Source organism: Rousettus aegyptiacus, unplaced genomic scaffold (genome assembly GCF_014176215.1).
Source record: "Rousettus aegyptiacus isolate mRouAeg1 unplaced genomic scaffold, mRouAeg1.p scaffold_m13_p_7, whole genome shotgun sequence".
NCBI classification, from domain to species: Eukaryota; Metazoa; Chordata; class Mammalia; order Chiroptera; family Pteropodidae; genus Rousettus; species Rousettus aegyptiacus.
The window spans coordinates 102,694,056-102,815,951 of NW_023416310.1; the positions used below are offsets into that span (position 1 = coordinate 102,694,056).

A 121,896-nucleotide genomic window follows, 5' to 3' on the forward strand; every position below is an offset into this window, starting at 1 on the left:
GTGTAATTCACAAATTAAATATTCATGCCACGTCAAAATAGCTGCCACCAGTGCCGAAGACACATGTTTACATTTCACTATAAAGACAACTACAAATTTAAAATATTTATCCAAATGTCTCTTTTCTCTCATTCTTAAATCACCTTTACTCCCAAGATGCACTCATTTCCTAATGTAGCATTCACAGTATGACTGAAATTAATTACATTCACAATGGTCATATTCTGTGTCCAAGACTCTAGAATCTTGATTGCCAAAAATGAGGTAGATAGACATTTAAGGGTTTTGTTGGTTGGGACTAATTTCCTTTAGATCTTAATCGTCTATTTTTTTTAAATATAATTCCAAAATATTTAGTAAAAGATTGAAAATGAGCATTTTGTCTAAAAATGGAAAAATATAATTTCAAAAGGTTATTATGAAAGTTGTTTTACCTCATTTCAATTTAAAAACAGGATAAAAGCATCCAATTACAAAACCACTGGTATCTTAAAGCTGACAACCATGCAACATCGCAGAACATTTAAAGAGACCCTTGCAATTAGTTCTGGCTTGGGAGTGTGTAGATGCAGAGGCATTGGGTTAACTCATTCAGGGACCAGACCAGCTGCCGCCCCTTAACCTTTGATTCTAAATTTCAGGTCTTCTCCAAAGTTCAACCAAACTTCTGGAGTTCTTCACAGGAGGCTCTCAGTGAGATCTTGAATCCTAACTCTGGAGACAGGTCAAGCTTCAGACAGAAGCTGGAGGCGTAGGCCTACCTGGGTAAAACAGGCTGCGATGGACAAAGTTGGAAACCAGATGGAGCCGTAGATGTTGGGTCGCCGTCTTGGGCAGGCTTAGACTGTGAGGGGCTGGCCCAGAAGCCTCAGGGACTGTCAAGTTGTAGGGGGCAGGCTAGGCATTAGACCAGAGAAGGGCCCCGAGGTGGGACGACGAGAGATTTCTGAAAAGGCCGGCAGGCCACTGCGGATCTTTGTCTTTTTACGAGGAGCTATGGGTGAAGTACCCAAGAACTTGCTGAAAGAACCTGACTTCCTCAAGCCTCGTGCCAGGTCCTGGAGCATCAGATCGTCGGCCAGGACGCCCAGAAACGCGCTGGTGGTGGAACCGAGGATAGTGGCGGCCACCTGCACTGGGCGACGGGTGGCAAGACTGCCACTACCACCAGTCGCATCAGGTTCGGTAGAACCGTGCAAGCCAGGATCGCCGAGTAGACGGCGCAGCGCATACGAGGCGCCCGGCGGCAGGTACTGGTAGGCGCGCCGACCGCTGTGGTCACGCATGTGCACCTGTGCGCCCAGGCCCACCAGCAGCACTGCTGCATCCTCACGGCCGTGCAGAGCGGCCAGGTGCAGTGGCGTGTAGCCGCCGTGTGAGCGCGCATTCACGTCGACTGGTGCGCCCCCACGCCGCGCGACTTCCACCAGCTGCAGCGCCATCTCGCGGTCGCCGCTCTTGGCGGCCCAATGCAGGGCCGTGAAGCCGGACATGAAGTCGCGCTTGGCCGCCAGGCCTCGGTCGCGCAGCAGTAGCCCGTGCAGTTGGTGGGTCCAGCGGCCACCAGCCACCCGCACTAGCCACTCGTGCTCAGCCGGCTCCAGGGGCACGGCGGACGGTGGCGGTGCGACGGGCACTTCCTCGGTGTCGGGGCTCAGCAGGCGCGGGCCCGCGCGTGACAGGCGCCTCAGGTGCGGGGAGCGGCCCGCGCCCAGGCCGAGGCCCAGGCCCAGGCCTGATTCCTCTACCGAGAGCCGCCGCAGCAGCAGCGGGGAGCTCCGCGGGCTCGGCTCCTCCGACAGCTGCCGGCGCAGGCCCTGCTCCTCTGCCCGGATGCGGAGCGCCGCGGGGCCCGGGACGCAGCGCACGGGCAGCATGCAGGGCTTCTGAGGGGGCGCGTGCCCGGGGGCTGGTGGCGGCCCTGTCGTCGCCCCAGGTCGGGATTCCGGGTCTGGCGTCTCCGACGGTGCCCTAGACCGTGGGGCCACGTCTGCCAAGAGAACCTCGGAGGGCTGGGCAAGCTCAAAGGCTGGAAGCGGGGGGTTGGAGGGCCCCCCCGACTGCTGGGGGCCTAACGCCGGCTCCGCAGTCGGTTGAGTAGGCTCAGAGGCCGGAGCCCCGGGGGTGTTCTGTGGCTCCGATGGCGGAGCCGGGTCCTCGGGTACTTCTACCGACTGCTGCGCCGAGACCAAGGATGGAGTCCCCACGGGAGCACTTTCCCCGTGTGAGGAGGAAGTAGTCGTGGATGGCTGGGCCACTGCCCCTGGAGTGCTGGGGACGCAGGAGGGCAGGGGGTCTGGTGCCTGGCGGGGCCGCGGCTTCTTCCTCAGCACTACGAACTTGACGCCGTCGAACTCCTTCACCACGGCCACGTCGTTGACGAACTGCTTGAAGCGGTCCCTGCGGGCGGCGCGGCCGTGCGGGTCGCCTGCATCCAGTAGCGGCTTGAAGCGGCTCAGCAGCTCGGAGTTGCGCACCTTTCCGCCGTTCTCCTGCAGGAAGCCTAGCACCGCCGCCTGGCTCACCCCAGCGGCCGCAGCGGCCGCGGCCGCGGCGAGCGCCATGGTCAGTCCTCACCCCGCAGGGGAGCCGGGCCGTCCCCTCCCACCGGCCCGCGGCTCCCGGCTGCTGAGGCAGGTGGACCTCGCGGCGCCCGCTGGGACGCGCCGGAGCGGGGCTTCTGGGAGCCACGTTCGCCTCGGCCAGGCTCACCTGATACTTTCCACCGAGGCCAGACGGGCGTGTCCCCGAAGCTGGACGTCGGTCACGCCCGCGCCGCAGGGCCGGGGTGTTTCCGGGAGAAAGGCGCTGGGGGCCGCGGCGCGCTCCCAGCGCCGCAGCCGCGCCGGGCCCCGGGTCTTCGGGGTAGGTTTCTGCCTCTATATTCTATCCAATGGGCGCCGTGCTCCATCCCCCCCGTTTGGTGCTCGCTTTACAGGTGACAGCTGCCACCAGGGCCGTGGGGGAGCGGAAATTCTCCACCACCCTCCGCCCCCCAAGCCCGGGAATTAAAGGCGCAGTGCCACGCTTCAGCTTGGCTCTGGTTGCTAAGTGGGTGTGTTCCCCAGGGATGCCTGCGAGGCTGGATTTTTATTTCTTTCAGAAATATTTAACCACCACAACGTATTGGGCGATTACTTAAATGCAAGCATTTCTTTAAAGACCATCGATACCTCTTCAATAGTCGATTGCCTTTTATGCTGGCTTCATGCATATCTCAGCAAAGACAATTCGCTGTGTGTGGCAATGTATGTTACCCTAGGTTAAGAACAGACGTTTTAAAAAGCAATTTTCTCATTATAGAAAAATACATTTTCGCATCAGATTTTGAGACTAAAACCACAGGAAAACATGAAGAAGAAAAAATGTCACTTGAAACTGCTATTAACATTTTGAAATATTTTTCTTCTACATGTGTATGCATGTTTACGCTTTAAAATAACACAAAGTGGAATAATGCTATGTTTTATAAACGTCATTAAATTCACAAATATTTGTTGAGCACCTAGTTTGTGTCAGTACCTTTTCAGGCTGTAATACATCAGTTAGCAAGACCCGTAAAAACCCCTGACTTAGTGGCGTCCACATGGTGTGTGTGGAGGGGAAGGCAGAAATAATATGGTGAACCTGAAAATTGTATAATACACTAGGTAAATACTATGGAAATAATAAAGCAGAGTAAAACAGAGGAGGGGCAGGTTGCAATTTTGAACCTCATGTTCAGGGTAAAATTCATTGTGAAGGTCACAATTAAGCAAGGACTTGAGGTGATCTGAGAGTTAAGTAGCTAGGTGGGAGAAAGAACTGCCAGGGTGAAGGTGGGGTCAATTTCTTAATTTATAAACACAATACTACAAATATGTAACCAGAAGCACCATACCATATTACTATAATAGGAAAGAGCAAGACTTGAATCCTAGTTCTACTTTGGGCTACTTTCTTGACCTCTCTGTATCTCAGGGTGGATTCAAATAATAGTACTTTACTTCATAGGTTGTTGTGAGGATTAATTGAGAAAATAAGCACAAAACACTTAGAACAATGCTTGGCCCAGAGTAAACATTCAAATTATTATTAGTAGTATAGACACTACTATTATTATTGCTAGTTGAAAAGAAAAAGAGACCAGTAAATGTGAAAGGCCCCCCTTTCCTAATTCCATTACTCAGAGGCCATTTCTGTTGTCAGCCATTTCCAGAATGCATATGATATAATCTTTTTTCCCTCACTTTATATTATATCGTGAGCATTTCCCCCAATGACAATAACTATTCCTTAAAATATATGATTTTAATGATAGCATCACATAAATATAGCATCTTTGTTTCCTTATGGTTGATAATCTATAATATTTCTAGTTTTTAATTCTTATGAGTGCTCCTGCTTATATATAAAATTTGTGTGCATTTTTAAATTAATTCCTTTGGATAGAATCCTACAAGTACAATGACTGGGTCAAAGTGAATTAGCTATTTTTTAAACTCCTGAAACTTACTGCTAAATTGCTTTCCAGGAAAATTACCTTGTCTTTCATCCCTGGTGTTGAATAGTATTTTTTTAATTTGCCAGTTTGAAAGGCAAAATAATTGTATTTTACTTTAATTTCCATTTATTTTATTACTAAAGAAGTTAAGCATTTTCCCTCTTATTTATTGTCTATTTTGATCTGTTCTTTTGTGAATTGCCTTTCCCCCTTTTCTCATGTATTAATATTTTCTTGTTGCTATGTAGTTATTAATCTTTTATTATACATATTGTAAATATTTTCCCACTTCATTCATCTTTTAATTTTGTTTTCTGATGACACTTTCATTTCTAGGAACTAGTTTTTAATTGTCAATATTGTATCCTTTTAGCTTAAAAATGTAAGTGCAAAACAAGAAGGTACATTTCTCATTTAAAGGACAACTTTTAGGATCCTTTTACTCTGTAGTATTAAGCCATCTACATCTGAATGATGACAGGGCCCATGGAAGAAACCCTTGTGTTTTTAACATACAATGATAACTGTAATCAGCTATCATTCCTGTCTAAATATTATTCTTTTTTTACCCCCAGCTCAAGTCTCACCCTTATAAAGTGTTCTACACGTACCCTGGGTATATTATCCTCCTCACTTCTTCTGTAATTTATTTCAGCAAACAATCTATCCACTATCTTTGGGTGCAAGGCAGTGAGCCAGGTATCCTGGGAAGAAGACACCTGTCTTTGAAGAGCTTATCATTCATTGAAGGAGAGAAAAACACAATTAATTGTGTTACCTATCCAAATGAAATGAATGCTCCATGCATTTAAAGCGGGTCAACTCTGAGAGGCACATGGGGAAGTCTTTAAGAGGTAGGCTTGTGAGAACCGGATAGGCATGGAAGTTGGGCGGTAAAGGCTGAATTCAGGGTAAACAGTGTCTATCTAGTGTGTTTTCAGTTTAGGGTATGTGTCAGAGATACAGAAGAAGATCATGTTGGAAAAGTAATCTAGGGTCATGGATGGAGGACCTTAAATACTAGTTTGGATTTTATTCTGTTTGCAGTAGAATGCCATTGAAAGCTTTATTTTTATTTATAAAAAGTAGCTTTAATTATTTTCCAATAATACAATTAATAATGATATTTTCCCAATCTGCAATAATTTCCAATACTTTCCAAACTAGAAAAAGAACAGATCACATGTTCAAGAACCACTCTTAATATTTTTGGTTTATTCTGTGAGGAACTTTCCTCCATACATCTAGAGATATATACACAGGCATATATACCATTTTATATAGATGGAATGAGCCCGCACATTGTTTCATAACCTATATGCTTCTTTCTTGCCTGCTGTAACTAGCACCGGAGTGGTGAGTGAATGGAGGAGGGGACCCTGGAGGAACCCATGGTAGGGTTCCTATGAGAGATGGTGAGGGCTGTGGAGCTAGGGCAGTGGGAGCAGAAAGACAGGGATAGATGCCAAAGATGGTTCAGAAACAGAACTTGTATTATCGTGCCTGTTTTCTTTTTCTTTTGTGTGTGTGTGTGGGGGGGGGTGCCTCGATCAGAAGGACTTGGGCCCCCTGCCTGTTTTCATTTTTAAACTCACATTTCCTTCGTTGTAGTTTTCATTTCAATAGCGACTTTTTATATTTTATTTTCTTAGCTTTTTTAGGACAAATTGCTGGGTCCCTTGGAAAAATCGTTTCTATGATCTCATGGGCAGTGGCGCCTCAGTCAATTTGGAGTTTTGTTACTGTGCCCCCCTCCTCCTGCTCTCCAGTGGGAGGAGGGAGAAGATTCCCCTGTTCAAAATTATTATGGATTTATGTGGTTTGAGCTCATTCCAATTGTGATCACTTAAGAATAGACAAGGGAATTAAATACTGATGAAAAGGAATTACTGGTGCAAGCAAAGTTCATTGACAGTGCTTACAGGCTTCAGACCCTAATCTATACAATAAATCATACCCAAGGTCACAGTTAATTATGGGCTGAGCCCAAACACAAACCCCAGGCTGATTCTAAAGCTTGTGCTCATTTACCATGTTCAATTAGATCACCAGTTACTTTAAATTGATGTTCTGACGTTTAATAGATAAAGGGGAAAACTTTTCAAATAAAAATCTAGTTTAAATCTGTACTTGTGCATCTGAACATACGCTAATTTAATATTTTAAATGATTAGTTTATAGTTTGAGCAAACATTAGGGTGAGGATGCCAATGACAGTCAATTCCCCAGAATGATTTTAAATTTTGGTGTCCTGCTGCCAGTGAGGCCATTGGATCGTTTCTTCCAAAGACCAACAGTTTGTCCATAAACATTAGGAAAATCAAATATGAAATGTATATTTATAGATAGTAAGAGTAAAAGTCTATAATGTGTCTGGAACATGAGAGAAAGCAATTGGAAGGCCATTTGTTCCCAGCTCAATATCTTAAATTTGCAGATGGTCAGGGTAGAAGGCACTTTGTATTTTCTAAAGCTACATTATTAAATAAATACATAATTACAACCTCTCCATGATTTGTGTTATATTATGTTGTTATGTTATATTGCATTGCCTGTTCCAACTTGTACTACCCTGTGAACCACACAGAGCCATAGTGTATGCTTTATTTTGGTAATTGTCTTGTCCGTGTCATGGCTGCATGAATAGACTTCTTCCATTAGTCTTAGTTCACCACGATCGGCCTCCTCTGCCCCCTGGTGTCTTCACCAAAGCATTGTATTGTCATCAGTAAAAGAGTGGAGCCCCAGTAGGCAGGAACTCCAGGGACGTGGTGGGGGATGGGCTGCCCAGAGTGGCTGTAAAAGGACTTTGCCCAGATACCAACTTTTGCAGTCATGACTTCCGGAATGAATTCTGTCTTGTTCCTGCTTACTAGCCCAGGCGAAACAAGAAGGGCGTCTTCTTTCTCATGCCTATGACTTTATAAGCGCAGTCCTTTCCGAGGTCAAAGGGACTATTTCTAAGTCTTAGTGACAACTGTCAGATCCTTTGCCTCTCTTATAAACTGAGTTTTTGTATCTGTAATTGACTCTGCAGGCCACTTTTTTGATCCTTCAAACTTACTTGGTTGCTAGCTAGGGAACCAGTGGGCCTGGTCCATGGGGACCAAGAAAATTGTGCCCTGTCCAGGTGTGAGTCAGGAGCAGATGTTGCCCTTTGCTACCTTTAGTCATCTCTTCTTGGCCTGTTTTACCTTTATCTATCTATCTATCTATCTATCTATCTATCTATCTATCTATCTATCTATCCATCCATCCATTTATCATCTATTTGATGGGGGGAATAAATAGGGGAAATTTTTATTTTTTCTAATTTTGGCTTTGGAGAAATTCTTCTACAAATGATAAAGACACCAGTAGGGAAGCCATGCCTTCCAAAGTCTATATTTAGTTGAAACAAAATATAAACACAAAGGTACAGAATTCTTAAATTATTTGGAACCCTTTTTGTGCTTATTCTAGCACAAATAGTGAATATTTATTCTAGTATTTTGGCCTGTTTTCTTTTTTTTCCTTTTTTTCCTTTCTTTTGTTTGTTTGTTTGTTTTTTTTTTAGTGAATGAACGAGTTTATTTAAAATGTATGTACAGTAAAATTTGCTTTTTGTGGTATACAGCTCTATAGGTTTTAAAAATTGCATAGTATCATGTATTCACCACTATAGTCATGATACAGCACAATTCCAGCAACCCAAAAAATTCCCTCATGTGCCCCTTTGTAGTCACCTCCACCCCTCACCCATAATCATGTGCATATCTTGGTTTCAGGTTATTTTGAAGTCTCAAATTTTTCTATCTGTAAACATTTCAGTATGCATCTCTAAAAGATAACTCACTTAAAATAGCCACAATGCCATTATCTTACATTGAAAATTTAACAATAATTTCTTAATATCATTACACATCCGGTGTTCAGATTTTCCCAATCGTCTCCCTCTTCAAATCAATATTCAAATAAGGTCCACATATTTTGACAGGTTGGTCTAGTTCTTAAATCTCTTAATCTAAATGTTTCCCCTCCCTCTTTTTGTTTTTTTCTTTCAATTGTTTCCTGGAAGACCCTCTCCTATTTTTGAATGCAGATCTTGAAACTATTTTTGAATAAGCACCAAATAATTTGCAGCTTTTACTTAGGAAACTCTTAATGACAACAATTTATCTTCAAGGAAAAATGAAAACAAATGTGTGGAATTAAACTTAGCTATTGGCTGGTTTGTGTGATTATGTAGCCACAAATGCTTGTTTTTGAGACTGTAAATAGTGCAATTATTAATGTTTTTAAACACTATTTGCAGGTTAAGGACTCAGTTTCTGAGAAAACAATTGGACTGATGCAATGTAGTTTTGGAAAAAAACTGTGGATGATATATACACTGACAATCCACCACATCAGCCTGTGGCCATCGAACTATGGAAGGTAAATTTAAAAAAGTGCTACTTTTAATTTGTAAGAATTATATTTGAGCATACTTTTTGATGCATATGATTTGGATAATAGTGATGGGCAACCTATGCTGAAAATATTCTTAGGTTTGCATAATGTTCAGATATATATTAGTATAGGCAGAAGAATTTAAATCATCCACTAATAATTTTTACAGATACTTATTGTATTATTTCTTTATTAAAGGAAAAAAGAAAAATCTGATCTCTTTATTTTATAAATTATTTTCCACATATTTGGTTGTAAAACTTAAACCCTACACATTTTAAAGCTATGGCTGGTAAATTTTCTGTTCTGTCTGCCCAGCAGCTACTTATTCCAGTGCTTTATTCCATACTCTGGGCTGTAGAAAAACGTATTAATCTTTTGTGAAGAGAGACATGCTTTCACTATTGTCCAGACACAAATCTAAAACTGCCTTTCTAGTTTGATATAATTGCCTATTCATTGATGACTTCTAGGTGTTAGAGAATGAGCTAGAATATTATTTGTATAGACAGATGTATGTAATTAGTTTTTAAAATTAGCATCAAGTATACAGTACATTGGTTAGACATTTATATAATTTATAAAACGATCTCCCTAATTACTCTTTCTCTCCTTTAGTTTTCCATCTAGCCAATATAGTAATACCAACTGCATTCCCTATGCTGTGTTCCCCTTCCCCTTGACCATCTATCAACTACTAATTTGTACTTCTTTAACCCTCATTCTCCCAGCCCCCCAACACCTCCATCTCCTCTGTCTGTCACCAAATTGTCCTTTATATTTGTGAGTCAGTTTTTTATTAGTTCTTTTTGTTCCTTAGATGCTGCATATAAGTGAAATCATATGGTATTTATCTTTTTCTGTCTGACTTATTTCACTCAGCATAATAACCTCTAGGTCATCCATGTCATGGAAAATGGTAGGATTTCATTTTTTTAATGGCTGAGTAATATTCCATTGTATATATGGACCATATCCTTTATCCAGTCATCTGTTGATGGGCATTTAGGTTGCTTCCATATCTTGGCTATTGTAAATTGTGCTGCCATGAATATTAGAGTGCATAGCTCTTTATGAATTATTATTTTGGTTTTCTTTGGATAAATACCCAGAAGTGCAATTTCTGGGTCAAAAGGTATAACCATTTTTCATTTTTTGAGAAACCTCCATACTGTTTTCCATAGTGGCTATACCAATTTGCAATCCCACCAACAATGTATGAGGGTTCCCTTTTTTCTGCATCCTCGCCAACACTAGCTGTTCTTTGATTTATTGATGACATCCATTCTGACAGGTGTGAGGTGATCTCTCATTGTGGTTTTAATTTGCATTTCTCTAATACTTAGTGACCTTGAGCATCTTTTCATATGTCTATTGGCCATATGTATTTCCTCTTTGAAGAAGTGTCTGTTCAGGTCTTCTGCCCATTTTTTAATTGGATAGTTTGGTTTTTGTTGTTGAGTTGTATGAGTTCTTTATATATTTTGGATATATTAACCTCTTATCAGATGTGTCATTAGCGAATATCTTCTCCCAATCAGTCAGTTGTCTTTTTGTTTTGCTGATGGTTTCCTTTGCTGTACAAAAACTTTTTATTTGATATAGTCCCATTTGTTTATTTTTTCTTTTGTTTCCCTTGCTCAGGGAGATCTATCCAAAAATAAATTCCTGAGAGTTTACTGCCTACATTTTCTTCTAAAAGTTTTATGGTTTCAGGTCTTACATTTAAATCTTTAATCCATTTTGAGTCTATTCTTGAATACAGTGTAAGAAGGTAGTCCAGTTTCTTTTTTTTGCATGTATCTGTCCAGTTTTCCCAACACCATTTATTGAAGAGACTGTCTTTGCTCCATTGTATATTCTTGCCTTCTTTGTCACATATTAAGTGAGTGTATAGACGTGAATTTATTTCTGGGTTCTCTATTCTGTCCCATTGATCAATGTATCTGTTTTTACGCCAGTACCATGCTGTTTTGATTACTATAGCTTTGTAATATAGTTTGATATCCTGTATCCAAGATAGCCATGGCTATTTGTGGTCTTTTATGGTTCCATATAAATTTTAGGATTATTTGTTCTAGCTCTCTGAAAAATGCCACATTGGTGTTTTGATAGGGATTGAATTGAATCTATAGATTGCTTTGGGTAGTATGGCTGTTTTATTTTTATAGATGAGTTTTTACTTAAAAGATTTCCCCCTACTCCAAGAAAAATGTGTCGGAGCTCTATTTTCCTTTCTCATGGGTCAATGACTAAATTAGGAGAGCTTAGTTTGAGATGCCCGCAAAGTGCCATTTTAACCATTTCCTTAACTGTAGAGTCCCTACTTGGGTCTGGGTAGGCAAATCAGCCACCAAGAGGCCAGGCTTCCATTCCGTTATAGATTACCCATTCAGATGGGCTTGGAGATGACAGGGCCAAATGTCTGGAAATGTGAGACCCACCAATAGCATCTGGCTAGAAAGATGGACAGGTAACAGTAGCTCACCTCTTCCCTAAACTCTTGTTGTAGTAGCCTATCATGTGTATGTAACTTGCTGTTCTTTTAGCAATGGGCAAAGATAGAAAGAATCCCTAGACATTCTTCTCCAGCTTCCCATTCATTGGTTCTAAGAGCTCATTGACAGACAGCTCAAAGCCAGATAGCTTGAAGTAAATTATACTAAAAGATCGAATGGTTATGTGTTGTTCAAGACCCTCCCTTCTGGAGGAAATGTGTTGGGGGAGGAGTCGAGCTGAGGTCTGCATAGTTGGGGGAACAGCTGGAGATGGGCAGTGAGGTGGGAAGACAGCAAAAGAGCTAGTCCCAGGTCTTCAGAAGATCTGCTTGTCTGCCGCTTTGAGACTATCAGCTAAGTAAATATCGAACAGTTTTATTGACAGCCCTCTGAGTACTGATTTGTGACATTAAATGATGAGCAAGAAACAGGAAGATGAACTCTGACTCCGAGGCTACGGAGTCTGGGGAATAGTTCAAACAGTCCCGGTTTGACTTATCTGCCTAAGCATCAATGAAATACTAGCAGTGCAAAATGAAAACAAAGATGGTATAGATTCCTTTTCAGCTACCTGTCCCCAAGGTGGCTCAGGCTCCCAGGAGCAAGATGCTATGTCCTTTTCAGTTGGGATATAATTCTAAATGTTCAATAAATATTGCTAATGATGAAATGGCAGTAATTTGTCACATAATAGTAACTTTCATTGCTTTGATTTTTCTTTTTCAGAATGGGGTCACAGGACACTGCTGTCAATAAGTATTCAGTAGTTATATAATATGTTCAACAACTATCGATAATGATAAAACAATAACAATTTGTCACACAGTAGTGACTCTCATTACTCTGTTTGTTCATTTCTAAAACAGGGGCAGAGTTTTCTGTCTACATACCTGACTCACCGGAGTCAGTAAACAACTCAGATATGTTACAATAGGCTAACGTGGCTCAAGAATCCAATAATTTCAAAAACCAAGAGTGAGGCCAGGGAGAGGGCTGCTATTCTGGACTTTTCTGAATGGAAACTTTTGGATACCTTCTCAGAATGGGAGTGAGCATAGCATGGTTAGCATCATAAATATCTATGCTAATCCCACAGGACATCGATTCCAGATAGAATGGCTGGGCCAGAGCAAGGAACAAAAACACAGAGGTACCCGAGGTGCTTGGCAAGAGGAAAGGCTCGGCTTCCCCACCAGTCTCTAAAACACAAAGCACCGAGGGCTTCTGTCTTGGTAGCAAGAAGCTGTAGTCAGCAGCTCGGCTCTTTGTGTGTGGCACCGTGTTCCTTCCTCTCTTCTTCCTTCTCCAATTTTTCTTTTCTTCAACAATGCTGATAGAATTTCCTGGGCAAAATGATCTTTTCTCTTTTAAATGGAAAATTTTGTCAAAATGTCACAATGTTCTAATGTCCTCGGAGCTCAACATAACTGGGCCTTAGAAACTTTCCAGAGAAGAGACAATAAGACCACAGTCCGCACAGAGCCCTCTGTGTGTCTGTGGCAGCAAGGACAAAAACAAGCTTGCTGATGTTGGTCAGCGTTGGGCTTTCCTGCTGCTGCTTTTTCCTGGTGATTTTCACTACTCAGTCTAAATTTTTAAAGAACACTGTTTATGTCTCCATTAAGAGAAATTGCTTATGTCTCAAAATTAACGAATCCTATGTCTTATTTGTCGTTTTCTATCCAGAAGGTGTAGTGGGTTGAATAGTGGACCCCAATACATGCCTGTGTCCTAGAACCTGTGAATGTGACCTTATCTGGAAAAAGAAGTGATGCTTTTTATCTTCTATATTATGAAACAGTCCCCTGGCGGGGAAAGTAGAGCTATCGACAGAGATCTATGGGAGGATGTGAGCTTGCTGTTAGCTTGCTGGTACACTCATAGGAGGGAGCACTTCTCCTTGGGAGAATCTGGAAGCTTTCTGAGAAGATGTTTGAGCTGAGTAATGACCAGGAACTCTGCAGACTGAGGAGGCAGAGGAAGGCCTTCTGGGCAAAAGCATCAACATGAGCCAAGGCTTATAATATGCTTGTGGAGCAACAAGAAGCTCAGGGCCATAAACAAGCAGGAGTGAGGATGAGGGGTGAGTGAATGCAGAAACAGGTTGGAGAGGGTGGCTGGTGCCAGGCTATTAAGGGCCTCACACATCCTCGATGACTCAAACTAAACTGGTTATCTTCTTCTCAAACCCTCCTCTTCCTCCCCCAGTGTTCTCCAGCTCATAAAGAAATCATTACTCATCTAACTGGCAGAGACCTGGGCACCAGGCGTGGTCCTTCCTCGCCCTCTTTAGTATCTCTTGAATCCATCCAGCTCTCTTCATTCCCGCGCCAGGCTATCACCATCTCCAGCCTGGACATCTGCAGTGGTGCTCCCCCTTCCCCTGTCCCCTTGCACCCAGTCTCCCTGCTCCCACTGTGCCTTGCCTCTACTCCATTCTTACCTGCAGCCCAAGTGATCCATTTAGAACACAGATCTAATCATATCACTTGTCTGTTTGTGTTAAACTCTATTTTAAATGACTCATAATACCCTCCATGATACAGTGTCTGATCCAAAAATACAGGGGCCCTTCTAATAGAAAGCAGTAGTGCTCTGTTATAGCATTTCTCATCCTCAGGTTTTCTCCCTACAGAACCTCTTTTGGCCAGTTCTGGGTTTTGGTACTTCTTTCTTGACGTTATCTCCATATACCCAAATATTATGTTTATACTGAAGTTTTTTGATTTGTCAATCTTGAATATAATAAATAAGGGTTCAGTTGACTTCTATTACCTTTTGTCTGTCTTCTCTATTCCCAGCTGTTCCTAGTTCTTCCTCTGTGGCTTCCAGAAAGCTACCTGGTGGCAAGGTGGGTGATAAGCTGCAGAGAGCCACATCAAGAAAATCGATGAGGAAGTGTTGCCAGAGTCCACAGGAAATGAAAAAGCTCTGGACTAGGGCAGTGGCAGGAGGTGGAAGAGAGAGCCCAGTTAAGGAGATGTTTCTGAGGACACAATCAGAAATTGGTGGGCCTTAAATATAGATGAGAGGAAATGAGTATTCAAAGACTATTCCAGTTTCTATCTTGTGAGAAGAGGAAAACAGTGTTGCTATTTGCTGAGATAAGAAGACTGAAGAAAGGGAAGGTACAAGTTGAGGACAAGTTAAGTTTTTAAGTTAAGCAGTGAGTCACTTGGGAGGTAGCTGCAAATGAGGATCTGGAGCTCAAGAGAAGCATCTGAGCTGGAGCTACAGGAGTCATGAGCTTCTAGATGGTAGATGACATTAGGTGTGGACGAGCCCATCTAGGGAGAAGGTATAGAAGAGCAGGAAAGAGCCGGCGGAACCTTGGGGAAACTCAGTCCCAAAGGTGCAGGTAAAGGAACAACCCATGGAGGGGAGAGGAAATGATAAACCAAGAGGCAGGAAAAGAGGCAGGAAAGCCGAGGGAGGAAAGAGTTTCAAGAAATAAGGTCACAAGGAAGTGGCTAAACTGTGACGTGGCCATCCCCTTGACACATGGAGAAGAGCTGAATGTACTGACGAGGAGCAAAGTGCACGCATGGTATTTGCTAAATGAACCCAGCAACTTCATTCATTTGACCCATACTAATTGAGGACCTACTAAGTGTCCAGGCACTGGGGATTCATTTAAGCAAAACTGCCCCAAATTCCTGTCCTTGTGTAGCTCACAATACAGTGTAGAAGACAGATGACAAATAAGAAAAATGAAATACATAGTATGTTAGAAGGTGGCAAGTGCTAACGAGAAAAAATAAGCAAGGAAGAGAGGAAAATAGGGAGAGCTGCAGTTTCCCATAGGTGGCCGGGGAAGGCCTCACTGAGAAGGTGACTTTTTTTTTTAAATGCTGAAAAAGATTTTATTATTTATTTATTTATTTATTCATTCATTTATTTGCTTATTTATTTATTATGGTGACATTGGTTAATGAAATCCAATAAGTTTCAGCTGTACACTTTAAGAGTAAGGCATACATATATATACATATACATACATATATATGTATATATGTGTGTGTATATATATATATGTGTGTGTGTATATATATATATATATATATATATATATGTATGTATTTACACTGTGTGTTCACCTCCCATAGTTAGATTTCTTTCTGTTACCACATATTTGACCCCTTTTGTCCCATCTACTTCTCCCTCCCCCGCCCCATCCCTTCTGGTGATTATTAGTCTATAGTCCATGTCCATGAGTCTCTGTTTGTCCTGTTCATTTGTTGCTTTTAGGTTTATATCCCACATATAAATGATATCATGTGATTTTCAACTTTTTCTGTCTGGCTTGTTTCGCTTAGCATGATTATCTCGAGGTCCATCCATGTCGCAAATAGCAGTATTTCATCTCTTCTTATGGCTGAGTAATATCCCATTGTATATATGTACCACAGCCTCTTTATCCAGTTATCTATTATAGGACACTTCGATTGCTTTCATGTCCTGGCCACTGTGAATAATGTTGCTTTGAACATTCATGTGCAAATATCTTTTTGGATATGAGTTTTTAAGTCTTTGGGGGAACTTTTGAGAAAAGACTCAAAGAGTGAGGAAGTAAGCTACATGGATATCTGGGGGAGGACAAACCAAGAAGGGAAAAGAATGGGCTAGGAATGCTCAAGGGCCAGCAAGGAGCCCGGTATATGCTGGAGCAGATGGAGCAAGAGAAGAAGTCAGAGCGCTTGTATTCCAACGTTTCAGGCTGTGATGATAAGGAATGAGGCTTTCATTCTGTGGGACGTGGGAGCCATTGCAGGCTTATGAGCGTGGTAGTGACAGGATCTAACTTACATTTCAACAGAACCACTCATTGAGCAAGATAATTACCATTGAAAGGTCATGCTTTGAAGTTTCAAGGCAATGATAGGTAAAGCATAAAAGGAAGAAATTGAAAAGTTGGAGGTGTCCTCAAACAAGTTAAATGTCTCTGTGGAACAGAAGCAGAACATAAATTCAGAGATTCAAGCCACAGGCCTGACGGGTCTGCAATGGAGCTATCCAGGAGTTTGGCCCTTGCAAAGTGCCCAGGGCTAAAAATACTCCTTAGAAGATTGGGGGCTAGAGCCAGACTTGCTGTGGGAAATCAGATGTTGGGTTGGTGCCCTGAGAGTGAGATGTATAGTTTATCATGTTCATTTGTTTTTAATTTTAAAATCTAAACTCTGTGCATGGATTCCACTTTCATTTATACTCGATCAATTATTTGGAAAGACATACATGCACTCAGGGAGTGGAGTGGGAGGCTGGGGCAGGGGTCTCCCGCTCTTTCATTTTTATATACTTCTAATGTATTTCTCTCTTTCTCTCAATGAGTATATATAATAATACAGGGAAAGTAGCAGGAGGCTGGTGCAGTGTGGGCAGAGTAGGATCAGAATTGAAAAGAAGCCACTGGATTGAGCCATTAAGAGGTCACTGGTGGTGTCAGCAAGAACAGATTCCTTATTAGAGTCATGGAGACAAAAGACTGACTGACAAAACACACAAAACATATGAGTGAGTTAAAAAGTATACGACTAAAACAAACAAACCTGTAAGTAAAAAAAAAAAAAAAAAAGTATACGGCTGCTATTTCAAGAGGTTGGACAGGAAAGAGAAGGAGATAAGGAGGGGGCAAGAGGGGGAACAGGGTCAAGAAGGACGTTTTTAGGTGGATGAGACTTGAGGGTATTGGTCAGATAAGAGGGTAGGAGGTGGAGGGCGGGAGAGATTTAAGATGTGAGAAAAAGAAGGGATTGCCCCAGGGGAAGGGCAGGGGCTCTACTTCCTTGAAGCCCAGGGAAGGGGGTCCAGGCAGCCCTGTTGAACACAAGTGTTGGGCCGGGTGGGCGTGGATAGTGTGGTTGGGGGTAAGGGCCTTTAAAGCTGGCCCACGCCTAGCAGCTTCAGTGACTGACGGAGTGGCCTGGCCTATTTGTCCCCTATCTGGCCTGTCTGTACTTCTCTAACCCTCCACTACACTGTGAGAGCAGGAACCATGCCCGATTCATCCCCATGGCTCTAGTACACAGGATTTAGAGCAGCTGCCATGGGGATGAGACTGGTGGTAATTAGGAAAAAGAGCAGGATTTCCAAGTGACTCTGGGAGGGAGGTCTGCTGAGCAGGCAACCATCAGGAGGTAGCGCTGTCAGGCAACAGGGCTTGGGATAGTTTTTTCCTCTCTCATGCAATGCCAGGCAGTGCTGGAGCATGCCGAGAAAGCAGATGGGTTTTTTGTAATGTAAGTTGACCTGCTGTTATTCTCAGTGGAGGCCTGGAAGAGTTAGTGTAGCTCCCCAAGGCCCTGGCTTCATTCCTAGAGAGTGTTCTTGCCTTGGGTGGGCCCGTCCTTTGTGTTTGTAGCTGCTGTGACCAGAGCAAATTAGTGTGTAAGCCTCAGCCAAATGTCATCCCCAGGGACAGCTTCTGCTTGCCTCTCCCTCCTTTGGATCCCGGGCAGGGGGTGCTGGGGGTCCCACTAGGAAGCCACCAGGACAGAGCATACAATGGAGGGTGAGAGCGTGCCAGCCTCGGCCATCCACTGACAGCCCTTCGGTACGGTCGCCGAGCCAAGCAGAGCGGGAACAATGGCATTAGCCAGGACATAGGGTTCTGGAGTCCTATAGAAAACCAAAGCACATGTTACACCGGGCAGGGGAGGTGAGTCAGACAGTATAAGGGGGAACAGGTGGAAGTTGGCAGTAAGAGACTAGGGCGGCGCAAGTTGGCTCAGGATTTGGGCTTAATAAATTGGGGCGTGTGCCCTTTTATTTGATTCCCAACGCATTTTGCTTTGCTGAGGGCAGATTCGTAAAGGGCTGGCCAAATTCAGCTGTAAATGGTTATAATTAATAATATTTATGTTCCCTTTCCTGTCGAACTCTGAAGTCTGGCAGTTAGTAACCATGCCTTGTTATCCTTATGCCCACTGCTCACAGTAAGTACCCAGTAAACCTTGGCGGTGTGAATGGCTAAATGATCTTATTGTTTAGCTGGTCCAAGAACTTCTATAATCATAATAGCCTAGGCCAGCAGGATCCTGAGACGTAAACCAGTCCTTCTCCTACACCCAAGAGGGACTTCACAGATGAGAACAAATTCTAAATGCCCCAAATCCACAAGTTGTCAGAAAAATGGACTCTTTTGTCTCAAATGAACTCAGTGTATCTGACCTAGAGTCAGAAGACCAGACTAAGTAAACTCGTGTGACTTCAGGCACCTGCCGAACAGCAATTCTCCCTTTCTTTCTATCAAGACTCTAGTTTTGTTCAGATAGCAACATGCCCAGTCCTAGGGGACAAATCATTATCGTCTGTCCTGTGGGAAATTATCTTGATACTTCAAAGTACTCTATCAGGCAAGCTGTCCGGAGGTCATGAAAAGAAGGACTCAGACTTTTTAAGATGGTCAAATTACCCAGCTTATGGGTTTAATTTAAAACTTGCGGGGAGAAACAAGGGGAAAAAGTCGGGGTAGGTGAACCCGCTTAGGGTAATGTGGAAGGGGCGCACTGGCCGAACCCTGTGTTCTACAGTGTTCTCTCTCTCCTCTGCCCTCTCATCTTCCCTCCCTCCCTCCCATCACCCTTCCCCACTGACAGTGTGATTAGGAAAACCAGGGTTGAGACTGAACAAATGGGCTCAGCAAACAGAAGGTGCTTGGAGCCAACACACACTCTAGGAAAGAAACACGGGCAAGCACCTCTGGCTACAACCACACGGTGGCCCTCTGGGCATCTGGGGAGCAGCACAAGAGGGGCTAGAATAGAATCCTAACGGGGTAATCAAGGGAGCTGGCTCAGGGATGACAGCTGTCAGTCTGGAATTAGCATGATCCTTACCATATAACTTGGTTTTCCGCTGCTTTCTATCTACACTCTTGTCTTCTTGTATCCTTTTTATCTGTGTTCAACATCCATATGTTTCGTTGATTCTATGTCTGGCACATCTTGCAAGTTACCAGCTTACTATCTATACTTAACACATCTTAGGAATTTTGCCCATTTTCTGTTTTTCTTGCCTTCTATGGTAGCTTTAAATATTCTCAATAATACAGCCAACCCACATTACATTAGTATGAGCCGACCTTTGGCAATCCCAAAACTTCTGTGCGGTCATGTGACTCATTTATGGTCAGTGAGACCCCAGGGGGACTTTTTAGGGGGCGTCTGGGAAAGATTTTCTTCCTTGACAAAAGACAGGAGTGATACAGGGAAGAAGTCCTTTGTTCCCCTTCCTCCCTTCCTATGTCTTTAGCTCTGGAACAGTGCCTGGCACATCATAGACACTCAACAAACAGTTGAATAGGTGAGTGAATGGTACTTGTGCCGGTCTTGACACCTGTGACTCTGAAATCATGCTTTGTCTTCTGCTTAAGCTTCACTGCTAAGTCCAGGCTTGGGAAGACGAAAGCAGGATGGGGAAAAAAATCTTGTGACGATTTTTAAATAATAATAATATTAACAGCAACTAATGTTTATTGTGTCAGAAATGGTTCTGAGTATTTTACATTTAATCCTCACAATAAGCACAGAAGGTAGAAATGATTATTACCCTCATTTTGCACGTGAGGAAACTAAGGCACGGAATATAAGGTAACTTAAGTGAAATCACTCAGGTGACAAGTGGTGGCACTGGAATTGAATCTAGACAACTTGAGTTCAGAGTGCACACGCTTAGACACAACCCCATCTGTTAGTTACATATTGTGACTGTAACAACTTACCACACACTTTGTGGCTTTAAACAGGACAAATTTGTTTTCTCACAGGTCTGAAGATCGGCAGCCACACAAGACTAACATTAGACTGTCGGCGGGGCTGCCGTCCTGCCGGCTGCAGCGTAGAACACTTTTCTTGCCTGTTCCAGTTCTAGAAGCTGTCGAAATCCCTTGCCCCGTGTCCGCATCACTCCGATCTCTGCTTCTGCTGTCACATCTCCTTCTCTGACACTCCTGACTCCCTCTTATAAGGACTCATAATTACATTGGGCCCGTCTGGATGGTATAGGATAATTTCTCTATCTCAAGATCCTTAACTTAATCACATATGCAAAATCATGGTCGTAGGTTCTGGGGATTAGTTCGAGGACATCTTAGGGGGTCACATTCTTCTGACTACCACATCATTCTGCCTATGCAGGTCCCATATCCTGTATCACATCAGGTCCTGGACCAACAGGGCCCACCTCCTGCAGCAGAAGTTCTGTCACATACCAAGGAATGAAGGAGTGTCCCCTCAAACCTTTGCCTGCTTTCCTAGACGTTGCTAGCTTGTTCCCATCTGCCCCAGCTGCATCTCTCCTGTTTCCACCAAGCAGAGTTGAAATACTTGGTAAACTAGTAACATGAACCAAACAGGTGAATTATGGGGCCTTGGCTCTCGTTCGTTGGTGCATCTGGATTGGGTTCTACACGTGAATCAGGTCCTTAGTTCTCTCCTCTTTCCTCAGTCAGCTGGCCCCCTCCTTGCATGTGTTTTCCTTATTCCTAATTTACTTTTATTTCTACCCCTAATTCGACTTGGAGTAATTCGTCTCAGCTCTCTCGAATTCCTTCTTCCAATCTCCCTAAACAACCTCTTGGTTCCAGGTAAAACTCTACTTCTCAGCTATTTTGACTCAAACTCAATGATTTCCCTGGATTCCTTCCAACAGTAGCCTTTTCCAGACCCATTTTGTCTGTCTGAATAAGTTCCCCCCAGAGATGTGGTTTTCAGACTTATTTTTAGCTGCAGAAGAACTCTTTGTTGAAATGAAAGCCCAATATATAAAGCAGATGGAATGGAGCTCTTTGGGGAGGGGCGAAGCCCCACCAGCTGGGCCCTTGATCTGCCCCACTCTTCCCATGGCCCCGCTGGGCCCAGTCTGAAAACTCTTGCTCTACAGCCCCTCCCACTTTAAGTCTGGCCCTGTGAATTTGCTTCTTCTCAGTTAACTGTCTCCACTCCTGATGGCTTCCTTTAGTGCCTTGGCCAGCACAAAACATTCTCTCCACTTCCCTCATGCTTTTTGAAGGTCATGTTTCCCCTCAAAAGCAAAACATTTAACTTCTTTGTCTCTGCCCAGGGTGTCACCACGTGGGGCTTCCTCTCACCTGCTTGTGTGCCACCTGTTCATGGCTGCAGGGATGGCGGCTGCGCTGGAACGGGCTGGCCAGCCAGCTGCGCATCACCCGACCCCTCCACTTTATATAGATTGTAGCTCTCTGGTTACCAGACGGTTGACCTATTTTTTTCCCAGAGAATTCTTTTTAGTCACAACTACCTTGGAGGAGCAGAAATGCTTCCTCCTCAGGAAGACACAGGTTGCAATGTGCCTGGTGTGGGGTGGGGGTGGGAGGTACAGCTGTGGGCAGGATCTTCTGACAAATCACAGGGAGCTCCCTGTGCAGTTTATATCAAACCCTGTCCTGGGCCCTCCAGGCCAGGTTTGGAGTGGGGTTTCTTCCCCAGTGGTGGGTCTGGACCCCAGGGGTTGCTTTAAGAATCCCTGTAAACTCAGGGACTGGGACCTGTGGGTGTCTCTGTAGCCCATTTTCTGAGGGCAGCCTGGATCTCCTGAAACACATGAATCTTAAATTCTCAGGCCTCTGACTTGCATGGGTCCCTTCTAAGTCCTGTTCTTTTCTCATTCTAAATAAATAATTACTTCCATGCCTACTCTTGTATCTAAATTTGTGTTTTTTGTTTTTTGTTTTTGTTTTTTGTTTTCCCTCAAAGACAGCCTGCCAACTCCTATAAGCTCAGGCCCTACAAAACCTGAATGTGTATCTGGGAACTTTGGCCTTGGGGTTCTCCCAGGGAATCAGGGATCCATGTGAAAAAAGGCAGAGATTCTCATCTCCAGGGCTCTCCGAGGCATTCCTGGTGCTTTGTGTACAGGGCACCAATGCCAAACGCTATGGCAGAAGGCAGGGAGGACTAAGTTCTGACATGCTTCCTGTCCCATCTGTAGCATGCAGTTTCCACTGTGGAACTCTGAGGCTGAAGACAGCCAGAAACCCATGAGGCCAGGGAAGGGCTGCTTTCTATTGGTTGTTCGCCCTGTGCCACATAGTTCCTGCATCTAGCCTGGGTGCAAACCCTGGCCAGTCTTCCTGGGAGGAGCCAGAAAATGGTTCCTTCTCTCTGGAACAGCTTTTCCATCAGGCCAGGACTCCTAATCTAGGCCTCAACTTGGCAGCACTGCCATTTGACTGTAATTCCTAAATCTCACTTTTAAGAGTCATGTTTTGCAAAATGTGAGAGATTGCCTGCTTGGTTGGGACATCATGGGGCTTGTAAACACTGTGCCTAGGACCCAGTAGACACTTTGGATCTGTGCTTGCCCTGTACTGTTTCACAGGCATTGGTACAAGTCAGATCTGAAAGCTGGAATACTACCTGTATCCCAAAATGCCTGTAGGGGCATTTTGGGATACAGGTAGTGGGTTAAAGCTTCTCTGCAGAGCTTCTCCTTCTCAATGCCTAGCAAAGTAAAAGAAAGTAGGTAAGACCTCAAGGGAAACTTACTATCAGCAACCAATACAATAAACTTCAAATATGACATTCAAAGAAAGACACAGATGATGGTTTTGGAGTGGCAAAGAGTGGCACAGCTCCCTACCCTGTCCTTGACACCCAGAAATTGACAAAATCCCGAACATTCTCCCTGGTGCTCTTGAATCTGAAAGGAAACAGATGTGAGTCAGGCCCTTATACCCTTCCTCTTTTGAATGAGCAGTATCAAAAAGTGCATGGGGAGAAATAGGGGAAGCAGGGAACACAAGCCACTGAACTGACTCAGCTGATGTAAATAAAAAACACTCCAACTTGAGAAATTGATCTAAAGCCTGGGTTATCCCCCTTCCTTGGAAAAGGTGTAGCGTCCTCTTCTCCAGCCCCCACTAGGTGACTTGAGCCTTGTGCAGGACATTACTCAGAACCTCAGGACAGCAGTACGCATAGGCAGGTCTTACAGCAGAGACTCTGCCTCTGCTGAACTCTTCCCTTTCCCTTCTCCCCCTCATATTACAAAGGGTGTGCAGAATCCAAATACCCAGCCTCTCACCTCACACAGAGGGCAAAACAGACTAGTCTCAGTGGGGAGATGGGAAGTAGGCCCCCCTGCCTCTATCATGTTACAGCAGTATAAAGAAGGTCTGCACAGAGCTACGGAACCAAGATGACAAGAAATGGATGCCAACACATGGCAGCAAATTATTAATGATAAGTTGAAGAAAAACACTGGGCAAACAACAAGGAAATTCCTTACAACTGCTTTATATATAAAATTACTTAATGAGAACATGAATTTAATAAATTGGAGACTTGAAGATGGGATGATAAAACAAGGGAATTGATGGAAAGAAAACAAATGAGAAAAAATATTATTATAGAGTATTATAGAACAAATAAATAAATTAGAACTAATAAGAAAGAGAACTGACCCCACTGAAACTGAAATTACTGAATTAAAGTATCTAAACAAGGTAAAGAGATTCAAAATGTCAGAATTAATAGAAATGGAATACAGACAAAGATGATCCAATTTAAGGATTAACTAATATCTCTGAAAAAGAGGAGCCAAAAACAAAGACAAAAGAGAATGTCTAATGCAGAAAAAAAACAAGATTAAAACTGTAGATTGAAAGACACATTATGGTCCAGAAAAGCTTGATTCAGAATGTTTAATACTAAGATATATCTTAGTTGTCATTGAACAGAAGGAGGAGGAGGAGGAGGAGGAGGAGGAGGAGGAGGAGGAGGAGGAGGACGAAGAGGAGGAAGAGGAGGAGGAGGAGAAGTAACTCCTTTAGGAATACAAGCAGAAAAAGAAAGTCCCCTAATGAGGGAGAAAATTCACGCTGGCCTCAGACTCCTTTCCAGAAGAAAAAGGAGCAAAACCCACCACGTTCTATGGGAAACGAGGTGAGACCCAAGAATATTATATCCAGCCATATATGGTTCTAGTGTAAGAGCAACAGAGAGACATTCGTAAGTATCCAAAACCCTTCTTGAAAAACAGCTTAGCAATGAAATTCAGTCTATTGAGATTAATTGCAATAAAGAAATCATAAATGGAGAAACCTTGATAAAAGGACCAGGGAGGACCATTAAATTCATTTAAATCTAGATTGTAAACCAAGTGTCAACCCAAAAGTTTAGGCTGTAATAAAGAATAAAAGGTATTTATTTGAGCAAAAAGAATTGCAATCCAGGAGACACAGATTCAGGTAGCAACATAAACCACTCTGGAGAGGAATAAAGAAATGCAAGGTTATAAAGGCAAAACCCACAAAATAATTCTCTCATGCAAACAAGGGTTGCTGACTAGGTTAACAGGGATTGGTTAGTTTCAATATGCAAACAAGGGAGGCAAAAACTACAGGGAGAAGGTCAAATCCATATGTGTCCATGCAGCAATTGCTGTTCCTGGATGTTTATGACTCAGCTTTGAGCTGAGTTAGCAACAATTTAACTGAGGCGCAGCTGTGCATATGCCCAACTACCCTAATAGCCACCTGACTCAATTTTAAGTGACCCTCTTAGTGATGCTTATTCCATTTTTTTCATTACCACACGCAACTATGCAATTGTGTTTTTACAGAACAGAATATGATTATCATAAACTTGATAGCGTAACAATAATAATATAAGTAACAAAAGTCAAGGCACAGTCAAGGAAGATGCAAAGATAGAAGAGTCATGAGAGCTAACACACACACATAATTGCGATGCATAATTAAAAACAATTACTCCAACCTCAATGTTTTTCACAATTTTTGTTTAACCTCAGAAGTATCTGTTAGGAAGTAATATCTCTTGTGGTCAAGAAACATTTGGAGTTCAACTTTTCCTTCAGTTTCACTTCAAGTTCTTTTAAATTCAAGTAAATTTAATGCTTTTTATTAAAATGGCATCTGTATTATGGTCTAATTCTTATATAAAATATCTCTATGATCTTTCCTCTGATTTGTAAATATGCATTGAAAGCTTTCTGGAATGATAGAATGCAATGATGATTTCTATAGTTGATTCTGAAAGTTGGTATAGAGCTCATTGTTTTTTTGTTTGTCATTTTAAAATATTTTAATGTTTCAATAAATAAACAAATAACGATTTTTAAATATTAGAAAAAATGTTTTCAGGCATCTCATTGAAATAGGATAGTCCAGAAACAGACTTGGCAGAGATCGCTGCCATCTCCCAATGTCTGTTCTCCTAAGACTTTGTGAAATTTTTAGCTGTCCACGTGATGACCAGAATAAAGACCCCATTTCCCAGCTCTGACCAATAGGATGTACTCAGACATGCCATTAGACAGCTTCTAGAATCATTTGAAGGTGTTTGCTTATTTTCTCTTTATCACCTTCATCCCCTCCTGCTGCCTGGAATGCAGACGTCACCATAAGGGACCATGAGGTCAAGGCCTTTCAAAGCAAAGCAACATAGAAGGTGTATGTAGAATGTCACCTCACCTAGATTGCCTATCTGGCTAACATGAGAAAGGAGGAGACATCTTTATCTTGTTGAAGCAACTGAACGTAATCCTAATTGAACCACAGACTGACACACACATGTAGAAATTTAGTTTGTGATACTATCTGCATTGTGCATCATTGGGAAAGATGAAAACAATCGGCTTGGCTCACCACAAACAAATCACAGTGGACTTAAATGTGACAAAAAGTTTAAAACATTTTATAAGAAAATACAAAGAGAATATCTTTATGAATTTGAGATAGGGAAAGATTTTAAAAAGAGATTTTCATGGTGAAAACCATTAAGGAAATAACAGGCAAGCTTTAAAAATTTTAAAACATTTTTAACCTTTTACATGACAGAAGTTACAAACAAAAGTAAAAGATAAGCAACAGTGAGGTCTGTCATGTTCAAGTTCAGTGTGGCGCTAGGTGAGTATATGGGGTTGGGTCAGAGGGTGGTCAACTAAGTTTGAGGAGAGATGCATAGTCCCTTTACCTCTCAGAGTGACAATGAATATTAGCTTGTCAAAAGCTCTGAGGACTTCTACAGAAACCACACCTATAGTTATTTAATTGTGGGACCACTTTCTGTGTATATATAACATCTGTGAACTTCTGGGTGTGTAAGGGACACTTGGAAATGCTGCCATAAGAAATAACGCTGCCTCATGTGAGAAACGATTGTTGCCATTCACCTTTGTGTCCCCACAGGTAATTCTCACTCCTTCAGCAGTTCTGACCAGCAGTAGCATTGGAGGATGAGGAAGAAGAAGAGGAAGAGGAGGAGAGGAGAGGAAGAAGAAAAAGAAGGGAAATAGAAAGAAATTTGGGGTTTGGAGACGAGGTACAAATTCTCTCAGTAGAGTGAACATATATCCCAAGAAAAGGACGTCAGCTGCAATCTGGGCTTTTCCTTCTTACGGCCACCAGCTGGGGCTGCTACAAGTAGATGTTCTGAAATATGCCCAACTAGAGGGCGGGGGTGGTGTGTGTGTGTGGGGGGGGGGGTAGGAGACCATTTTAAAGATAGTTCACATCCCAGGGCATTGTGATGCAGAAAATGGCAGTTGGGACAGACTTCTTGCCAGTTATAGGAAAAGAAAAGAGCAGATGTGGCCCAGGATGATCAATTCAACATTGATTGGCTACACACTGTCTCTCTCTCTGGGCTCTGACATTAGGCATCTGTAGTCTAGAGAAGGAGATTTTATTAAACATTTTATTTCAGGTATTGTTTAAAGCCCTTTGCTTATTTTATCTCATTTAACCCTGTGACATAGGTATTATAATTATTCTCATTTGGGGGATGAGAAAAGAGAGGCAGAGTTAAGTAAATTGCCTAAAGGTTAAAATCTAGCAAGAGATGGAGGCAGGATTCCAATCTAGATGGTTTGCCATCAGTCCAGCTCCCTGACCCACTGCTCTGCCCATTTCTCCTTAAACATCATGATAGAGGAACAGAGGGAAACACAGAGTCAGAAAGGTCTAGCCGAATGTCAGTTCACCTTAGTGACAGCTGCAGGTTAGCCTGGGAGAGGAGAGATGGGAAAGCCATTTCTGGGTGAGGTCAACTGCCTGAAAGTTAGGGAAAAGGGGAGGGAGGGGGCTTCACTGAAAGCCAGTTGTGTCAAGTCCAGGTATGGTCTTTGGGCACCTTCAGCCAGCAAAAGTTTCTGGGTATGGGGAACAGGCCCGGTATTTCTCACGAAGATATTGGAGGGCCAGGCAATAGGAGAGGGGAAAGTGTGGAGGGTGGGTCAACTGCGGATGAGGCCAGTGGAGGAACAGGAGGCAAACTGTCATATCCCCAAAGACAGAGTATGGAGGAAGGCAGAGGGAAGGGAAAGAAAAGGAGGCTTTCGGAGAATTTAGAGCTGGATTTTATATGGATTTTATACGAAAAGGACCCCGGCCCCCTGATAACTTTGGCTTAGGCAGAGGTGTTAGTTTTCTGAGTTTCGTGCACGTTTTGGGTAGTGATATTAGCTGAGAAAATGTGCATGCATCCTCTTTGCACAGTCGCCCCAAGCTCTTGGGGCAGGTAGGGTGATGGTCATTTGCAATCTGATGCCTTGACTGTCGAGCTCCGCTTTTCTATTGCACAAATCCCGGGCTTGAACTGCACATCCTGCGCATTTGTTGCGAAAGGAGCTGGAGGCTGGTCCCTTGCCCAGGAAGGCCGCCCGGCCGGACGCGCGGGTCCCGCCCAGGATCCCGCCCTGGTTCGGACCAGAGCATCAGGTGGGGCCCAGGGCACCGGCTTACGTACGAGGCTGAGGCTGCTTCTCCTGGACCCAACGGGGCGCAGGCAACCCACCGACACTCTGGCTGGCGTTCCCAGTGCATTCGCAGGCTCCGACGTGGGAGGCGGTGTGGCGGCGAGACCTCTGGGGCGCACGCAGCACCCCACTCTTCTCCCCACGGAACGGGCCTCCTAGCGCGCGGGCTCCGACGCTCCCACCCGGGCTCGGCCCCAGCCTCCCGGGAACACGCGGCAGGCGAGCGGGCACCGGCCCCCCGGCACTGCCCACCCCAGCCCCCCAACTCGCAGACTACAAGTCCCAGCAGCCCCCGCCGCTGGCACTTCCCGCCTCGCCGCGGAGACCCCCGGCGGTCCGAGCGGCGGGGCTCAGGCTGCGCTCGTGGCCGGGCCGGGCGGGGAGGCCGGTCCCGCGGGCGGGGGCGGGGGCGGCTCCGCGGCTTCTCCCGCCGCCGCCGCCAAGGGGAGTTTCCAGGAAGTGGCCATATTGGATCCATTCAGCCGCAGCCGCCCGGGCGGAGCGCGTCCCGCAGCCGGCTTGTCCCCGTCGCGGCCCCGGGTGCTCGCCCCCGCCCGCCCGCCCGGTGCGGAGCTCGCCATGGCGGCCACGGACCTGGAACGCTTCTCGGTGAGGGCCCTGCTGGGCCGCAGCGCGCGCGCGCGGCGCGGGGAGGGGGCCGCCCTGCAGCCGGCCGGGGGCGCGAGGGGCTGTCAGCGCCGCGCGGCCGGGCCTCGACGCCGCGCCGGCTTGGGGGCGCCGGAGCGGGCTCTTCGCAGCGCGAGCCGGGGGGCGCGGGGCGTCAGGCAGCGGCATCTTGCTGGGCGGCTGGAAGGGTCTCTGCGCTTGGGCGCAGGAGAGGCAGGCCCCTTTCGCGGCACGGAGCAAATAAATACCCGCCTGGCTCGGTCCAGGTGCGAGGACAGACCGAGGCCCCGGGGGCGAGAGAGGAGGATCCGAACACCTCGGACCCCCATCTCCCCGGGTATCTCTTTCTGCACCGCTGGGGAGATTCCTGGCCGCGCAGGTGCTGTTGGATGGGCACTGCCGGTGAGGATGAAGCCTTAGGGATCCAGTGGAGTCCCCCAAATGAGTTTAGGGAGTGGCAGACTGGGTCCTGAAGACCCTGGGCCTGCTTTTCCTTTCCCCTCCAACCCCCATCCCCAACCCAAGCGGCGGGATCCTGGGTGCGATTCCAGGCAGGTCTGGCCTCAGTGGTCAGGTCTGAGGCAATCATTCCTCAGGAACTGGGGCGGTTCCAGATTCAGCCCAGTGGATGTTTGTCTGGGCCCCAGTTCGGGTATGACTTCTGCAGGACTAACGGCTTTGTTAGTCCCCGCAGGGGTCTCTGGGCCTGAGCCGGCCAATGGCCAACTTCCTAAAGGTTTTTCTAATTTACCCTGGGGAGGGGGGCCTTTGTGGCTTGTGTCTGCAAGTCCCCTAATGTCTAAGGGCTGGATCTGGGTGTGTCTGGGAGGCTGGGCTTTGACAGTGAAGGAAGCTGTGTCCTCCTGCCAGCATGTGAGGCCCTGGTCGGCAGGGAAGGGGGAGGGAGAGCCCAGGGCTGTTGGGGGGAGGGAGAAATGCTGAATATGTGACAGATAAAGAATTGGTTCTGGGGCTAAATAAGGGAGCCAGGACTTATGTAATTAATGCTATAAATACAGTCATCCGAATTTATATATGTAAATTTTCCCTTTAATCTGAGAATGCTTTTGTTGGTCTACTTTGGAAATATGCCTAACTAAAGCAGGAGATCTTGGTTTCGTAATTTCTTGACCGGGGTGTTTTGTTTCCATTGGGGAGGGGGCCGTGTGTCAGTTAAGTAAGTTTAGAGCAGGAGGAACAGATTCAGAGGTTGTACGAATCAGAGATTCACCTCACGCCTGCACTGTAAATCAGAATTTATGTACCCAAGGAGGGAAGACCCTGAATCCAAACAGACCTGCCGATTAGCTGGAGGCCAAGAGACCTGTGAGTGTTTGAGTCTGTGTGCATTTTTCCTGCCCAACTGACCAGAAAGTTATGTCTGGGTCTTGTCTGTGGCCAGGGGTTACTCTAACAGTTGGTCTTGCAGGTGGGAGCGGTATGTAGAGTAACCAGATTTAGACTGCCTGACATGAATCCTAGACTTCTACTTGCTGGCCATGTAACCTTGGGTGAGATATTTAACCCCTCAGTGGTGTCATCTGTAGAGTGGGATAAAAATATTACCTCTCCCATAGGGTTGTTGTGAGGAGTCAATGAGAGGATCCAGGTGACGTACTCAGAATAGTGGCTGGCACGTGGTGTGGACACAGTAAATGAGACATGATACCTAGTGCCGATATGGATGTAAAGACTTGCCTGTGTAAGAAGGCAGCAGAGAATGCGTTTGCTCCATCATATGGCATCCTCCCATCACAACATGTCCAGAGATTGTTCTTAGAGGCTGAGCTGAGGGGTCCAGCTGCACTGCCAGAGGTGGGCTGGGAAATCCCTTCTCCTCAGGTCCCCATGTTTGCTCATAGACCATTTCTGTGAGGATTCGGGGTGTTATCTTGAGCTGAGGGACAAAGAGGAGACTGACTCAGGTAAGGGCGTACAGCCTGAGCTCAGGGGCCTGGGTTACTATGCCAGGTTAAGCTAGATGGATGGATGCCTTCCACGCCCTCTATGCTCTGGGCCATCAGACTCTTGGGAGGACTTGGACAGAGTTGAATTTGGGTGGAGACCTTGGGTGGGGTTTGGACTGAATTTAAGAGTTTGGAGTCCATTCTCCTCTCCTTGTCATTCTGGGAAAATAATTTCTTCCTTTATCTTGCTATAAAATGAGCACAACCATAATGATATTCTTCAAAGAGTTCATGGAAAGTTAATTGCAGACCGTGGCATGTTTGGAGCTATGCTTAGGTGTTTCACCATCCCAGGGTTGACTTGGTGTTAAGCAGTGGCCATGAGGCTGTGGCAGGTCTACACTGCCTTTCAGGCTGTGTCGTTGGTCAGACCAGCCTGGAGGACAGACCAACTGGGAACTGTCCCAACCAGGAGTTTAGACGAACATACAGAGTTGTACTTCAAGGTCAATGTGTGCCGGGTTTCTTTTCCCCACACAGGGTGATGTAAACACTTTAGACTCAACAACCTTTATATTTTCGCTGGGTCCTGCTCAACCCTGGTCAGCCATAGGGTTAGGGTTGACCTTTCCTGGCTGAGTAGGTCTGGGACAGCCCCCTAGGGAGTTTCTTTTGCCTCTTAACCTCCTTGGGCAGCCAGACTCCTGTCTACTCTTGCTTTGCCCCTCATCCTTCCTGGGTCCCAGCCCCGGAGGCTTATCCTAGCTTGAAGATAGCCTTGGCTATCTCCTATGTTTCTCTTGTCAGAATATCATGGGGGAAGGGTTGAACTCTGAGGTGAGGGAGGCCTAAGGGCCAGGGGAAATATGTAGAGAAATGAGGGGGAGTGGGGAGAAGCGTGCAGCATGGCAGCCTCATGCCTGGCTTTCCTCCCAGCCAGTCACTGTCCCCTCCCATCTCCACTTTATCCTCAGCACCATCTGTCATTTCCGTTGTCACCCTGTAATCTTGACACTTCCCCAAGAAGCAGGCTCTACAGGGAGTGCCTATCCCCGCCCTGAAGCCAGAGGTGGTGGGAAGGGTTGGTGGGAGGCAGCCCTATCACCTACACAGGGTTCTATCTCAGAGTGGTCTCTCCCTGTCCTATACAAATGGTCTGTAACCTCCTTGCTGAGCTGTTCCAAAGGAGAAATTAGAGCTGAGCGAGAGACATTGTGCAGCCCTTAGTGCCTGGGGGTGTTGGGGGGTCGAAAGTGAGCCCCACTTTCCCCTGGGAGGTGGGTCTGTCCTGCCCTCCCTTCCCGGGCAAGGAACCATGTTATGAGTGCTCACCTTAGGAAGCGCTGTCTGGGACTTTGGTCAGAGTGAAGGGGCTGGTGGGAGGCACTGGTGATCCAAGGGGGCACATGGTAAGGGACTAACCAGGGTAGGAACAGAGAGGATGGCGAGAGGGAGACTGATCACAATGCCAACGAGATGGGTGAATGGATGGAGGCTGGGAACCTAGGACCTGACTTTTGTCAAGCTTTGGATGGCAGGAAGGGTGCTGGCTCCTTCGTGTCCATCATCTTGTCAATAACAGCAGCCTGTGGTTGGGTGAAGTTGCAGACTCTGGTCGTTGGCAAGTTTGGGCCTGCGACCCAACCCCAGCACTCCAGTGCCCCTTGAGATGGCAGAGAGGGTAGAGCTCTCTGAGTGTGGAACCCTAAGAGGGGTTATGTGGGGATGCATATTTGGGGCAGTAATTACCACGAATTTTCCCGTGGCTTGGGTCCAGCTACCAGAAGCAAACAGCTGCAGGATGATAGAGCGAGGGACCTGAAGGCTGGCTGGCCTCTGCGTCTCTTGAAACCTCTTCAGCTTTCCTGCCTCTGCACTGCCAGCCAGGGTCTTGGGATCCCCAGGCATGGTCTCCAAGGCATGAGCTTTGCCAGATACCCAATATGGATCTGTGCAGGCAGGAGAGAGACACATCTGCCTGGGGAAAGGATGCTTCCCAAAGTCAGCATGTCCTCATGGTAAAACTGGGGTGTTTGCTGCTGGAGCCATCTGCCTCCTCAGGGCTCAGGTGAGGAGCCCTGGCTGCGACGAGGTGGTGGAGGACAGGGCAAAGGGCATCTTGGCTGTAACATCTGTTGCCCTGGGTAGTCTTGGGGCAAATTAGATATTCTCCTTCTCAGAACACATGGCTTTCAGGTGGTTCTTGGCATTTCTCCTAGAGGCTACATTAAAGGGTCAGAACCAAAAGAGGAGGGAATAAGGGCCAATTTTAGGTTGTAGGTATTGGCTACTCTCTGAGGGGCCTCCTAGGCTTGGGGCACCTGGAGCCTAGGGCTCAGGAGGGGCTGTGGGCATGGACCCAAGTCCACTCATTGGGCTTGGCTGTGGGTCCTGGGTATGAGTTTGATATTCTCTCTGGTGCTAGAGTGAATGGGACAAGCAACAGAGAAGTATAGCATTGCCTTGAGCCGCTTTTGGCCCATATAGGTACCCAGGCCTTCCTCTGCCCCTTGACCATCAGCGGCATTCATTACCTTTGCTGCCCACATTCTTCTTTCCAAGGGGAAGGTCTCACTCACTCGCTGTGGAACACAGGCAGCTTCCTTCCGGTGGTGTCCAGATCACTTGTGGCTTTCCCTTCTGCAAAGCAGTGGGGGCTGCCGCCAGGGTCCCTGAGCCAGGTGGGAAGGTATGACTGCCTGGGGTTTCAGTACCTTCTGAGGCCCAACACCTTTCCCATCTGTTCCCTGGTGAGATGTGCCATTCCCTCTCAGAGGGCACAACAAAGCCCCAGACTATGCCTGTGTCCTTGGCCTGGGGCTGGGTGGGTGGGCCCAGAAACCAGTAACTCTGCTCTTGGCTTCTTGGAAACCTGATTTTGACATGAGAAGTGTGAAACAAGCCATTCCAAATTACTGATTGGCAGCCCCGGCTGTCTGTGTGCAGAAAGAAGGAGCAAAGTGCCCCTTAGTGAGACAGGGAAGCGGAGAGGATGGAATATTGGAGTCGGGGCATCGTGTGGCCTTGGGCTCCTGGAGGTAGTTTTGCTTCCAAAGTCCCTTTGATTCCCAGGCTGGGGAAGGGGATGACTGGCCTTGTGAGAGCTGCCATCTTGCCATTATTACCTCATCTGCCATCATGTTGGCGCCATGAAGGTCGATCCCTGCTTATGTCTTCTCCCAAGGTGTCTGTTGCCGCCTTAGAGAGACTCTTTGGTTCCCAGGTGTCCTCTTGATTTGGGACAGGTATATCCTCCCTCTGTTCTTCCCTCCTGGCCAAGGGCAGCGGCATTCCAACCCCAGCTCCCACATATGTCCCTTTGGTTATTTCCCGTAACCTTTGACCTGGGCTTAGAGGCTTGCTGTGGAATCCTGGAACAAGAGCCTAAGCTTTTCCTGGGAAAATTCCTAGGATTCCTGTCAGACTCAAGAAGAGTTGCACTATGACCACGGTCCTGGCCAGAGTCCTCTGCTCTGGCTATTTAAGGCCCAAGCTGCTTAGAGTAGCTAGAGCCAGGGGTAGGGTGTTTTGTGCCAGAAACATAAGTGGAGAAGGCTCCTGGTGGCGCAGTGACTCCTGGGTCCATTGCATGACTTAGTAGCCACATTCCCACTCCAGGGCTGGAGCTCTCCTGGGGACGGACTTCCTGTCTGTCTGGCAGGGTACTCAGGCCAGTGTGTGCCAGACATGGGAGCCTGGGGAAAAAAGTGTCAGAAGTCCAAGGCACCAGAAAACTGTGGAAGGCCTGACATAGGGGCTGCACTTTGTTCAGGTTTCAGGAGACAAATACGCTTGTGGGGCATCATCTCTGCTCCCACCCCAACATTACCAACGTAGTGCGGGAGGCTTGATCTCGGTGGTCTTTATTCACCCACAGCTTCCTTGGCTCTGTTGGTTCAGATATTCAGCAGATTTCTAATTTCTTCTGGATGAAAGCCTGTTTTTGTGTGGGCAAGCAGTGAGACACAGTTTTTCCCCAAATCCTACCTCTCTTCTTGGTCCAAGGGGCAGCTCCTCTGGGCTGGTAATCAGGGCTGCTCCAGGAGGCTCAGACAGAGCATTTCCTGGTCAGGAAAAGGACGTCCTAGTTATCCACTGGGCCGCATAACAAAATGCCATTCTCCACTTTGTTCTGGATGGCTGGGCATGGAGGAATGCAGCTGGCCTGAGCAGTTATTATTTTGGTTGTTGTCTTTGATGTGCCAAAGAAATGATGACATAGAAGCCTGGAGCCTAGCTCAGGAGCCAAAAGCTTGTTAGTGATTAGAGAGTGGATAATGGCCCTGTGGAGTTTCCTACTGTGTGTGTGTGGAGCTCAGAGCTTCTAACTCTCTGTCCTGGAACTTTGAGGACAGTTAGATCCCCCTGAGCCAGCACCCCAGGAAGCTGGATGTGTGAGAGGGCCAGAAGCTGTTGGGTCTGCGTCTCTCACCAGGGTCCCAAAGCCTCCTCCCATGGGGCAGTCTCCTGTGGGCCTCCGTGACCCAAGAGTGGAGACTGGCTGTGTTGTCTGGGGCCTCCCCTACAGACCTGGTCATGGGCTGGGTCTAACCCCTAGACATGTTGTGTTATTCTCAATTTGTATTAGTTTCCAACCTTTAAAAATTAAGGAGTTTTACTTAGCAATCTAGACTTCTAGTTTCTTCTGAAAAATTGGAAGATTTGGCAAAACGAGGTCAGCATTCCCACAGTTGGCTGGAGTCACAGAACCATGGGCATCATGGACTGAACACAGGCTCTGCAGCTCCCCATTGTTCCTACCTCTCCCTGGGGGACCCCGACTCAGCCGGGTCAGCTGCTCTTTCATCTAGCAGGGTGTAGAGTGATGTGGCTGGGAGCACGGGTTTTACGGTCTTACCATCTCCATTTAGATCCTGGGTGCTCCCTCCTGAGCAGTGTGGTCTTGGGCAAGTCGCTTAATCTCTTGGTGCCTCAATTGTCTCATCTGTGCAGTGGAGATACTGTTACAGTCTACCTCCTAGGGCTGATGTGTGGACTAAATGAGATTAGAGTTATGCACAGTAAGCACTCCATGACTGTTAGCTATTATTGCTGCTGTTACTACACTGTTCCCCTTCACTCGGTCACATTACCTGCCCGGCGTCCGCAACTTTCTGAGTTTAGACTGGATGAGACTGAGCCCCCAAAGTAAGGATCTGGTTTCCTCATCTTTTTGTTGACAGCCATCCCAGTGTCCGGCACGCAGCAGATATGCCCAGTGTGTGTGTGTGTCGAATGGCTGAATGAGTGAGTCGGGAGCCTTGTAAGAGCAGGAGAGGCAGTATAGTGGAGGGACAGAGTGGTCTGGGGCAAGGGCTGCTCTCAAATCCCCGCTCTGGCCTGATTAGTTCTCCAGCTTCTGTGCACCTGTTTCCTCACCTGTAAAATGAGGATAATTATGACGTCTGCCACACAGGGTGGGGAAGGAGTACATAGATGACTAGATCGCTTGGCTTCGTTGGCACAGGTGGCCCTCAGCGAGGTGATAGTGCCACCATTCGATATCTGTTCCTTCCCTATGCTTTCCCTGCTCTCTCCCTGGTTTTCTGCATTTAAAGAATTTACCTTTTGAGATTGTAGCAGCCAAGTTGCCTTCAGTTGCAAGAAACAGCCCCACTCAGCTAGCTAAGCAGTAAAGGGGATATGGCCAGGGGTCAAGAGAAAGGCTCGGAGGTAGAGCAGACACTGGCTCTCTCTTCTCTGTGATTCTCTTGGCTCTGCTGCCCTCTGAGTGGGCTTTGGCCTTAGGGCAGCTCCTCTAATGGTCACAAGATGGTCATAAAGGCTGAATCAGGGCCATGTGCCTGTACCTGACCCAGTTATGGATCAGGACTGTTAGGACCCACCCCCAGCACTGGGACTGCGGTCTTACCTGGCTAATTGCAGGGCTGGTAGTCAGGTAGTGAGAGACATGAAGGTTCTTTGAGTCGTGGTAGCTGAGACATGTCAGCGATGCTTTGGAGGCAGCTGGCTCCTCCTAGATGGGGACCCTATGCAGTCAGCAGAGACATGTGGGGTGGGCACCTTGGAGCGAGCAGTGCACCTTGGATCAGATGTTCTTGAGGCCAAATATAGGATCAGGGAGCTCGGCATTAGTGACTCAGTAGCGCAGGGAGGCCAGATGAGTCTTTTAAGACCAGGGAACAGCACTCTGTCCCCATCAGGGCCAGTGGCCATTCTTCTCTGTGTGTGTATGTGTGTGTGTACGTGCACGTTCTGGAGACTGACACTCCCTTGGCCCCTGATTGCCCCAGAGCTATGGCGCCTGGAGTGACAGAGTGCGGCCTGGTCAACAACTTGAGGATGAAGACCTCCCTGTAATCCACACATGTCCTCAGTGAGAGTCACGCTGTGTAAGTGAAGGCAGGCAGGGAGTGTGGAGAGATGGCTCATGTGAGACTCCCCTACCCTTGCTTTTAGCTTCTGGAGCCTGGAACTGTAAGAAAGTGGGGGCAGGCACCTCAGGAGCAGGACGGCCTCTGATTCTGTGCAGGTACCTCTGCAGCAGAGTGTGCGCCTGCGCCTGCGGTCTCCAGACATGGCGGACTGGGTGGGTTTTGGCAGTAGACTACAGGATGTTGGATCGTATCCTGATTGTGTCACCCTTGGAAGAAGGGGGTGAATAAACACATCGCCTTCTCTGCAAGCACAGCACGCCTTAAATTTTGGAGATTTTCAGTCTGGCCTGAAAAGAAAAAGGCTCCAGACTAGCTGTTCTGTCCTCTATTTGATCTCAGGCTGCCCTGAGCAGGTGCGACAGAGATGAAATAGTGAAGCTCTGTGTGAGGTGGGCAGACAGCCCTGGTGCTGTAACAGCTGAGGATGGTGTTTAGTGATTTACAAATGGTAGTGTTGGCTAGCACGTTGGGCATCGTGGTGGGAGGGTGGGAAGAATGGAAAACCTGACCTCCCTGAGCCTGCAGCCAACTTTGAGGAGCTTGTGGAGGAGATGGAGAATCAGGATGCACGAAAAAAGATCAACTAATAGTGCAAGGAAATGGGTCCCTGCCAAGTGAGGGGTTTCGAATGTAAGTAGTTAGGGGCCAGATCAGAGCAGGTGTCAGGGAAAAGATAGAGTGAGCTCCGGAGCCCAGGGAAGGGGCCGAGTGTGAAAAGTGAATTCAGAGGTAACCAGCTGAGTAGGCACTGAACACATAAGGAAGGCCTTGGACCGTGAAGGTCCTGAAATGCCATACTTGGAGTTTGGGCTTAGCCCAGCACATCCTATGCTCCAGTTATGGTATTTCATGTGGGCATCAGTGAGAGGGATCTGCCTTTGGGGCCTCTTTGTTGGGTTATGTTTGCAGCCCTGGGGGAACCTGGGCTTGAGTGGGGAGGTTGTGACGTGATGCACTAGGCACAGGGAGTAGGGAGGAAAGGTCAACTACAAGAACAGAGGCTCAGCTGAGAGAGGGTCATCGGAGAGAGGAGGTTTAGGGGTAACCCTTACTTGTTTGAGGGGACAGTAAAACTGCCCACAGATGCCACATGGGGTTCAGCCTGCCAATACATATATTTGGGAGTCATTGATGCAGGATACAGGGATAGAGCTGGGGTGGGGTTGGGTGGGGCAGGCATGATTAGTGGAAAAAAGGAGGCTTGGTATGAGTGCCAGGGCTCTGGTTGGGAGAAAGGAATAGTTGGAGAGGTTCAGCCTGAGGCAATAGGCTGTGGCTGCAGAGAGGTCAAGGGGACCCGTCTGCTGGAGGGTGGGGAGCCAGGGTCCTACTGTCTGGCCCTGAGCCCCCTCTACCTCTGTGCCTGTATCCACATTGGCATAAGGGCTGTCACTGTCCTAATCAGTAGTTCTTAGGGCTGTCTTCAGTTGGGCCTGTTTCCTCCCCTTTGCCATTGCGGGCAGGAGGGCAGGATGGGACTCAGACCCACTGCCCTTTCCTGTCCTTGCTCTTTCTTGCTGACGGTCATGGCAAGAAGGAGGCATGTTTCAGCCCAACATGGAGCTGTCTGGGGGCTGCCCTTGAGAGGGGCCAGACCTGGGAATGCTGAGCCTGGGAACTTTCCCTCAGAGGACAGCATTTTATCCCCATTCCCAGGGAAGCCACATGAATTGGAGTCTGACCTTGATCCTCTGCTTCGGGTTCTGGTAGTTACTTTTTATAGCACTGCAGGCCAGCTCCAGTGGCCCCAGCTCCCTTGGGACCTGCTGCCCGCTTCTTTGCTAAGGCCAGGTATCCACATTTTCATCCTGAGTCCTTTGCCTAAACAACCAGGGTTGGGGTAGGGTGGGAGGGTGGCATGAGCCAGAGGTTGCAGGTCCCTAGGGAGCACCACTGAGGCAGGAGGGAGGAAGCCTCAGAGTTATGGTGCCTCAGACTGGCCCTGTGACCCAGTGGTGGGTCTGAGTGAGCACTGGCCTCTTTAGGAGGGCCCCTGTTTGCATTCTATGCTTGGGTGCATGAGGAGCAAGGGGTGCACATGGAAGACCTGAGCCCGGCCTGATGGGGGAGGTTCCCTGACAGAGCTTAAGTGAGGGGTTGGGCCACACCTGCCTCTGCTTAAATCTCACTTTAATAGGAGGGCCTGTGAGGTCTGGGAGGGAGCCCTAGGAACATATATATTCTCCTGTCTTGGCCTCTTTACTTGGAATCCAGGGACCGTCTGGGGCCTCTTCCTGGGCAGGAGGACAGGTGAGCCCTCAGGGGTAGCAGCCAGGAGATGCCCCAGACCCCAGGATCCTTTGCCTACCCAGATGGAGGAGACCTCCGGTGACGGCCTTTTCCCAGATGGAGACAGGGGCCTTAAGGCCCGCCAGGCTCTTTCTGTGGAAACTTGGCCTGGAATTGGAGCTCTGGTGTCTTCACGTTGTGTTCTGACATTTGTTGAGAATTCAGATGGGGAAGTTGACTCAGGTTTAGCCTCCCCCCAGCTTGGCCTCTCTTCCCCAGTGAGCTCACTGCCTCGCTGTATTTCTCTCAGCAGAATGGAGAGCCAGAGCCCCGGAGCCTCTCTCTGGGTGGCCATGTGGGCTTCGACAGCCTCCCCGACCAGCTGGTCAGCAAGTCAGTCACTCAGGGCTTCAGCTTCAACATCCTCTGTGTGGGTGAGTTCATGGCCTGACGAGGGGGCGGCCTCAGACAGATGATAGATGAGGGCCTTCTGGGAGATGGGGTGCTAGCCACCTGTCAAGCTGCAAGGGGACCTCCCAGGCACAGGGACACTTTGGGTGATCAGGACTGGGATTTGGGTGGCGTCTGTGCCAGGGTCAAAGACACAGTTGGAGCCAGGCCCTGACCCATAGTTGCCATGAAAAGTAGAAAGTATTAGGCACGTGAAAGTGCTTTGTAAACAGTGTTCATCACAGAGGTTTAGGTTGTTCGTTTAGAACACATTGACTGTTGTTCCTACTGTGTGTCTAGGACACTATGGCAAACAAGACTCTTCCTCCATTACAGTATCATGTAATAAGTAGTGCCTGCATACATCTGAACAGATACAGCTGCAAACTGGGAGGCCTGGGAGGTTCCATGTGCCTCTCAGAGCCTGGGAGTCCCAGAGGCACAGAGTTTGGCCAGACCCTCCACAGGTGCCCAAGCCTTAGTATCTGCCAGGATGTGGGTGTTCCTTGGGAAGAAGCCATTCTTAACCCCCTGGTTAAAGGTATATGGAGCTGGGGCCACCCTGGGCAGCTGGGCCAAGCTACTGGTAGCTTCAGACCCTGGCCCTGCTGGCTCATCTGGACTGGAAGGGATAGTATGCAGAGTAGGTGATTGGGTTCCACTGAGGTCAGTAGAGGCCAATATCCTGGTGTCTCTCAGCTGCCTGGCTCTGCTCTCCCCCTGCCCTGAGGAAACATCTTACATGTCTCATCTCACGTCCAAGTCAGCCTTTTGCCTCTTTCTTCCACAGATTATTTATGAGGTCACTGAGAAGGGATGGCTCCTGGGGACAGGGACAGTGAGAGATGCAGCAGGAGGCCCGCCCCTCTCCCTTCTGTGGAGGCTGAGCATTTCTCAGCCCCACCCAGCCTAGCCAATAGCCAGGGACAGCCCCAGGTCCAGCCTCTGACATCCCCTCCCCTCTGCTCCCTGCTCCCCAGGGGAAACTGGCATTGGCAAGTCCACACTGATGAACACGCTCTTCAATACAACTTTCGAGACCGAGGAAGCCAGCCACCATGAGGAGTGTGTGCGCCTGCGGCCCCAGACCTATGACCTCCAAGAGAGCAATGTGCAACTCAAGCTGACCATTGTGGATGCCGTGGGCTTCGGGGATCAGATCAACAAGGATGAGAGGCAAGAGGCGGGAAGGGCGGCCTCGCCCAGTCTCATCCACCCCCTACCCATGTGGGCCTTGGTTCTGACTCTCTGCCTGAGCACTCCTCACCCCTAGCTGTCCCCATGCGAATGACCAAGCACCATACTCCGTGGGGCTGGGAAGGGCCCGTCGGGGAATATCTGAGGTCCTGAGGGGAAGGAGTCAGCTCTTGTACCTAGACAGGGATCCCTAGGCTGTTTGTCCCTAGGGGGAGAGGGCCAGCAGGAGGCCTGGCTCAGAGGCCTGCCTCCTAGGTGATGGGGCTGTCTGTAGTTACAGGCCCATAGTTGACTACATCGACGCGCAGTTTGAAAACTATCTGCAGGAGGAACTGAAGATCCGCCGCTCGCTCTTCGACTACCACGACACGAGGATCCACGTGTGCTTGTACTTTATCACGCCTACTGGGCACTCTCTCAAGTCCCTGGATCTGGTGACCATGAAGAAACTGGACAGCAAGGTGTGCCCCCCACTGTTCACGTGCTCCGAGGCCCTCCACTGGGGTGGGGCGCGTTGGCTGCAGTGCGGTCATCCACTATGGTCTCCAGGGGCTTGCTGGTCACTGGTGTGCGGACAGGCTCCTTGGCTTGGTCCCCTCTCTCTTCTCTGTTTCTCCTGCTCCAGTGGGCCCCCACTGCTCAGGGCTTTTTCACCAGAGCTCTGTCCCCTGGGTATGGCCCTGAGCCCCTTCCTTCAGCTGAATTCTTATTCTCAGCCCTCTGGCTCCTAGCCTCCTTCCCCTCCCCCTAGAGTTGCCTCCTCCCTCCACTGACCCTCTGACTCTCTCCCCAGAGCGTCCCAAGTCTCTGCTCATTCTCCCCCTTCTCAGTTCCTAGCTCCTCCACTCCCTTCCCTTCCCCTGTCCTTCCTGCTGTGGATTTCCCTTGGGTCCTCCTGCACCCACGAAGGAGAGGGGACTTAAGGCCCAGAACTGGGAATGCGTGTGAGGAGTGGAAACTGAGAAGACAGCTTCATGGGGATGGCAAGAAAGGCTTGGGGTCCGGAGGGCATGTGACCCCACCATCACCTGTTAGCTCTCGCGATTGCCCTCCCCATTTCAGGAGTTAATTTTCACTGTGAAAAATGGGGCAGCCTTAGCCTGGAAGATTTCTAAGTCTTCTTGTGGCTGCTGCTGCTAGGTCATCTTACCTGCTTTGGTGGGAGTTCAGTCCCCTGCCACTGCTTGTGTTGAGCCCAAGGCTGGTTAAGGCCTCCAGAGCACTCTGGGTCAAAGCCAGGTATGCCCAGAGGACTAATTTGGGGGCTGGATGGTGGTCTGAGGGTACCAGGACTGTAAGACGTGCTTCCGCTGGTGGTTACAATGCATCAGCCCCAGGTGGCTGGGTTCAGGCTGGGACTCCCCATGGGAACAGCTCCCTTCCTGCCCCCTGCCTAGAGATGTGGCCTCGGCAGGGCTGTCCACTGTCAGAGAGCCACTAACCTGCTGCCCCCTCTCCCCTGATCCTGGCAGGTGAACATTATTCCCATCATTGCCAAGGCTGACACCATCTCCAAGAGTGAGCTCCACAAGTTCAAGATCAAGATCATGGGCGAGCTGGTCAGCAATGGGGTCCAGATCTACCAGTTCCCCACTGATGATGAGGCTGTTGCAGAGATTAACGCAGTCATGAATGTGAGCGTTGGGCAAGAGCCTCAGGGCCCTGGGGCCAGATGGCTGGCAGCCAGCACAGATCTCTGACAGAACCCCGGGAGACTCTTGTTCCCTAGGATCCAGCCTTAGTTTCTTCAGGAAAGACGGGTGGGCATCTGGAAGCCAGCTGGTCCTGCGTCCTGTGGACAAGGGACAGGAGGAATCGGGTGTTGGGGCGTCCCACATTTGAGTTTCACAAGATAAGGAGTCAGGGCAGGGACCTGAAACCTGTGGGGGCGAGCAGGCGGGATGCCAGGGCTGGGAACCTAGAGGAGAGTCAGGCCCACAGGTCCTTTGAGGGAACTTCTGATGGCCCCTGGGGAGCCCAAAGGCTGAAAGAACACCCTAGAACATGAAGAGAGCTGGGAAGTGAGCATCTGGCCACACCTTGTTCAGCCCAGGGCTCACGCATCCTCGGGCCCCTTTCTAGGCACACCTGCCTTTTGCTGTGGTGGGCAGCGCCGAGGAGGTGAAGGTGGGGAACAAGCTGGTCCGAGCACGGCAGTACCCATGGGGAGTGGTGCAGGGTGAGTGTGGTGGGGAGAGTACAGCCCCAGCTCAGGGCCCAAGCTTAGTCCCCTGCCCTGCCTTGCTGCCTGTTAACCACTGCCCCGCATCATCCCTGTGGCCCTCTGTTGCCTCCTGCCTTTGGAGTGTGCTGCTAACCCTCTGGCCGCTGTCCTGTGCCCTGTCCTCCCGTGCCCACCTGTGTGCCTGTCTGACGGCCCGTGTGCCCTCTGCCTGCAGTGGAGAATGAGAATCACTGCGACTTCGTGAAGCTGAGGGAGATGCTGATCCGGGTGAACATGGAGGACCTCCGCGAGCAGACCCACAGTCGGCACTATGAGCTCTACCGGCGCTGCAAGTTGGAGGAAATGGGCTTCCAGGACAGCGATGGGGACAGCCAGCCCTTTAGGTGACAGCCTGCTCATGGAGCAAGCCTGTCTCCCCAGCCCGAGCCAGCCTCGCCACACTGCTGTCTGCTTCTGGGGTTTTATGAGCCACGGAGTGAGGCTATCAGGACCCCAGCACCCTCCTGTGCCCAGTGATTCTGCCTCTCTGGCTCTGCCTACCCCATTCCACCATAACCCCACCCTGGGCCTCTTTTCTCTGCATCTCCACAGTCTGCAGGAGACCTACGAGGCTAAGAGGAAGGAGTTCCTGAGTGAGCTGCAGAGGAAGGAGGAAGAGATGAGGCAGATGTTCGTCAACAAAGTGAAGGAGACAGAGCTGGAGCTGAAGGAGAAGGAAAGGGAGGTGAGTTGGGGGCTGGGGGTGTGGCGAGGCCGGAGCCTGGCTGGGCGGCAGGAGGGCCTGGCAACTTCCTGGCCCACGCGGAAGCCCGGGCTGCCCCTTTCTGCTCCCAGCTCCACGAGAAGTTTGAGCACCTCAAGCGGATCCACCAGGAGGAGAAGCGCAAGGTAGAGGAAAAGCGCCGGGAGCTGGAGGAGGAGACCAACGCCTTCAACCGCAGGAAGGCCGCGGTGGAAGCCCTGCAGTCGCAGGCCTTGCACGCCACCTTGCAGCAGCCTCTGAGGAAGGACAAGGACAAGAAGAAGTAGGTGGTGGGCTCCCTGCTCTGCGCTGCCTCTTGCTCTCTCCTAGGTGCTCACTCTGTCCCGCTCTCAGCTCCTTCACTTCGACTTTTGTTCTCGCTCACTGTCACTCGTTTACTATCTCTCTCTCATTTTCACCAGTCCTTTCACTTCGTTCTTGCTCACCTTTCTTTTTCTGTCACTAGCGATCTAGATATCTCAGGATCCCCTCCCTCCTTCTCTCCCTCTCTCTCCCTTTCTCCCTCTCTCTCCCTTTCTCTCTCTTTCTCTCTCTCTCTCTCTCTCTCTCTCTCTCTCTCTCTCTCTCTCTCTCTCTCTCTCTCTCTCTCTCTCTCTCTCGTTCTCCTGCAGCCTCCTCAGAGCTGGGGCGGTGAAGGCTCACAGGCAGGGAGTGGCCCCTGAGAGGGTGTAGGGGTCTTAAGGAAGGTCTTTCAGGCCAGAAGAGGGACAGGGCCTGGGGAGGGCAGCATTTCCTGACAGATTCCAAAAGTTCCTGTGGTTTCTGCCTGGACACTGTGGTGCATCCCTGCTCCCCCCAGTTTGAGGCAGTGGACATGGGACCCCTGTGGGCTGACAGCCAGTGACTGAGAACAGCGGAGACTTGAGCATAGCCAGCACTGACCTCCTGGACTCTTTGGTCACTACCTGGCTGGAGGAAAGACAGCAGCTCCCAGTGGGGGCTCTGTGAGTCCTGCTAGTGAGAGGGGCTGCCCCACAGGCAAAGGTTGAAGCCGTTTTTCCGGAGGGTAGACTAGAAGGAGAGAGAATGGTGGGGGATGGCAAGGAGGCTTTTTTCCAGCCTCCAGGAGTCAGTCACCATATTGGCCAGGTGGGGGCAACGCTGAGTCGCTTCTCTTTGGAGTTTTTATCCCATCCTGTCTTTATCTACACTCTGGCCTAGAGTCCAGATGCTCTGGCTTCTGGGCATGTCCCTCTTCTACCCACTTCGTTCAGTGTCCCTGCCACATCACACTGTGGGGATCTCACCTGTCCCTGTGTCTCCTCGCCCCCGGCCTGTGCCATATACCTTCTTTCTTTGCCAGCCTAGGAACTAAGCAGCTTCACCCATCTCAGCCCTCATTCGTGGGCTCCAGGGGGTCCCATCTCCTCCGGACTGCTTGAGAATGTGTGTGCCAGGCCCTTCCTTTCTTGGTGGCAGTGGCTCCCTGTGATTAGGGCCGTGTAGTGCACAGCTAGCTGTGGCCCTGGGATGCTACCTCTGGCATTAGCGTTCCCCCTTGCCCCCAGCATTGTATTCCCTAACACACATGCACCCATGCACACGCATACATGCACATGTACGCTGTCTTACTCTTTCTTCTGCCCCATCACACACACATACTCAGGCACATGTCTACCAACACACAGTCTCCAGACACACATGCACAGAGGCACAGATGCATCTAAGGAAAATAAATGTAAAGAGCTTCTCCATGGGAGAGGCAAAGAGGACGAAGCCAGGCATTTAGGAATGGGATGCTGGTTCTCAGTCCTAAGACCTGTCCTCTGCTTTGGGACAGACCCATCTCCTTTCTGTGGTGGTGGTGGTCGGGAGGGGGAGGGGCGGTGGTGGCTGCTAACAGATGGCTCCATCCCGGTGCTGGCTCTGCTAGGACAGATGAGCCCCTGCCTGTCCCCAGGGAAGACCCCAACCCCACACTTCCCCTCAGTCACGTGAATTTCCCCTCTGCTTCGCATTTGCTTCCAGCCCTTGTCCCAGGTCCTGCTCTTGGCTTGGTGAGTGTGGCAGCTCTGTGAATTGGAACTTGTGTGGATTTCCAGCTAGCAGCTCAGGAATCTGGTTTTTTCTAGAGGGGGTGCTCAGGTTTGTGACCCAGGTACTGGCACCCAAAGCACTTTTCTCCTGTTCTTTGCCAGCTTGGCCCAGGCTATCTTGTTAAAGAAAAGGCAGGCAGAGTCCCCTAGGAAATAAGCTGTGGAGAGACCACTTAGAAACGAAGACAAGGACCTGCGGCCAGGTCAGGGTCCGAGGGCTGGCGGGGGCACAGGCTGCCTGCAAGGACAGCCGCACGGCTTCAGGGTGGGGACTCGCCACTGGTGTCCGGTCTCCCTGCTTTTTCGCCTGTGGCTTGGGCCTGGAAAACAGGTCTTATCTGTTTGCTGGACATGCAGAAAGCTTCAGTCAATTTGGACTCTGGGAGAGAGACCTTGTGGAGGCCAGGAGCAGGGTCAGTGGGGTAGCCAGGAGCACCCCTTCCTCCTGCCCTGGTCAGGGAAACGGGGTGATTCGGAGTGTATTTGTGGGGCGGAATTCACGACCATTTAGTCAAGTGGCTTTGATTGGTTGTATTCTTCAAATTTTAATCCACTTTTGCAAAATGACTTCCCAGCCAGATCTTGACCCTCAGCCTGGCACGCCACAAACTGAAGTGAATTCTCTGCTTTGCTCGTGACAAATGCCAAAATGACTGCCCTTTCCCAGTGTCCCTCTTGCTGTCTTTTGCTTCTGTTTGATTTGGTCGTCTGCGTATCTTTTAATGTGTCTGTTTTTGTTTTGTTTGTTTTATTTTTATTTTTCAGTTAACGCACGCACAGACTTACATGTCAAGAGCGGACTTTAGACTTTCATGTGTTAAGTTGCTTGAATTACACCTTGTGACCCTTCTCCCATAACATGATGTGAGGACGGACTGGGAGCCGGTACAGACTCCAGTGTTTACAGCCTTGCTCTGTCCCCTGCCCCAACCCCCAGGCTGCCCTGGGCCTGGCGGGCCACCCCTCTCTATGCAAACACGTCAAAGCCATGAATGCTGGAATCCAAAACTGATGAGGTTTATTTTTTTCAGAGCCAGTGGCTGGTCTTCCATTTACAGTGTCACTATTCCTTGATGGAGCAGTTATGTGCCGCTCTAGCGAAGGCCCCCGCCGGCGATGCTCGGCCTAGTTGTTCAGCGTCAAGATGGCAACTCGTGCGGTGCCTTGGGTGTGGCCGCATGGTCTGGTGTACATGCTGGTACATGCTGCAAAATTTGCCCAATTCCCTTTCGTTTTAATTTTTCTAACCTAGAGCTTAATTTCAATAATAACTTTTAAAACACTTCTAAATTTTTATTTTGGCACGAGCATAAAAACAAATAATATCCTCTCCCATTATTTTCATAAGTAACACAGATTTCCTGATTTTTAAAAACTAAAAATATCTCTAAGCCTTTCTTATGTATAAAGTATCCCTATAATATATAGGGAGAGGTGGGTAATAAACATCCTGTAATGACAGTGTTTGGAATTTCTTTACGGATGAAAGTGGAACATGAACAAGACCACGACCAGTATTTTCACTGTGAATGTAAATGGAACAGCAGCCCACACCGTTGTCTGTGTGCCCCAGAGGTGCTACCTATCAACAGGGACCAACTCCACATGTGCGTGTTCAGTGTTTGACTCCAGTAAAGACCCCCAAGCCAATTCTGTGAATGCCAGATGCCCAGAGTGCTTGGCTGGGAAGAGATTTTTATCTCAAGGCCCTTGTTTCCTTTTTCCTAGCTGAGTCACAGGGCAGAAGATGAAAGTGCCTGATATATGTGGCCAATTTAAGAAAAAACTACCAGCAAAGGTGTTTTCCCCCTTTCAGCTACATTTGTAAGGGGAAACATTTTAAGGAAGTACCAGAAGCATTGATTCTTCTATGTTCCTGTTGGTTTGCAAGCCATTAAGAGAATCAAGGTTGAAAATATGGTCTGATAAAATGAGAGGTGAAATGAATAGATAAAAGGAAGGGTTCTATTAATGTTGATAAAGCTCTGTGCAGAGCGCAGGCTCCCAGAGTAAAGCCCTACCTTGAGCAGCTCAGGTTAGTGCACTCACTGGCTGGCACCTCAGGAAGCTGTGCTGATTGATTTTGGATTGGTAGTTCTTCATGTCCTCCATCTTCCCTCCCATTGCCTGCTGTATTGATTTGCAGGACCAAGTCCTGGCTTCCTCCTGCCCTTCTGAGATGGTATTCCATTCAGAGTGGTATAGAGGGGTGAGCTGTCTGTGCCCACCGAGGCTGAGCCAGAAAAAGGCAGCCTTTGCACATGAGGGGCTCCGCTCACCAGGAACAGAGCAGGTTTTATGCTCAAAGTGAAAATTCTCCCAGTGTTGTGGTGCAACCATGGCTGGATCCAGATTTTGAGGGGTAGAAACTTGAACTATTTGAGAAGGCTTCTTCAAGAAAAGGAACATGAATACTCAGTTAGGTAAGGGGCCTTGGGAGGGGCCTTGAGGATTAGACTTTCTTAGCTTCCCAGTAAATCCACCTCTGGTTGTAACTGATAACTGATGCTTCACTGTGGGTATCCAAACAGGTAAACCAGCCTACCTAAGGCAGACGTGGACTGTATTTCTGAGGATGAGGCTCCATGACCCAGTGGGTTAACTGGTTATATAAGAAATGAGGACTGCTTCACGGGCCAATCTGGGGACTCCAGGTGGCAGATTCTGCCACCCGTCCACCTGCTAGCTGCCCCCAAGGCATACTGGAAGGCCAAAATCGTGGCTGGTTACCTGCCTGCAGGAGATCTCTGGAGAGACCTGTCATTGTCGCATTTTCTGGGGTCTGAGCTGCCTCTACAGGTCCCATCAGCTTTAGTGAACCTCACTGCACCTCCCTTTGGTATTTGTGTTTGGAATTTTGTCATCTTTAACTGAGACCAAATTAATCCTTGGTGTACAAAGTGAGCTTAAAACTTGCCATTATTTAACAAGCTACCCATCATGGAATATGACCTCTGCCTGCAGGGTCTGATTTGCCCCCTCCTTTTCTTTGTCATTATCATCTGTTGGCATTAGTGCTATCAGTAGGATCACGCCGGCATTTACTATCATGTCTTTCATGAACCAAGTTAGTTTTGGGTAGAATCGCCGTATAATTTATTGTCCAAACTGAGCTGACTCATGCCAGCTCAGAAGGCATAAGCCGGAACTGTCTCAGGCTAACTGGGAGGTATGGTCATCCCAGTTAGGGATAACCTGAGCCTAGGTGGTTTATAATGGTGCAGACTGTCTGCATATATGTTTGTATGTCTATATGTGGGTTCCCTGTTAAGTGGGGCTCATATTATTGGATAAGAGGCCCCAAGGGAAGTGCGGCTTGCTAGTCTGTTATGTTAACATGCTTTTCTAAAACTGCTTCATGTGTTAATTCATTTACTCTTTCATTCATTGACTGTTTTTGTTCCTTTCCATTCACTTTGTACTTTTTTTTCCATTAAATTTTGCATTTATTTTGAGTTTTTTTGTGGTGTCTTTTTTTGGGCAGTAGCTTTTATGATTTAACAAATTTTCTAGCCTATTAATCTGCTACAACTATGGTAAAATACAGCTTGTCTTTTCTGTGAACTTTGTGGGGTTGATCAGCTTCTATAGGAATTAAGTTTTAATAGTGAATACTGTTATGGGCATCTGTGGTCTTGAATGGGTGGGTGTGGGATGGAGGAAAGTCATAGTTAGGAGAGAGAAGATACGGCCTGTGGTCCAGTGAATATTAGATTACTGGGTGCAGGAATGAGAGAAGGCAAACCCTGCCCTTGGAGAGTTTACATCCTTGTGGAGGAGGCTTGACATGGGACAACTAACATTTGAGTTTTTATTGTGTGCCAGGCAACATTGCTCTAAAGTACATTACATGCATTAATCTTCTAATCTTCATAATAATTCTGCGATTAGGTACCATTCCTCCCACCCCCATTTTATAGCTAAGGCACAAAGAGGTTAAGTAATTTTCTATGGTCAAGCAGCTAGTAACTGGAGGAATTGGGATTTGAATGTTAATAACTTGTATCCTTAATTCCTGAGTTATAGCTGCTCTTTGGCAACCCAATGGGATGATGGAAAAACAGAAATGTGGCTGGTATTAAAGTGTGCAGTCTGACAGTATGAGTTGGTTGACCTGAGATGGTTTTGTAGAGGTGGGGTGTCCTGGCAGGAAGGCAGATACCTGGTTGAGGTAGGGCACACTGGTTGAAGGAAATGATGATAAGTGCATGGGTCAATTTGTTGAGGCGCTTTCTCTGTTGGGCACTAGGTTAATCTCTGGGAAGACCAAAACGAGGAGACTGGGACTAAAGCTAGGGAGCTGGCAGCCCAGCTGGGAGGCTGGTATGCAGACATGCCTAATGAAGGCACAGCTCAACTCTACCCACGGGGAGGCAAAGTCTTCGCCAAGCTTTGAGGGAATCTCTAGGAAGCCAGGGGGAGAAGGGCCTTGGTGGAGGGAACAGCATTGTACAACTTGGCTCACCCATTTGAAGGAAGTAACATTTGGACAAGTTTAAGGTGCATGATGCCTACTTTGCACTTCTCGGAGTCCATCTGAGGCTTCTCCCATCTCCATTTTCTGCAACCACAGGCCTTTACCAATCCCTGCCCTTCTGCAGGTGGGGGTGAAAGGAAGATGGATTGTGTCCATGTTTTTCCCACCACAGTAATCCCTCTGAAGTGGGATATGAGTTTCTAATTTCAGAAAAAAATGTTAGAGAGTAGGATGGGACCTAGGACCCCAACACAAGCTTGAACAGCATAAAAACGTTTTGACTCACAAGTGGTACTTTAGCAATACAGAAGTTTGGTACCCGAAGAAGAAACATGTTATTTGCAGAAAGACAGTAACAAGGTTGTCCATTATCCCAATACTGGGGCTCACTGGTCTACCTTCTTTTCCCCCCAAGAAACTGAAAGTTGGGTTAGCTCTGGGGACCTAGCTTATGTCCAGGGTTACCTGGTTAAGAGGTCCAGATAGCTCCCAGCAGAGAGAGCCTGACTGGTATGGGCCCTTGGGATGAGCCCCAAGCCCACCCACTACAGTGCCCAATCAATGGAAGGAAGGAGGCAGAGGATGGTTATGGCTACCAGTGAGGAGTTGTGGCCATAACCCACATGCTGCCCTTCAGCATCTCCAGCTGTGCTGGACCAGAGGACAATTATTGATAGGACCAGGAAATGCCATCCAACTGTATCTGACTTGAGTAAGTCTAAATACATGGTACCCAATACAAATAAAATAAGATTCAGACAGGGTTGTGAGGAATAACAGTTTATTTTTACAAAGGATCCAACAAGCAAATTTGTTTCCAGGAAAGGTAGAGATTTGTACTGACTACAGTGCAGATACCGTCAGGGTATTCCTGGGCCTTGGCCACTTTGCACCTGGTAGCAGGTCAAACTCGCCATGGCTTAGTACATTTACAAAACACTGTACACAGTGGAGAGAGTTCACAAATCACCTCTAAATGTGTGGCTCAGTCATTCACATCCCCAGCACTACTTACATAGCTCCAGCTGGCAGAGATGCCAGCTGGACTCCACTGCTTAAATGGCTCTATAGTGTCAGCTCCAGAGAGGCAGCTGGCTTCTCCCCGACAGCCATGCTAATAACCTCCTCCTCCTCCTGGCAGCACAGTGGTTGGAGCAGGCTCGGCCTCAGAACCTGCTCATCTCAACAAAATGGTCTAAGAATTGCATCTCCCCATCACAGGAGTCACACCTTATAATATTCTTTAGCATAAAAACTCGAATGAAGCCAGTCAACTACTTGCTTACGAGTAACAAAAGAAAAATATTTTTAAAGTTTGGTCAAGTCACTGCACATTAAACAAAGTGTACTTTATAATCCAGCCTTTGTAAAGAAAGGACATAAGTCATGGCCAAATCATAATAAATCTATCTGGAGAGATGGTCCTATTTTTACAGTGTCAGGCAAGATGGCTGGGACTTGACGTGCTGTGCATGACTTGGTATAAGCCTGGGAAGCTAGAAGGACCTGGCCAGCTCTGGGTGGGGCAGCGAGGACTAGTCCATCAGAACCAGCCTGGCCTGGCCCTTCAGCCCTGAGCAAGGCCACCTCTGGCCTCATATTCCAGTTATTCTGGGGGCCAATACCAGGCCTTAGTGGAGAAGAAAAACCAAGCTGTGGTCTGAGTACTCATTCATTCCTGGGTCAGGCCCAGGAGACAGAGGGAAGCAGGGTCGTGATAAGCCAGACTACCCCTACCTCTAGTGACCCCAACCTCCCTTTTCCCCCTTACTTTCTTCTAAGGACCCAGGAACTTTTTCTCAGTTGTTCTTCCAAGGCCTTCTTCCTTTCCTATTATAGGACCCATAAAACCAAGAATTTAGAGGAGGCCAAGCAAGGAGAGGTTGCCATTACATTCTGAAGGGCGCTGGGGTAGGGGCACAGGCTGGCACGAGGAAGTTGTCTGTGCAGGAGGAGGACTAAAAACTTCTCAGCTGCTTCTTTACCAGTGCCCTGCAGAAGACCAACTGCTCAATACTGACCTGTAATTAAAACAGAGTGGTCAGCCTTGAAGCAGAACCATTTTACATTCCAAGGTAGAGATCCCCAACCTTTTTGGCACCAGGGACTGGTGCTCCTATGAGAATCTAATGCCAGATGATCTGAGGTGGAGCTGAGGCAGTGATGCTAGCACTGGGGAGTGGCTGCAAATACAAATGAAGCTTCACTGGCTGGCCTCCCACTCACCTCCTGCTGTGCAGCTCAATTCCTAACAGGCCACAGACCAGTACCAGTCCATGGCCCAGGGGTTGAGGACCCCCATTCTAAGGATTGAGCAACTGAGTGCCAAAATGTTAGCAATTTTAGGAAGGTCCAACCACACAACTTGAATACGTTAACCCCACCATCTCAGGAACACCCATCCCCCAACTCAGTAAAACTGTCATATCTAACTGTGCATTCCATCCTACACTGTCCATCCTGAGGGATTCTGACACCTCTGCCTGCTACCATAGACTCACACAGAGGGTGAGGGGTCTGAAATTTATACTCCCCATATTAAGCTCAGGGTTGCTTCTTCCTGAGCTGGACATATCCTCCCATCCTCTCGACTATAAGGGCTGCCACTGAGAGAAAGCTTCGCTCACTGTCAGAGAACCCATCCCAACTGGCCCAATGAAGGGAACGTGTGTCCCATACTCAAGTCCAGAGGGTATGCCACATGTGGAAAGTCTAGCCTTAGGCAGACTTTTCACAGAGTCATCATGGCCAGAGCATCTTCCGGAGTCCACAGGGGCCAAGAAGGGCCATGGGTACCCTTTGGGGGACAGAGTACGACAGCTAAAGGAACAAAACAGAGTTTGGTCTGGGGCAAAGTTGATGTCTACCTCTGCTTTCTTCAGCAGATCAGATGTAGGAGCACAGCAGTCGGGCATGAGCCTCTCCAACTCTAAGGTGATGATGACCAAGGCCAGTGTGGAACCCTTGAACTGCAGCAGTTGGTGGCCCGCCATACAGTGCTGCAGCTGCCTGGTCAGGGATGCGACGTGGAGGGAAGGCTTCCTCTGAGGCAGCAGCTCCACCATGTGGGGCCAGGCCATGACCACCAGGGCGTGGAACTGGAGATTGTGGTTTTTAATGTTAGAACAGAAGACCCCATACTTTTCATATATCAATGACCAAAAGTGCAAACGATTTAAATTTTCATCAGGGAACATTGTATGTTGCCCAACCCCTTTCATTCCCAGGCATGGCCCCACAAGGGGCTGGAGGCTTAAAGCCCATTCTGTGGCCAAGCTGAGCTTCAGCCTTGGAGAGGAAAGACAGTCTGCTTTGTAACATGGCCATAAGGAGTCCAAAGTACCCAGATGACACTGTTTCAATTATGAAAGAATAGAAACATCCTCTTCAAGATTAAGGTAGCAGAAAAGTTACTTGTATCAGCTTGACATGAGAAAAAACTTTGCGAGTTGGCAACAGTGGCCAGTTTTCATGATGAAACAGCCCTTAGTGATATAATCTCGCTTCACAACAGACCAAAACCCCATGCCATTTTCACATTGCATAATTTTGCCTTACTAACATAATCATATCTTTAAAGATGACTATCATTCCCTAACTAAAACAAATATAGACTAATACGATATTTTTTAAGTGCCAGATCAATATGGTCTAAAGCCTCAATAAGGATTGTGTGTAGGTGAACAAGACAGCTCAGTGAATGTGTGTAAAGTGTAGCAAAAGCAGACAGCTTTTTATGTACAGTATTCATAGAATGGAAAGTTAAATATTTTTGCAGTGTGTATTTAAGAGAAACTCACCATAATAGTGCCGTCTAAAAAATCTTTGTAAAGTAAATTTAATGTCCTTTAACAGTGGGAGTCTGGTGGAACTGTGTTGGATTTAAGATATATTTTCACTGTTCCGTGTGTCGTGAGCCTCGTGGGTCCTTACTCTGGTGCATGTGCAAGGACGTGTGCACGCCTGCGCTTGGCCGTCCTGTGTTGTGAACAGCTGTTCCAAAGGCACACACGAGTCTAGGGTAGACTCTGCAAACTCCTCAGACTTACTATGGTCAAAAAGTCCAGTGGCGTCCCAATATAGAGGTCCCAGTGCAGTTCGTCCAAAATAGCCAGCTCCATCTTCAGCAACTCATTCGGGGAATAGCCAGAGCCATAGTACTTTATGAAGTCTTTTATGCGTGGAATTAACTGTAAAAAGAAAATAAAGCGGCCAAAGCCCTATGTCATGTCGTGGTAGCTTTCGTTTTCTTATCCATGGAGGCTGGGCAGCCGTGAGCCTAGCAGAGTTGTCTTCTGGTGCCCTGCCACAGAAAATACTCCTGAAAGAAAAAAACGAGCTCCAGGCTATATCTGTCAAGTTCCCAAGTAGTCGTGACAATGTGTAGTGAATATCACAGGGTCACCTTCTGCAAATAGGTTTTGATCCCCAGCTGTACTCCAGCTCATACACAAAGGTGCTTGGAAACTGAGACTGACTGTGCCATCTCCCCCATGGGGTTCCGCTGTCCAGTGAACCCAAAGAAGGGACAGCAGGGCCACTGGGAAGCTACAGTTACTCACCCAAAGCTTTCCAGGAGCTGTGGGCTCTACCTATGCCTGTTCCCGAGCCCGCCATGACTACTTATAGAGAAAATGTATGCTTTTGTTTCCTGGTCTGTACCAGACAAGCTCAGTTTTGGCAATACCATAGCTGCAAATGCATTCCTTTTAACCTTGATTTAAAGCAGTTCAGTTTTGGAAAAACTATGACTTTTTTCCAGAGGGATTAATAAGGCTTATCTCTGAGTAAATATGCAAGTACCAAGTACATTAAAGACCCGGTCCTACTTTTTTTAGATGAAGTATTACTATAAACTCCAGAAATTCTTCTTTTAAAGGTCATTTACTTAATTTTTAGTTGGGGAGGAGGGAGAAATTATATTCTAATAAACAAGGGCTAAAATCATTTTTATTAAAGGTTTGGAACTGGACACTAGCCACTTCTTCTGCACCCCCAGACCCCGAGATCAGCTAAGGGAGACCCTGTGGAAATGGTAGTGGTTCCACTATCTCCCAAGGGGAAGAGGTTGGAGGGAGGGAGGTCTGAGAAGGATATCAGGAGAGGATCTTCTGAACGGAAACCACAACAAAACTGAGAAATTCACGCAAACCTGAAGCACTTGTGGGGGCTTCTTCTCCATCTCCTGCCCCTCTCAGAGAAGGGTCCCAGAGTCCCCAAGGACCAGTTTCAATGACACAGCCAAGTCCTATGGTCTCAAGCAGTTTTCTTAGATGTAGTTTCCAGGGGTGGACATTAGGCCACATGCTTCGGGAGGCCCTTTTTCTAGTTCAATAGCAGATGCCTCTGCTTAGTGAGAGGTGGCATCTGGCATCAACCAAAGAGGCCAGATTTATCTGCCAGGAGGTCAGGCCTCCAGGTTTGCTGGGCCAGGAGAACTCAGCTATTCTAATCCCCCGTTTGTGGGGTTCTGGCATCCAATGAGCCTAAGGAAGGGACAGCAGTGTCTCTGGGAATTAATGACTTGTCCAAAATGCCCACCATTCTCGGGTGCACGGGAACCTCGAATGCTCCAGCGTTACACCCCTATACCTCAAAAGCATCCCAGAGCAGACGTCCAGGAATGCATACCTCCTCTTCTTCGTTAAGCTTTGCTGCAAGCCTCAAGGAAGTGATTGAGACACGATGGAGTAACCTCTCTTTTACCTGTAGTGTGGAACACAGTTGAGGAGAATATGAATGTCAGAAACATCGTAAAAAAAAAAAAAAAAAAAAAAAAAAAAGACTGATTATATTCCTCCACAAATAAGTTAGTGCCATTTTTAGATTTCGCCAGTGAATATGCTCCTGTTATCAAAACCACTCATGAAGGGGAAGGGAATTTGATACCTTCTCAAGGAACATAGTCCCATCCTGGCTCAGGTGGAACTAGACTGGTCCAGACAAGCACATTCTACCACATAGCCTTTTCCAAACTAGGGCCTCTTACTCTCTCCAAGTCCAACCCCCGGCCAGCACACAACACCTGAGCAACAGGCGCAGATGTTGGGATGTGGAAAGGTTCCAATTCCAGTTCTACCAGCAAGTTACTTAGTTTTGAGCATCTGAGATGGCTCATCTCTAAAGCAGCCATGGGGATCAAGGGTCAGTTTCCTCTCCCATCATCTGTTACCATCCTTCAGAGTGCTCCCTACCTTTATTGAAATCAGGAGGCGGCGGAAGATGGTGATAGCCAGGTTAAAAGTGCCCTGGGAGAAGTGAAAGATGTTCTCCAGCCACAGGAGCTGCAGCACAACTTCCTGGAAAGTGTCGCCGAACTCCACCTGCTGAAAGGAGTAGGGAGAGCAAAGAAGATGGTTGGTGGCCAATCTTGGTCCAAGGAGCTGCCTGCTTAGGGCGACTAGAAGGGCTGTGAGCAGCCCCATCACCTTAAATTGCAGCGGGACGGAGCCCCTCCCTGTCGCTCAGCGGCTCAGCGATGCAGCCCCCTCCCGGTGCTGGTTTTCCGTGCAAAGCAGAGTTCCCCCGACCCACACTGGCCCTCTTCCCAAGCACCTACTCGAAGGGCACCCCCCTCGGTGAGAGAACCAGCGAGTCATGCCTCGTGTGGGGACGCACCTGGGGAAGGGCCCGGCCTCCATGTTGCCGCTCACCTGAGCGCGGGTGCAGGTGGGGCCCGGCCGCGTCCCGTGCACGCGTAAGGAAGGGGATGCAGGTGCTCCCGGGAGGGCCCCGCCGTAGGGACCGGTACCTGGGGGCGGCCGCACGGCCATAGGCGTGCCTCGCGGCCCAGGGCCAGTTTCAGGTGGGCGATCAGCCGGCGCTCGTCCAGGAGGCCCTCCGAGTCACACGGCACCAGCCGGCGCGCCTGTCGCGGGGACGCGGGCGGCGGAGCCCGAGCGGCGGCGCGGCCTGCACCTCGCGGGGTGCGCGCTGACTGCCGCTGGGGTTTGCTTCGGGACGGCTTTGGGAGCCTGGCCGGTCCGGGCTGGCACGCCTCCGGGAGCCTTCGCTGGACGGTCGCGGGGAGAGAGCATTTCCACGGAGGCGGCGGGAGAAGGAGGCTCACGGCCATTTCCTCCAAACGCTGGTTAGGCCGGCGGCCGGGATGAGGGTCTGATCTTACCTCCTTCAAAGCAGCCCGCTGCGACGGAAAGCGCGCGCCCGAGGCCATGGCGGGCGCAGGAGCCCAGGTCAAGAGCGCGGTTTGGCACGGCTTTTTATATCCCAGAGCTGGGACCTAGCTGCTGCGTCCCCCGCCCGGGAATGAGTGGGCGGGCTCAGCCGGCCCACTCCCGTTTCTCTGAGAGCAGACCCTGGCCCGCCCCTCCTTGACAATTGCCCCTGGGGTGAGGGGCACCGACCTGGGACACAGAGGGACCCCCTCTACCTTGCTCTCACCCCGCGCCCGACCGCGCATCCGAAGTCCGCGCCCCATGCGCAGAGTCCCGATCCCGGAATGGGGCAGCTGGTGCCTACACCAGCCTTGGAGAGGGACACCCGGCCACAGACTTGCATCTTTCCTCAGCCAGACAGGATCGGCATGGAATCCGACTGGCAGTGTGATCTCGTGCATGCGACGTGACCTCCCAGAGCCTCCGTTACCTCTTCACTAAAGAAAAGACACTGTCTCCCTCACAAAGTAGACCAGTTATGCATGCATACATTTTTCCATTCAGCAGTTATTTACTGACATTGCCCGCAATGTCTTAGGCTCTGGGACATAACAGAATAAAATAAACAGGGAACTTACATTCTAGTCGGGAAAGATAGACAATAAACATGAGTAGAACACATGGAAATCCCACAATTCGACTCTTAAATGCCCATCAGAAATGCACATGTGTGCACCAAAAGATACCTGCTAATGTACAGAGCAGCATTATTTGTAATAGCCCCAAACTGGATGCAACCCAAATGTCCAACAATAGTTGAATGAGACAAATTGTGGTCTATCCACACAATAGAATATTATTCAGCCATTAAAAGTACAAAACTACTGACATTTGCTAAAATAGAGGAAAGTGTGTAAACATTCTAAGTGATAGAAGTCATTCACAAAAGGCCTTGTTATATATATTTATATGGAATGTTCAGAACAGGCAAACCTATCGAGACAGAAAATAGATTGGTGGTTACCTAGGGGTGGGATGTTGGTGAGGACAACATCCCAAGACAAGGGGGAGTGACTGCTATGGGTAAAGAGGGTCTTTTAGGTGATAAAAATGTTTAAAATTGATCGTGGTTATGGTTGCACAACTCTGTCTATACAGTGAAAAACCATAAAATTATACAATTTAAATCGATGAATTGTGTGATATGTGATTATATCTCAATAAAGCTGGGTATATGGATATATAATATATATATCCTATATATGGTACATCAGATGGTGATAAGTACTATGAAGAAATATAAAGTAGGAAGGGGAGATAAGAAGACTGGGGTCGAAGGTTGAAATTTTAAATATATCATGGAAAAGTTCACTGAGAAGGTAATGTATGAACGAAGACATTCTGAAGGAGCTGAGGGAATCAGATGGATATGAAGGCAGAGAGCTTTCCAGGACCTCAGTTTGGATCTGGTTCTATCACTACCCATATGTATGACTTTGGACAAGTTACTTAATGGCCCCATACTTCAATTTCTTTATCTGAAAATAGTTATTCCTGTTGTCTATTAAAATGACTAATAATACATATTTCAAAAGGTTATGTGAATTAAATTAATTTTTACAAAGAAAGTAAAGCACTTAGAACAGTACACTGGCACTAAATAAAATGTTTTATAGTTATTTTTATTAGCTCCTACTGCTGTTAAGGGGGGCGAGGGAGATTTTCAAATGGCTAACTTCTGCTTGCTTGTTTAATGTTTAACCGGAGTATAGTTCTAGGAGATATTCTGTGCAAAGATATGCTAATGTTAAGGGTGTAGTTATCCTGTGCAAAGATATGCTAATGTAAGGGTGTGGCTATCCTGTGCAAAGATATGCTAATGGCTAACTCCTGCTTCTGTGAACCTGCTTGCTAGTTTAATGTAATTGTAGGCTTTATAAGCGACCTCCTCTGAAAGCTTGGGGCTGATTCTCTAGCGGGGAGAGGCAGTCGTGGGCCGGCTAATAAAGGCTTATAATTCATCTCAGTTGGCTCCGTGGGTCTTAAACTTGATCACGCCACAACACTGCAAGCACAAAAGCCCTTGTGTTCTAATTGGAAGCATGTCTGGAATGTCAATTGAAGTAAGGAGACCAGGTGAGGCTGGTATGGAATACTGAGCAACAGGGAAGATTGTAGGAAATGGGGAGAGAGCTTGCAACATTTACTCTGAGATAGGAAATCATTTGGCAGGTTTTGAAACGAGAAAAGACACTATCTGATTCATGTTTAACACCATCACTTTGGCTCCTGTGTTGAAAACACACAGGGAACAGGATGCCTTCAAGGAAAGCAGCTCTGAGCTGTTGTAGTAATTCAGGTGAGAGATGGTGGTGAGAAGTGATCAGATTCGAGTTCTACTTTGAAGATAGAGACAAGCTCTGTTGAAAGGTTGGATATTGGGTAGACAGAGACTGGTTTTGACCTGAGAAATTATCAGAATTCAGGTTACTTTGTGATGAGGGAAGTGTGAAAGGGAGCTTTTTATGTTTTATTTTTTGATGTTTGGCAGGGAGTAATGGTAGGTATGGGGTGGGTGGAAATCAACCTTTCAATTTTGGACATGATAAATTTGAAATGCCTATTACACATCCAAGTGGCGTGGTGTTTATGGGAGAGGGTTGGATAAGACGATCATTTGTTCTTTCACAAATATTTATTGAAAACCTACCATGTGCCAGGTCCTATTCTAGGTCTTATTCTAGGCTCTGGAGATCCTTGTGAGAATACCCACAGAGCTCTTTATGACCTCACCTTCTAGTGGTGAGAAAGGTCATAAACAAGTCAGCAATCAAGCGCAATAATGTATGTAAAGTCTTTAGCTCTCCAGATGGGGCACAATGTACAATCGCTATTGTTGTTTTTAATATCTGGAATATTGTAAGCTCTAGAAAATGAGGATGGCGATGTAGGTACGCCTCTTCTGAGCCAAGTATTCCCGCCCCAATACCGGCCAGATTTTTAGTGCGGCGGAATGGCAACATTGCGCAGGCGCAGCTTCAGTCTGGCGTCCTAGGAGACGGACTCGGAAAGGCTTGCGCAGGCGTAATTCAGGAGGCCGAGGAAGCCTGAGGCCCGGGGATAGGGCGGGGCGAGCTCGGAGCGCGCCTGCGCACAGCGCGCTCTCGCCCGAGTAGCCGCAGTCTCGGGGGCGACAAGGTAGATTTTCGGTCATCTCCCGCCAGCCTCTCCCGCGAACCCGGCGTGGTTGGCTTGCACCGTGGGCAGGGACGTCCGCCGGGCACGGAGGGAGCCACGATGCCGGTGAGAAGAGTCGCTCAGCCGCTGTGGTTACTCGTCTCGGCGGCCTGGCCCGGGGGCGCGGCCGTTGCTATGGAGGCGCAGAGCGGGCGGGCGGCTGGGGTGGGGTGGGGTAGGGTGAGGTGGGGCGGGGCAGGGCTGGGCCTGCGGTCCGTGCGGTTGGGGAGCCTGGCGGATGCGCCCAGGACGCGCGGCGGTCCAGCCGTAGCTGGGAGCGGCCGGTGGCAGGCCCTGCCTCCATCATCGCCGCTGCATCCTGCAGGGCCTGCGCTCCTTGACATTAAGGCCCTGTGCCAAAGGATGCGCTCTCGTTCTCAGCCTTGCCCGCTGGGTCGGGCGTCAGGGAGGGGCCGCAGAGAGTCGGCTTTGGATGTTCCGCTCCGGGTAGGGTCTCTATACAACGGAGGCAGGCTCGCGAAGACAGCAAAGCCTGTCCCTACTTCAAGCCCCTGATTTAGGCTGTCACTTCTGTTTTGGTGCTTTAGCTTACAGTGCAAGGATGTAACCCATAGGTGTCTTTGTGTGCTAAGGGTAGGAGTGGGTGGTGGTATGTTCGTCTTGTAGGATTTCACAGATTTTTATTGTGCAATTAGTAAGGGAGCGTCGTAAATCCAATGTAGGGTCAATGGAGAACGCTCGAGCTGATGCCAGATATTTGCTACTTATGAGGCCTCCGACAATTACTTAATCTTTCCGGGCCCTTAGTTTCCACATGATTAGATTTTCCTCAAGGTGTATCAGGATGAAATAAAATACTATTCAAGAGAACCGAAGGACAGTGCGTGACATTTAGCATTAAATGCTCAATATTTGTTCCATGTTGCTTTCAAGTTATTTATCAATGCATTCAACAAATATTGGTCACCAACCACATGTTAGGCACTGGAGATACAATACTGAGCAAAACCAGCCTGGTTCTTGAACTTGGGAAGAGAGAAGCTTGCCTTCTTGGGCAGAGGTGAAAAACCACACATGTTTACAGAGGTGAAACACTTAACATTCATTAATGAAGTGAATGGATGGTATACAATATAGTAGATTCTGGTGAATTGTAAAGTGTTGCTATGTAGGAATGCTGGCCTACAGATGTCAGATCATCCATTTTTTCAAGACAGTCTGGAAATTGTTATTTTTATGAAATGTTTCAATTTTTAAATTTTAGCAACTAATTCATAAGATTTTTGAATACTATGAGCCTAACAAAAGACATCTGTAGACTGAATTCAGCCCCTTGACTACCCGTTTGCAGCCTCTGGTGCAGATAGACACATTAAATAACGAGCTATCAAAGTGGAATTGCAACCAAATGTAAGAGAGATGAGTACTCTCAGGGTCTGTACAGGCATACCTTGTTTTATTGTGCTTTGCTTTACTGTGCTTCACAGATGTTTCAGTTTTTACAAATGGAAGGCAGGATCCTTCAACAGCAGAAAGATGACAACTCGATTTATTGCGATGCTCACTTTATTGCTGTGGTCTGCAACCAAACTGCAGTATCTCTGAGGTCTGCCTGTATAAGTATTTGACCTGGTCAGGGAAGTCTGCTCAGATGAAGTGGCTCATGAGCTGAAATCTGTAGTATAAGTAAAGAGATGAGTGAGGAATGTTCTAGACAGAAGAAACAGCACATAAAAAGACCTGTGGTGAGAAGGAGCCTGGTGACAGGCAGAGGCCTAAAAGAAAGCCAGTGTGTTAAAAAAAGCTAAGCAGGGTAATCTATGAAATAAGGTTACTTATTACTGTGAAGTAGACATGATCCAGAGTCAGATTTTAAGGCACTCGAAGGATTTTGATTTTTAGCCTAAGATCTGTGAGAAACCATTGAAGAGTTTTCAGTAAGGGAGCAGCATAATTACATTTACATTGAAGCTGACCGCCATATAGAAAGCAGACTGTAGGAGAACTTAATTAGATGCAACATACTTAGGAGTCTCTTGTAATCCAAGGTGAGATAATGGTGACATAGCAGAGTGGTTAAAGTACAGGTAGAGTGAAGTGTATTGTATCAATGTAATCTGTCCTTGTCAATGACAGTGGCTTGTAGTTTCTCTAATGCTTAGAAGAGTATCTGAAATAGTAGAAACTTAACAAGTATCTGTTAAACTAAACTGCTGAACTTCACTTCAATAATAAGGTGATAGTTTAACATAGATTCTTAATTCTAAAATTTCAGAAATTGAAACTTAACATATACAAATATTGATACAGTTAGAGTCATAATAAAACATTTTTGTCTGCTGTTGGACTCTCTTTTGTCAGTTATTGTTGTCTTCTATGAAGAAGATAGACCATATATTGATATATGATAAGAAACATTTTACTAATTCATTATAGAAAATAAAACCGAGTCTCAGGAGCATAGGACCTATTATAATATTCTTGATTAAAGTTGTTAACCATGTTCACATGTTTTCTACGGGTAGGAAACACAGGAAGTCGGACTTTTGTGCAGAATGACAGTCTATAATACACTAGTTCATCTTCTGCTTGACTAGCATTTACTATAAATTTAAACTAGATATACTCTTTCATTTGTATTATAAAAGAAACATTTTATCTTCTTCTAGTAAGCTTTTTCTATATATCTATCTGTAAGATCTTTAATTGCATTTAACAAATATTTCTGGAGTGCATAATATGTGCAAGGCACTGAGATGGCAAAGTAGCCTTTTTAAAATGTTAAATTTAATCTGTTGAAGATAAAAGTAAATGTTCTTTTCACTATTTGTAAATATTTTCTCCACCAGATCAACAAATCAGAGAAGCCAGAAAGCTGTGATAATGTGAAGGTGGTGGTTAGGTGTCGTCCCCTCAATGAGAGAGAGAAATCAATGTGCTACAAACAAGCTGTCAGTGTGGATGAGATGAGGGGAACTATCACTGTACATAAGACTGATTCTTCCAATGAACCTCCAAAGACATTTACTTTTGATACTGTTTTTGGACCAGAGAGTAAACAACTTGATGTTTATAACTTAACTGCAAGACCTATTATTGATTCTGTTCTTGAAGGCTATAATGGTGAGTAGTTTATATAGTTCACTTTTTTAAAATAACTTTATCGAGGTATTATTAATACCCTATAAATCCATCCATTGTAATACAGTTTGATGATGAGTTGTAGTAAATATATACAGTTGTGTAACCATCATCACAATCCAGTTTTATCACCCTCAGAAGTTCCCTTATATCCATTTGCAGTCTGCCCTCCGAGGCATCCATTGTCCTACTTTCTGTCTATAGTTTTGCCTTCCACCGAAGTTTCATGTGAATCAAATCATATACTATTTTGACTTTTCTTTTATCTGTTTTCTTTTATTTAGCATAATGTCTTTAAATGTCATTCATGTTGTTGCATGTATCAGTGGTTTGTTCCTTTTTATTACTGTGTTGTATTTCATCGTAGACCATTTTTAGGATCTTTGATGGAAATCTGGTTGTTCCAGTTGTTTGTCTATTATAAATAATACTGTTGTAAACATTCTTTTAAAAGTCTTTGTGCAGGCACATTTTAAAGTTTCTCTTGGATAGATACAGGAGTGGAATAGCTGGGTCATATGGTTAATGTATATTTTTATCTTTTGAAGAAACTGCCAAACTTTTACAAAGATGACTGTGTTACTGTTTTTCCCCCGCAACCAGAACGGTATGAGGGTTCCAGTTCCTTCACATTCTTGCCAACATTTAGATTGCCATTCTTTTTAATTGTAGCTATTCTAGAGGATCTGTAGTGGTATCTCATTGTTTTAGACTGTATTTTTCCAATGACTAACGGTGTTGAGCATCTACTGGTGTACATACAGTTGTAGGGGTGGGGGCACCAACCAATCTCCCTTGCAGTTGAAAATCTGTATATAACCACTGCTTATTAGCCATTTATGTATCTTTTTTTGTAAAATATCTCTTAAAATATTTTACCCATTTTAAAATTTGGTTGCCTCTCTTATTATTGAGTCCTGTTCTTTGTAGATTCTGGATTCAAAACATTGACCAGATAAATAATTGAAAATATTTTCTCCTAGTCTGTGGCTTTTTATTTTCTTAATGTTTTTTGAAGTGAAAAAGTTTTGAATTTTGAGTAAGTCCAATTTATCAAGTTTTTCTTTTATTAGCTTGCTTTTGGTGACATAGCTAAGAAATTTTTGCCAAACCGAAGACCACAAAGATTTTACCCTTGCTTTTATCTAGAAGTTGTAAACATTTTAGGTCTTATGTTTAGGTCTGGGATCTATTTTGAGTTAATTTTTATATGTGGTATGAAGTAAGGGTCTAAGTTTTTTTTCTTTCGTTTTTTTTTTTCTCTTTCTTATCTATGGATATCTGTTGTTCCAGCACTATTTGTTGAGAAGACTATCCCTTTCCTATCGAATTAACTCGGCACTTTTGTTAAAGATCAATGGATTGTCTATTCTATTCCATGTCTGTCCTGTTTTGATTACTGTAGCTTTACATATGTTTTGAAATTAGGTAATATACATTTTCTAAATTTGTTATGCTTCAAAATCATTTTGGCTTTTCTAGGTCCTTTGCATTTTTTGTATAAATTTTAGGATCATCTTGTCAATTTTCACACACAAAAAAACCCTACTGGGATTTTATTATTCTAACAACATTGAGTCTTCAGATCTATGAACATAATCCATAGCAAAAAAGATTAAAGGAAAAAAAAAGAAAGAAAAAAACCAGTAAAGAGAGAAGGCACATGGGGTGAAGTCTGGGGGAAACGAGAAATAAGCTTCTAAGAATCCACTAGAGAGTACACAGCATGCACTTAATTCTTCTAGCATTGAGTGTGACAGTACGTGGGAAATGTTATCTGTCAGGGAAGCTCTATAGCGACTCAGCGTCCAGAGTTTATTGGTGGCTGCTCATGTAGGCATCCTGGGCCTCGCACATGCCAAGATCCCAGGCTCTCAGGAGAATGAAAGCAGGGGTTTAGCATAAACCACCCTGTTTATACACACAGTTTGGGCATAGTGAGCCACCCTTATCAGAGATTGGCAGGTACCCTCCCTAAATCCTGCTAAATCCCCAGATGTCAGCCAAAGGCCAACCTTGAAAGCAGGCTTTTCGAAGGATAGCAGTCTCAGGTCTGCTGTTAGCTCTTGTCTGCATATTAGCATATAATTGGTCTTATTTATTTAAAAATAGCCAATCTTGCTATCTTTGCTTATTAATTGGGGTATCGAGGCCATATTTAATGTGACTATATGGTTAGGTAGAAATCTATTATCTTGCTATTTTTTTCTCTTTGTCCCATTTGTTCTTCTCTTTTTCCTCTTTTTATGTCTTCTTTTGGATTAATCAAGTATTTTTATTATTCCATATTATTCTCTGTTGGGTTAAAGCAGTACATCGTTGTGCTGTTTTAGTTATTTCCCAGGTCCTATTGGTTCTACCTGCATCGATTCTGAAATCTTCCCACCTTTCTCCTTCCCTTTTGTTGTCAGGACCATCTCACTTGGCCAACCAGCCCTCTAGCTGGTTTCTTCACAGCTCCCCTTGCTTTCTTCCAATTCTTCATGTACAGTATAGCCATAGTGGCCATGATGTCACTCCTCTGACTAGAAAATCATTCTGTGGCTTCACTTTGCTTTTAGGATAAGCTCCAAAAGCCTCAGTGTGGTCTTCGTGGCCATGTGTGATTAGGTCCCTGCCAGTTTCCTTAGCTCTGTCTGCAGGCACCTTCCTTTTCCATCTGTTTTTTCCATTCTGATCTCATTTCATTTCCTCAAAGTCTCCATTCTCTTTGTTGCCTCTTGCTTTCCACTCTGATCCTATCAGATTCTTACTCGTATTTCAGATTGTATCTTATACCTGACCTTTTCCAAAAAGCTTTCTCTGACCTCCTCTTCTTTCTTCCTGCATCGATTTTCCTTCCTACATGATGTCCCTTACTTTCACCTAGAACTCTGTTTCTCATTCCCAACACTCCTTCTGCTTATAATTATCTGACCATTATCTCTTCCCCAAGATTACATATACACATGTGCATACATCATGAGATTAAGGATTGTGTTTGTCTTGTTTGTCACTGTGTTCCTGGTGTCTAGCACAATGCCAGCCTCAGGTGTGTGGAAAATATTTGTCAAATGAATGAATTTAGCCATTTAGAAAGTTTAAATTGTAATTACCTATAATGTTTTGTCATCCCTTTTGCTTTTTTGTTAACTCCCCCTATTTCTTACAGCAGTTACTTAAATTTTTTTCAAACAATGCACTTACTTTAGAATTAAGAAAATAACTACTATTTATTCCACTAGGCATCGTGTTGGTCACTTGAAGTAAATTGTTTCATTTGGTTCTTACTATTAACGTGTGGTAGTTAATCTTATTCACATTTTACCGTTGAGGAGATAGTCTCTGGGGAGACACTTATCCAGGGTCAAGTGGCTAAAAAGTGAAGATATGTGGATTCACACAGATCTTTCTGCTGTAGAAATTGTATTATTTTGCTGTCATTTTACTGCCTTCTCCAATTTAATGTCCACATTAAGTAATTAATGTACACATCACAAACAATGTTTTAAAGTTATTCACAATGTAAGATTTTACATTTAGAGTTTAGGATACTTTTTATTAATCATTAAGAATATCTCATTGACTTTAGTGTTTTAACAGTACTTTGATCATGTGGCACAGAGTACCTGTTATAATTGTTGATAATAAAGGTGAAATTTTTACTAGAATAAAGTTTAAATTCAGGGAAGAAATTGCATCATAGTGTCAAGGGAATTAATTTTAAGAGGATTAAGTTCTATAGCATTAAACTCTAAAAAGTCATTGATTTTCTTCATCATTTTCAGGGACTATTTTTGCATATGGACAAACTGGTACAGGCAAAACTTTTACCATGGAAGGAGTTCGAGCTGTTCCTGAACTTAGAGGAATCATTCCAAATTCATTTGCTCACATATTTGGTCATATTGCAAAAGCAGAGGGTGATACAAGGTAAAAGAATTATTTTATTTTACAGTATTGAGAAGTACAAACAGAAGAAAGGAATATAGGTACAAATTTTATAAACAAATTTTAAAACTTCTTATAAATATTTCGCTGTTTTTTATGTTTTAAAAAATTATGTTTTATTTATAGATTTTTGGTTCGAGTGTCTTATTTGGAAATATATAATGAAGAAGTTCGTGACCTTTTGGGCAAGGACCAGACACAGAGGTTAGAGGTAAAGTAATTGAAATTGGAGTACTTCCTAAAACAATAGAATGTTTACTAAGTTAAGGTCCTTTTTGTACAAAAGTACTTTTAAGATTTTACTTTTTTTGGATTAGCTAATGTCACGTGATTCAAAAGAAAACTATTATAAAATTTATGCATTGAAGTCTTGTTCTTCCCCCATCTGCTTCATTTCTCCCTACCCTAAGATCATCACTTTTAGTATCCTTTCAGTGTTTATTTATGTAAATACAAATACAATCTTAGTTTACTCCAAAAGTAGCGTACTATGTGTATATATATAGATCTGCATGTTGATTCACATGCAGTTATAAGAAATAATACAGAGAGATTACCCTTTACACAGATGCACATTTACACAATTTTCTCCAATGGTAACATTTTACAAAGTAACAGCACACTATTACAACCATGATATTGATATTAATACAATCTACAGATCTTGTTCAAATGCCCCCAGTTGTCCTTGTACTCTTTTGAGTTCTGTACTATTTCATCACATGGTAGATTGGTTTATGCATTACCACGTCAGGGTACCAAGTAGTTCCATCACCAAGATGCCTTTCATAACCACATCCACCTCTCCCTCTCTTCCCATCCCTAACAACCCCTGATCTGCTTTCTAATCTAAAATTTTGTTATTTAAAAAATGTTACATAAATATAACCATACAATATATAACCTTTTGAGATTAGTTTTTTTTTTCACTTGGCATAACTCCCTGGAGATTCCAAGTTGTTGCATATATTAATAGTTCATTCTTTTTTATTGCTGAGTAGTAGTACATGGTGTGTGTGTGTGTGTGTGTGTGCGCGTGCGTATGTATCACTGTTTATCCATTCACCTGTTGAAGGATATCTAGGCTGTTTACGATTTTTGGCTGTTATGAATAAAGCAACTATGACCATTCACACACAAATTTTATGCAAATGTAAGTGCTCATTCTCTTGAATGCCCAAAAGTACTCCAGAATTTATTTTAAGTAAGAAATTTTTAAACTTACAAAAATATAGGTATTAAGACTAATCACAAATGTAGTCACAAATACTAGTATTTTCAGTCTTTTACCTGAAGAAACTTTCTGATTGAGAAATTCTAGTTTTTAGGTAATAGCTTGTCATCAAAGACTACTTTCATCATACATCTGAGAAAAGGGAAATGTAAGCTTCTATGCATAAATAGCAGATAATCACAAAATTTATGAATTGGTTAGCTCCTCTGTTTAGTTTGTTGATCCATTTTGAGTTAATTTTTATATTTGTAAGTGGCATGGACGACTTTATTCTTTTGCATGTGTATATCCTCTTCTCTCAGCACCATTTATTGAAACGACTTTTCGCTCCATTGCATTTTGCTTTTTTCACCGGACAATGGATTGTGGCAATCTTTCCATATCAGTGGAGAGAAAGCTTCCTCATTGTTTTTCCTTTTGTCTTTTCTAAAGCTGCATAATATCCTTTGAGGATACATTTTTGAAGCATGACTGCTGAGTCAGGTGGTGAATAATTAGTAAACATTGCCAAATATTTTAACATTTTAGTAAATGAGAAAAAATGATTAACCTTTAAGGTATTAATATTGGAATTTTCATTGGAATTATATTGTCAGTAAAATCATTAGAGAGTAATGTATGTAGATTAACAGCAGCCACCATTGTAGAATGGTGCGGAATACACATAGAGTAACAGCAGCTACTGTTACTAAGCTCTTACAGTGTGGTAGAGGCACTCTGTACAGTAAATCGTTGCAGTAGTACATATTTTATTTCATTTAATCTTCCCAGTTCAGTTTTGTTGGTGTGCAAATGGAAGCCTAGACGGTTTCCTGACTTGCGCAAGGTCATGTAGCAGGTGAATGGTGGTATCACCTGGGATTAAGAGGATGGTTTCTGAGGTCCTACCATTTTAGCTTGAATTCTGGCTCTGATCTCTTGAGTAAGTTACTTCACCTCTATTAACCTTACTTTTGCCACATGAAAATGGAAATAATAATAGCGTCTACTTCATAGGATTATTGCCAGTATTAACAAATTAATACAAATATTTAAATTGATGACACATAATAAAGTATTTAATAAATGTTAGCTATTTCCTTTTTAACTTTACTATATAAACTGAGCTTTTAGAACAGTATATTACAGGCTTAGGGATTATTTATGTTTGTTGGATTTTAATGAAAGCTTATTCTATAATGATAATGTGTATGTAGCAAATGTAAAGACAAGTTTCCTTTTTGCTAGTTGTCATCTTTAATTTTGATGGATACTTTGTTAGTTCTGTGCTTTTATCTTTTAAAAGTATTGTTTTATTGCATAAATTATTAAAATAATTCTTTGGAGAGAACATTTCTATTTTTATACCAGTAATTATAGATCAGATTTATTCTCAGAAACAGTCTTTTTAATGGTTCTCAACTATGTTAGACCCAGTGCCCATTTTTTTATAACACATTTTGTAATTCCCCTTTATCTAGCCTGAAATAAAATTCATAGATGATAAAATATACCTTCACATATCATTTAAAAAATATCAATATACTGGTCAATTGTAATATAAAGGGGAATAAAAGTACTGAAAAAATAAAATGCTAATATTTCAATATATAAAGTGTTTGATTATGACCGCATTCAATGACACAATGCAGTAAGAGACATAATCATCATCACTGCAACGGCTACAAATGCAGATTGTTACAGGTATGTTGCATCAGTGATCTAAATACCTTGATTGGTGTTACTGTCATTGACGTGGTCTTTTAAAACAGTGACTAGCTCTTGGTAGAATTCTGAGTAAAATAAAGTCGTTCTTTTCTCAGTTCTCCTGCATTCCTATATTATTATCGTCATAGAAAAGCACTTTGTCTTTATACGTAAAATAGAGTTCGAGTCTAGACTCAGATAATTATAAATCATTTTTCACCCATGTGAATATTTGGTAGGACATTCAAAATTGCATGGGACAGTTTTTCACTGATTAAGACTATCTTGTGCATTGCAAGATGCTTCTTATCCCTGACCCTTGCTTATGAATATTAATAATAGCATCTTCAATTGAACCAGAAACTCCCACAACTTTCTAAAGCATTTGGGTGGGGGAGTAACTGCCCTCATTGAGATTCATTGTTCTAGTGTTATAAACTGTATTTGTTACATAAATTTAATTTCTATGTTTTTATGAGAAAACATAGATAGCAATTTTTTTTAAAAACAAATTTGGAATCATATTCAGTTTCTTCATCTTTCATATCTAATCAGTTTATCTACACTTAATTGCATTTTGAATTAAGATCATATTGTGATTGAGAACAACCTAGGCTTTGTGGACTGATGCCAGTTTGGATAATGTTTGTTTCCAGTCGGCGGCAAGATGAGCACAGAAAGTGAGAGTAAATGCTGAAAACCTTTTATAGCGATTGGTCGTTGCCATGGCATCTAAGTGCATGATTTTTGTATTTTTCAGAAATAACAGTTTGCCAGAATAGAAATATACAAATTGTTCTTTACCATGCATATTCTGAGAAGCGGTGAAATAGACCAATAATTTTTAAACCTTATAACATTTAAACACTTTCATCAAACCAGACTTTATGTGGAAGCACAACATGTAAAATACATGAAAGTGAAACTCTCTTTAGAACTTGTCTGGGCCTGAAGCCCCCCAGACTCTCACAGTATCTCCCTCAGTGCTACCACAGACCCTCTAGCACTCTGAGAGCAGTTTGAAACCCATTGGTTTATTAGGGACTAACACACTCTTTTACTAGTGATAAAATTAGAGCTTCATTTTTATCTCATTATAGAAAAGTAATTTTTTTTGGGGGGGGAGTGATTTTTCCTAATGTATAAATACATCTTATAAATTTTTATAAAAGAGATCCCCCCCCCTTTCCCCCTGCAACCTCAACTGGGTCTAAAATATACACCTGGAATTTGGAGTGTCTGCCCTTGCGACTTTTGTCTTTGGGATTGCTCTTTAAACTTTCGTTTGTCATCTTTGTGAGGTCTTACTATCGATGGAATGGCTCTCCCCACTGGCTTCCGCAGGCCTCTGCCTGTTTCACCATATTGTGTTGATTTGTGGAGGTGACCTCTAGGGCCTTCCAGAATGAGTTTTATATTTCTAACACTATATGTATTTTATATAAATCTATCTAAATATAGCTTTCAAATTTGGTAAAAGTTCTCATAAGGTTATTCACAGAAAGGTAACATTTTTACATGGATGCCATAGATCTGAGTATTTCACTCAACTGTTTGAAATCCTCTAGCAGCTTCAAATTGCTGTTAAGATCAATAACAGCTTAATCTTATCTCTGCCTACCTCTGTAGCGGGATATCTCACCTATTTCCCCCCTGCTTCCTACTCTTTCCAGCCACCAGGCCTCCGTTAATTTTTTTCAGGTGCCTCATTTTTCTCCATTTCAGGATCCTTGCATATATTGTCCTACTACGCCAACCCATATTGGCTGCCTGATATTTTTTCAAGTCTTAGTGTAAACATCATCTCGGGGAAACTTATCTATACCTCTCACCAGCTTAAGTCTGTCTGTAGTTTAGTGTTATACTGTCCTGTGGTTTTTTTTTTACTCATGGAATTATCACAGTTAAAATAATTTTTGTATGTAATTATTCATCTGCATGTTTCCCTTTTAGATTTTCATCTCCAAGTATAGCAACTGTGTCTGCCTTGTTTCATCATTGTATATTTGCTGTCTAGCAGAGTGTCACATAGTAGATGTTCCAGAAATAATTGTGTTCAATAAACAACACATAGTAGATACTCCGTAAATAGCTGTGGAAGAGTTATGGATATATGTGTAAAGTCTTATGACTTTTTTTTTTAGGTTAAAGAAAGACCTGATGTGGGAGTCTATATCAAAGATTTGTCAGCTTATGTGGTAAATAATGCAGACGATATGGATAGAATTATGACACTAGGCCACAAAAATCGTAAGTGTAATATACAGTTGTGGGTAAACATTTATGTGTTGAGTAGGATGGTTTAGAAGCAAAACTTGTGTGGCACTTTGTCCCATAAAGACTGCATTTTTAGGTTTCTTGAAAACCGTTTTCTGATTATTTACTAGGTGGAGAGATTATATGGATGAAAGATATCACAGATTGCTTTCCATGCTGACCAAAATTTTGTTTCTTAGTAATAGTGCTATATCTTTGAAAATCTTACATAGTTGTCTCTTGTTTGCTATAATATTTGGTAGCATTTATTGAGCATTTAGCATTTACTGTGTGGCAAGTGCTTGTACTCAGTGCTTTATAAGAGCGATTTCTTTTAATCCTCACAATGGATTATGACAGTATTAAATTCCTATTTTATGATTGATGAAACCAAGAATTTAAATAACTTGTCCAAGGTTATATACTACTTAATAAGTGGTAGAGTGAGTATTTTAACCTAGGCCATGAATCAGCATAACCAGGCATGATAACTGCCTCTCTTTTGTTGACAAGAGAAGCCAAACACAAAAAAATATAATGGCATTCTTCTTAGTAACTGTTTCAGGTTTTGTCTAAAGAATACAGAACTTCAGCAATATTTAGTGCACAGATGACCCAGGCCTAGTACTAGTGATGTTGCTAACAGCAATTAGAGATAAGAACATAGAAAGTAAACAGTTTTTTAAAGTTCTTATGACTAGATTATAAATTAAGCAAACTCAGGTAATTAAACAATTTTAAAAAATTGATTGCATTCTTATAAACCACAAAGAAGACCAAATTTTAACAGGAAAATAAGCAAAAAAGATATGTATGAATATGTTATTCACAGAAGAACTATGAACAGCAACAAATATATGAAAGGATGTCCAACTTCACAATCAGGAAAATGCATATTAAAACGGGGATATTATTACCCATTGGTTTGGACGAGAGGACATCCACGTTGGTGAGGCTCTGAAAAAGTGCACACTGTTGTTGGGAATGGAAAGTGGTACAGCCTTTTCGAAGGGCAGTGTGTAATGGTATCTGTTGAAAATTTAAAACCGAGTTCCTTCTGACTTAGCATTTCTAATTCTAGATATATATTCTAGAAAAATACTTTGAAGTGTAAACAAAAAAATGCCTAAATGAAACATTATTCGTAATAGCAAAAAGTTTGACACAACCTAAATAACTATAAAACATTGTTTATATAAATTATGGTACAAAAATACTAGGGACTATAATGAAGCTCTGGAAAAAACTCTACATGTAGAGTTAAATTTAGATGTAGAGACCGGAAAGATTTTTAAGATATATCAATAAATGAAAAGAAAGCAAATCACAGTACTACATCATTCCATTGATTAATGTATAAAAAGCCAAATTATTGGACTGTGTATTTGGGCATTGTGTGTTCGTATCCACGTGCATGTATGTGAAATACAAGACGAAAGGACATTTAATAGCTGTTATCTTTAGGGAAGGGGAAGTAAGATTGGGGAAAAGAGATGTAGGGAGCTTAAATTTTTTTTTTTATGTATTTAAAATTTTTTATACCGGAAATGTTCATGTATCGGTTATTTAGTTAAAAAAAAATTGAACATAAGATTCCATTCACAGCAGTGACTGAGAACCTCCCATCAACTACCTGAGAATTAATTTAACTTGGTATGTGATGTTTTTCAAGGAAAACTAAATAATTCTAATGAGAGAAATAAAATGAAACAAAGATAAAGGGATTCGAAAACCTAGGATAGAGGGAAAATACTTTTAATTAATAAAGAGATCGAGTCCAAGAATTAAACATTTAGTACAAATGTTCAAATAGAAAAGTTCCAACATAAAAACACAAACGTTATGTTGAAATATAGTAAAATAACCATCAAGAGGAAAATAGAGGAGGGGAGAAATGTGACGATAAAAGCTGCTACACTAAGTAGATGAAAAATGAATACATATAGAGAATTACCTATTTTGTACAGGTGGTCATAGTATAGAAATAGTTAATTTTACACTTAAGAAAATAAGTCATCTCAAGAACAAATACTCAGCCTGCCTAGCAACTAAAGTACAAATTTAAACTAGTTAGGTACATTTACATTGTGGGCATCATTGTAAATTGGTTAATGTTTATTCAGAGCAAGTGTTTTTCAGCCTGTAAACCATAATCCTTTTAAAATCATTTTTTTGAATAGATACTCCATACATATGGTATAAAATTCAAAAAGCATGAAAGTATACATTAAACACAAATCTTTTTCCTGCCCTTGTGTCTTGGTCACCTAGTGCCCATCCCTGGCGGCAATCTGTTAGTTTCTAATGTGCCCCTCTGATATGTATGTGTGTAGAGAGTGCCTGTCCTCTTTCTTTATGAGTCAGATAATAGTATATTCACTTGATATATGATCTTAGAGATCATTTCACATTAACACATACTAGTACGTATGTAAGTATTTAAAAAATAACTATATAATATTTCATTGGATGGATCTACATAATTTATTTACCCAATCTTTTATTGATGGACTTTTGGGTTGTTTTTAATCTTGCTATTATGAGCAGTACTGCAATAAATATTCTCCTATATACGTGAATTTATATATATGCATGCATACTTATGGGATAAAATTTTTCATACCCTCTTGAAAAACATAAAAATTCAGTTTTTTCTTATTCCAAAATGAATATTTGACGAAAATTAAAGCTGTGAAAGTGTCTTTCATTTTATTTCCATTATGCGATGTGTCAGTAGGTCAGAGCATTGAGTCTCTTTGATTGCTGCAAGCTGTTTTCTCCTAGGGATTGTGAAGTTCAATGTAGGTCACTTTTAATAGCATGTCTATTGTATTTGTTGTCATAACCATAAATACAGAAAAATCACAGTCATTAAAAGCATGCTTTATTTATATAGCAAAAACAAATTAGGTATTTAAAATACTTAATATCATTTTCTTAAATTACATGTTCTCTCCCCTCCAAACTGAAAGACACTGCTACAGTGTGGTTTGATAATTACATAGCTATAAAACGATTCCTACCCTTTGACTCAGTAATTCCACTTTGGAAAATAACATCTCATGGAAATAATCCTAAAGAGAAAGAAAGATATTTGCTCAAAAATGCTCCTTATGAGGGTCTAAAATGGAAAATAATCAAATATCTCTCAGTAAGGGAAGAGCAAAATCAAGCCTTAATAGTTTTTTATATTTTTGGAAAAAAATTCCTAAGTCCATAATTTGACTTTACGGAAAATAGAAAATTATGTCACAAATTCTTGCATTTTCTTTCACAATTTTTCATTTACCTTCCTTCGTCATTGTACTAACATCTGACTTTTCATTTAGCCATATGCTAATACAGAATACCCTTATAATGTTTACATCGTAAAAGCAAAGCTCACGGGAGAGATGTTCTGCATGAATATGTAGTAGGAAGATAGTTTTAGCTTGGGTAAAATTAACACAATACTTTTAAAGTGTTTCGGAATTTAAGAAAAAAAAACCCATACATGCCTACTTTAAAAAACAAAACAGACCTTTTTGTTTACACAATATAGTCCTGTAAATTATTTATAAACACAAACAGTATATTTTGAATAGCTGCTTTTGTTTTATAGAAATATGGTTAGACTGTATATTCCTCTCAACTTTTTTCCCAGCCATCTGTTGTGGGTATCCTTCCAGGTCATACAGATTTACCTTATTTTTTTTTAAAGGACCAGTTAGTAATCCATAGTATGACTAGTCTATACTTGCTTAACCACTGTCATGTTGGTTGTTTCTGATCTCTTGTTTTTGCAAACCATACTTCACTGAATATCCCTGCATCATCTAATGCGTATATGCAAGTGTTTCTGTGGTTTAGAGTCCCAGAACATAATACATTTTAGAGATAGCTGAAATAGCCATTATTTTTCAAATTATTTAACATCTATTTTTTAATGTAAATTAGGGTCTTTTTTTAGCCAGTAATAGTTGGGACAAAAATTAAGTATTTTGTACTAAAATTACCTTTTTAATATGAGACACATTACAAATTCTTTTGTTGTCAACATAAATTGTCAGAAATTTCTAAACAGGCCTCTGCTTTTATGGTTTAGCCATGCCCTCTGGCTTTTGGTTGTGACAAAATTAAGTATTTTAAACCATTCTGGGTATTTAATAATTTTTAAAGGCACTCCGTTGTTTTACTTCCTAAGAATTTCCTTTCTATTCAAGGTTCCGTTGGCGCAACTAATATGAATGAACATAGCTCCCGTTCCCACGCCATCTTTACAATCACTATAGAATGTAGTGAAAAAGGTGTCGATGGTAACATGCACGTCAGGATGGGGAAGCTCCACCTTGTAGATCTTGCTGTAAGTAACAGGATACCACGTAAGGAGCAACTCTTAATGATTTTTTTTTTATCTTGTAAGTGAATAAAAATTCAAGTGAAAAGGTGTGATTTACATATGATTTTTAAGTTGTTCACTTGTGTATGTGTTTAGCTTAATTATGGACTATTTTGAATGTATACAAAAGTAGATAACCTAGTGTGATTGATCGGCCATGTGACTGTCACCCAACTTCAACAGTTAGCAATTCACTGCCAGTCCCGATTCATCTCTACCCTCAGCCACTTTCCTTCCTGTATTATTTTGAAGTGAATTCCAGATATTATGTCAGATATTTTACTGTTATGTTACTTTTTTTAAAGCTTTTCAAAGAATATCCTGTACTTTTTATTTTAGCTCTTTTTATGTCTCTGTTTTTTGCTAGGGTTCAGAAAGACAAGCAAAAACTGGAGCTACTGGGCAGCGCCTAAAGGAAGCTACTAAAATCAATCTTTCGCTTTCCACACTTGGTAATGTAATTTCTGCCTTGGTTGATGGAAAAAGCACTCATGTGCCCTATCGTAACTCTAAATTGACTCGTCTTCTTCAGGATTCCTTAGGAGGAAATTCAAAAACCATGATGGTAAGATATAATTGTTGCTGTAGTTATCAGTCAAATTTAAGATTCCTGTTTATCCCAATGGTTGATATGCATAACATTTTAAAAACTTTTGATTATTTTACTTCATTTGATTTGTGGTTATTCTTCTTCTAGTACACTTCTTCTAGTAGTCTAACCCTTATAGTGTTTTTGGAAACCTGAGTGGTTATGCTCTCTTTTCCAAGAAGGCCAGTGGGGAAGTAGGCTTCAGAAATTCTTTTTGCTATCTTTGTAATGATAGTATTAATTTTAACTGTGTCAAGTGTTAAAATGTTATGTTTTGTATTCTTAATTCAATAGTGTGCAAATATTGGGCCAGCAGATTACAATTATGATGAAACTATCAGTACGTTACGGTATGCTAACCGTGCTAAGAATATTAAGAATAAAGCTAGAATTAATGAAGATCCAAAAGATGCTTTACTTCGTCAATTTCAGAAAGAAATAGAAGAACTGAAAAAAAAACTTGAAGAAGGTAACTTTTTTCCCAAAGTATTAATCTTAATGTTGGCTAAAAATATGTTGCATAACCACTAAGTGTTCTAATAAAAACCACCTATTAAAAATTCCTCAAGTCTCTAACATTGATACTTAAAAGAATATTTTTGCTTAGTAACTTGATATTTAACATACTTTAACATTTCCATATTAAGCTCAAGCAAAATTACATGTTTGTGCGTGTAATTTAAAAAATTCACTTGCTGTAAACCTCCTTTTTAATTCCCATGACCTTTCATAGATTTTATATGACCATATATTAAATAATGAATTTTTATTTGTATGAAGAGACAAATAAGTATATGTGTTTCATTGACTGTGACCAGAGTTCTCTGTGACAGGTATCAGTCAGTCACTATTGTTTGAAGTTAAAGCTATCACAGAATCATGAGTAAATCAGGTTTACTTTAAGCAAAGCTTCATTACTTGGCCTTGAAAATATGCTTTCATACTGAAATTTGAACATGAGATTCTCTTTTGGAAATCCTTTTCTAACAAGATGTTAGAAGGTTAGAAAGTTTGAAGACCTTGTTTATGATGGTGAGAACTTACCAGCCGTCACGAAGTTTTAGGGTGACTCTCCATACCTTCATGGTAAGAACTCGTAGACATAGGGCTCCTTTGCGTACTACATAAACAGAGGGCTTTGAAACTCTTTTCAGTCTGTAGGGAAACTGGTTAAGATCAGATGTGAAATCCAGAGATGCCAACATCACAAACTTTTGGAGAAGGTGATAATTCAGTAAACTCGGGTAAGATTGTTGAGCAAAAGCAGTAATAATTGAGCTGTCTCTTAAATAATGAAATTTGGTGTTTTAAATGTGACCACTAGGTGGTATTTATAGTCAGTATGTTTTAAAGATCTAAAATTTCTTAGATTTGTTGATGTTGAGTTCATACCATTATCTTGCTGACTTAATTTTTAAAATATTTTTTATTGTGATAAAATATACACAACATAAAATTTACCATTTTAACTATTTTTAAGTTTACAGTTCTGTGGCATTAAGTATGTTCATATTGATCTGCAGCCATCATCATCTCCAGAACTGGTATAGAATAGTAATCATCATATTAAATTTCTATTCAAGGGGAAGAAATATCAGGCTCTGATATCAGTGGGTCAGAGGAGGAGGATGATGAAGAGGGTGAGGCTGGAGAAGATGGAGAGAAAAGGAAAAAAAGACGGGGTAAGTTCTTCTTAGTTCTAGAAATTAACTGGGATTGCTGCTTAATGATGGTTCAACATTCCCAGGGCAGTTGAGTGCATGCCTTTTATTTTACCATTTTTAGTTATGATAGCAATTCAAATAGAGGAAGTATGCCATATGTCTGGTTAACTTTGCGTTATGTTTTCCTTCTGTACTGAGCTCCCATTTATAGTTGAATCAGAATATCATATGTTCTGGATTTTTTTTTTTTTAATTTAGAATTGTTCAAATCTGTGATAGTGAATATACCATTTAAAAATTTCATGTAAGGTTTTAATTTTATGTTGGACTCTCATCTGTGTTAGGAACCTAAACTTTTTAGGAAATTAGGATAATATGAATTTTTTCTCAAGCAGGATTAGGCTTTAGAAGTCATTGAATCTTTAATAAATTCGTATAAGAATTCTATTTTTTAATTGTTTTTTTCTTTATAAAATGTACTTTTATTCTCACCTTGTTATTGGGCATATGTTGCCAAGTGTGGATTAAGACTGTTTATTGTGATAAAGGTGTAGACAACATGCAAAAGAGAGAGACATATTATAATGGCCTACATTTCAGATCTTTTTATCCTAAATATTTATTTCAGAACTCTCTTCCATTAACATGGATCATTGTTTTCAAGCTGGTACATATTTTGCTTGTCTTATTAAAATGATCTTGCTGAAAATAAGCCTATCACTGCTTGATCAGGAGTCCCAAATTTAAAAGCTATAAAGATTTTATAACTTCATAAGACAGGAAAAGCATGATATAGAGCAAGCGTTGGCAAAATATAGTCAGCTGGCCAAATCTAGCCCACCACCCGTTTTTTGTAAATAAAATGTTATTAAATAGCCATGCTCATTTGTTTGCATATGGCCTTTGGTTGGCTGTTTTCACATGAGACTGCATGGCCTGCAAAACCTAAGCACTTATTATCTGTATGTTTACAGAAAAAGTTTGCCAACCTCTGATTTAGAGAAATGGTTTTGTGTTCATACCTATTTTTTCACAGAGTAAACTATTCAAAGCTAAAGCAGATAATGGATTTGTTAAAAATAAAATTTTAAATAGAAAAAAATGCCATCATTGCATATGTTAAAATATTTAATAGTAAAGTGTCTTCCTTTCAGGCTTAGAAATCTTAAAATGTTCAGTGAACTTTTCAAAGTTTTGTCATGAAACCTTAAAACATGCCTGATTACATCTGATAGTCCATGTTTTAGAGGGAAACGAGTGAAACGAGACAAACCAACCTCTCTCTAATGAAGGGCAGTTTATCACTTCTATAATTTTAATTGTGCACAACTTTAAATTTTAAAACTCAGTTTCTTTAACCAACTGTCACCAAATGACTTATTATTTTATTCTTGTCTTTCCAACCCTCTGAATTACTGTGTTTTAGGTCAGTAGTGGGGTTTGCCCACAGTTGATGCTTAGAGGAATACAGTTTCTAGTTCCCCTGGTTGGCTTTGTTGTTAGAGAATATTGGCTAGACTACCAAGACTGGTTTTAAGGGAAAGTAAGTTTTAGTTCTTTAATACAAAGCTTGATTGTCCTTTAAAATTCTCTGAATTTTTCTCTGTGTATGTATTCCTTCTCTTGTTTCCTTTTTCTTTGGTTCCCGTTGGGCTCATTTCTTTGTCTTCCAGGCAGTAGCAGCAGCAGTAGTTCAGACTCCACATGTTCTGTCATAGAGAAACCTCTGGATAAGTTCTTGCCTAGTGAGTGGTAGGCTCTTAAATTCTCTAACAGAGCTTTGGCTTTTCCATTACCCATGGGCTTCATTTGAGAAATGCTGCACTGCTCCCTGTCATCACTTAAAGAATACCTGTTGGACTTCTCCTTAGACCAAGCATGTGATAATTCCCCTTCCCCTTCATTGCTTTCAGTTACCCATAATTGTTAAAACATATGCTTAAGCTTATGTTTGAGACAATGGAAGAGAAATTCATGCTTTTGCAATTGAGATAATGTAAAGAGAGCTAGTAAGCTGTATAAAAGAATAATTCTTATTGCTCCTTTTCATGTTTCATGACAAATTTCTAATCCTAGTCAGTATAAGAGACTTCTAATAACAAATCCTGAATTTCGAAAAGTCTAAATTATATTTGGAAGTAACACCAGTGCCCATTATAACATGTCTTACAGTTAATAAACACTTTACACTTTGGTGTCCTCTTCTTAGGGTAGCTTAAGATTGAAAGCTCCCCTCCCCCCTCCCAAAAAAGTAAAATTTGTAGCAAGTAAAGATAAATTGAATAGTATTTTATATCAAATAGCCATCTATCCCTATCTCTAAATTACCTGATTGATTTAAGAAATTTTCTAAATTATGATTTTAGAATTCAGATCCACAAGATGTTTTTGCAGGATCTATTGACTTATTTCCAACCTACAGACTTTTTATTAAACCTTAATTAAATCGAAAAGTATTATTAATTTTATATTTTATTTTCAGAAGGAAAGGGATTGATGCTTGTACTAGTTTGCAGCTTACTGCCTTTTCAAGCATTATCTGTATACTTAACCTTTCAAAACTAATAGCAAAGCATTTGGGTATTGTTCATATGCTTTTAGCATTCTAGAGGAAGAATTCCATGAATATTAAGAATTGTTTTCTCTGTTGACAGTTCTTAAATTTTACCAAAACAATTTCAGAGGATAACATAAAATATACAAAGTTGCCTTAGAATCCATATAGAGGTATTATTTTGTATTATAAACAAATACAAGAAATACAAGAAAATATCTGAGTGGGAGGCATTATAATTTAATTTTCTGTTATAAAACTTAACCTTAATCCTTAAAGACTAGTGATATGAAAGTATGATATGAAATGAGTTGTGCTTTGTTAAATTTAAAAGAAATTTTAGCTCTATTTGTTTACTTAGCAAATGATGTTAAGTTCTTCTGTAGTGATATGGGTGTGTTGAAGTAGAGAGATGCTTGTCCCAGCATGTGGTTACTGTGTGCAACTTGTATGTACTTTCACTTTTAAAAATATGAATGGTCTTTTTTAAGGTGTTCTTTGCTTGAATCATCAATTGGTCATTCACTTCTATAGCATCATTCTTATAATTATCCTTAACAATCTACTAATAGATTGAATGCAAGTTTGTTTTATACAGGTGTACTTCACTTTGTGCAATAAAAATTTTTTTCTGAAAAAGTTGCTTATAAATCAAGTTGGAAAATCAAATGCATTGGGAGAACTTGTTGCCTTTAAAATTTTTTTCATCAAATCCTTTTGTTAATCAAATAATCGCTAAATTACTATGATCTTATTTTGGGTCAGATTTTCTTAAAGAGAGGCACACCTGTAACAGATCCTCATATTGGAAGAACATTGAATTGGGAAATTTTGAACATGTACATTGTGACTTTTGCTACTTTTAACTTATTAACTTTTTAAATTGGCTTAATTTTCTGTTTTGCTCTTTTAGAATACTTCCCGGGTCTGAGCAGGTTCCCAATTCTATGTCTACTGTTGTTATACCCACATGATGCTGAACTGTTATATTGTTTGGGAGTCAGTGTGAGCTCTTGAGATCGATTTGAATTATAATCTTAGGTTAAATTATTATTATCTCTGCTTCAATTACATCTCTAATTGTGTTGATGACTATACTTTACTTTTTATATAAAACTGCTCTTTTCCAGTCTTGATAATGATTTATTTCTATACTTATACAATAAATAAATGCTAGTATACATTTTTCTTTGTTTTACATAAGAATAATGTTTTTCTTTTTTTCCTCCTCATCTCTGTGCATATGCTTCCTGTCTACGATTTGCTTACTACTTCTTATTGAAAGATCAAGCAGGTTGGTGTGATTGATTTGCACTCCACATGGTATAATTATTTAAACTTAAAAGAATTTTGTCATTTAATTATATTACATTTTTTAAATTTAATATTTTTATAAGGTAAGTATCCATCTTTTGTATTTAAAAAAATCTTTCTACTTTAGCTTTTAACAAAAAACAATTTCTAAATTATTTTTAAAAATTTACTTGGGTTTTTATTGAGGAAGATATTAGGAACATTCTTGTTTCCAAATTATCTTTTTAGGGGAACAATTCAGAAGTATTAGATTGACATTGACAAACATACATGATGTGCTAGACCTAATTAACAAAATAGACAAAAATAAATGTATCACCAGAACCAGATGGCATAATCTTTTTTCCTAAATTCTTAAGGACACATTAAGCCAAATTTTGGAAATATAAATTATTTCACAGTCAAGTATTTTTTTCCTTTTTTTTTTTAAAAGTGAGATATCAAATGCCTGGTTATGTATGCCCATGAGTGTTTTTGTAATGAAAATTAAATTAATTCGATTAACTATTCTCTGAGATTCTTCCCTTTAACTCTACCTTGCCAAAGTTCACCTTCACAGTTTTGGGTAGAGCACATGGCACAGGGCAATTAAAAATATTCCTATTTGTCTTAATTACTCTATGACATTAACAGTATTTTTAGATTTACTTATCTGAAACCTCAGGCTGAATTCTATTATGCAGTATTAGAAGAAGCACCATTTTTTGTTTGTTTGGTTTGGTTATGATCTTTTAAAAAATTAATGTAACTGTGACTTTTAGTGATGTCACATTTTTAAGTGCCTGGTTTAGGAGAGTTGGTACATATTTATATTTAGCTAAAATATTATTTGGGGAGAAATATAATGATTTATCAGAGTAATTCTGGCAATAATATGTTACTGAAATATTAGACTTTTGAAATTGAACCCAGCTATGTATACGTGGTCATAAAAAGAGCACACAATAAGATCTTTGTTGCTACAGCATCGGTTGGAAATTATTTCCTGGATGGTTTTGAATAACTAATGCAGTTTAGGCATAGTAGTAATTCATCAACAGGCATATGATTTTGTATTTCTACATATAAAATCTTTTTATTTCACTGCCTCATAATGGGTTTGGAGACTATGTTTTTAACTGTTAACAAAACAATTAGAACCCTGCAAGCCTAAAATATTAACTTATATATGTTGATCAGATCATTTCCTCTATAACGTCAGTATTCATGTCTTCACACATTATTATTATTATTATTATTTTTTTTGTCTTAACATCACTGCCATTTTTTCTTTAAATATTTGTAATTCTGAGGTGGAAAGAAAGTTATAATTTATTACATATGCATACATTTTGTACCTGAACTTAAACTTTTTCCCCTTTAATTTCTAAGAAACATTGCCAATAGGAAATTCTTTCTAGGAATTCATTTACAATAAGGGTTAGATTACTTTTCTGAATGACCTTTTAACAGTGTAATTCAGGACACCCAGGTGGCTGTGCCACAGAGGCCGCAGAATCAGGTCTCCATCCCGACCTGGAATGCAATGAATCACACCACACCGAAGCATGACTTTGGATCACTGCTTTTATTTACTCTTTTATTTAGCTTATTTGTTTTGTGGCTTAAGTTTGCTTTGGACTTATGTTTCTATGGGAATGAGGGCTTAATATATTTTAATCCCTTAGGGTTTTTAATATAATTTTATTCTAAAGAATTAAAGCCTATAAATGATTCTCCGTCTCATGGTTCCAGAAAGAATGCATTCAGATACATATCTCCATCATCATTATTTTTCAGTTCTCTTTCCTTGTTAGCAGGAGGGGTTAGCTTTTGGTGGAGACATTAACAGTTTATCTGGTTTACACTCTTCTGTGGTCCTTTGGGAAGGAAGTTAATGACAGAAAGCTTTCAGGAGAGTCTCAGACCAGTTCTGCGAAAAGTTTGATCGTTTTTCTGAAGGAAAGTATGTTTCAAAGAAATTGTGTTACCAGAAATGAATGATGTTTGACTCAGTTTCATAACCAGTTTAATCTGCTAGTTTTTATTTTCTTTTTGATTTTTCATTTTAATCTCATGATTTTGAGATCCAGGAAACTTTTATCTAATAGTATATATAACAATTTAATACTCTTATTTATGCTATTTGTATGTAAAACACTACTAGACATTATAATAAACATTATAATAAAAATAATTGCAAGCTGTATTTCCAGCTTTATTATTTTGTAGCATTTCTACTTATTTGACATTTGTCATGTTTTACCTGACTTAGGGAGATTTAAGGCTTTGCATCTGACATAATAATGTTATTTTAGTTATGCATTTAAGATATGTCACGACAGCTCAGCAACTGTAAAACGCCTGGTTAATTACTGTGTAACTGTACTATGTAACAATATAGATTTTTTTCCTTTATTGTTACATAGTACTTTGAGTCCTGCCTGATGATTTTATATGTTCATTTTATACCTATATGTGACTTTTACTTATTAATTTAATATATTTGGGGAGGTGTTTTGAGGAGCCACTTGATTTTGTACCTGATTATCAGAAAAAAGTAATCATATTGCTTTTTTGATCATGTATATTGTTTGGGAACACATAGATTTTTGCTTTTTTAATTTATTTGGCTTTCCTGTTAATCTCTTTTTTTCTTTTCCCCCACTGCTCATCTGTTTTGCTTCTCTTTCATTTACTTTTGTTGTTAGTTATCACTGTACAATTAGGCGACAGTTCGAATTTAGCAATTAGTTAAAACGTTATTCTGGGAACATCAAATATATTATTCATTTGATTTCCTTAAAATGTTGTTATTTGATTTTATATTATTGAGGAATATACCGTAAAGATGAAGAGAATTTGTACAAGTCTGAAATGTTGGCTCTAAAATGATCGTTGCAATTAAATGACTCAAATAGGTAAAAAGAAAGTTTCCCCAGATAAGATGGTTGAAATGCAAGCAAAAATTGATGAGGAGAGAAAAGCACTTGAAACAAAGCTCGACATGGAAGAAGAAGAAAGAAACAAGGCTAGAGCTGAATTAGAGAAACGAGAAAAAGATCTTCTTAAAGCCCAGTGAGTATCACTGAAGTGAGATAGACTCGTGATTTAAATTTCTGGTATTTTTCATAGGATGTAAAAGCAAGAAAGTTGAATAGTAATTAAAAGCTTGATATTTGTCTCCAGAGTACCTATTTTTGGATAGAAGATTTCATCGTGTATATTGTATATATAAAAATTATATCTCTTTTGATTGTTTCCTCTCAATGTGGGAGGAAAAAAAAAATCAGTGGATTCTAATTAGTTATAATTAAATCATAATACTACCCAGTGCTATAATTTGATAAGGATATTATGTAACTATATTCCTGTTGAAATTTTGCATCCAAACTCTAGTTAAATTTTGGGAAATCATGTTGGTAGAATAGTAGATAATCGATGGATATAGAGTATTCTCATTTTAATCAACAGACAAGAGCATCAGTCTTTGCTAGAAAAATTATCTGCACTGGAGAAGAAGGTAATTGTTGGTGGTGTTGATTTGTTGGCAAAAGCTGAGGAACAAGAGAAACTTCTTGAAGAATCTAATATGGAACTGGAAGAAAGGAGGAAGAGAGCTGAGCAACTTCGCAGGGAACTTGAGGAAAAAGAGGTGATGCGATTTTTTTGGCCTAAGGTGTTTAATTGTTTTGTGTGAAAAGCGAAATATCTATACTCTGGATAAAATTTTAAAGCAGATCTATGGGTTGCGCTGAAGGTAATAGTTGCTAAACATTTATATTATTTGTTAAATAAATTTGTGGTTTAATGAAAATTATTCTGAAGTTTATCCATTTTTTTCATAGCAAGAACGCTTGGATATTGAAGAAAAATATACCAGTTTGCAAGAGGAAGCGCAGGGAAAGACCAAGAAATTAAAGAAAGTTTGGACTATGCTGATGGCTGCGAAGTCAGAGGTCGGTCTCTTAGAAATTACTTCTTAATGTAGTTCTGAATTTTTTAAAAAAGAATTTCTTAGAATATGATTAAGAATCCTGAAGAAATTATAATGTGTTTCCAATTTTAAAGAAAAATTGTTTCCTTTATATGCAATTTTTAATTTTAGTTATTAAATGAAATTGTTTATTTCTAGCCTTAACCTGTGACGTGGACTAGACAGGGGGAGCGTCACTCTGCCCATTGCTTTTGTGAAAGAACTGGGCGAGCTCATCCTAGACCAGTGCCCTGGGTCAGATTCAGCTGTTTTGTACTTAAAATCTTATTGGTTCTTAGTATCCTCGTTGCTTTTCCTGTAGATGGCTGATCTCCAGCAAGAGCATCAGAGGGAGATCGAAGGCCTACTGGAGAACATTCGACAGCTTAGCAGAGAGCTTCGGCTTCAGATGCTTATTATCGATAACTTTATACCTCAGGATTATCAGGTAAGAGGGAAGTCTTCTGACCTAGATATTAGGTCACTGAGTTGGGGTTAAGGAATAAGGAAATATAATTTGTCATTTCATTGGGGTAAATATTTACATTTCAGTTGACAATAAAATTTTTTCGAACTAACACCAGCACATTTCACTTCAGCTGTTAACTTTTCTTAATACATAATTCTCTGTTTGAGTACCTCAGTATCTAAAGAATTTCTCAGCCCTTTGGAAGAATCCAGATTCATGTACACTTGGCCCTTGAATAGTGTCATTTCATCATAATGTAAAAAATATTGATTCCTGGCCAGGGCCACTGTCTATGTCGGGTTGGCATATCTCCCCATGTCTGCGTGGTTTGTCTTCATCTTCCTCCCACATCCCAAAGATTTGCACGCGAAGTAACTCATGTGTCTGCATTGTCCCAGTCTGAGTTTGTGTGTGTGTGCATGTGATGCCCCCGGCGATGAGAGGGCTTTCTGTTTAAGGTGGGTGCCTGCTTTGCATCCTGAGCTGCTGGGATAGGCTCCAGCCACCCGTGAATATTTTTCCCCGAATTGGCTTAAACGAGTTGGAAAAAATTATCTTACTTGTCTTTACTAATCTTAAGTGTATGTATAGCTCACATTTACTTCAGTGTTTAATATTAGAAGTGTTTTAGGTCTTTATTAGAAGTTTGGTGATGTTTTCGTGACCAGAGATATGCCATAGAAGCTTAACTTTTGCTTATATCAATTAACCTATGGTAAAACTGGTTTCGTTATATGTCGTTTTGCTTAAAGTCGCAGTTTCCAAGAACCTACTGATGACGTTAAGTGAGGACTTGCTGTTATTGCAATCAGAATCAAGGTGTAGGTCCTGTTTATTCATTCAGTGTTTTTTATTCTATAAATAGAATAAGCAGAACTCCTGTACCAACTTTTTATCCCTGATTATGGATGCTAATTCTGTGTGTGTGTGTGTGTGTGTGGTAAAATATACATAACAGAAATTGACCATTTTAACTACTTTTAAGAGTAAATTTTAGTGACATTAAATGTATTTACAGTGTTGTACAACCATCACCGTTATCCATCTCCAGGTAGATGCTAATTCTTAGTGTAATTTAAAAATCTGAGTCTCTGTTTTTTTTAACTTAAAATTTTTATCTTTCCATTACATTTTAGTAAACTTTAACATACCGATCTTTTTTAGAAATTTATTTTAAATCTGTATTTAGCTCTAAGTGATTTGTCTGAAAATAAGCCGTAGTATTTTTTCCCTTTGGACCTCAGGCGCACAGTATTACTCTTTGGTTCTTGGTACACTCCTCTTATTGGTCCTTGAATGGCCTGCTTTGATTTAGTTAGTTATTTTGTAGTGAACTCATTACCCGAAACAAAAGTGAGGACCGTAACAGTAACCTGTTTCCAATCAAATGGCTCCTTCTCCCCTTTTCTGTCCATTTGCCTCTTACAGCTCAAGGTAACCATCATCCTGAATCCCACGTTCTTCATTTCCTTGCTTTTTATCTTTATATGGTTTAATTGCATCTGTGTACATTTCTTAAAAGCATATATTTTTAAATTTATGAAAAGTGTATCATGTAGTACATTAAGTTTTGAGACTCTTCTCCTTAATTTATTAAGATTTTAGTTCCATGAATATTTTTCAATATTTTAAATGTTTTTAAAGACTGTCTTTGACTCTTTTGAAAGGAAATGATTGAAAACTACGTGCATTGGAATGAAGACATAGGAGAATGGCAACTGGTAAGTATTACCTTTATCTTTTCATGTAATACTTGCAGAGTACTTCCTGTAGACTATGAATTTTGCTGACTTTCATGGGGAGAAAGGTAGTCCAGAGGATGAATCAGATGAGAATCTGGTAGGGTGGATAAGATGTTTTTTTTCTAATGACTGTATTATAACACACATGATATTGGGTAGAAATGGTATAGGTCAGGGCTACATAGGACTGAATGACCTCTGGGCCCCGTTCTGTTCCAGCATTCAAGTCATGTTTTATGAGTGTAACATCAGTATATCTCAAAGCAATTTGTTTATTCACAGTCTTAATTGCTAATTGTGACAATTGTCCTCTGCTTCTTTTTTCCTTTTTTGAGAAATGTGTTGCCTACACAGGAAATAACATGAGGAAGCAGACTCCAGTTCCTGATAAAAAAGAGAAAGATGTAAGAGTGCTTCCCCCCCCCCCAAAAAAAAAAGTACAGTTGTTTCTTTATAGGAATGTGGGTCACGGTGTTATGAACATGAGAGCTTTTAATCAGCTCTGCTGAAAAGTTGGCTCCTCTTTTGGTAATAGAGGCTCTAGGATGGGGTCGTTATTGGGACAGTTCTGCTCACCTCAGTCATAAGGCAGGTTTATTTCTACCACAAGAGTGGCTCAGAGTCATCTTTGAAGCCACTCTTCCACACCTTTCTGAGTCATGGGGGTATGGTTAGGGAGAGTGTTATTTTCAAAGCTAGTCCTTTTTAAAGCTGTTAAAAATAACAGCTTTAGGGAGGACAGCAGCAGTTCCTTTTTACTACTAAGGAATTTTTAGTAGTAAATTTATGTTGTGCTTCTTCACCAATCCTTGGTGAATGCATTCGAGATAAATGACATTAGAAGAAGATATCTTTAGACATTTATGTAGTCTACTGTGGTTTTTTTCCTAGACGTTTATTCAGTATTGTACATCTTTCCCCAAACCCGATTTCAGTTCTCCTCAGAGTGTCTGGCACTTGTTTCCTTTTCCAGCCCTTTGAAGCAGACCTTTCCCACGTGTATCTTGCCTATACTGAGGAGAGCCTCCGGCAGTCCTTGATGAAGTTGGAGCGGCCACGGGCCTCAAAGGGAAAAGCAAGGCCAAAGACAGGGAGAAGGTAAGGACTGTCTTTGAGTCCCGTGAAGTAAAGGCAATGGGATCTGCTAACTAGATACAGTTAAAGGAAATTTATCAGTGTTCTTATGTAGTTATGACTTGAGCAAATAAAACCTTGCTAAAGGATTAAAGTCTTCTAACTTCTTTAGCCTTCCTGAGTAATGGAATTTATTTTTAATGTATTTTGTTCTTTCCAAATGTCTAAGTCACCTACCGTCTTAATTCCTTGATTCTTACACTGATTTTTCTAGTGAGATGCTAATTAATTTGCTTGGTTAGACTCCCAAGGTGTTGTATTCAGCTGATTCATTTTTCTATCTTAAACATTATCCCAAGAACCTCGATTTCCTCAGTCAGGAGTTAAAACTTCTCCATCTTCCCCTCCTCTTTGGGTGCTGAGTGGTCTGCATATGTCATAACATAAACCTAGGGAAGCCAGGATCTGTGAGCCTTGAGCTGGAGCTTGTTTCTTCTTTTCCTGCCCTCCATCAAGTACTGCTTAGCTTACGTAAGCTGAATGTAGACTTTGGGGCTCCTGAAATGAGAGGAAATAACAAACTGATTTTTTTCCATGCTTTGAGTACATAGACTTTTGAGTTATGTGTAGGGTGAAGTTGTATGATTTTATGCCTATGATCTCGTAGGCATAACCTAACATTTATAAATTTGGACAGTTGAACTCAGGGAGAAGAAATCAGTAGCATATTAAAAGTGCGCAGATTTTTACATTCTTTAGCATTTACGTTAAATGTTAAAAGCCAGGGGTTAAAAACTTTATATTCCAGCAGAAGCCATGCATAATGAATGTAATATTAATGAACAAAGCATAGCAGTTCAAAGAAACACAGATCCCTCTAGATGTTTCGCTTTTCCACTTCTAATAGAGATATTTTCCTCTTAACTCTGAAGTTAGTAAGAAAAATAACAGTACAAGTATGGTGATAAACGGTAAGACAGTTGGCCTCAGTGCAGTCAACAACTTAGAAGTGGTGGGGACCGGGCAAAAGGGAGAGCAGTCTGGCTGAGGTGAGTTGCCGCCACCCGTCTCCTAGTAGGGGTTTTGGGAACAGAGGGCCCCTTGTTTCTGAACCTTCTTGGTTCAAAGGAGAAACCAGAAATTGAATTATTTATATGAGATCCCTCAGTTTTTAGTCACTTTTGAAAACTGTGTGGACCTAAAGCAAACAAATAATTTGATGAGGTATTTAGATACGGTTTTCAGAATGCTTGTTTAAAAATATATACCTTTATGATTTAACAACAACAAAAGTACATGTGAGCCAACATTAGATCAGCCAAATGCAGCATCTCTGTGAACCAGAATTAGCCTGCTGTGTTATAAAAATAATAGATGGCCATAAACACAGATGAATATACACAATAAGTGGTGTATTGATATTACGTTACATGTTTGTGTTCAGTGCGACGTTCCTCATTAGAAATGATAGTTCATTGTGCTAAGCAAAATTGCAGTAAACGTGGCACATTAATGTGGCATTTCCATCAGTCCCTGCACGTGCATCTGTGCGGTGTTACCTCAGGTGATGTGTGTCTCTGATTTTCACGGAATAAACTCGCACTGTTAGCATACTCTGGAAGAGATTGGCCTGGGGTGGCGGGGGTGGGGGTGGGGGTGGGGGGAGTGGTGGTCGGTCTGGCAAGCGTGCAGCCTCTTGGCCTGGCCATGCTGTCTAGTCCGGATTTGGAAATTGTCACCCACTTAGTCCCTTACCACCTCGGGTAGGAGGTGGAGTGCCATGTTCTTGTACTTGCTCTAGGTGACCTTCCCTAGCCTGAAAAAAAATGGGCGTGGATTGATTTCCTCACATAGTCACACATGTCCAACTGTGGCCTGTCTCTAAACTATGGCTGCTTCCCCATATTATCCACTACGTAGTGTAAAGTGTTTGCATTTCAGTCTTTTAGGAAAGCATTTATGTTGTTTTTCTTCTCCAAACAGAAAGCGTTCTGCAAAGCCCGAAACTGTGATTGACTCTTTACTTCAGTAAGTGTAACAGACTGAAAATCTCAATAAAAATTAGTGACAATCTCATGCCTGGACAAAATCTTTAATTAAAACACTGAAGACTTCTGTGTAATTTCAAATAATGGAAGCTGTAAATCATGGAGTAAGACTGGAATAATTTGTCTAATAACTTTTAGTCTATATATGTTAAGTTAATATAACATTAAAAGTGCACAACTGGTCATTGTTCAAATTGTCGTATTACTTCGCAGTTTATACTCTACAGGGAAATTGGGGAAGCAGCTCATACTATAAAGAGTTGCAGTTTAAATGTATACAGATATCTTCTAGTAATTTACTCAACTACTGTATATTTAGATAAACAAATATTCAAAATAGAAAAAATGTGTGTCCTGTTTTGCACCCACAGTAGCAGTTCTAATTGTCCTGTATTAGGCTGTTATATATGAATGTATGGGCTGCAAAACTAAGAAACGATCCAATCCTCATACTCTGTCTAAATATGTTCTCATTTTTATATTGTCACTCATTGCATTTTAAATACTGGATGACTGATCTTATTGATCTGTAGAAAATTTATAATTTGACAGTCAGTCTTTAGAAGTATACATGTTTAACAAACAAAAGTTGAAAATATGTTTCATCTGGACCTCTCCACTTTTTTAAGTTGAATATACTTTTTTGTTCTGGTTTCATGTTCTCCTGAAGCATTGAATTTATACCTAAATATAAAGGAGTCACAGATACAGAAAATTAGAAGCTAAACACTGGTCACTCATCTTGCCCATATGTGTCTATTTTTCAAGTGTGATTAATGGATGCTTTCCTTCGAGTTCTAGATTTTGATGGAAATTGCTCTGTAACTCCCAACTGAGAAAGGTGTCCATTTTCCAGAGAAAATAACCAAAGCAAGAAAAATATCTTTTAATCCTTTGCCTTTAAAATACTTTTTGTTTTTCTTTATATTTTATTAAAAGAAAATATTATTCCCTGAATTTCTTCTATTGACAAATCCAGTTAGCTATATTCCTCTAAAAATAGAAATTACTTTTATAGTAAAATAAGTTGAAATAGAATTTTGTTTTTTCATTGTTGGCTGCTTACAATTTTTTTATTTTTTTGAACATTATGCTATACCTACACCACTTAATATATCTTATGAATTTTAAACTTATGTAATCAGCCCTAAAACACATTGGTTGCAAGTTTCGAGACTTCATAAATTAGTATTTATTAAGTTAACGTTATTTTAAGAAGTTTGGTTAAATATTAGTTTATAATTACAAAGCTGTACAGAGTGGGGTGAGTGAAGGTGGTGGACTTGTGAGGTGATAGTAAAAATGTGTCCACAGACTGAAAGTGCATCCCAAAGGTGGGCACGAAACATCCTGTGCATGGTGCGTATTTTCTAGGTGATAAGAATTGCATTTAACGGGCAGTGTTTTCTTTGTAACGTGTAAGATAGTTAGAAGATTATAACTTACTCCGTGGGGCATTGTTTACGTACTGTGAAGACTTGAGGTGAATTTATGTCTTGTAAAAGTTGTGTGTGAGCAGAATGTCTTGGCAATTTTGATGCACATTTAACTCTGTAATACTCTAAAGAAATCCTAATTTTACCAGGAGAAAGAAGAGATGAATACTTCTTTGAAAAGTCCACATTTCTAGCCTTTACTATCCAGTTAATAAGAAAGGAATAACTTTGCATTAAGCTCTAAAACATTATAGAAAATTTAAGCCAGTATGTTAGGTTTTTTTTCTATTCCGTTTCACTGCAATAATGAAAAGCAACCTATAAAAAGTCAAAGTGTTGAGAAATTTAAAAAATAATCTGCTTTAACAGTTTTTTTAAAGCATTTATGTTAAAACTGATTATACCAGATGGACAATAAATATTCATCTTATGAAATACCAAAATTAGATCTTTGAGGCAGGCCTGAGTAATCCATATGAAAACACGGACAGTGACTTTAGAGCTATTGATTTAGTGCCAGTCCTCACAGTCCTGTGGTTTCTTCACATTTACTGTGTCTTTGTGCACACATGAAATATTTCGTAACTTCAGTCTTAATTTCATAAAAGGAGATCAATGAACAGACTTGCCCATTATATGAAATCAGCAGATTTAAAATAGATTTTTGAATGGGTATTTTCTTTTTAATTTAAAAAAGTAATATTTATTACTTGGTAGAGGTTGTTTGTGATACGTTCTTTAATAAACCTTGTAATTATCTATACTACTAATTAGGATATTAAAACAATAATATTCCCCATTTTTGTTTAGATCATTATAAAGTATAAAATTAATCAAAGGAGGGGAGAGTCTGCATCTATGTGTTTTTCCTGCAAATAGAATCCATTCGACAAGCCGTGTCATCCACTTTCTAGGAAAAGGAGCCCTTTTTCGTAGTAAGAAATTCGTTACTTTGGTGTTGGCAGATGGTGCCGCTTTATTTGTAACATTTTTAAAATTATGATTATGGTTTTGGGGTTGTTTTTTGTTTTGTTTTATTTCCTTTTAGTCTTTTAAAAGTGTCTTTCCCCTTAACTCTTACCTGAAGGAAAGTCCCTCTCTTTCCTACAGGGCTGTGAATTAAGGAATGGGTGGGGTTTACATTTAAGCACGCCAGTGTCTGCCTGATTTCTTGATGTATACATTTGTTTTCCTTTTTAGTTATTCTTTGTTCTTAAAATGCTACAAGAAAACATAGGTCTTCCTAGTGCCTTCGAGCTTATACTGTAGTCTGACTGATTTACTGTAGTCTGACTGATTTAAATCATTAATGACTTCAAAAGTATTATTACACTACTGTATACTGGCCAGAATTACAAATCGTACAGCGAGTTTGTTGCATTCCTTTCAAAAGCCACACTTCCATTGTATTTTATGTATAAATTGTATTTGTTCAAGTTGTATATGTTGATATTGTATATATATGTGCAGCATGAGTAAATAAATAAAAGTGTTTGCCTAACGCCGGTAATAGTGGTCTGCGTCTTTACGGAATTCCTTTCGTGTTTGCATCCATCCTGTTGGCAATAGGCTTGCCCTTTGTGCTTGGCACCTGGGTTTCGCATGGTTGAGGTGGGCCTGAGTAATTTCACACCCAGAAACCACCGTAAGACAATAATGGGAGAGATGTTTTTGAACACGCTTCTTCTCATTGATAAACTTTATTTTCACCAAAAATGTTTCTACCCAGTTTCATTATCCTTTTCTCATTGGGTGATTGAGAACAGAAACTTGAAATGTGCATGTGGAATATATCTCACCAAAAAGTAAAAGGAGACATTTCCAAGTGGTAACCGTGTGATCTCTTTCAGAACATTTTAATGAGCTTAAAATATCTCTAAAGCAATAATATTGCTTGGATTATTGTTCATCTTGGGTTCTTTTGACAAACATTTATTGGTTTCCAGGCAGAGCGCTAGGAGGCCTTAAGAAATTCAGAGATCATTGAGAAGTTTTGATTTTTGTAGGCAAATTTCAAAGGACTTAAATGTGCTTTCTGTGTAGGAAAGGAGACTCCCCTGGCCGTTTTAGGCTTGCTCTCCCTTCCCAGCTGCTAGCTTATGTAATAAACTCCTACACGTGTGTAGGATGTGAAAATAAATGAAAGGCCTGCCATGGCATAAGATAGTAAATAGTGCCGCCTTCGCACCCCTCTGCCCTTCTCCTGGGTTGAGTCTTGGAGCTATGACACTTTCATCAAGCAACCTGGTCCATCCCATCTTTTCCTGAAGACCCTCCAGAAATCTTTTTTTAAAACCCAAGCTCGAACAACCCACTGTCAGCCTCAGGGACCACGGTTAGCCTGTGCCTAGGGGAGCAGTTAACACAGCTCTGAAAGCCACAACTTACAGGAGCTGGAGGAGCCTTCTAAACACATTCGTTATAACATTATCTGAATGTCTCATTCTTAAGCTGTTTCATTTGCAAAGCAAATCAGATATTCAGTCCTCCTTCGGAAGTTGAACAAATGTGTGGGAAAATGATTATGAAGAGGCTACTTCAAAAAGAACCTGTTTCCTCTCAGCATTTATCTTGGGCTTCCTGTGACCCAATCTTCAAGCTACTTTTATCAACATTATCAGAACATCACTTTGTCTTACCCAAACGCGTTTATGGCTCTAAAGAATATGACAGATCAGACATCCTTCCACACCTGCTCCCCTCCCCCACCTCTTTTTAAGAGGGCTGGGGAAATTTTAGTTTTTAATCAAAGGCTTTATTTCTCCAATTGTACAAAGGAATTCAACTGGGACTTTACAACTGAATACGGTCTTTCTCAGAGTTGATACCAATCTCAGCAAGAGGATATTGCCTAACCCAACCCAAAAGTACCAGAGTCATCACAGAAATATTATGTTGACCTGGATTTCTATTCCAACATGAGTTATGCTATTTTGGTCATCAGGTGTCTTCTGGATTTACTGTGCGCCTACCCTGTGCTGAGCAGAAGGTCCTTAAAGCTCATAGACTTCCCAAGGGGGAGGTGGCCCTGTAAATGGAGAATGGCAACGTGGCCCATCGAAGGCTGTAGTGAAGAGGGTGAATGGTGAGCTGCCTAGCACAGCATTTTCCTTAGCAGCTAACGTTGTGCCTAGCTCAGTCTACCTGACTGAAAGGGCAGAAAAGTCTTCTCAGGGGAAGAGCCGATGAGGCGTTAAAACCGTCCAACACGTGGGGAAAGGTGTTCCAGGTGGAAGGAGCATTGTGAGTCTGGATGCCATGCGCTTTGGTCATATATTTGAAGTAGGACAAAGGGCTGGGGAGAGCTGAGCCTGCAATGGAAAGGAATAGGCCAGTATCCTACCGTGAGTTTCTGTGAGCCGTGGGAAGCCACACAAGGATTTTAGGTGGGTCACTCACATCGTTTGTGTTTTAGAGAAACTGCTGCCAAAAAGATTGTGAAGAATTGGAAAGGAGGGTGCTGGGAGGGCAGATGATATACAGCTGTGCCCGAGGCTGAACTGGCCACAAGCCAGAGCTGCAAACCTCCCTGCCTCTTCAGGTGGCTCTCCTGCACTCACGACTGGTACCTCGACTGATGGAATACATGTCTTCTCTTTATTCACGTTGCCTAGCAGGTAGCCAGGTGTGCGGTCAGCACACGAAATGTACTTGTGTTTGGTTTAACACTGGCTATTGGAAACAAGAAAGGAACAGACCACTCAGAGATAAAGTTGAACTAGGAAGAAGTTGACAGGAAGGATGGATTAGAAGAGAATTATTTCAGAAAGCTAAAGTGAGAATATCTGAGAGCTTAGGGTAAAGACAGTTTCAGGAAATTCTCAGCAGGGCAGCTGATGCAGCTCTGCCTGGGAATGGAACTTGAACTTGAGCTGACAAATGGAACCAAGAACTCAGCCCTAAGACTGGAGAAAGTGCTCGCCTTGCCCTCTGTGGAAGCTGGTAGGAACTGAGAAGCCAACTTTGCATGCCGAGAGGCCAGGCGTGTCTTGCTCCGTGAGAAAGCCATGCGTTGCAGTCCGCCCTAAAATTCCCCATTCTCAGATGATTTGGTCACCTTGAGAGGCCGATGGAGATGACATGCGGAGCATGGTGGGAAAAAAGACAGGGCAGGGTTACTGGCATGGGCACACCGATAGCAGCAAGAGAGCCCCCGATGTGTTTTTATCAGAGGCCAGCATTCCTAACCGTGGCCCGAGGGCGTTTCAATAAAAGACAGCCATAGATTTGAGTGAAATGTTTTTTCCTTTCATTTGTTTATTCAATAAGTATTTATTACCTACTAATGCCAGGTAAAGGTGTGATATATTCATAGGCGGAGGCAGCTGACAGCAGGGAGGAAGGGGTTCAGTCTTTGCTGCCATGCACAGGCAGGCATGGGCTGTGGCTAAGTCTCCTAAATAAATGTGCTTAAGTGACAAGCATCTCAACTTTCACTTAATTCTGAACTTTCTTCACTCATTCTTTTTATGTGTGTGTCTTCCTTAATTCGTGCTCACTTACTCCCATGGTAAACTCAAGGGTTTACCCTTGGGTATTTCTGTCCAGAGCCCAGCATCACTTGTCTGGAAGTAAATAGAAGTGTTAGCTGCCTCTTAACCATTGAAACTTACCTTGTGACAGACCTGCCTGGAGCCTGCATATGTCCTGCTATGGCCCATTCTAAATATTTCTTCCTGACAACCTCTCTTTTACCATCCTGGCCTCATACACAAACTATAACCCACAACTCATATCCTGTGGCAGACTACAGCTCACATTAGCCATTGAATGCAAATGAGTCTCAAAGAAGAAAGGAGATTAAAATTTTCAGTGTGGCCTTAGAAGCCTCCATGACTCTCTTAGTTACTTGTTGCCCTTGGCATGTTGGTATTTTATGTGGGCAGGGTGAAACTGGCTGTGGTCAGGGTGAGACTTCAAGCTTTTGATTTGTTCCCTTATTTTGAAAGGGTTAAAAAGATGTTACATGTTTTGGTATAATTTTAGTACTAGTATTAATTTTTGTCGCATACGTGTAAGCGAGGATGAAAAGAATGCTCATTCACTGTTACTAGATCCATATTCTTGCAGAGCACGTCTTCAAAAGTGAAGTTTCAGTGACTTGACACTCATCTTTTTCCCTTTAATTTTTTTAAATAACAGCTTTATTGAGAGAGAACTCACATATACTATAAAATTCATCCCTTTAAAGCGTACAGTTCCCCGGTTGTTGGTGTAGTCACAGAGCTGTGCAACCATCACCACCACCTAACATCAGAACACTTCGTCACCTCCTCTCCCTGCATCCCCAGCCCCTAGCAACCATGCGTCCGCGGATTCGCCTCTTCTGGACTGTTCACATAAGTGGAATCACACGTGGCCCTTCGCGTCTGGCTTCTTCCACTGAGCGTACTGTTTCTAAGGTCATCCATATTGTAGCATCTGTCAGTACCTCATTTCTTTTTATTGTCAAATAATATTTCATGGTACGGAATGCCATTCCTCAGCCGATTGACACCTGGGTTGTTTCCGGTTTTTTTGCTGTTACGAATAATGCTGCTATGAACTTTCGTGTAGAGGTTTTTGTGTGGACATATGTTTTCAGCTCTCTTGGGTGGATACCTAGGAGTGGAATCGCCAGGCCATGTACTACTATGTTTAGCCTTTAAAGAAACTGCCACATTGCTTTTCAAAGTGGCTGTACCATTTTCTAATCTCTCCAGCAGTGTCTGAGGGTTCCAGTTTTTCCACACCTTTTCCAACTTTGTGATTGTCTTTTTAATATTTGTAATATTTAAAAACACTTTATTATTTTTGTTGACGGTCACACACAGATTTAAAATGTAAAGCCAACAGTCTCCTGCTTTTAATCACCCTTATTCCATGTCTCATTCCCAACAAATGAGCTTCCCTTTTTGGTTTTTTAGTTTTTCGTCTTTCTAGTGGCTAACATCATAATTCCCAAGATCTTTTGATTCACTCACTATTGGTTTTATTTTAACCTTTTATTGTGAAAACTTTCAAACATGTATAAAAGCCGTGTAGAAAAGTCAGCCCCTGTATCCCCACCCCAGCTATGGCTGTCAACTTGTGGCAACTCTCGCCACCTGTTTGTGGATGTATCAACTTTAGATATTGTGTGTTGATTTCCCTATTGGAAAGTGAGGGTTTACCTCATTAATCTGCCCCTTTCAAATGTTCTATAGTAAATTATTTTTAGATTTTTATTACTTTCGCAATTTAAATAAATAATCTCTTGTTCTTGTTCCATCAACCTTGGTCTTGCTTAACTGACCCCCTAGCCGAGGGAGCTGGGGCTCCACCTCTTTCTTTCCTTCCGCTTTTACCTTTCAAACATTTTCAACTACACCTCTTATATTATCAGACTGGTAGCATTTACAGTCTGTTTTGCAATCACAGTTAAGAGTCTTCTGTGCTTTGTCTATTGGTTGGTTCTAAGACTTGGGAATCAAGAGAATTTACATTATTAGTACTTTAAGTATTGCTCCCTGCAGAACCATGTGGTGTGCTAGAATTACTTTTCCCCGTAGAGACTCAATATGACAACTCTTGTGCCAATGGGAGAAGAATGTTCCAAGCATGCAGTTGACACCTTTTCAAATCAGAAGTATTTGGTAGTCAGTAGGACAGACTCATGGACCATTCTCTAAGGTCTCACCCGTTATTTTCATCCTGTGTGGCCTTGTGTTCTTTAATCGTTTTGTGCTTTATGTCCCCAGCTAGAGAAGAAACCGCTTAAGAGAAAAGCGATCTTTCCTTTTTTACTTCTTTACAAGTTTCTCAGTAAATTAATTTGTTTTCCCCCAAAGTTTTCAAGTAAACAGCCGATGCCATTAAAGTGAAGGCGGCTGTCAGATTTTACATATACTTTATTTTATGATGACATATAAATATATAAATATTTTTTAAAAAATAAGGCTATTAAAAATTCATAAATTAAAATATTCAGCTTCAACTCTTTGAGTATTTCTCTTGCATGATCATCTTTAGCGTTTCCAAGACATTTTTCAATGTATTTTTCTTGGCTTCCTTCACATGACAGTCCTACAAAAGAAACATTTCATTAGCTTGCAGTTGCTAAATATTTGAGTCTTGCCTTCAGGCTCGTTACTTGAGTCAGGCCTACTCTGGCACTTGCCACTGGAACAGTGGTCAAATTGGGGCCTCCAGTCTAGCTCAACTTGGAGTCTGACTCTTCCTCTAGGCAAGCAGCGTTTACCTGTTTTCTTGAACTCCTAGAAATGGTTATTGTACCATCACTAGTGTCTGCCTTTGGGGTGCCACAGTCTCCCCGAGGCATGTCCCACACAGCTAGGTGCTGCTCAGGGGGGCCACATGAAGGTGGAGGCTCAGACCTGCCCACTGCTTTCCTGGGCCTCTGTAGGGCCTCCTGGGCTGCCAAGAGAGGGTCAGTCCATTTGCCCTCCTGCACATGGAACAGCAGCGCCACAGCTCAGCTGCACGTCAGGCGGAGAGGGCTCCAGGTACCTGCCACAGACCGCTGCTTCAGTTCGAACCTCAGCTCTACCAATTTATTAATTGCTTAGGGCAAATTACTTCACTTATAAAAGCTTCAGTTTCCTCCTTTGTAAAATGGGAACTGTAGTGCTGACTTCATGTGATAATTAAGAAGGTTGAAAGAGAGAATGAGTACAATATCAGCTTCCTGTTCTGGTATCTTATAAATCAGGCAATGGGCCCAGGGAGGGGATGAATGGCCTTAGATGACACCCACTCTCGGCTCTCCCTCGCTCCTACACTGTCAGTTGTCTTCTCTCTACTGGACTGTTCCCACCGGCCCATTAACATGTTGAATACATATATACCCCACCTTAAAAGGACTTCTCTCACCCCTCGCCTGCCCTTCGGCTCTTGGTCCCTTTCTCCGCAGCCTCAGAGCAGAGCTCCTCAAGAGAATTTCTGCACTCATGGCCCCTTTGTTTTCACGCCTCCCCGCCCCACACTCTACAGAACCCGGTTTAGTCAGGCTCTCGTTCCTGCACTGTCCATCGGGCCAAATCCAGTGGCCCTTCTCTGTCTCCATCTTACTTGACCTTTTCAGTACACTCGACACAGTGGATCCCTCCCTCCTTAAAAGGGTTTCTTCACTTGCCTTCCGGGCGCCACGCACTTGGTTTCCTCCTCCCTCACCGGCTCCTGCTCAGTCTCTCGCTGGAGACTCCTCTTCCCGACCTCTGTCTATTCGAGCCTCTGGGCTCAGCCCTTGGATCTCTCCCCCTTCTCTGTGTCAACCAGGTCTTGAAATAACATCTTTCTGAGGACTCTTCATTTTACATCACAAGTTCTCACCTCTCCCCTAAGCTTCAGACTTTTCCAAAAATCTCAGCATCTCTACCTGGCTGTCTGATAGGCACCTCAAACTTACTATGTGCAAGACCGGACTTCCAACTCTCTGCTCAGCCTCTCGCCCTGCACCACCCCCTATCTTCCATATCTCTAAACAGCACCAACCATCCCCCCACAGACTCAGGCCAGGAACCAAAGGTCACCTTTTACTCTTTCCCTCACCCCTCAGTGGATCTGTCAGCAAGTCCTTCTGGCTTTGTTTTTAGTTATATCCTGAATCTGGCAACCTCCACTGCTCCCACGCATTTGAAACCGCCTTCGTCCTCAGCCTGAGTCGCTGTGGTGACCTCCAAGGGGCCGCCTGCCTTCTCCGCTTACCCCCATTCAGTCTGTGTCCCATACAGTAGCCAGAGTGATCATTTTAAATCACGAAAAGCAGACCATAGCCTCTGCCCTGCTCAGAACCCACTGGGTATTTCCTGCCATGCTGAGGGCGGAATCCAAAGGCCCCATGTGGTCTGACATCCTCCTGAAATCCCCCTTGCTCACTCCGATCCACATGCTGGCCTGCCTACTCATCTCGAACGCACCAGGTAGAAGCTCACCTCTACCTGAGGGCCTTCGCGCAGCTGTCCCCTCTGCCTGGAATGTTCTTTCCCCAGTGAGTTATGTGGCCTGCTCCCTCACTGAACTTAAATATCTGCTCAGATGATGTCACCAACCATGAAATCAGTCCCCTCCCTTAGAGCCCCGATGTTCTTTATCCCTGTATTTTTCTTCAGAGTGCTTATCACCACTGGACTGCGTGTGGCATGTTCATTTGCTTTCCTGAGTTCCCACCGGAACATTCGGTGGGAGCAGGGACTCTGCCTTGTCTTTAGTCCTGTACCCCCAGCGCCAGAGCGGCGCCTGGCACTCATGGAGCCTCAGCGCACACTTGCTGAGCGAGTGAGCGGGCCGGCTGAGCGGGCCGCACCAGCCGCACGGAGGAGCATCCAGGAGCGAGCCCGGCCAGTGGTGTCGCGTCGCTTACCTTGCTGGCCAGGCTGCTCAGGTTCCTGTCAAGCTTGCCCAGGTGTTTTTTGTTCACGCACTTGTGTTGTGTGTAGACCTCCCGAAGCACCGCTGCAACCTTGCAGAAGCTCTCCTCCTCCGCTGTGCTCTAGGAAGAGAAATGACACTGGTAGCCCTGCCCCGGCTCTATTTTGAACACGGAAGAGAGATTTTCTCTTCTGATTTATTTTTTACAGGTGGACAAGTGGAGACAGTAAGTCTAGTCAAGGGTTCCTGCCGTGTGAACGACAGCTGCTTGTCACAGCCACAAACCTCTGTAAGTAACTGCTCCCAAGGACTAGCAAACGCAGCAGCCGTTTCTGCAGAGGCTCCCAGCTTTGTCCCCCCCCCCCCCATGGAAGGTTTTGCTGAAAGGACACCTGAATCCAGTCCCTGGGCTAAATAAATAACAGAGTGGGGATGTGAATGCAGAACCACCTGTCTGTAGCCCAGGTCCTTTTTTTTTTTAATATAACACGAGCTGTTCTTTCTATGATAAGTACCTACGTGAGCTCATCTTCGGATTCTGCTTTCTCTCTCTCTCTCTCTCTCTCTCTCTCATTCCTATAAGGTTTTAAATCCAGGTTTCCCTGGAAATCCGATTTGCTTGTTGAATAAGTGAATGCCCATTCTTTGGCCCAGACAGTGCTGCTTTGGGCAGCGTTCTCCTTTAGCCCGCCCCATGGGAGAGGGTGGTGTGTGTGTAGAAACTCAGGATCAGGACAGGTGGCCAGGAGTCTTGCCCCAGTGACCAGAGAGAAGGTGCCATCGAGCTGGACCTCAAATGGGCATGGCAAGAACCTCTTTGGAATGCTGGCAGCTCTGATGTGGGCCTGGCCGCGTGGCTCTTCTTGTGGGATGTTTGGGCCTTAGAAGAACAAGCTGGGAAACAGCTCTTGTTGGGAGCCTGGGGAGAGGGGTTGTGTCTCAGTCTGAACCAGGCCTGGTGTGTCTGTTGTCTCCACTGAAGAACTAAGTCTCACAGCCTGGAGCGTGGTCTTAGCTTGAGTCGGAAGCAGCTCGGATAAAGCTAACTCTTTCTCTGCCACAACTTGCTCTAGTCCCTGCCACTCCAAGCCTGTCCGTGGAGCCGTAGCACGGGCACCACCTGGGAGCTTGTCAGAAATGCAGAATCTCAGGCCTCACTGCAGACCCACCAAGCCACAAATGTGCGCTAACAAGGTCTCCAGGGGGTTCATGAGAGAAACGCAGCCCAAGCAGCTTTTACGGTTGTTACGCTTACATTTTTTTTTTTCCTGGTAATCAAGGTAATGCATATTTACTATAAAAATAATATATATTCTACAAAAATGCATTCGGTCATTATCCCACCAGCTAGAGATAACTGCTATTATTATTCTGGTAAATAACTTCCCAGATTTTTAAAATTCTTTTTTTTTTTTTTCAAAATTGAGACCAACTATTGGTAACTGTTTTGTAACCTGTTTACACAACATATAGAACGTGGGTTTTCTTCAGTTGTTCAGTAGTGATGGAACATGGGATTGACGGCTCTGTAGGAACCCTCGGCATATTGGTACCGTAATGGATCAGTCCCCTATTATTGCAGGTTTTTGGTTCCGTAAATAATGTGGCAGCGAGGCATCTGTGTAAACCTTTTTGTTCATCCCTTATTCCTTTAGACCAAATCCTACCAGGCTACAAAAGCCCCGCTTCCCTCGCGAGGTTTGCTGGCCCATGAGCGGAGCCTCTGGAAGGATGCACCCAGTGAGCTGGCCGGGAGCCTTCCTGGGCCCTGGATTCCAGCTGGAAATTTAAGAGCAGCACCAATATCTCTAGGCTCAGGGAGTCAAGAAACCTCCCTTAAATCTCCAGGCCTCTGGGGGCTTCGTGGGTGAGCGGAGGTGGTGAGGCCAAGGAGAAGGCAGACACTGCCTGAGGATGCAGATGCTGTGTGGCCGGAGAGAGAACAGTGAGGTTCAAGAGGGCCAAAAGAAGAAGACCCCCTTTGCTGGTTTTTTCTTCAAAACCCAATGAGACTTTTTGACACTCTGGCTTGGAGCCTAGAAATTAAACTGCCTCTTAGTTTTGCAAATATGGCCATGTAATACAAGAAAAAACCCTCTGAAGCTATATTGGTCAAAAGACTTCCTAAAGGTAATTAGGATAAATAGGAATTGAAAAGAATTTGTATCAAACGGAAAAATTTAAAACAAAAAAAACCACCCTGATTCTAAAGACCGTCTTGGCTAAGGGCCTTCACGTGTTAGTCCCATCGGCATCGAAGCGACAGGATGGCTCCCCACAGCGACGGCTTTCGCTCGGCCTCTCGTCCAGCTTTCGCTGCCTGAGTGTGTCCAGTCTAGCACAGCCCAGGGGCTCGGCGGCAGCCCAGCAGACCCAGCAGTGCAGAGCTGCTCGTGGGGGTGTCAGACTGGCAGAGCGCCACCTGGGGGACGACTTCCATGGCAGTGATTTTACTCTGATTTAGTTCTTGACTAGCTTTATCCAGCCCTATTTGTGTCATATCCATTGTCTCCACTTCTGCCCCAATTTAGTCAGCCAGTGCCATTTATGAGAAAATCCTTTACTTTCACTTAAAAAAAAAAAAAAAAAAAGATACGAGGGCTGGTGCAGAGCTCCCTAAAAAATTCATCTCTCTCTGGTAAGAGCTCCCTCCAGCGAATGGCGCACCCACGAGATCCTTGCAGACGCCCTGGCGGGCTGGCTTTCCGCCTTGCTCTTCCACCTTGCTCTTCTGTCCTCGCTCCAGAGACATCAGAGGGCCCGTGAAGCCCAGGATTTAGAAGCCCAGCACAACCCTGCGAGCAACCGCCAAGAGCAGGGCGCTACCCGACTTGGAGATACGGGAATTCTCGAAATTCCACAAAAGAAATAGAACTAGCTCAATGGATTTGGGGAAGATGCTCCTCTTTGGGAACACAAAGAAGAAGCTTCCCCTCCCTCAGGCCAGCTTTGTGTGTGTGGAGAAGCGCAGCCTTTCCTTGAGAATCACCGCGATAGATGAACCAGCTGCGCCAGGTCTTTGAGGGAAAGGAAAGAGTGAGAGAACCAGGATTGCTCATCCAGGAGAAGCAGAAGCAGGGCGGGGAAGGTGCTCGAGGCAGGTTGGAGTGCCGGGGCGCAGTGGGACTTGTAGGAGGTGAGGGAGGCCTGTGAGAGCCCGAGAGGAGGAGGGCTGAGAAGGGCGGGAAGCAGCGTGGCCAGGCCTGCACGCAGCGGGCAGGGGGTGGGGCAGCCGCTGAGTCTCAGCCCAGAGTGGGGGCACCTGGGCGCAGAGTCATGGAGGGCTCGGTCCTTTCCAACCACCGGCCCCTTCCTCTTAGAATTATTGCTTCTCTGCAACCAGTTTTTACATTTAAGAGTTTTATCATCTCCCAATAATAACACCTTTCACTAACTCAAGAGTTAGACTCCAACCAATTTTCAAAATCACTTTCATTTTTCCAGATGTGGAAACAGAGGCACAAAGAGGCATGGAGACTTGCCAAAGGCCACGCGGCTAGCCAATGGCAGGAGTGGGCTAAAACCAGAGACTCTCGCTTTCAGACCCTCAATGCTTTCTTTGACTCCCTGCCCTTGGCCTTGGTAGGCCACTGTCTGGAGAGCCCAGAGCACAATGCGTGGGATTCTTGACTATTTTACATACTTATGTAAAATATTAACATATCACATTAATATATTTTATATAATTTTATATGTATATAAAATCTCCAAGTCCTTCCGACCTATCGATGGACACAATCCGATACGGGATGAGACCCTGAAGGACAAAATTATATAATATATATTATTCTATATTCTATATTATACTATTGCATATAATTACATTATAATAGTGTATATTATTGTATACCAGACTCCTGCAATAATCTGTAATGACCTGAGGTATCCAGATAAAGGCCTGAAGGACAGTTTTCTCACGACGGGCCTGTTTTATGGTGCTGGGGTGTGACCGCCCTACCCACAGAGCTTCACTTCTGGCCAAGCTGCCCCCCGGTACACGTGGAAAGCAGGTGGTTAGGAGACCACTGGTAAATTGAAGCTTTGGGTTTTTCATTCTCAGTCGTGTGTTTCCATGAAAACAGGAACTGATGTGCACAAAGCTATTGATATGGCTGTAGTCATGTGTTTGTCAGAGAAAATGCACTATCAGCTGTCAAATCTATCTCCTCCCACTGCAGATAGAGGGGCGGGGGTGAGACGGCACAGGAGGTGGAAAGGCGAGATGCCCCGGCAGCCCGAAGCAGGGATGTGTTGGACCCCACCTGGCAGGACGGTTCCGGACCAGGAATGAGAGGGGTCGACAGAACAGAGCAAGCCGAGGGGCCCTGGACAGCCATCCGGAGCCCCGGGGGCTGAGAGGTGGCCAGGCTGCGGAAGACAAGGGCTCTGGCGATACCTTCTCTGTTGCCGTAGGAAGTGCCTTAGACAAAATGAAAGCTCCCTCAACCTGTAATCTCAATATCTGTTTTTGTGAGAGTATTTGGTTTTTCGGAAATGGATGGGCCAGAGCAGTTCTCTCCTCCAACAAGCATTTCTTGAGTGCCTCCCGTATTCCAGGTGCCGGGCCGAGGCTGAGTAAAATCCTAAAGAGCCATTCCTTGGCCAGGATCTGAATTAGGATTACAAAGTCCAAGCTTCCTTTCACACATCTTCCAACTCAAGTGAAACCAAAACGTGTTTTAAGAGTAAAGATAAGAATTCTCATTCTTTGAAGACATTTAACACCTTATAGTTCATTTGGACCTGTTTGCTTTCTGTTAAAAAGAAGTTTCTTGTTCAAACACTTGTGAATGGCTCTCCTCTCCCAAGTCACCCACCTGCCAAAGCAGCCCCGGGGCCAGCCTTACCTTTGGGGCAGCGAAGACGTCCGCCACCATCAGCTCCATGCACAAGTCCTTGGCCCAGGCAGAAACGAGAGAGCAAGAGAACAGTCACCTCCAACTGCACAGGGCAAGCACTCCTTCCCACTCCCTCACACAGAAAACTTCCCGCAGTCTCTCAGGGGAAGGAGGAAGCAGCAGAGGAGTCTTCACTCTGCTCCCAGTGTTGCCACCAACCACCAACTACCACCACCTTCTCTAGAAGCTGCTATGTTCTTCTTACAGTCTAAGAAATGCCCACAGCATCGCTGAACATCTGGAGAGATGGTGCCAGATAGCTCACTCACCTTTCTCGTCGTGAGGATGTTCAGTGTTTTGATGATCTCTTGTAAGGTGATGATGTACCTGCGTCCGTGGGTGAAGTTGCTGGTACATGCTAGTAAGCAGACCAGAGCTGGAATCAGCTGGGAGGTGAGACCCATTAATAGATCTCTACTTGCAATGCCAATGTGAGACAATTAGTTTACCAGGAGAAGCTAACAATGCATTTCTGACACAGATATCTCTATATATAGATTTAAAATTGCTGAAACGAAGGGAAAATGAGTTTACATTGGAAATTTTCATTACACAAGATTGGGCCAATCAGCGCATCTCTTCCAGGAGAAAAAAATGCCTCACAGAAACAGGTAAAATGTTCCTGTGAAATAGGAAAATGAAACCTTTTTTTAAAATTAACTACAAAGTATCAGCATAGGAAATTACACCATAATTTGCTCTTTAGATTAATCTTATCAGCTTCAGGGTTGCTGCTGGCTTTTTGCTTTGAAGGAAGAGGCCACAGGTGTCCGAATTTGTTTTAGTGCAGTCCTCCTGGGGAAAGATAGAGTAATATCAAGAAAGCTTGACTTAAATGGTGTTTCAACCTGGCTTTTCCCAAGTATAGGTGGCATCTTGGAAACTTTTCTTTTGTGGAAAAGCTGATCTGGGGTTCTTTCTCTGGGTAGAAGGAAAATAATGGGCACAGATTCTCTCCTGCCCTAGCACTCAGGTCATGCGTTCTTCCGGGCACAGGACTTTGGCAAAGGACAGGTGGCACCAGGTGGGGCTTAGGTCGGGTCCCAGCAGGTCAGTGGGTCTTTAACAATAAGGTGGGTCTAGGCAAGTGAGGTTTGTCCTCAGGCCTCAGGAATGACTATTCTTTAGATGGAACTCAAATACATCTCCAGCTAATTAGGAAAAAGCCACAACCTTACAGCGCCCCACCACCCACCTGCTGAGCAGCCCCACCGGTCACTCAGTCACTCGCTGGGCTGCAGCAGGGTTCCTGTGCTCAGCACCTTTCCTTCTGCTTCCTCTCCACTTCCCTTCTCTTGGTATCCGCCCTGCCTCTCCCACCTGCCTTCTGCTGGAAGGTCACACAGAAAAGCCCCTGCGAAGGCAGTTCTGCATTCCGGACCTTACCACAGTGCCTTGCGCCCTGTGAAGGAGAGGACCTGGGTAACTGGACCAGGAAGGTCCTTCCACCGTGTTTGGGAAGGACGCTTCCATTGGGACAATGAGACGAATTTGCCAGACTCCGTGCAGTGACGCCCAGCACCAACCGCGTGAGTCGGGTCAGACTTCCCAGGTTAAGGGCACAACCTCCACGAAATGGCCCTCACTTCACACAGCAGCTGCAGACTGGGGGTTTCAATCCACTCTTGCTTTTGGCCAACTGGCTACAAAGTCAAGAGTCCCCGTTACTCCCTCAGGTTCGATAATGTGCTGGATTGAATGACTCACAGTCATTCAATCCAGCATGCTATACACAAGGCTACACTTTATTACAGCGGAGGGATCTCATTCAGATCTAGCCAGAAGAAGAGACACCGAGGATGAGGTCTAGGAAGGTCCCAAACAGTTCTGCTGTCTTCTCCCTGTGGGCAATGTGTCCCCTCCCAGCATCTCCATGTGTGACAGCGCACAGAGTGCTGCTGACCAGGGCGGCTCACTCAGGCTTCGGTGTCCAGAGTTACTGGGGTGTTGTCCTGGAGGCGTGGCTGAACCCTTGGCTAGTCAGGTGGCTTTACTCCCCCCACCCCCGCCCCCTTTTTGGGAGTTGGGCTGATATCACAACAGCTTAATGGTGAGGCCGGCCCCCCACCCTGAGCTGCCTCATTAGGATAAAGGACCAGGGCCCAGCATGAATAGCACTTGCGAAATCCCAAGGATTTAGGGGCTGCCTCCTAGGAAGTAATGACAAAAAACAGCCAAATTCTTAATTTCAGGGGTTGAGAGCTCATCTCCCAAGAGTGGGGACAAAGGCCAGACTTCTTTGGATAAGTTAATTTTTTTTAATTGATATTTCTTTTTTCCTTTAGCTATATTGAGGTATAATTATATATAGCACTGTGTGAGCTTAAGGTGTGTAGCATAACGATCCGATTTACATATATTGTGAAACATATGCAAGTTTATTTAGGTTTAAGTTTAGTTTGATTAGCACCTATCATTTCATAGAGGTAAAACAAAAAAAGGAAAAGAGAAATGTTTTTTTGTGTGTGATGAGAATCTTGAGGTCTGCTCTCTTAACAGCTTTCAAGTACACCACGCGGCAGCCATAACTATAGGCCCCATGTGGCACGTGACACCCCGGTCCTTCGTCTTACACCTAAAAGTCTGCGCCTTTTGACCACCTTCATCCAGTTTCCCCACCTTCCTCTGGTAAACATAAATCTGACCTTTTTTGCTATGAGTTTGGTTTGTCTGTTTGTTTACTTGTTTTTAGATTCCATCTATAAATAAGATCAAATAGTATTTGTCTTTCTCTGTCTGACTGGTTTCACTTAACATAATGCCTTCTAGGTCTAGCCATATTATCACAAACAGCAGGATTTCCTTCCTTTTTATGGCTGCATAATATTCGTGTGTGTGTGTGTGTGTGTGTGTGTGTGTGTGTGTGTGTGTGTAGCACAACCTCTTTATTCATTTATCCATGGGTGGACACTTAGATGGTTTCCATGTCTTGGCTGTTGTCGATAATGTTGCAATGACCATAGAGGTGTAGATACCTTTTCAGGTTAGCGTTTTTGTTTCCTTTGGATATGTATCCAGAAGCGGAATTGCTAAATCGTAGGGTGGTTCTATTTTTAATACTGCGAGGACCCTCCATGCTGTTTCTCAGAGTGGCTGCACCAATTTACGATCGCGCCGACAGTGCACAAGGGTTCCCTTTTCTTTGTGTCATCTTCAGCATTTGTCATATCCTGTCTTTTTCTTAATGGTCAATGCTAACAGATGTGAAGTGGTTTCTCATTGTGGTTTTGATCTGCATTTACCTGATAGTGAGTGATGTCGAGCACCTTTTCATGTACCTCTTGGCCATTTGCATATTGTCTATGGAAAAATGTCTGTTCAGGTCCTTTGCCCATTTTTTAAATTAGATTACATTGTTTTTTTCCTAGGGTAAGTAAATCCTTCACCACACAGATGGGTGGAATTTATGATGAGAAGGGCAGATAGTTCCTTCCAGGAAAGGTGGAGATTTCAAATTCGAGTTAACTATTATTTGGAGTAAAACTGTGCATTTTCCTGTGGAAAGGTTCAAGTTAATATAGTGAACTTGGGCGTACAGACACACTGGAGGTGAGTGCAGGTGTTGCGCGCCCCTTACAAAGCCTTGGGGTTAGGAGGAGCTGGGGAGGAGGGGAGGCCAGCAGGGTCCTCTGCTGAGGAGGGTGTAAGGGGCAGCAGAAAGCCATCCACGTATCCAGCAGCAGTTTTCGTGATGCCTGCTTTCGCCGATGGCCAGACCCTGGTCTCAGCGCTCTGGGGGCAAAGATGTGGCTCACGAAAGGAACATAATATGGGAACCAAGTAGCTCAGAAGCCGAATACAGCTTCTTTTTTGCTTTTTGTTTTTTTTTCAATGGTTAGAGGAGGCCACAGGGAAAAAGGGCTAATTTTCCAGAATACCAAGAGTAACCAGAATGTTCCTTCAAAGGAAGGGAAGGAGAAAACGGACCACCCTCTGCAACGCGGCTCCACAGCAGCCCTGCGTGCGTCTGTCTGGGCAGAGGCCGGGAAGGTAGGGGCCTGCACGGCAAGGACGTACGCACCCAGCCTGCGGGCATCGTGGGCGCTGGCAGTGTGAGGCGGGCAGGGCGGGCACGGAGGCTCGCAGGGAACCTGCAGATCTGCTGGGTGCCGGCCATGTCAGCCACAGACCTTCTCCCCTTGGCCCTGCGTGAGCGCAGACAGCCAGCTCTGGCCCCGTGGGGCCACTGAGCTTTCCTTTCAGGCCATGGAACATGCCAATTATAAGCGCTGGGTTTAGCAAACAAGCCACCTGACCACATGGTGATCACGGGAGGTTGCTAACTCTCTCAGGGGCTCAGGTTCCTCACCTGTGAAATGGAATTAATGTAGCTTCTCCTCATGGGATTCCTCTGAGGAGTGAGTGACAGACCCGTGGAAAGTGCCAGGCTCACGCCTCTCCATCGAGGGTGGCTGGCTGGACGCCCCCCATAGCACATGGTGGGCCCAGGCCGCCCGTCAGTGCTGGCTGCTCAACTACGTCACTGTGCGACCTTGGGCACACCACTCAGCTCCCTCAGTTAAGTGGGGGTGACAGCTGTACCTGCCTCATGAGGTGGTTCTGAAGAATAAATAAGTTAATCTTTTTAAAGTAGTTGGACTAGTGCCTGGCACGTAGTGAGCGCTCTGCAGACAACAACACTATCGTAGTTATTGATCGTATCTTTGGTTGGGCGAATGACTATGATACTTAATAGTCAAACCCAAGTCTGGACAGGGCCAGTGGAGGCTTTGCCAGTGGACACTTCCCCACACACATCCATCCTGGATGTGTCCCCTTTTTAGTCTTTGAGGAGGCTTATTTGGGGTGTCACCTCTAGTTGCTATACGGCAGCCCTCACATGTAGCTGGATTCACTGCAGGAAACAAATACTGCTGTGAGCACCTTGGGCAGAAAGCATTCAATGCAAGAAAGTAGGTGCTTATCAAAATGTTGGGGGAGGGGTAATGGAGCAGGCTCCAGGCTGGGCCCCCAACCCTGAAGAAGTGACCGATAGGCAGGACTGCTACCCTTGAGGCGCCGCTGCATGTCTGAAGTTGAAAATCACACCCCCAAGACTGCAGTCCAGGGCCCTCAGAGCTGCCGTCTCAGCTGCCTCTCGACACCCACAGAACTGCTCCGGGAGGTAATGTTCCCGCCCCCCCCACCCCCCCACCCCCGCCCAAGGGGACAGGAAGGTGGCGCCTGCCTGCCCACCTTCTGCAGCTCGCTGGAGAGGAGTTCACACCCAGACTTCAACTTCAAGGGCATCCGGGAACTGGAGCCGCGTTCGAGGGGAAAGGCATGGCGGCCAAGCAGAGCAGCCCGGAGGCTGAGGCCCTTCGGCTGGTGGCTCCTGCCCGCCTCACGCTCGCAGCTTTGGCACTTGCTCCCCGGACGTTTCCCTCCATTACGCTGAGTGCCTTTCTCCCTCCGTCAGTTCATCCAGATCTCCATCCTGCACTGTGTCGCCAGGAAGGACTTCTCTGACCCCCTCACAGGCGGCCCCCACTTGCCCTTCGGCCCCTGGCTGCCTCCTTGTTCTCCGGAGCACCCGCCTCCGGCTGCACACTCTGTGTTCTCTTGTTCGTGGCTTCTCTTTCCCCACTATGGCAGAACCTTGTTTTGTTCACCATGGCTTCCAGCGCCCAGAGCAGTGTCTGGCACCCGGTAAAGGCCTCTGTAGATACTTGTCAAAGGGGCGGACGAAGCTCCACCTCACAGACAGGCAGTTGAGACTTGGCTTTGTCACAAGGGCAGTCAGGGGCACAGCTGGGACTGGAAGCCCGGGCTGTTTGGACCCTGAAGTCCTTGTCCCAAGCCCCTGGAGGAGGCAGGGGACATGGGATCCTGAGCACAGATGCAGGGAGGACCCCTCCAAGGGGACAAGGGGACAAGGGACCAAGGGGAAGATGGAGCCAAGACAGGCAGGGCCTTGGACTCCAGCTTTGCTGAGTGGATGGTGAAGTCGTCTGTAGGTCACTGGCTTCTCCTTTCTTTGAGAAGTGGGTGGAAGTTCCTTCTCCTGAGAGAGGGAAGCCGGCCAAGGGATCTGTAGGACCTCGCCGTCTGTCCCCAGGGCATGGACACCCCGGCAACCGCAGAGCCAGGCTGGCAGCCCACCCTTTCCTGTCCCATCCTGCCCCAGCCTGGCAGGCCAGGGTCGGTGAAGGCGACCAGGAACGAAGCGCCTTTCTCCCTCTTTGGCAAGGTGGGATCTGACTGGCGAGGGCCCTGTCCATGGGAGGAGGGCTGCCGGGCCTCCCGCCTCCCAGGCCGCAGGCCCCCCGATCCCAAGATGGCCAGCTGGCTGCCTGCGAGGGGCTAGCACTAGCCTGGGGTCCTGACGGGGGCCCATCTCCCACCCGAGGAGCGCTGCTGGCCCCTTCCCCACCCTCATTTTAATCAGCTCCCTCATGGATTCCAGGTTTTTAAAATTTTTTGTTTTTAATTCAATTTGCCTTTGTTCCCCAGTGGGAAATTAATGTAAGCTCATCATAGAAAATGCAGGGAACTAGAGATCAGACGAAAGAAGAGATGATACATGAGAAACTGCGCTTCTAAGGCGGTGTAGCTGTGGCTCCTTCTGGCCGGGACCCCGGGCTCGGCAGGGGGCACGGACCCTCTGGCCGGTGTGACCCTGCTGGCGGGCGCAGGTCTACAGCGGACGCCCGTGGGTGTCGGGAGGAGCCGTGGGGCCACAGGCTTGTGCAAAGGATGCAGAAAGTAGAACTGATGAGAGAGGCTCTGTTTAATTTTGGCATCTGCGTCACCAGTGACCACACGGCAGGCAGCGTCTCCCTGAGCAGTGCAGTGGCTGGGGGTGGCCTCGCAGGACGCTTCGAGAATCATTTTCCACAAGAGAAGGGACTGAGGAGGGGAAGGAGAGAGAGCAACAGAAAGTGAGGTCGTAAGTAGAAACCCGCTTCTGGGATCTCGAAGGCTTCGTCACGGGGCCTGCCTGGCTGCCAGGAAATCAGTTGATCTGGGAAAGTTCGTTGCAAACCCTTTGCTCTGCTGCTTTTGGGTGGAGCCGAGAAATGGAGATAATGAGGCTTTATGACTTTTCTTTTTCAGAGTAGGAGTGGGCCGGCGTGGGTGGGAGGGTGATCGTGGATGCGGCCACCGGTTCTGACACCAGCCTGGCCCTCTGGAAGGGCTAGGGAACTGGTCAGCAAGTCCCAGTCCAGGCCACCACCCGGGAGCACCGGCGGCCCGGACTGGCCCGGGACTTCTTAGGCAGAGGCGTCTGCCGATGGCAGGAAAGCTTTTTTGAGTTTGCTCTACTGACCAACTGATTATGATCATAAGCAGAAGGCACTTCCCTGTTGATCATAATGAGAAAGTGATGAGCTGATGGACTTGATAAACCCCAGTGACACACGATGTAGGCCCTTGTCCTCCTGGGTCCTGAGCAGTTCAGGGGGCCAGCCTCGGAGAACCCCCAGGTGACTCAGGTGTTTCTGACACCTCATCTGAGCAGCAAACAAAGGTGTTTGGTGCCGAGTTCACAGGAAACTCGAGTGTCTCAGTTCTCACTTGAGCCCCCGCCCCTCTTCCAGTGAAACCTCCCAGGCCTGGGGTTCCCGGGGGCACCAAAGGGCTCCATGCCCTGGGCCCCACAACCAGCATCTCCCTCCCACTCACCAAGCACTCTCTTCCTGACTCCCTTTCTCTCCGAGGCCTGTTCAGGGGTCACCTCTGTGCATGAAAAAAGCAAGAGGAGAAGCCGGTAGAGAAAACTCCCAGCGAATACCCCTGGGGGTCAGTCCCCAGCTGCTCATGCTCTGAGCCACTACGGCTGACACAGACCTTTCTGTTCTCTTTCTGCTTTTTCTTTCTCTCACATCCCTGGCTGGGCTCACCTCCCTGTCGCCACCAGCAGTGGCTTAGTTCTGAGGCTCTGTGTGGAGTCCGTCTTCCCTGGAAGGCCCTGAATCCCCTCCAACTCGCCGCACACTGCCCATGTCCCCTGTCTGGGGGACAGTCTCAGAGGTGCAGACAGGGAGCTGCCTTGGATGTGGCACACCGCGGACCCCTAGTGGTGGGGCCAGTGGCCCTGTGCTGGCAGCTGCAGGGCCATCCCGACTGGGTGGCCTGGAGTGCAAGCCTTGGGAAACTCTAAGGGACCCTCGCACACGCGGGCATAATTCCAGCCTTTATTCTTGGGAGATGCACATGGAATGTCACCAGACGACTTTCCATCTTCCTTTCGGAGAGACAGGCCAACGCCGTGGTTGGGCAGAGAAGACATGGATCAAAAGTGATGCTTCCAGCAGATAGATCGCTAAGTTCTGTATAAAAAAAATCAATCTTCTATAAATATCCTACTGGCCTAAAATCCTCGAATCTGGATGGAGGACGTAGTAGAGACCTTGCCTCCCTCGTACCCTCCCTCCTGACTTTGGAACCTCCCTGCCCTCCGGGGTCGAGCGTCCTTCTCCAGACCCTCCATCATTTAAAGACACCTTTCCGGCGCTTGGCTTTGAGTGCATGTGGTGTCTTGGTCATCACCAGGCAAGAAGGCTGGTCCAGTGCAGGCCGCAGGCTGTCCTCAGCAAGTGTGGTAGGGCCAAACAGGTTCTGAGACTCCTTGGGATCACAGAGACCAGTGCAGTCCCTGCTCTGCATGGCCCGTGGGACACTCAGCTCCCATGCCCCCTCCCCAGTCTTCCCTCCCCGGGCCAAGCATCCCTAGTATCCTGGACCAGCGACTGTGGCTTCTTTCCTTACCTCTACCTGGGTGCAAGTGCAGGGTCCACTCCATCGCAGTTTGCCGCGGTCATCCACCCCCTGGACAGGTCTTGGTGTGGCCTCTGTTGCCTGCAGCAGCTCTCGCCGCTCCTGGATGGCTGCCTCCACTGACCTCTGACCATTGTTGTAGGTGTCCCCACAGGGCTCTGGGCTCCCCAGGGAGGGCAGCTGCCTGCCACCCAGCGTTTGAGACTGGCCTCCGATGACCTACCACCCACTGCAAAGGTGTCTGTTCTTCTGGGGCAGCCTCTGCTCTGGGTACCTCCCAAAGATTCACAGCGGAAACCGCGGCTGACGGACGCGAGGGTCAGCCGTGGCCTGCTGCGGCCTGCTGCTTCTGGCGCTCCAGCTGCTGGCCTGGGCCGAGGGAGAAAGAAAAAGACCTTGAGACGGGGAGCCATCTGACCAGGGCCCCGTGGCCTTGGCTCTCCACTTCAGTTGTATCACAGTCCAAGGGCCACAAGTCAATTGGTGCATCTTCGTTCACAGAGATGGTGAGTGTGCCCTCTCTAACAAGGAGACATGTTTCGAAATTGAATGAGCTGTCCGTAGAAAGTAGATAGTGAGCTCCCCATCAGGGGAGAGGCCCAAACAGGTTGATGACAACATAAAGGTGATGCATTCAGGCCAGACGACACTTGGACAGAGGGAAGCAGTGCTGTTAAACGTGTGGGCTTTGGAGTCGGAGTGAGTTTTGAGTTTAAAGGCCTGACGTGACTCCTTGTGTGACCTTGGGCAAGCCACCTTGTCTTCTCTGAGCCTTAAAGAGGTTCTGAGGGAGACACCAGAGGGTGTGTGACTCATAAAAGAGCTGTGAAGGAGACACCAGAGGCTGGCCAGTCAGCTAGGGCCATGATCATGAGATGACTTCTGAGGTCTGTCTGCTCCAGACGCCCTCCTTGAACCCTGGCAACCCAGCCCGAGCACCCTCCCCGAGCTCCCTCCCCGTCTCTGCTGGCAGGACGTTGGGGATTTCCTCCAGGCCAGGGCCCCTCCCCCAGCAGCTTGCTTACTTTTTTTCAGCCCAGGTCTTGTCCCTCGTTCCCACCGCTCCACCCCATCCTAGGGCCCTCCTCCAAATGGCTGGCCTATGCGAGAGCTCCACAGAGTCTTGAGAGCACAGGCCGGCCTTCTCGAAGGCCGAAACATAAGGCAAACACCATCAGGTCTTTTGTCATCTTTATTTCTGGCTTCCAGTTTGACAACAAAAAAACGTATTCAATGACCCGTCCTCCCAATTCACGCATACCATGTACAGTGTTCTAGGCTGTTCTTCTATATATTATTAACTCTGATAACATATTTTAATACTTAACTTTAAATATATGGAAAAATAATAAATTACTCCTTGGCTGAGGGCCGGCCGTGGGCAGACAGGAGCTTCGGCCTCAGGGCTCCAGTGAGGTAGCAGGATTCCGGGCACAGTGCTTGCTCCCGGGACTCACGTCGGCCGCTTTAGTGCTGGAGCCCGAGTCCCCACGCCCTCGGCTCCAAGTTCTGGCAGCACCAGTCCCTCCCTATCCCCGGGACAGACACATACATTAATTTAAATAACACACAGTAATAAATAAGGCCCAGAAGACTTATGCCTGAGATGCCCTCTGCCTCAGTTGCCCTTGTGGAAAGCAGGTTCCTCTTCAACCGCGTGTCTGGCAAGAGCGACACCCGCTGTAATGCTATGATTTGCTCTGAGGAAGGAGAGGTCTGTGGGGCAATTTTTTCACCCTTGTCCCCCGAGCTTGGAGCCCCAGATGGAGGAGGCTGAGCCCCGGGCACGAAGGCCAAGGGCTGCTGGGGCGGCTGGGCTGAAGGCGGGCGGCACAGGCAGAAGTCTAAGCTAAGGTCACACCCCCGTCCCTCCCCCTCCTCCCCATTTCCAGTTTGACATAGCCGATAACTCTGCTAGCTTTTCATGTTTCAGTTGAATTCATATCCATTTTCCGTGGCGAACATTTTTCCTCAGATGTTGGAGCAGGTCTTTGGCAAACCGGATCACCTCCACTTTGGTGTCTCTGATGGGCTGGCTGGAAACCTGCTGTAGGACAAAGAGCCGGCACGTTAGTGGGACAACGCCAGAGCCGGGACGGCCAGCATCCACCTGGGGCTTTCCAGGGACTGGCCTGTTGCATCCCCACAGAAGCCCTCATTAGGCAGGTGCTGTTATTACCCTCATTTTACAGATGTGGCTACTGAAGCGCAGGCAGGAGTCAGGCCCCCTTGAGCCCAGGTCCTGAAATCCTAAAGGCCACGTCCCTGCTGCCACAGTGGATGCCCCCCGGAGGTGGGGTGCTTGGCCAGCTTTCCCTGGAGCTCCCAGGGCGAGCCCGGAGCTGGCAGGAGGGGCGCAGGGTAGGGGTGCGGGGCAGGGAGCTTACCCCAGATGAAAGCTTGCGAGGACAGAGTGCGCTCAGCATCCTCTGGGTCCTTTGGATGGCATGGCAGTCAGAGACGTTGGACAGGGATTCCAGGGCTGCGCAGTACTGCAGGGGACAGAACGCTGCGTGTCAGGCCCTGCTGGGCACCCCCAGTGCGTTTAGAGGAGGAGGGGGACTGAGGCCTGCAGGTGGTGGGTCTGGGCGGTGACGTGGGGCTCAGATGATGAGGGGAGAGACAGAAGCTCTTGAAGCTTGCTTGGGACCCACAGCCCTGTGAGCAGGGCTCAGAGAAGACATGCCCAAGGCTCCAGCCACCTTCATCCCAGCATCCAAGGCATCCTTACCGGGTTAGCTGTCAGGTTGACGTTCCACACCATGCTGCCATTGCAGAGGGGTCCCTGGGGAGCAAAAAGACAGTGAGCCGAATCCTGGCAGGGGTCCCAGGCTTGCCCCAGTCAGCCCAGGCCAGGTCTCTGTGGGGATCGGGCCCACAAGCATCCCTGGCACAGCACTGAGGGAGGTCCCGCCTCCTCAGTGTTACTGAGCCGAGAGAGGAAATGAAATGACACAATCAGTAAGGGTCAAGCCTTGTACGAAGCTTGCCATGGCTCGGGCTGGACAGAAGACAGCAGGCCTGTCAAAAGGGGGCCCGTAGGGAAGGGCCGGCACGGGGTCAGCGAGGGAGGGGGCGGCCAGGACAAGCAGATAGGAGGCGGTGCCATCTAGCATTTAAACGCCCTGCCTTCTGAACGGGGGTGGGGGTGGGGGTGGGGGGGGTGGAGCACCGCAGTTCAGAGAACAGGCACTCTGGTGTTGGCCGGGCCTGGTTTGACTCTGGCTTTTGTGAATTAACTTCACTGAGGCTTAGTCAGTAAAACCAGGTCATCGTACCTGCCTCCTGAGGTGGTGGGCAGTGAAGAAATGACATGCAAAGGACCAAGCCCGGCACATAATCAGTGCTCAGAAAGTGTGAGCTGTCACCACTAGGGAGAGGTGAACCAGTCTGTAAGAACGGGCTTAACCAAGATGCCGTGAATAGTGGCCCTATTACTGCCTTCGAATCCCGCTGGCAGGTGCCAAATGGTTTTATGACGGTGCTGGCCCCCCTCCACTTTCCTCTGTTTAGAAATGGCTGAGAAATCGCTTGGTTCAGGGCCAACCTGGGGAGTAGGGGGGACCTGGGGCTCTGCCAAGTCCCTTCATGGGGCCATCCATATTGTTGCACCCCCAGCCTGAGTCCTCTCTGTCCTTCATGGCCAGGCCTGTCCCCTGGTCCACAGAGCTTCTTCCTGACCCACAGGCATCTTAGCAGCAGGCCCAGCCTTCTCAGCCCAGACCATGACCAGTACCCTTCCCCAGAGTCACCCACCCAGCACCCTCAGAGCTGGGACCCTGGCCAGTGGGCACTCACCTTCTGGGTGATGTTATGCAGCTCCCTAATGAGCTCCCCGAGAGCCGTGAAGGAAGAAGGCACAGGGCCTGGGGAGGCGAGACCACCGAAGCAGGTGAGAGTGACGACCAAGGTCAACCAGAGCGCCATGGAGCCCAGAGCACAAAGGAGAGGAGCCAGGAGCAGTCACGTAGGCTGGCTTAAGCTGAATGGCTTGTGGCCTTGGTCTCTTGTGGCAGCTTTTATAGGCCCAAGTGGTGACGCTTCTCACTCTGGTCTCCGCTTTGGCGGGCACTATCTAGAAACCACATCTTTACTCTTCTTGATTTTACTTTGTGGAAAATCCAACGTCACATAAAGGAAAAGTTTGATTTCTTGTGGACTTGATATCGAGAGGGGTCTGGGGCAGTTTCCAAGGTCTGGATGAACTTACTCAGGGGTAGTGAGAGGGCCTTGAGGGGAACCTGGTGTCAGCTCGAACTCCAGTAGTCTTGCTTGGTGACCAACCCTGAATGACTGCCCAGGGCCTGTCCTCAGACCTATTTGGATCACTATCTGTGCTTGGGCAGACAATGTTATGACCCTAGTCCACCAGATATGGGAATTTGGGGGTTTTATTTATTCAGTGAACTGTTCTCTTGCATTACCGGAGTATTACTTGCTTTGGATACAAAGTATAAATGGAACAAGGAGCAGAGTGAAGTTCACTTCTTTTGGTCCACCTGGTTCCCCAATGGCCCCAATGTGGGAAGGATTATAAAAGTTCAGACTCTCAGGTCTCCACTGAAAGATCCAGTCAGATTTGAGGATCCTCCTGGGACCTTTAGTTTTTAGGGCTGCTTTGATGATAACTAAGCACAGGCAGCTGGGACCCTGGGAACCTCCCCAGGCCTTGGCTGTGGTCCTGTCCTGCTGGGACCCCCCTTCAAGTGCCAGTTCTGTGGGAGGCAG

The 121,896-nt window shown here is 44.6% G+C and overlaps 6 protein-coding genes across 17 annotated transcripts in view; 2 read left to right on the forward strand and 4 right to left on the reverse strand.

The window, feature by feature from the left end:
• The window catches only part of SOWAHA (sosondowah ankyrin repeat domain family member A), a 3,610-nt gene extending 626 nt beyond the window's left edge, over window positions 1-2,984 (reverse strand). The window contains exon 1 of the mRNA XM_016167128.2: window positions 1-2,984. This exon is cut by the window's left edge and continues 626 nt beyond it. Within this exon, the coding sequence (XP_016022614.2) occupies window positions 879-2,564 (1,686 nt within the window). The 5' untranslated portion in view covers window positions 2,565-2,984 and the 3' untranslated portion in view covers window positions 1-878.
• Window positions 2,985-28,584: 25,600 nt separating this feature from the next.
• Window positions 28,585-54,646, forward strand: SEPTIN8 (septin 8). Of its 8 annotated transcripts, XM_036224437.1 has the most exons (11): window positions 28,710-28,758; window positions 39,624-39,744; window positions 40,741-40,936; window positions 41,232-41,418; window positions 42,430-42,591; window positions 43,040-43,136; window positions 43,357-43,525; window positions 43,734-43,866; window positions 43,977-44,167; window positions 46,044-46,144; window positions 46,707-47,402. In XM_036224437.1, exons 1-10 carry the CDS (start codon window positions 28,729-28,731, stop codon window positions 46,096-46,098), a joined length of 1,341 nt encoding a protein of 446 aa, XP_036080330.1. In that variant the 5' UTR covers window positions 28,710-28,728; the 3' UTR covers window positions 46,099-46,144; window positions 46,707-47,402. The 8 variants fall into 8 exon arrangements, with proteins under 8 accessions (XP_036080328.1, XP_036080327.1, XP_036080329.1 ...); XM_036224435.1 differs by lacking the exons at window positions 46,044-46,144; window positions 46,707-47,402 and adding an exon at window positions 53,301-54,646 and having other exon boundaries at window positions 28,585-28,758; window positions 39,621-39,744; window positions 41,238-41,418; XM_036224434.1 differs by lacking the exons at window positions 46,044-46,144; window positions 46,707-47,402 and adding an exon at window positions 53,301-53,466 and having other exon boundaries at window positions 28,588-28,758; window positions 39,621-39,744.
• CCNI2 (cyclin I family member 2) lies at window positions 54,404-57,872 on the reverse strand. Of its 2 annotated transcripts, none has more exons than XM_036224438.1 (4): window positions 57,170-57,806; window positions 56,613-56,744; window positions 56,011-56,124; window positions 54,404-54,608 (listed from the first exon to the last, which is right to left on the reverse strand). In XM_036224438.1, exons 1-4 carry the CDS (start codon window positions 57,590-57,592, stop codon window positions 54,435-54,437), a joined length of 843 nt encoding a protein of 280 aa, XP_036080331.1. In that variant the 5' UTR covers window positions 57,593-57,806; the 3' UTR covers window positions 54,404-54,434. The 2 variants fall into 2 exon arrangements, with proteins under 2 accessions (XP_036080331.1, XP_036080332.1); XM_036224439.1 differs by lacking the exon at window positions 54,404-54,608 and adding an exon at window positions 54,654-54,739 and having other exon boundaries at window positions 56,050-56,124; window positions 57,170-57,872.
• Window positions 57,873-60,683: 2,811 nt separating this feature from the next.
• KIF3A (kinesin family member 3A) lies at window positions 60,684-95,711 on the forward strand. Of its 4 annotated transcripts, XM_016118464.2 has the most exons (19): window positions 60,685-60,836; window positions 63,581-63,854; window positions 67,640-67,784; window positions 67,929-68,013; window positions 72,867-72,972; window positions 77,181-77,320; window positions 77,724-77,921; window positions 78,240-78,414; window positions 79,529-79,627; window positions 81,283-81,354; window positions 83,449-83,457; window positions 86,378-86,534; window positions 86,931-87,111; window positions 87,305-87,415; window positions 87,755-87,880; window positions 89,569-89,622; window positions 89,979-90,047; window positions 90,617-90,741; window positions 92,701-95,711. In XM_016118464.2, exons 1-19 carry the CDS (start codon window positions 60,831-60,833, stop codon window positions 92,747-92,749), a joined length of 2,181 nt encoding a protein of 726 aa, XP_015973950.1. In that variant the 5' UTR covers window positions 60,685-60,830; the 3' UTR covers window positions 92,750-95,711. The 4 variants fall into 4 exon arrangements, with proteins under 4 accessions (XP_015973953.1, XP_015973950.1, XP_015973952.1 ...); XM_016118467.2 differs by lacking the exon at window positions 81,283-81,354 and having other exon boundaries at window positions 60,684-60,836; window positions 92,701-93,722; XM_016118466.2 differs by lacking the exon at window positions 83,449-83,457.
• A 5,341-nt stretch (window positions 95,712-101,052) lies between these two features.
• IL4 (interleukin 4) lies at window positions 101,053-108,891 on the reverse strand. The gene is made up of 4 exons (XM_016118480.2): window positions 108,717-108,891; window positions 108,397-108,444; window positions 103,542-103,670; window positions 101,053-101,245 (listed from the first exon to the last, which is right to left on the reverse strand). Exons 1-4 carry the CDS (start codon window positions 108,849-108,851, stop codon window positions 101,153-101,155), a joined length of 405 nt encoding a protein of 134 aa, XP_015973966.1. The 5' UTR covers window positions 108,852-108,891; the 3' UTR covers window positions 101,053-101,152.
• Window positions 108,892-119,062: 10,171 nt separating this feature from the next.
• On the reverse strand, window positions 119,063-121,131 carry IL13 (interleukin 13; the record flags this gene model as incomplete). Its single annotated transcript, XM_016118377.2, has 4 exons — window positions 119,063-119,215; window positions 119,556-119,660; window positions 119,900-119,953; window positions 120,967-121,131. Coding segments are annotated over 4 exons (432 nt in total), but the record flags the coding sequence as incomplete, so codon positions are not given.
• Between the last annotated feature and the right edge of the window lie 765 nt (window positions 121,132-121,896).

Excerpts from the sequence above, each read along its gene's own strand:
- SEPTIN8 (XM_036224434.1), top strand. The coding sequence starts at position 28,729 with ATGGCGGCCACGGACCTGGAACGCTTCTCG. Across the intron at positions 42,592-43,039 it reads AGATTAACGCAGTCATGAAT|GCACACCTGCCTTTTGCTGT; the intron begins GTGAGCGTTGGG and ends GCCCCTTTCTAG. Across the intron at positions 43,526-43,733 it reads GGGGACAGCCAGCCCTTTAG|TCTGCAGGAGACCTACGAGG; the intron begins GTGACAGCCTGC and ends GCATCTCCACAG.
- CCNI2 (XM_036224438.1), bottom strand. The coding sequence starts at position 57,592 with ATGGCCTCGGGCGCGCGCTTTCCGTCGCAGCGGGCTGCTTTGAAGGAG. Across the intron at positions 56,125-56,612 it reads GCCTCCTGATTTCAATAAAG|GTAAAAGAGAGGTTACTCCA; the intron begins GTAGGGAGCACT and ends TCCACACTACAG. Across the intron at positions 54,609-56,010 it reads TGCTCTGGGATGCTTTTGAG|TTAATTCCACGCATAAAAGA; the intron begins GTATAGGGGTGT and ends TTCTTTTTACAG.
- KIF3A (XM_016118464.2), top strand. Across the intron at positions 63,855-67,639 it reads TGTTCTTGAAGGCTATAATG|GGACTATTTTTGCATATGGA; the intron begins GTGAGTAGTTTA and ends CATCATTTTCAG. Across the intron at positions 86,535-86,930 it reads AAAGATCTTCTTAAAGCCCA|ACAAGAGCATCAGTCTTTGC; the intron begins GTGAGTATCACT and ends TTTAATCAACAG.
- IL4 (XM_016118480.2), bottom strand. The coding sequence starts at position 108,851 with ATGGGTCTCACCTCCCAGCTGATTCCAGCTCTGGTCTGCTTACTAGCA. Across the intron at positions 108,445-108,716 it reads ACATCCTCACGACGAGAAAG|GACTTGTGCATGGAGCTGAT; the intron begins GTGAGTGAGCTA and ends GCCTGGGCCAAG. Across the intron at positions 101,246-103,541 it reads TGAGCAGCCTGGCCAGCAAG|GACTGTCATGTGAAGGAAGC; the intron begins GTAAGCGACGCG and ends TTTCTTTTGTAG.